Source organism: Mesoplodon mirus (assembly GCF_964341445.2).
Source record: "Mesoplodon mirus genome assembly, chromosome: 3".
Lineage (NCBI taxonomy): Eukaryota > Metazoa > Chordata > Mammalia > Artiodactyla > Ziphiidae > Mesoplodon > Mesoplodon mirus.
Window position 1 is genome coordinate 105,565,501 of NC_138978.1, and position 144,179 is coordinate 105,709,679.

The following is a 144,179-nucleotide window of genomic DNA, read 5'->3' on the forward strand; positions in this document are numbered from 1 at the left end:
CTGTGCTCCGCAACAAGAGAGGCCGCAATAGTGAGAGGCCCACGCACTGCGATAAAGAGTGGCTCCCGCTTGCCATAACTAGAGAAAGCCCTCGCACAGAAATGGAGACCCAACAGAGCCAAAAATAAATTAATTAATTAATTTAAAAGAAAAAATTAAAACTGTGAAGCAAAGAGAATACTTCCTAATTCATTCTATGAGGTCAACATTACCCTAATACCAAAACAGATAAAGACATTACCCAAACAAAAACCAAAAAACCTACAGACGAATATATAATACACCACAACCACATGGGATTTATCCCAGGTATGCAAGGCTAGTTCAACATTTGAAAATCTATTAATGTAATCATCACATCAACAGGCTAAAAAAGAAAACTCACATGATGATATCAATAGAGGCAGAAAAAGCATTCGACAAAATTCAACAGCAATTCATGATGAGAACACTCTGTAAGATAGGAATAGAAGGAAACTTAACCTGATAAAGAATATCTATAAAAACCTACATCTAATATCATACTTAATTGTGAGAAACTTGAATCTTCCCCACTAAGATCAGAAAGTAAGAATTCCCCTCTCACCAGTGCTTTTCAACATTGTACAGAAAGTACTACTTAATGCAATAAGACAAGAAAAGGTATACATTTTGGAAAGGAAGAAATAAAACTATCCTTGTCCACAGACGGCATGATCATCTATCAGTGTGTAGAAAATCTGAAAGAACTGACCAAAAAAAAAGAAAAAAACTTCCTGTAACTAATTAGTAATTATAGCAAGGTTGCAGGATATAAGGTTAATATATAAAAGTCAGTCACCTTCCTATATACCAGCAATGAACATGTGGAATTTGAAATTAAAAGCATGATGTCATTTACATAAGCACGACCCAAAAATGAAATACTTAAGTATAACTCCAACAAAATATGTACAAGATAAGGAAAACTACAAAACCCTGATGAAAAAAAATCAAAGAATTAAATAAACAGAGAGTTCCATTTATTCAATAAATTCCATATTCATGAGTAGGAAGACAATATTGTCAAGATATTATTGTTCTTTCCAATAGTTCTTTCCAACTTGATCTATAGATTCAATGTGATCCCAATCAAAATCCTAGAAAATTATCTTGTGGTGTTGATAAACTGATTGCAAAGGTTATATGGAGAGACAAAAGACTCAGAATAGCCAACACAACAGTGAAGGAGAAGAACAAAATCAAAGGACTAATAGTACCTGACTTCAGGACTTCTTAAAGCTACACTAATCAAGACAGTGTGGTATTGGCAAAAATATATATATGCAAACAAGTCAATTGAACACAAAAGACAAAAGAAAGGCCAGAAATAGACCCACATAAATATAGTCAACTGATCTATCATAGAGGAGCAGAACAATACAATGGAGCAAATAAAGTCTTTTCAACAAATGATGCTGCGACAATAAATATCTACAGGCAAAAAAATAATAATAATTTAGACATAGACTTTGTACCCTTCACAAAAATTAACAAAAATTGATCATAGACCTACACGTAAAACAAAAAACTATAGGAACTCCTGGAAGATAACACAGGAGAAAACTTAGACGACCTTGGATATGGCAATGACTTTTTAGATAACAACATGAAAGGCATGATCCATGAAAGATAAAATTTATAAGCTGGACTTCATTCAAATTGAAAATATCTGTTCTCTGAAAGACAATGTCAAGAGAATGAGAAGACAAGTCACAGCCTAGGAGAAAATGCTTGCAAAAAAAACATATCTTATAAAGAACTGTTATCCAATAGTACAAAGGACTCTTAAAACTCAATAAGAAAACAAACAATTATGAAGTGGGCCAAGGACCTGAACAAACACCCTACAAAGAAGATATACAGATGGAAAATAAGCATATGTAAAGATGCTCCACATCATACGTCACCAGGAAATTGTAAATTAAAACAACTAAAAGATAACACCACACATCTAGAATTGCCAAAATCCAAAACACTGACAAACCAAATGCTGTCAAGGATGTGGGACAACAGGAACCCTCATTCATTGCCGGTGGAGATGCAAAATGGTACAGCAGCTTTGGAAGACAGTTTGGTGGTTTCTTACAAAACTAACCATACTCCTACCATACAATTCAGCAATCATGCTCCTTGGTATTTACTCAAAGGAGTTGAAAACTTATATCCACACAAAAAAACTGCACACAGATGTTTATAGTATCTTTATCCATAATTGCCAACACTTGGAAGCAACCAAGATGTCTTTAGTAGGTGAATGGATAAATAAACTGTACTACATCCAGACAATGAAATATCATTCAGTGCTAAAAAAAAAAAAAAAAAACCTGAGCTATCAAACCATGAAAAGACATGGAGAAACCTTAAATGCATATTACTAAGTGAAAGAAGCCATAATGAAAAAGCTACATACTTCCAACAATATGAAAAAGCTATATGCTTCCAACAATATGACATCACAGAAAAGGTAAAACTATGGAGACAGTAAAAAGATCAGTGGTTGCCAGGGGCGAGAGGTGGGGAAGGATGAATAGAGCATAGTCAATTTTTAGGGCAGCAAAAATACTCTGTATGATACTATTATGATGGATACATGTCATTATACATTTGTCCAAAACCATAGACTGTACAATACCAACAGTGAACCCTAATGTAAACTGTGGACTTTGGGTGATCATGATGTGTCAGTGTAGGTTCCTCAATTGTAACAAAAGTACCACTCTGGTGGGGGATGTTGATCATGGGGGCATAATGCACTTTTGGAGGGGCAGGGAATATATGAGAACTCTGTACCTTCCTCTCTATTTTGCTGTGAACCTAAAACTGCTCTGAATAAAAATGAAGTCTTTTTTTTGCGGTACGCGGGCCTCTCACTGTTGTGGCCTCTCCCATTGCGGAGCACAGGCTCCGGACACGCAGGCTCAGCGGCCATGGCTCACGGGCCCAGCTGCTCCGCGGCACGTGGGATCTTCCTGGACCGGGGCACGAACCCATGTCTCCTGCATTGGCAGGCGGACTCTCAACCACTGCGCCACCAGGGAAGCCCGAAGTCTTTTTTTAAAAATTTAAAATTTTTGTGCTTCAAAGGACACTATCATAAGTGAAAGTAAAACCCACAAAATGGGAGAGATATTTGCAAACATATATCTGATAAGAAACTAGTATCCAGAATATATAAAGAAATCTTACAACTCAGCAATAAAAAGACAGATAACCCAATTAAAATGGGCAAAGAATGTGAATAGATATTTCTCAACAAAAATATACAAATAGTCAATAAATACATGAAAATGTTCAACATCATTAGTCATTAAGAAAATGCAAACCAAAACCACAATATCATACTACTTCACACCCACAAGAATGGCTATAATTTTTTTAAAAAAAAGAAAGAAAGAAAAGAAAAGAAAGAACAATAACAAGCATTGGAGAGGATGTGGAGAAATTGGAACTCTTATGCATTGCTGCTAAGAGTGTAAAATAGTACAGCCACTTCAGAAAATGCTTGTCAGTTTCTTAGAAAGTTATACATAGAATTACAATATGACCGAGCAATTGACCTCTTCAGTATATACCTAAGAGAAATGAAAACATATATTTATACAAAAACTTGAGGGACTTCCCTGGTCATCCAACAGTTAAGACTCCACCCTTGCACTGCAGGGGTTTGATCCCTGGTTGGGGAACTAAGATCCCACATGTCATGCAGTGTGGTCAAAAAAAAAAAACAAAACAAAACAAAACTTGGGGCTTCCCAGGCAGTCCAGTGGTTAAGACACCATACTTCCACAGCAGGGGCTGCGGGTTCAATCCCTGGTAGGGAAACTAAGATCCCACATGCTGTGTGGTGTAGCCAAAACAAAAAAAAACAAAGACAAAACTCATACACGAATGTTCATAGCAGCATTATTCATCATAGCCGAAAAAGTGAAAAGAACCCAAATGCACATCAATTGATGAATGGATAAACTGTAGTACATTCATACAATGGAATATTATTCAGCCATGAAAATGATTGAAGTATTGATATATGCTACCACATGGATGAACCTTGAAAACATTATGTTATGTGAAGAAGTTATAAACAGAAGGCAATATATTGTATAATTCAATTTATATTATATGTTCAGAATAGGCAAATTTATAGAGACAGAAAGTAGATTAGTGTTTGCCAGGGGCTGGGATGAGAGAGAAATGGGAGTGACTGTTTAATGGGTACAGGGTTTCTTTTTGGGGTAATGAAAATGTTCTGGAGTTAGATAGTGGTGGTGGTTGCATAACTTTGTAAATATACTAAAAACCACTGAAATGTGTACTTTAACGAGTAAGCTTTGTGGTATGTGAATTATAGCTCCACAAAAAACCCCTAAAACTGTAAAATTTATAAAAAAAAAAAAGAAAGAAAAGAAAAAAACTTTTGTGAACTTGGGTTAGGAAAAGATTTTTTAGAAATGGTACCAAAAGCACAATCTATAAAAGAAAAAAATTGATAAATTGGACTTCATCAAAATAAAATTTTTGATCTATGAAAGACACTGCTAAGAGAATAAGATAACAAGCCATATACTTGGAGAATCTCTTTGTAGAACATGTATCTGATAAAGGACTCATGTCCAGAATATATAACAAACTCTAAAAACTCAATAATAAGAAAGCAAACAACCAGTTTTTTAAATGGGCTGAAGATTTGAACAGACACTTCAACAACAACAAAAAATTGGCAGATGGAAAATAAGTATATGAAAACATGCTCAGCATAATTAGTCACTAGGGAAATGCAAATTTAAAACCATAAGAGGTACTGCTGTGTATCTATTGGCATGGCTAAAATTAAAGAGATGGCCATACAAGTGTTGGCAGAATACGTAACAGCTGAAACTTTCATGGTTCAACCATTTTAGAAGACTGTCTGGCAGGTTTTTCTTATTTTTAAGTTAAACATATTCCCACCATACTCCAAGATATTGACCCAAAAGAAAAGACAAAACAAGTGCATAAAAGACTTGTATAAAAATGTTCATAACAACTTTATTTGTAATAGCCAAAAACTGGAAACAACACATATGCCTATCATCAGTAGAATGGAGAAACAAATTGTGGTCTGTTCATACAACTGAGTACTACTCGGCAATGAAAAAGCATGAACTATTGATACACACAACAATATGGACGAATCTCAAAATACTTATGCCCAGCCAGACAAAAAAGGAGTACATATTGTATGATTCCATTTATATAAAATTTTAGAAAATGCAAACTAACATATAGTGACAGAAAGCAGAGTAGTGGTTGCCAGAAGCAAGAAGGGGAAGAGGCAAGAGAGGGTGGAAAAGAGAATACAAAGGGCACAAGGGAACTTTCAGTGATGGATGTGTTCACTGTCTTGACTGTGGTAATGGTTTCATAGGTATGTTAAAACTTATAAAGTTGTGGGAGGGATAAATTAGGAGTTTGGGATTAACATATACACACTACTATATATAAAATAGATAACCAACTAGGACCTACTGTATAGCACAGGGAACTATACTCAATATTTTGTAATAACCTATACGGGAAAAGAATCTGGAAAAAAATAGATATATACGTATGTATAACTGAATCACTTTGGTGTACACCTGAAACTAATACAACATTGTAAATCAACTATACTTCAATAAAACAATTAATTTTTTAACTTATAAAATTGTAAATTTTAAATATGTGCAGTTTATTGTATGTCAGTTATAACTCAGTAAAGCTAGAGAAAGAAAGAGCATTCATGAGTGAAGATATAACATATTGTACAATATCCTACAAGGTGGGAAAAGTCCCACTTAGATTCTGCTCCCAAGACTTTTAGTGCCTTAGGATGGAATGATCCCAGAAGGCCCAGAAAGCTGACCCTTCCCCAGATCTTTTATACAAATTTTTCCTTTATCTTTTACACAAATTTTTCCCTTATTAAATTTTTCCCTATTCCCTTCCCTCACATCTTTCAAGCCCAGCTCAAATCTAATCTACTCCTTGAAACTTTCCTTGACTTCTCCAGGCAAGGTTTGTGGCTCAGTCTGTTTTCTCCTAGCACCTGAGAATCCAGTAATATATCCCCTTGACATCCTAGGAGATAAGATTCATGGTTTCAGCTGTTCCCCCCAAATCCTAAAGGTCCACCACTTGCACTGACTTCTCATTTTACTGAGACACAAATTTGATTCCAGCCAGTTATGAAGTCCCTACAGAGGAGGGACTGGAGGTAGGTAGGGGCTAGGCGAACTCATCATCTCAGCCTTCATAGCCCAACTCAGCTTGCTTGGTCTCTACTTGTTATAAAAGCTTTTTTTTTCCCTTTAAGAAGAATTGACTGCCCGATAAAAAGCTATCAGCTTGTGGTGGAAATGATGAGTGAGTGAAGCAGTCCAAAAAAGCGATGGTTCTTAGCCAGAAAATAGCTTTATAAATTAATCTTTTATTAAGAATCTGGGTTTAAGACTGTGCGCCTGGTGTTTCGTGAATGTGGCTGGGACAGCAGAAGGAGGTGAGTGGAGGCCGCATCCAGTCCCTTCACCTTCCTTCAATACTTTGTTTTTAAACATTGGAGTTTTATTTGAAAAAGAAGTTTGGTTTTGCATTTTAAAATGACAGCATTGGGACTTCCTTGGTGGCACAGTTGTTAAGAATCTGCCTGCCAATGCAGGGTACACAGGTTCGAGCCCTGGCCTGCGAGGATCCCACATGCCATGGAGCAACTAAGCCTGTGCACCACAACTACTGAGCCTGCACCCTAGAGCCTGAGAGCTACAACTACTGAGTCTGAGTACCACAACTACTGAAGCCCGCATACCTAGAGCCCATGCTCCACAACTAGAGAAGCCACCGCAGTGAGAAGCCCATGCACCACAACGAAGAGTAGCCCCCACTCGCTGCAACTAGAGAAAGCCCCCGCATAGCAACAAAGACCCAACACAGTCAAAAATAAATAAATTTATTTTTTAAAAATGACAACACTGGGGGACCTTCAAGATGGTGGAGGAGTAAGATGTGGAGATCACCTTCCTCCCCACAAATACATCAAAAATACATCTACATGTGGAACAACCCCTACAGAACACCTACTGAACCCTGGCAGAAGACTTCAGACTTCCCAAAAGGCAAGAAACTCCACACATACCTTGGTAGGGCAAAAGAAAAAAGAAAAAACAGAGACAAAAGAATAGGGACGGGACCTGCACCTCTGGGAGGGAGCTGTGAAGGACGAAAGGTTTCCACACACTAGAAGCCCCTTCACTGGCAGGGACGGGGAGTGGGCAGGGGGGAAGCTTCAACGCCACGGAGGAGAGCGCAGCAACAGGGGTGCAGAGGGCAAAACGGAGAGATTCCCGCACAGAGGATCGGTGCCGACCAGCACTCACCAACCTGAGAGGATTGTCTGCTCACCCGCCAGGATGGGTGGGGGCTGGAAGCTGAGGCTCAGGCTTCAGAGATGAGAACCCAGGGAGAGGACTGGGGTTGGCTGCATGAACACAGCCTGAAGGGGGCTAGTGTACCACAGCTAGTCAGGAGGGAATCCGAGAAAATGTCTGGAACTGGCTATGAGTCAAGAGACCATTGTTTCAGGGTGCGCAAGGAGAGGGGATTCAGAGCACTGCCTAAAACGAACTTCAGAGATGGGCGTGAGCCTCGGCTATCAGCGTGGACACCAGAGACGGGCATGAAACGCTAAGGCGGCTGCTGCAGCCACCAAAACTCCTGTGGGCAAGCACAGGTCACTATCCACACCTCCCCTCCCGGGAGGCTGTGCAATAGGCCAGGGTTCTGTGATTCAGGGACAACTTCCCCGGGAGAACACACAGCACACCTCAGGCTGTTGCAACATAATGCCGGCCTCTGCCACCACAGGCTCGCCCCACATTCTGTACCCCTCCCTCCCCCTGGCCTGAGTGAGCCAGAGCCCCCTAATCAGTGGCTCCTTTAACCCCATCTTGTGTGGGCAAAGAACAGATGCCAGAGGGCAACCTACATGCAGAGGCAGGGCCAAATCCAAAGCTGAACCCCGGGAGCTGTGCGAACAAAGAAGAGAAAGGGAAATCTCTCCTTGCAGCCTCAGAAGCAGCGGAATAATTCTCCACAATCAACTGGATGTACCCTGCATCTGTGGAATACCTGAATAGACAACAAATCATCCCAAAACTGAGGCAGTGGACTTTGCGAGCAACTGTAGACTTGGGGTTTGCTATCTGCATCTAATTAGTTTCTGGTTTTATGTTTATCTTAGTTTAGTATTTAGAGCTTATTATCATTGGTAGATTTGTTTATTGATTTGGTTGCTCTCTTCTGTTTTTATATTTTTTTCCTTTTTCTCTTTTTGTGAGTGTGTATGTGTATTCTTTTTGTATGATTTTGTCTGTATAGATTTGCTTTTACCATTTGTCCTAGGGTTCTGTCTCTCTGGGGGTTTTTTGTTGGGTTTTGGGGGGGCGTTGGTAAAGTTTTTAGCACTTGTTATCATTGGTGGATTTGTTTATTGGCTGGGTTGCTCTCTTCTTTCTTTATTTATTTTAATTTTTTTATTTTATTTTTTCTTTCTTCCTTTCTTTTTTTTTTTCTCCCTTTTCTTCTGAGCTGTGTGGCTGACAGGGTCTTGATGCTCCGGCCAGGTGTCAGGCCTGAGCCTCTGAGGTGGGAGAACCGAGTTCAGGACACTGGTCCACCAGAGACCTCCTGGCCCCACGTAATATCAATTGGCTAGAGCTCTCCCAGAGATCTCTGTCTCAACGCTAAGACCCAGCTCCACTCAATGACCACCAAGCTACACTGCTGGACACCCTATGCCAAACAACTAGCAAGACAGGAACACAACAACACCCATTAGCAGAGAGGCTGCCTAAAATCATAATAAGTGCACAGACACCCCAAAACACACCACCGGACACGGTCCTGCCCATCAAAAAGACAAGATCCAGGTTCATCGACCAGAACACAGGCACCAGTCCCCTCCACCAGGAAGCCTACACAACCCACTGAACCAACCTTACCCACTGGGGGCAGACACCAAAAGCAGTGGGAACAACGAACCTGCAGCCTGCGAAAAGGCGACCCCAAACACAGTAAGTTAATCAAAATGAGAAGACAGAGAAATATACAGCAGCTGAAGGAGCAAGGTAAAAACCCACCAGACCAAACAAATGAAGAGGAAAGAGGCAGTCTACCTGAAAAAGAATTCAGAGTAATGATAGTAAAGATGATCCAAAATCTTGGAAATAGAATGGAGAAAATACAAGAAAGTTTTAACAAGGAAGTAGAAAACTAAAGAACAAACAAAGAATGATGAGAAACACAATAAATGAAATTTTAAATTCTCTAGAAAGAATCAATAGCAGAATAACCGAGGCAGAAGAACAGATAAGTGACCTAGAAGATAAAAAAGTGGAAATAACTACTGCAGAGCAGAATAAAGAAAAAAGAATGAAAAGAACTGAGGACAATCTCAGAGACCTCCGGGAAAACATTAAATGCACAAACATTCGAATTACAGGGGGCCCAGAAGGAGAAGAGAAAAGAAAAGGGACTGAGAAAATATTTGAAGAGATTATAGTTAAAAAGTTCCCTAATATGGGAAAGGAAATAGTCAATCAAGTCCAGGAAGCACAGAGAGTAACATACAGGATAAATCCAAGGAGAAACATGCCAAGAAACATTAATCAAACTACCAAAAATTAAATACAAAGAAAAAAATATTAAAAGCAGCAAGGCAAAAGCAACAAATAACTTACAAGGGAATCCCCATAAGGTTAACAGCTGATCTTTCAGCAGAAACTCTGCAAGCCAGAAGGGAGTGGCAGGACATATTTAATGGGATGAAAGGGAAAAACCTTCAACCAAGATTACTCTACCCAGCAAGGATCTCGTTCAGATTCAATGGAGAAATTAAAAGCTTTATAGACAAGCAAAAACTAAGAGAATTCAGCACCACCAAACCAGCTTTACAACAGATGCTAAAGGAACTTTGCTAGGCAGGAAACACAAAAGAAAGAAAAGACCTACAATAACAAGCCCAAAACAGTTAAGAAAATGGGAATAGGAACATACATATCGATAACTACCTTAAATGTAAATGGATTAAATGCTCCAACCAAAAGACATAGACTGGCTGAATAGATACAAAAACAGGACCCGTATATATGCTGCCTACAAGAGACCCATTTCAGACCTAGGGGCACATACAGACTGAAAGTGAGGGGATGGAAAAAGATATTCCATGCAAATGGAAATCAAAAGAAAGCTGGAGTAGCAATTCTCATATCAGACAAAATAGACTTTAAAATAAAGACTATTACAAGAGACAAAGAAGGACACTGCATAATGATCAAGGGATCAATCCAAGAAGAAGATATAACAATTGTAAATATTTATGCACCCAACATAGAAGCACCTCAATACATAAGGCAAATGCTAACCGCCGTAAAAGGGGAAATAGACAGAAACACAATCATAGTAGGGGACTTTAATACCCCACTTCCACCAATGGACAGATCATTCAAAATGAAAATAAATAAGGAAACACAAACTTTAAATGACACATTAATCAAGATGGACTTAATTGATATTTAGAGGACATTCCATCCAAAACCAGCAGAATACACTTTCTTCTCAAGTGCTCATGGAACATTCACCAGGATAGATCATATCTTGGGTCACAAATCAAGCCTTGGTAAATTTAAGAAAATTGAAATTGTATCAAGTATCTTTTCCAACCACAACGCTATGAGACTAGATATCAATTACAGGAAAAAAAAACTGTAAAAAATACAAACACATGGAGGCTAAACTATACACTACTTAATAACCAAGAGATCACTGAAGAAATCAAAGAGGAAATCAAAAAATACCTAAAAACAAATGACAATGAAAACACAACGACCCAAAACCTTGGGATGAAACAAAAGCAGTTCTAAGAGAGAAGTTTATAGCAATACAATTCTACCTCAAGAAATAAGAAAAATCTCAAATCAACAACCTAAATTACACCTAAAGCAATTAGAGAAAGAAGAACAAAAAAATCCCAAAGTTAGCAGAAGGAAAGACATCATAAAGATCAGATCAGAAATAAATGAAAAAGAAATGAAGGAAATGACAGCAAAGATCAATAAAACTAAAGACTGGTTCTTTGAGAAGATAAACAACATTGATAAACCATTAGCCAGACTCATCAAGAGAAAAAGGGAGAGGACTCAAATCAATAGAAGTAGAAATGAAAAAGAAGAAGTAACAACTGGCACTGCAGAAATATAAGGATCATGAGAGATTACTACAAGCAGCTATATGCCAATAAAATGGACAACCTGGAAGAAATGGAAAAATTCTTAGAAAAGCACAACTTCTGAGACTAAACGAGGAAGAAATAGAAAATACAAACAGACCAACTACAAGCACTTAAATTGAGACTATGATTAAAAATCTTCCAACAAACAAAAGCACAGGACCAGATGGCTTCACAGGCGAATTCTTTCAAACATTTAGAGAAGAGCTAACACCTATCCTTCTAAAATTCTTCAAAAATATAGCAGCGGGAGGAAAACTCCCAAACTCATTCTATGAGCCCACCATCACCCTGATACCAAAACCAGACAAAGATGTCACAAAGAAAGAAAACTACAGGCTAATATCACTGATGAACATGGATGCAAAAGTCCTCAACAAAATACTAGCAAACAGAATCCAGTAGCACATTAAAAGGATCATACACCATGATCAAGTGGCGTTTATCCCAGGAACACCAGGATTCTTCAATATATGCAAATCAATCAATGTAATAAACCATATTACCTAATTGAAGGATAAAAACCTTATGATCATCTCAGTAGATGCAGAAAAAGCTTTTGACAAAATTCAACACTCATTTATGATAAAAACCCTCCAGAAAGTAGGCATAGAGGAGACTTATTTTAACATAATAAAAGCCATATATGACAAACCCACATTGTTCTCAATGGTGAAAAACTGAAACCATTTCCACTAAGATCAGGAACAAGCAAGGTTGTCCACTCTCACCACTATCATTCAACATAGTTTTGGGAGTTTTAGCCACAACAATCAGAGAAGAAAAAGAAATAAAAGGAATCAAATTGGAAAAGAAGTAAAACTGTCACTGTTTGCAGATGACATGATACTATACATAGAGAATCCTAAAGATGCTACCAGAAAACTACTAGAACTAATCAATGAATTTAGTAAAGTAGCAGGATACAAAATTAATGCACAGAAATCTCTTGCATTCTTATATACTAATGATGAAAAATCTGAAACAGAAATTAAGGAAATTCTCCCTTTTACCATTGCAACAAAAAGAATAAAATACCTAGGAATAAACCTACCTAAGGAGACAAAAGACCTGTATGCAGAAAACTATAAGACAATGATGAAAGAAATTAAAGATGATACAAACAATGGAGAGATATACCATGTTCTTGGATTGTAAGAATCAACATTGTGAAAATGACTACACTACCCAAAGCAATCTACAGATTCAGTGTAATCCCTATCAAACTACCAATGGCTTTTTTCACAGAACTAGAACAAAAAATTTCACAATTTGTATGGAAACACAAAAGACCCCGAATAGCCAAAGCAATCTTGAGAAAGAAAAACGGAGCTGGAGGAATCTGACTCCCTGACTTCAGACTATACTACAAAGCTACAGTAATCAAGATAGTATGGTACTGGCACAAAAACAGAAATATAGATCAATGGAACAGCCCAGAGATAAGCCCACGCACATATGGTCATCTTATCTTTGACAAAGGAGGCAAGAATATACAATGGAGAAAAGACAACCTCTTCAATAAATGGTGCTGGGAAAACTGGATAGCTACATGTAAAAGAATGAAATTAGAACACTCCCTAACACCATACACAAAAATAAACTCAAAATGGATTAAAGACCTAAGTGTAAGGCCAGACACTATAAAACTCTTAGAGGAAAACATAGGCAGAACATTCTATGACATAAATCACAGCAAGATCCTTTTGACCCACCTCCTAGAGTAATGGAAATAAAAAACAAAAATAAACAAATGGAGCCTAATGAAGCAAAAGCTTTTGCACAGCAAAGGAAAACATAAACAAGATGAAAAGAGAACCCTCAGAATGGGAGAAAATATTTGCAAACAAAGCAACTGACAAAGGATTAATCTCCAAAATATATAAGAAGCTCATGCAGCTCAATATCAAAAAAACAATCTAATCCAAAAATGGGCAGAAGACCTAAATAGACATTTCTCCAAAGAAGATATACAGATTGCCAACAAACATATGAAAGGATGCTCAACATCACTAATTATTAGAGAAATGCAAGTCAAAACTACAATGAGGTATCACCTCACACCAGTCAGAATGGCCATCATGAAAAAATCCACAAACAATAAATGCTGGAGAGGGTGTGGAGAAAAGGGAACCCTCTTGCACTGTTGGTGGGAATGTAAACTGATACAACCACTATGGAGAACAGTATGGAGGTTCCTTAAAAAACTAAAAATAGAACTACCATATGACCCAGCAATCCCACTACTGGGCATATGCCCTGAGAAAACCATAATTCAAAAAGAGTCATGTACCACAATGTTCACTGCAGCTCTATTTACAATAGCCAGGACATGGAAGCAACCTAAGTGTCCATGAACAGATGAATGGGTAAAGAAGATGTGGCACATATATACAATGGTATATTACTCAGCCATCAAAAGAAACGAAATTGAGTTATTGTAGTGAGGTGGATGGACCTAGAGACTGTCATACAGAGTGAAGTAAGTCAGAAAGAGTAAAACAAATACCATATGCTAATACATATATATGGAATCTGAAAGAAAAAAAAAAAGATGGGTTCTGAAGAATCTAGGGACAGGACAGGAATAAAGATGCAGATGTAGAGAATGGACTTGAAAACACCGGGAGGAGGAAGGGTAAGTTGGGACGAAGTGAGAGAGTGGCATGGACATATATACACTACCAAATGTAAAATAGATAGCTAGTGGGAAGCAGCCGCATAGCACCGGGAAATCAGCTCGGTGTTTTTTGTCCACCTAGAGGGGTTGGATTAGGAGGGTGGGAGGGAAACGCAAGAGGGAGGAGATTTAGAGATATATGTATATGTATAGCTGATTCACTTTGTTATACAGCAGAAACTAACACACCATTGTAAAGCAATTATACTCCAATAAAGATGTTAAAAAATAAAATCTTAGTTATACTTTACAGCATTTTATGGGGAGAAGTTATACACTACAGTGGCATTAACAGGATTGGAAATTTGAAAAGGCTTTGGGCCTTGCCCCACAATAATGTCAAAACCTCCCAGTAGCTCTAGTGAGTACTCATCACATTGCATTATAATCATGAATCTAGACTCTAGAGCTATATTTTCTGGGCTCAAATATCAGTTCACTTCATAGCAGGGTGGGTGACGTTGAACAGGTTGCTCAACCTCTGGGTACCTGGATTTCATCATCTTTAAAATGGCAAGTAAAATAGTACCTGCCTAATAGAGTTGATTTAAATGATTCAATATGGCAATACATAAAAAGCACTTAAGTCAGTGTCTGGCCCATCAAAAAGTACTCAATAAATGTTAGTAGTTAGTCTGAGGATTTCCTCTGGGGCAGAGTTTATTAGGGACCTTTTCAAAATTTTCTAGTTCTCCAGTGGCTCATATAGTTCCTGGCACATGGTGTGTGCTCAATAAGAGTTAAAAGAATGGGTGAATGACTCAGCAAGTGAATGAGTTATGGCTCTGCCACTTTGTTCCTAAAGCCAAAAGTCTGTCTGGTGTAACAGAGGCATTTGGCTTGGCTTATCTGGTATCCAGACAGCACTAATGTGGTCAACGTCCCCACCACTGTCACTTTCTCCTTTGCTATCAATCTGTAACTATGAGAATCATGGTGCTGTGACTGGGAAGGAGCAAGAGGAACAGAAAGGTTGGTGGAGGATCATAGCTGTTTCCCATTTGACAATCATGGTAGAAAGATGACACCTAGAATCAGACAAAAGTCAACTAGAGCAGAGCTGCCTTGGGATTCAGCTGGCACCCTTGCCCCCCTAGAGTTTATTCTCAACCCAGCACCCCAAGTGACCCTATTAAAACCTAAATTAAATCATGACACATGCCTGTACAAAACCCTCCAATGGTGCCTCATCTTATTTGGAATAAAACCCAAAAATATCACAATGGCCTATAAGGCCCTACATGCTCCAACCTGTGCTCTCTCCTGTCTCATCTCCTACCTTGCTCCTCTCTGCACACTCCACTCCAGGTTTCTTGCCGGATACTGACCTTCTGGCACTCCTTCAAACACACCCAGAAGACACCTGCTTGCGGTCTTTGCACTCTCTGTTCCCTCTGCCTGGTATGATTTTCCCCAGCAACTCATCGTTCACTCTATCACTTCATTTAGGCCTCAGCTCAAATGCCACCTCCTCAGAGAGGCCTTCTTTGTCGACCTGTCTAAAACACATGAGAGCGGGGACTTTGTCTGTTTGATGCATTTCTCTATCCCCAACACCTTGTCGGGTGCCTAGCACATAGTACTCAATAAATACTTCCTGACTATTAGGTGAAGAAAACCCCAGGAATCCATCTGCTTTCAGCTTCTGTTTCCCTCCCAGGGCTGGGTTCTCCCCACCTGGAAGCTTCTCCCTGTATTGGGCTGTCTGTACCCCCAGGAGAATAAGGTAGATTCAAGTGTATTATTGGAACGAGAGGGAGCTGCTCGTTGGTGCGGAGACTCAGGGGTCTCTGGCTTGACAAAATGAATTCACCTTTGCTGGTGTTTTCAAGAAAAGATATGAAGTGTAAGGTGTTAAAGAGACAGAAGTACAGATTATCGTGACCCATTAACAACTAAAGTAATGGAGGGGGACAGAGACTGAAAAGAGAAAGAGAAGGAAAAATCTGAATCATTGTTGATGTTCTCCCTGGGGCAGGACTCAAGAATATGCATTTAATAAGTCCCCTGAGTGATTCTTAATTAACCAGCTTAAGACAGGTCCTTAGAAAGGCTTTTAGAGATTTAGTAAAGTATAAGGCCATACATTACATGAGAAAGGCATGGGCCATCACAGCCAAATAGACCTGGGTTCAAATGCTGCCATCACTACTTATCATCTGTGTAACCCTCTGCCATTATTTAACGTCTCAGATCCCATTTCTAGTTAGAGTTGATAATGACATCTATCCTATTGCACTGTTGTGATGATTAAATCTCAACACATGTAATGTGCTTGGAACATAGTAGATACTTAATAGGTAGTAGTTTATTACTGTTGTTTTTTATGGCCTCTGTTTTCTGAGTGTTTACAACCTCCCTACAATGTTGTATTGACATTTTTGCCCCTCTACTACGTGACCTCACAGAGGTGAAAACATATAGTCAAAAGGCCCAGGGCTTCCCTGGTGGCACAGTGGTTGAGAGTCTGCCTGCCGATGCAGGGGACACGGGTTCGTGCCCTGGTCCGGGAAGATCCCACATGCCGCGGAGCAGCTGGGCCCGTGAGCCATGGCCACTGAGCCTGCGCGTCCGGAGCCTGTGCTCCGCAATGGGAGAGGCCACAACAGTGAGAGGCCCGCGTACCGCAAAAAAAAAAAGTCCCAGTTCTTCTGCATACAGCAAAGTCTTCAGCCCATACCTCCCCTAGAATTCTTCTTCCCTCCTCTAGCATAGCTCAAGGAGCATATTTTTGCTTTTACCCATTAACCATTAATAACCCTTATATTTTTAGTCTTCACTCTACCAAGGCTGTCACATATATTTCAGGACAAAAGCTTGAGAAGGACGTGGAACAGACCCCATGATCACTCACCCACAGACGTCTGTCAAGTGGCCTGTGTGCATGTCTAGGACGTGGGTGTGCTTGGACTTAGAACTCCCCACAGCTGTGCACTCTCCTCTAGGCTACATTCACCATCATCAAGACCTCCTACCTTTGAGGGCAAAGAGGAAAAAGAGGCAGGGAGTATCTCTCTCCTGTTGCTTCCTGCGCCTCCTGCTTCCTTCCCCTCCCCTCTGGAGTACTGGTTGGAGAATGAGAGGGCAGCCAGTGTTGCTCTCCTAGCTTGGCTGCACAGACTGCAAGGACGGTCTTGAAGAGCCTCTCCCATCCATATCAGAGGTTGGCTAGCGTCTGTCTTACAGCTCTACTCAAGGTTGCCAGCCTTCTGCAACTCCACACTCCCACCTGCTGGACGCTGCCTTGCGCAGATCCTGACTATCTGGGCTGTACTACTGTTTTCTGTGAATCCCCTACGCCACCCACCCCTCACCAGGGCTGCTTTGGGAGCCACAGAACAGGCTGAAATGGGGGAAGAACGCCTATATCTTTCCCAGTCTTACTGTAAATCTTAATCTATGATATTGCGTGAACTCTTTACTCTCTCTAAACTTCAGTCTCTCCCAGGTTGTAACCAGAGGAAGATCCAGCCCTGAGTTTCCTGCCTTCCTAGCATGAAATGGACTAGAATAAGACACCCACTCTGCCAGATGGAAAGAACTGGGGCTTTGGAGAGGAAACTGCTATAAATTTGAGAACTAGGGGGATAAAAGCAGCAGCATTCTCAGTAAACAAATGAAGAAACTAAGTCCCAGAGAATCAAAGTAAGCAGCTGCAGGGAACAGACTTTATTTATTCATTCATTTATTCAATTACTCAGTCAGATACATTAGTTGAGCCCCTACAGTGTGCCTGGTACTCTGATATATGGATGAGAACTCCGTTGTTGGACTTTAAGTCCCTTTGCTGGGCCACTCATTACCTTTTTCCTCTCCAACTCCTTGTCACAGTTTTCCTTCTGAATGTTTTTCCCTGTGCTCTTGGTAACCCTCATTCCACTAAAAACAAATTCTACATCCACAACACCCTCCAAGAACTTTCACTATATCCTCCCCCTCACTGTAACTAAAACCTGGCCTTGCCCCAAGGACACAGGTTCCCTTGCAGCCCTCTTGTGTGGAGGCCGCTCTCCCTCCCACATGAGTTCCATTTTCTAGCCAAGAAGGGTACACTTGGGGTCAGCACTCTCCCCTCCTGCCCCCCACCCTCGCTGGCAGTTTCACACTATGGCTTTTCTACCCTCATTTAAAGCCCTCCTCAAATGGAATGGTTCATTGCTCTCTACCTCTTCCTTTGCTGTCACTGACCCTGGCCCACACCAGCTGAGGACTGTCTCCACTTACCCTTACACATTAACTCCCACCATGGTTCTGAGACAACTTGCTGACACCAACCCATCTGACATGCTAACCTCCCCTTAATTTTATCCTGATTACTTCAAATAACCTTCTATGCTGCTTTCAGCCACACTTTTCAAGGCCACACTTGGACCATTACTAGCATTGCTCTATCTCTCAAAAATTAAACTTCAACATCCCACTTGGACCACAATCCCTCCAGCTCTATTCTATTCTTCCCACTTCACCACTCCCTAACCTCACTGAGTTCCAGCACCTTAAGCTCTTTATTGCCTCACAGTTTATCTTCCTTCCTCCCTCAACCCCAGGGCTCAGTCCTTGGAAAACCAAGCTAGACCTCTGGTCAACAAGCTGAATGACTTCTTGTCAGCCTCGTCAGCACCCTTGCTCCCTTTTCCTTCTACTCCCGAGCTCTGGAAAGCCCTGACCCCAAGTCAGTCCTACAACTGCATGCTCTGCCCTTAAGCCTGGACTTCTGGGTCCTGCTGGAGAAAACTGTCTACTCTGGCACACTTTGGTCTTCTGAAAGGTTCTTCAAGGGCTATTACAAATCTGCCTCACTTTCCCCAGGGCCTCAGCAGATAACCTGTCCTCGTACTTCACTGAGAAAAGTAAAGCCAAGAACTCCCTCAGCTTCTCATCCTCCTTCTCTCATAAACACATTCTGACTACCCACCACATATCCTTCCTTATGGTCTCCAGGCTCAAAGGATACTCCTCTCCTTGTTCAGAGTCAGCCTTTCCACCTGGGCCTAAATTATCTTCTGTGTCCTCCCCACCTCTGAAATTTCTATTCCCCTCTTTTATCAGTGTATCAGTCAGGGTCCACTCAGGAGACAGAATACAAACCGGAATGGGAACAAACCGGAGGGATTTTAATATAAATAATTATTAACTATAACAGGGGATTACCCTCCAAGGAGAAAGAAAGAACTCAATGAGATACACAAATACCCAATATAGGGAGCAGCCAATACCTCTAGGACTGAGACAGAAGAGGCCCCACCCCCTCGGCTGATATCTAGCCTGTGTTGGAAAGGGTGAGACCTTGACCCACTGGACAGCAGAGATGTTGTACCAACAGAACTCACCAGGAAGCCACCCTCTAAGGTACATGAAAAAGCCATCTGCATGGAAGGTCTGTGCTGTAGAGCTTGAAAGGCCACCATACACTGCCCAGGAAGCCATCTGGAGTGCCAAAGGACCTCCTTGAGGAGGTGCTGCTCTGCAGAGCTTGCTGGGAAAATACCTGTTAGGATGGTGGATTAGAAAGCCACACTCTGGTATGCTGGGAGAAGGTGCCCACAGGGAGAAGCCATCTGCTGCTGGCCACCATGTGTGTTGCTGGTTACCACACTTGCAGTGGGCCACCATGAGCTGCTGGGGCTCTGATGCAAGAGCCTGCCAAGAGGAACACACAGGAACCAGGAAGAGAAGCTCTTTCCTCCCAGTATCTCTTCAGTGCCCTCCACTGAAAAAGCTTAACCTTGTGCCAGCTGGCAAAGGAAAAATGTAAACAGGGTCCAGCTCCATTTCCACAGAACAGGCAATGAAGAGTGTATTTGGAGCAGAGAGGCAATACATTGAAAACTGACTTAGTATCTTCCACTTCCCTTTCTTTACCAGCTTCTTTCACTCAGCCTACAAATATGTGCAAGTATTACCAATTAAACACACACACACACACACACACACACATCTCCAGTCCCTATGCTCCCATTAGTTATGACAATGTTTCTCATTTCCTTTTAAGTGAAGCTTCTGGAAAATATAGTCCTCACTTGTTGTTTTCTCTCTACTATATTCCTGTCACTCCTTTTTCTACTTTAACCTGGCTCCATCTACCACTCTCCACATAAATTTCTAGAGACCATCTCATCAGTGAAACTCAGAACATAATTTTTAACCTTACCTTTTTTTTTTTTTTTTTTTTTTTGCGGTACGCGGGCCTCTCACTGTTGTGGCCTCTCCTGTTGCAGAGCACAGGCTCCGGACGTGCAGGCTCAGTGGCCATGGCTCATGGGCCCAGCCGCTCCGCAGCATGTGGGATCTTTCCAGACCGGGGCACGAACCCGTGTCCCCTGCATCAGCAGGTGGACTCTCAACCACTGCACTACCAGGGAAGCCCTAACCTTATCTTTTTTATTTAACATCTAAGCACTTTAGGCTGTTGACAACTTCTCTCTCTTTCCTTGGATTCTGTGACATTCCTTGTAGTCGATTGCATTATTTGCTCAAAATTTTCTCCTCTTCCAGTTTTGCCATGGTTCACTGTGGGCAGAGCGTACTTCCCCGCCCCTATTTACTTTTGGCTTGGCTATGGGACTTGCATTGGACAATGACATGTAAATTAAACTGAAAATTGGTCAGTTCCAAACAGAGACTTTTCTCCTTGCACTCTTGCACTCCAGCCCTCAGCCATACAAAGCAAATGCCCAAGCCAGCCACTTCACCAAGCTGAGTCCAGAATGAGAAACACATGGAGTAAACCTGAACACAATCGACAGCCTGGATCTGAGCTGCCCGAACTTAAGGAAAAGAAAACACCTGAAAGGAGTAGGGGGGGAAATCCTCAGGGTTCATCTCCCAACAAGAGAGGAAAACTTCCTAATTTACAGTCATCAGGTAGAATATTCAGAAGGGTATTGCTTCAGTAGTGGGCAATATTAGTCATAGATTAAAAACAGTTCTGGTCATGCCTAACAAAGCAAGCCTCAAAAGGACAAAATAGTTTCCAAATAACTTAACTACATTACAGAATAAAGCTCAAGTTATACTTATAGGAATACAAAAACATCCAGCACCCAACAAGGTAAAATACATAATGTCTGGAATCCAATCAAAAATTATGATACAAATAATCAGGAAAATTCAATCCATAATGAAGAGAAAAATTCACCAATGAAAACTGACCTAGAAATGACATAGATAATAGAATTAGTAGACAAAGACATGATAACAGTTACTAAAACCATATTCTGTATGTCAAGAAGGTAAAGGAAAGATTAAGCATGTTAAGTGAAAACATGAAAGACATAAAAGACTCAAATAGAACTCATAAAGATAAAAATGAAAATATTTGAGGTGAATAACAGCATATTAGATACTAAAAAATAAAAGATTAGTGAAGTTCAAGACATAGCAACAGAAAATTATACAAAATAAAACACAAAAAGAAAAAGGACTAAAAAAAAAAAAATTACCAGAGCATTAATGAGACAACTTCAAATGACCTATTATATATGGAATTGGACCCCAAAGGAAAAAAGACAGAGAAGAAGTCAGAAAAAATGTGCAAAGAAATAATAACCAAAATTTTTCAAAAATTTATGAAAATCATAAGTGCACAGATACAAAAATCTCAATGAACCTCAAGCACAAGAGACATGAAAAGCCAAAAGGCCTCATAAAATTACATCAAAACATAAAGTGCTTAGGGATAAATTTAACAAAATATATACAAAATTCATATATGGAAAACTACAAAACATTACTGAGAGAAACTAAATACCTAAATAAGTGGATTGAAAGGCACAATATCATTGTCAACTCTCTCCAAAATGATCAGTAGATTCAACATAATTCCAATAAAAATCCCAGCAGTCTCTATTTTGTAGAAATTAACAAACAGAATTTATAATTTACGTGGAAGTTCAAAGGACCTAGAATAGCCAAGAACATTTCTTAAAAAGCTGGAGCTGGGCTTCCCTGGTGGCGCAGTGGTTGAGAGTCCGCCTGCCGTTGCAGGAGACACAGGTTCATGCCCCACTCTGGGAGGAACCCACATGCCACGGAGCAGCTGGGCCCGTGAGCCATGGCCATTGAGCCTGTGCGTCCGGAGCCTGTGCTCCGCAACGGGTGAGGCCACAGCAGTGAGAGGCCCGTGTACCGCAAATAAATAAATAAATAAATAAATAAAGACGTTTATTTACCTAATGAGCCCTTGCATGTAAGGTGACCAAATGTCCCTGTTTGCACAGGACAGTCCTGTTTTACACCTGTTGTACTGATGTCATGATTAATAGCATCCCTTTTACTCTCAAAATTATCCATGTGTGGTCATAGAGTAGAATAAGTATTTCTATTTACATGGCACTCACTTACTTTATGTCAAGCATATAAACATTAACTTATTTAACCCTGAAAGCAGTTCTATGAGGTAAAAAAACATTTTTAAAATAATGAAGCCGGGCTTCCCTGGTGGCGCAGTGGTTGGGAGTCCGCCTGCCGATGCAGGGGACACGGGTTCGTGCCCCGGTCCGGGAAGATCCCACATGCCGCTGAGTGGCTGGGCCCGTGAGCCATGGCCGCTGAGCCTGCACGTCCGGAGTCTGTGCTCCGCAACGGGAGAGGCCACAACAGTGAGAGGCCCGCGTACCGAAAAAAAAAAAAAAAAAAAAAATAATGAAGCCAAGGCATAGAGAGGTTGATTAGCTTACCCAAGGTTACACAGAGAGTCAGTGTCTGAGCCAGGATTTCAATCAAGGCAGTCTGGCTTCAATGTCCTTGTTCTTAAACACGATGGTAGGCTAGCTATGACAAAGCTTTAAGAAATCACTTGCTCTTTCATTTAATAAATATTGTTCATGCCTTCTATATGCAGACACTATGCTACAAATTATGAACACAACCATGAACCAGGCAGAGTCCCTGCTCTCAAGGAGCTTTTAGTCGGGGGAGACACAGACACAAGTAAAAGGACAGGAAGTACAGGGTGCATTGAGAACAAATAGAATGGGGCAGGGCAGGGGGGTCAAGCGGCATCTAATCTGGCCTTAAAAGATCACAGAAAGCTTCCTGGAGGAAGTGACATCTGAGGAGAGTCCTAAAGAAAGAGTAGTTAGCTGGGCTGGAAGAATGAAGAAAAGGCCGTGCAGGCAGAACAGCACATCAGAAGGTCCTGAGGCCAAAGAGATCATGATGAAGTAAGGGAATTCAAGTAGTTCGGTAAAGCTCTAGTACTGCCTGGGTCCAGGGCAGTTGCAAAAGTTAGAGCTGAAAATTCAAGTAAGCAGAGGCCGGACCAAGAAGGGATGTTGCTGATATCCTCACGTTACACTTTATCCTGAAGTTAATGGGAAACCCATGACTCTCTAGGAACTTAAGCAGAGAAGTGACCTGATCAAATTTTCACTTTAGAAAAATCACTGTGGTTTCTGTGTAGAAACGAATTGAAGAGGGAAGAGCTGGAGTAGACACAGGAAACCCAGACAGAAGGCTGTTGTCAGGATCCATAGGAGAGGGGAAAGTGGCTTGCACTAAGGTAGTGATAGGAAATGTGGAGAGATGGGGTGGATTAGGAAGGTAGAACAGGCAGGACTTGGTGACTGGCACGATGTGGTGAGTGGGAGGAAAGGAGAGTCATGGATGCCATGCAGCTGTCCTATCCTATCGGAGTCTGGAGCTCGAGTCATAGATTTATTTGAGAGTCATCTGAGCAGAGGTGGTAACTGAGCCATTGGATTAGGTAGTTCACCCAGGGAATAGTGTAAAGTGGGAAGAGAAAGAAATGGCCATAAGAAGAATGGGAAGGAGAGGCAGGAGACCGACTAAGAGAGGATGATGTCATCATAGCCACCAAGAGAAGAAGGAAAATGAGAGCAGTGTCTAAGGCTGCAGGGAGCACAAGTTAGGGCCCAGACACATCCGCATGGTTTATCAACAAGATGGTCATTGGAAATCTTAGGGAAGCACTTGCACAGTGCAAGCAGGAGTGAGGCTACAAAGGGATGAGGACAGGATGGAAGGTGTGGATGAGTCTCAGAAAGCTTGGCATTAAGGGAAGGGAGAGAGTGGGGGAGGTGGAAGTGGGGTCAGGTCCTGGAACAGACACCCAGCTCCCTGCTTTCTTACTGTGTCCTCTCCCTCCCTAATCCTGCCCACCAGTTCTGCTGATAAATACTGTAGGAGAACAGATGGCCGTAATAGAAATAGTTAAGAAATCTCACTAAGTTTGTATTGCCATTTCCATGTTTTATAGTACTAGTCACCTAGAGAAGCCCCTCATGGACTTTATTCCTGATGGCATCTTCTGCTAGGCTGGCAGCCATCAGGGCAGAACTAGCATTCATCTCCATTAGCATCCATCCAGGAGACCATCTGTCTCAAGGGGATTATCTGTATTCCTGAGGACCACCCAAATGGGTCAGTGGATCCCTTTTGGACATTTCCTCAATCCCAAGATCATTTATTTGAGTAACTACCAGAGCCCAGGCACTCTTCCAGGAACTGAGGATTAAAAAGTGAGGAGTAAATCATGGTCCTGGAGGATCATCCTAAGGGGATTTTTCGGGAGGGGCACCTGAAATCTCTGAGCTTTCCAGGCACCTCCAAGGGTATGCCCCTAGGTTTCCCCTAGAAGGGTTTGCAGTAGGTTGAAATAGGTCATAAAATGTTATATGTCCCACCACAGAACTCAGGATTATTACCACAGTTGGACACTAGGAGAAATTATTTATAGAGCACTTTTATAAATACTGCACTTTCATTCATTCATTCATTCATGCATGCAATCAATCCATAAACATTCATAGAACAACTACTGTGTACCAGGTACTGTGTTAAGATACTGGAGATAAGAATCATGAGTGAAATAGACATGATCTCTGTCCTCGTGGAGCATACAAAAGAGTTATGAAAAGCCACATTAATCAAAATAACTGTACAAATGTATAATTACAAATCATGACACATGCTACAAAAGCAAAATATTGGCACCTACTCACTCTGTTGGGCTAAGGAAACTTTTCTGAGAAGGTAACATTGAGATGATGTCTGAAGGATGCATGGGCATCCTTCAGAGGGTAAGAAGAGGGTAGGAAGAACAGCCCAAGAACAGCCCAAGAACACAGAACAACATTAGCAAAGACGTTGAGGAACAGAAAAGCAGCCATCATTGGAGAAAAAAATTATTCTGACGCTTGTTAAAATGGTAAGGAGGACTTCCCTCAGGACTACTGGAAAAGTGTCAAGACTATGGCAGTAGGGGAGAGAGATCAGGTTCAACTCCAAATGCAAACGGACGAATGGGAATTTATAGCCCAAAAGCAGAGCGAGGAACTCAGTGGATGGAAAATCACTAAGAGGAGATATCAAGGGCAGGGAGATTCCTCTTAAACCGACTTAACAGGATTCCTGCTGAAGGCAGGCCAAGGACTTAGACATCAAAGGTGAGGGATGAAGCACTTCATCAGATATGATGGGTGTGAACTGACTTAGCAGGATTCTTGCTAAAACTGGGCTATGCAGGCCCAGAAAGGCCAGGGGGTGAGGATGAGGGACCAATGTCAAGACCTAAACTAACCAAACCTAACTTGGTGAAGGAGAGAGTCTTTATCCCCAGTTGTCTAGGGCAGAGAAAGCAACGGGAAGAGGGGTTGTAGATGATTCTGGAGAGAGAAGCAGGAGCCAGATAATGAGGGCTTTGTGAATAGGGTTATCCTAAGACCCTTGAAAAGTTTCAGTGGGGAGGAAGGGTTGTGACATGATTGGATTGTGTTTTCTTAAGATCTACTCAGCCTGCTGTGTGGAGGATGGAATGGAAGGGGAAAGAAGAAGGCTAGAGGACCACTTAGAAGGCTGCCACTGTCCTGGAGAAACAAGGTAATGGGCAGACCAAGGTGGTGATGGAGGTAGGAATAGAAGTTACGGAGTTGAGGTATTCAGGAGGTGAAACTGACAGGCCTGGGTGATACAGTGGTGGCAAGGAGGAAAAGCATCAATAAGTCTCCCGTTATCTTGCTTCCTCTTTACTACAACCCTGTGAAACACATTATTATTTTCTCAATTTATGATAAGGGATTTGAAACTCAAAGTAGTTAATGACATGCCGGGGTCACACAGCTAGTAGGTCTGGCTCTCAAGTTACTCCCTTTCCATGATGCTACACAGGAGTCAACAGTCTGTTCCTTGTGGAAGATTCCACTCCCTTTTGTGCCTCTGAAAGCTACACCTAGTCAATACCTCAAGCATTTGTACTTCACCCTCAACATTCCCTGTTTGCTTATGCAATAGCATAATAAATAAAATATTTTATCACAGAAGCTGCTGCAGTTTGAGTCAGTTGACCTCCAAGGACAGTATAAATAGATTCCTCTGTTGGAGAAAGTATCTTCATGGGCTTATCTGGCTATGAAGAGTGAGGGTCCCCGGAGAGAACTGAGATGAGAAAAGTTTGGCAATAAGGAATTAAGTCGTTCGGCATGACAAAGAGGAATTTTGCAGCAGGTACAATGGCCATCATTGTAATCTTAGCACCTGGCACACAAGAGCCAGTGTGTATTTTTGTTGAAACTCTGGAGGTAGGGCCCAGCAATCTGTGATTTATCAAGACCTTCAGGTGATTCTGACACACCCTCAAATCTGAGAACCTCAAATCTTTAAAAAACCTTTTTAACACTGCCCATAACATACCAGACCCCCAAATCCTCAGTGAACAGCTGTTATACACAACAGTCTTTTGTTAGTAATGCTTTGGGCCCAAGCATTACAAAGGACAAAGACCAGCCATTCCAGAGTTTCTGACAATGACCAGCAGCAAGGCAAGTCCACGCCAAGGCAGAGTTGGGGCCAGGTTACAGAAGCAGCTGCAGCTCAAGTGGTCCCAAGAGCAATTGTGAGACAAACCCTCAAATATGTAGTAAACATTCACTATTTGCTTCCCAAATACCCATCCCCTTTTTTTTCGGTAATAAATGAATAAATAAATGAATGAATGAATGAATTTTCATCTGTGGTTATAGCTTTTCCCCACACTTAATGCATAGCTCTAGATAGAGCACATGACCTAGATCTAGCCAATCAAAGCAGCACATGCCCTGGCCACAATGATTGAGTTCATGGTTGAACACACAGTCTAAGCAGAGCCAAGAAGACAGAGTGGGATTTTTCTCAGACATCTGGGAAAAAGGGAGGTTCTCCTTCCTATTGAATATGACTGGATATGAAGCCGGAACTCCTATGTTTATTGCCAGTTGAGGAAGAAAGCATGTCTGAAAACAGGACAAACTCTACAAAAGTAGAGTTGAAAAATACAGAGAGAGCAACCTGGTGCTGGTAACATTTTTGAGAAGCCAGGTCAAGCTTCATCTGAAGGCAGTCTACTCCTGGACTTTTTTATTGCATGAGCCAATAAAAACTAGCTTTGGCTAGTCTGGATGGAGTTTTCTGTGCTTTACATCTGGAGGAGTCCTGATTGTGGTGTAATACAGTGGGTTGAGTTATTTTATTTGGAAACTGTGGCTACAGAAAGCAGGAGAACTTGGGTCAACCAGTTACACAAATCTACCTCCCCTCAAGACTATGAGTACCCTGAGGTCTGGAACTGTGTGTTATTTCTTGTGGTAATGATAATAGACACTCAATGATTGTTTTAGGAATAAAGTGGGGGACAAGAGGAAGGCAGGGTGGCAGAAAGAAAAGGGGATGAGAAATGTATAGATTTCTCCCAATGGTGCAGGAACCCTCAGTCTCCTGGTCACTTTGCTCAGGGTAGACTAGACCCTGCAGGGGCCCAGCAGAAGCCATGAAGCAGGAAATGAGGGCATAGAAGCTTCTATCATCAGGCTCCTCCAAAGGACCACTTACCAGGAAGTTGCCTAGAAATGATGGCACATCATTTGTAGGGTCATTACTTTCCCTACAAATACTTCTCCCTTTTGTGAACAACAACGACCCATTCAGCCCACTATGTAGTGCCTCAGCTGAAACAACAGACCAAAGGGAATGTGTAATTGGCTTTCATCAGATTGAAACCATAGGGCAGCCTGGCCAAGCCGAAGCTCTGTCTCTGGCCGTAGCACAGAAATTATTTACTGCTTAATGTCAGGCCATGTGTGAACAAGAAGAGGGAATAGAAGGGGAAAGGAAAGAAGACCAGCCTTCCAGCTAGCTTCAGCCCTTCTGGCAAGGCTACTCAGCCTAGAGCTTTGTATGAAGAGAGAGACAGAAGGGGGTCTGGCTCCAAACTTTTAGGGAAGAAGGCACCTGGGGCAGAGGAGGAACAGGAAGAGAGACAGAAAAGGGAGGGTTTGGAAGAGAGGGAAAAAGTTAACCTTTAATGAAATAATTCAATTTACAAATAAAAAACAGTAGCTAACTGATAGCTTCCCCGCCCCCATTGGCCTGCACGAACCCTTGGAAATAACAAACATAACGTCAGTCAGTTCATCAACTCATCATCTGGTGTGTGTTTTTCAATTATAATTTAATAATTTCAAAGATTAGAATGAAAATGAAAACTTGAGACTCATCCAAAGGGACATAGAGTATTCTTCCAGGGACCTATGACTAATCTGTATTTTGGAGAGAGAGGAGGAGTTTAAAATGACCCAAATCCTTGGGAACTTTGCTGGGTGATTTGGGAACTCCATGATTTTTCTCATCTACTTCCAGGAATTTTCTACCTGGGCTAGACTGTACCCCACTTACCTTTCCTTTTTGCCCCTCAGTGAGCTTTGTGTACCCCATCCTGGCCCACCAACTTCAGGGGAGCATGTGTATTCCACACAGGATGAGGGAGACAGGACTCAGGGTCCTCTGGGTGCTCTCCCCAAGGACCCTAACAGCAATATTGTTGTGCAGTTCCCAGGGTGCTGCCCTGTTATGCATCTCCCCAAGCAAACTGTCCCAGGATCCCATGGCCTTCAGCCTTGGCTTTTTCATTGCCATTGTATCTCAGGAGCCTATCTTTGGATCTGAAGATCCAAAACACCACATGGCCTTAGTTTCCTGGTCCTGGGGAAGGGCTGCCAGGCAATGCCAGTAATGGCAAGAACAGTGAATCACACAGTCCTAGGCTCAGCCCACCTCTACCACCCACAGCTCCATGAGGCAGTGGTGGAATGGAAACAGAGACAGAAAGACCTACCTCTTTGATCTCAGGCAAGCTTCTCAGTTACCCCTTTCTTAAACTATCTAAATCTCAGTGATCTCATCAGTAAAATGGAGGTTATCGTAATTATTTTAAAGATTTGCTAGGAGGATGAAAAGAAATAATGTGCCTGGTGTGAAGTAGGCACTAAATAACTGGGTGATGTCGTTATCATTGTTATTATTATTATTATTATTTTTTTTTTTTTGCAGTACGCGGGCCTCTAACTGTTGCGGCCTCTCCCGTTGCGGAGCACAGGCTCCAGACGCACAGGCTCAGCGGCCATGGCTCACGGGCCCAGCCGCTCCGCGGCATGTGGGATCTTCCCAGACCTGGGCACGAACCCATGTCACCTGCATCGGCACTCGGACTCTCAACCACTGCGCCACCAGGGAAGCCCCATTGTTACTATTATGTGACCTTTGGCAAGACACTTAACCTCTCTGAACCTGCTTTCTTATGCGAAAAACTAGAATAAGAATTATCTCTTAGGATGATCGCAAGAATTATATATGTAAAGGAATGTATAGATTATATATGTAAGGATTACAAGGGCAATACATGTAATATATGTAAAGCACCTGGCACAGTGCCTGATACATAGTAGACACGCAATGTTAGATTTCTTTCCCTTTCCTTCCCAACCTCCCTCTGTGAAATCCAGGACAAGAGTTTCCTGGCTCCCTCGTGGTCAAGCTGGCCCCAACACTTAGCTTACAACCAGAAGAATCTGTCCCTGAAGGTGGTTTTTCCGAATTTCTGGTCCTTGGAGCACCCTACCTGCTGCGCTCTCAGCCCACACCCTTAAAAGAAAAAACTGTCTGCGGAGAGGCCTCCGCGGAACGCGCGGCGACGGCCAAGAGGGAAGCTGACAGATGCAGGACTCGTCGCTGAGCACTAGGGGGAGCAATATGATCGAGAACACAGTGAGGGCCACGCCCAGAAATCTCAACTTCGCCTGTGCCCCAGTCTCCCAGGTCGGGCTGATCCAAGCTAGAAGAGAACCTTAAGGACTACTCAGAAAGGCCTTTGTGGGAGCAAATAATGAGAGAAAATGTAGGGAGCCGCGGAGAGCACACTGTCCTTCCCACTTCAGCCTGGTCCCGGCCTCGAGAGCTCTCTGCCGCTGCTAGACTGCAACCTCAGGATCCCCTCCTGGAGGAGCCAGGTGGGGGCTTGAGGAAGAAGAGGTAAGGGAGCCAGGCCAGGTCACTTTTCCCAGTCACTCCAACTTTTACGTCTAGCTCACCAAGCATCTTAGTAAGTCTCAGTGGGTCACAGCTAGGAGTCCTATAGAGCCCCAGATGCTCAACCCTCAGATGTTCAGCTGGAGGGCAAGGACCCAGAGAGGAGAAGGAGTTTGAGCAAGATCTCCCAGGTAGTTTATCATCACTCCTCATAGGGTTTATCAAATACTTTCATGTCCATTATCTCGCTTGCATATTCACAACCACCTGGAGGAACTATTATTCCATTTTACAAATGAGGAAACTGAGGTTCAGGTAAATGCCCATAGCTCTCCTCTTCCCTACTAAGTTTTCATTGCCACCCACTGTTCCCTTCTCTCTTGCTTTCCCCAAGAAGATTGCTACCCAGCTCCAGGTATTACATAAATCAAAATTTTAAAGATTTATTGCATTCCCCATCTTTCTAACCCATCTAGTATGATGGAGAGATGACAGAGCATAGTAATTGTGAGGGTGGACTTTGGAGTCAGACCTGAGTGAATATATTCCATCTTCATCACTTATGAATTCCATGACTATGGACTTCTTTGTACCTCAATTTCCTCACCTGCAAAATGGGAATATTCACATCTATCTCCTGGAATTCTTTTAAGGGTTAAATCAGATGTACTGTGAAGCAATTTCATAGTGCCTGGCATATAGTAAAGGCTTGAGAAATGCTTCTAGCATATATAATTATCATACAATTATAGAACTGAAATGATTGTTAGGAATTAGTTCACTACTTTCATGCCATTACCAATGAAGCTAAATGGAGTTAAGTGGGGGTGTTACTGTGCGAAGTAGTTTTGCATACTGGTTTGAATGGTTCCCATCCCCACCCCCCAGAATCCATGTCCATCTGGAACCTCAGAGTGTGAACTTTTTTGGAAATGGGATCTTTGCAGATATACTGAGTTAAGATGAGGTCATACTAGATTAAGATGAGTTCTAAATCCATTATGACTGCTGTCCTTATAAGAAGAGGAGAGGACATATAGAGACATCAAGTCACAGAGGGAAGAAAGCCATGTGAAGACAGAGGCAGAGACTAGGGCAATTCAGCTACAAGCCAAAGAATGCCAAGGTTTGCCAGGAAACCCCATAAACTAGGAGAGCAGTTTAAGTCCCATAAACCCACCCCTACCAACACCCCTCACCCAGGAACCAACCTGGTCAACACCCTGATTTCAGACTCCTAGCCTCCTGACTGAGAGAGAATACATTTCTGCTGTTTTAAGCCACCCAGTTTGTGGTAATTTGTTACAGCAGCCCCAGAAAACTAGAGTTTGTGACAGAGGGAGAACTCCAGCGGAACTCACAGTTTTTTGTTTTGTTTTTTTTACTTCCAGTCTAGCCCTCTTTTACTCCATCATTGCCTCCCCAAACCAGCAATAAACATTTATGGTACATCTACCTAGGAAGTTTACTTATTTGGAGAAAAATTAACACACACTATAATCTTTAGCACTTCTTACTGTTACCTGACACACAGTAGGCATTTAATAAATACTTACTGGCAAGTTGATAATAGATATAAAAATGATATGTTGTTTTATACAAATTTAAGAAATTAGTACAAACCCACTTTCTACCTCTGTGTATGTACATCAGTGTGCCAGACTCTAATTTACACATTTTATATATTTGAAGAATCACAAAACTTCAGGTTCACAAGTCCTGCCCATGCACTAGCTCCTGGGGTGATGAATTAAAAAGAGAGTAATCTGAATACCCTCAGGACTCAATCCTACACGGTGGGGATGATCTCATTCTTGCTGGGTCCTCCCACACTCACTGAGGAGTGGACAAGTGGGAGCTCAGGGAATCAGGGGAGCTGCCGGTTGCTGTAAAGGAAGAAAGCACCAGGTCAGCCTGGGCGTAGAATGGGTGGTGGTGGGTTAACAAAGGGAAGGAGGGGAGGAGGGATGAGCTGATTCACTGGGACAACTCTTAGAGTGACTCAGAAGCCAGCAGAAAATAGCCTGTTCTCCCACATCTGCCTCATCGTCGGGCAATGAGGCACTTCCTCATTGCACACCCGTAAGGCAGGGCAAAAGGGAGGAGAAGGAAACAGAATTTTTCAAATTCATGGGCCTAGTCCAGCACTTAAACTCTGTGTTTTTAACCGTTTCAGACATTTTGTTTCAAGTGACGTTAGTATTTGAGCACCTACTATGTGCCTGGCCCTTCATCTCGCCTTTCAGATCGTCGGTCTCCTGAATACAGGGAATGATGTCTTTCTGAAGTTCTGTATTTCCTATTTGTTACTTCAGAAGCACTTGGGCTGCTGTTGAGCACCTCAGTACAGTCTTCTTGTCCTTCATATATAGAGATGACCTTCTCCAGCCAGCAGTCAATAGGGGGAGGCATGGAGCTTGTTTCTGTCTCTAATGCTGGATTTACAGTCATCCAGACCCACTCTGGACCAGCCCTCCTGTGAGAGCCAAGTGTATGGTGAGCAGAATATAGCACAGGTTTGAAATCACACATCTTGTTGGAAGTTCTTTATTTACCATTTACTAGCTCTATAGCTTTACTTGATTTCTCTGAATCTCTATCTTCTCATCTGTAAAATGGGAACCAATGATGTCTATCTTATAGGTTAGGAAAGATTTTTCATTTGGTAGTGAAGATTAAATATCATTATATGAAAGTACCTGGCACAGTGATGACATTAATACCAGTTTACTTCCTTCAAACGTATCAACGATTGCAGACTGACCACATCCTTCCACCAGACTCTAAACTGCATGAGGACAGGGCTGCATCTGTCCTGAGATAGTCTGCCTAGGTGAGTACTAGGCCCCTAATACTGTCTTGCTTAATAATAATTGTTAATATTAGAAATAATATATTAAAATTAATTTAAATTATTTATGCATTATAAATATTTAATTGTAAGTATTTATTATATCTAAAACAATGTGGTTATTATTCTCTTAACCAGTTGAATCAATCTGTGAACTGGAAAAGGATCCAGAAACCTTGACCTAAGGAAGGGGTGCATCCTCTCCCGTTTCTGGGTTATTTGGTGCTGGTAAGGCTTGCTGCGACCACCAGCAAGATCTGCATTCCTGTGTTCACGAGGGACAGGCATTCCTTGCATCCTCTACTGTCCTGTGTCCCAGCGTCACTGCAAACGTGGTAACCCACAGCATAATGGGGCCAAGGACACAAAAAAAAGTCCCCTCATTTGGAAAACATAGCGTAGAAAACCATGACACACAAATTTTATTCATTCGACTTCTACCTGGAAGGCAGGTCTGGCTGGGTTTGGGCTACCCGGTGTCCCCGCTCCATGGGCTCCAGAGCTACTATTCTCTTCCAAATGTAATGTGAAAAGAGAAGGGGGGGGGTCTCCGGGTTTTTCATCTTTGCGCCCTTGTTTCTAGCACAGGCTTCGTACGAGAAAAAAAAAGAGAGCAGGCAAGCCACGTTACCACGTTTTCAACAACCGGTTTTCTAAAGCAGACCCAAAGCGCACTTCATTTATTAACATTTTGGATGAAATGAAACGTTAATGTGCCCGATCAATCAGGGCACCCGAAACCCGCCGTTCCTAAGCTGCCCGTAGCATGAGGGTAAACACGAAGCACTCGCCACCGTCCGGTCCAGAAATCACTTACAAGGTGGAAAGTTTCAGAAGCCGGGCCGTGAGGGTCGTAAGCCCACCCCCGAGCCCGGGCCGGAGGACTACGCTTCCTCCCGGAAGTGACGCGAGCTCAATCCCAGCTAGGCTCTCCCCAAACAAAAGGGATTTTGGGGCCCCGGGAGGAGCCTAAAAGACATTGGAGAAGCCCCTCCTCCAGCCGGAGCGGATTGGTGTCGGGGCTGGAGAAGCGAGAAGGGGATTGGCCCTGCCGAATGCCAGGGCTCTCGCCAGGCGGTCGAGGGGCGGGGCCTCAGGGGGCTGTGGATGGAGCGGCTGGCGGAGGCGGCAGGGAGCGGAGCCCCGAGCGCTGGGAAAAGGTAGGAGCCGTTGGCGCCCGGGCTTGGCGGCGGCTGGGAGGCCGGGTTCTCGAGAGAAAAGCAGGGGTAGGACCACCGGTGTCCTCCCGCCGCCGTCCCAACTGCCGCTCGCGCCCATCCCTTGAGGGGGCGGAGCCGTCTCCTCTACCTCCCGGTATTCCCTGAGGAGGCGGCTCCTCAACCTTCGAGGGTGCTCGCAGCCACTTATTGTCCCCCGTCAACCCCGGCTCCCCAGAAGGGGCTGCCCTCCTGACACCCTCCGTTTAAAGGGCCCCCTCGCCCAGCCCCTTAACCTTGGGAGAAGGCGTACGGGTTCCCATTCTGTAGACTGCCGTCCCCACCCCATTTGTCTGGCCGCCCCCGGGAGGCCAAACATCCCTTCCTACACCTGTCCTGCTCGCTAGGGTGGGACCAGAGCTAGTTTCATCCGTAAGATAAAAATCAGTGTTTTCAAAAAAAAAAAAAAAAGAGATGGGGCGATGCAAAAATCAGAGACCCGACCTAGACTGCCAGCTCCACGGACGAAACGGCCTTCCCCCACTTGGGTTCTTCCCATCCCCCATTCTCTGATCCTCAACCTTCCGCCTGAAGCCCCTAGGATCCTCTTTTCTCCTGTGGGGCATCGAGGGCTCACCTGCTTCGGGACCTTTTTAGTCTCTGGAGGAAGGAGAAATAGTAACCTTCCCTGCCCCCCCCCTTTGTACCTTTATTCCTTGAGGGAGAACCCAACCTCTAAGGGTTTTTTTAGGTTTGAGTTGCTTTTCATTTTTGCTTTCCACCCTGTTTCTTCCCTGAAAACTGGATGAAAAACCACCCTTTTGTATTTCATAGTGAGGTGGGCGTGTTGGATATCTACAGAGTTGGTTTTGTGTGGGTAGGAATGCAGTGTATATTGTTGGACTGTCAGTGAATAACAGCATGCTTTCAAGTGAAACAGTACAGATAAGTAAATAAAGAGCTTTAGATTAGGAATGAGTATCTCCTAGTCTCGGGTGGGCTGGTCTGTTGCTCAGGGAGACTGCAGTTAACCTGGAAGGTATAGTTCTGTTGAAACAAAAGGCAGGAAGTGTTTGAAGGAAATTCAGGTTCAGTGGTCTAGGTTTATGATTAATCTGGTCTGGTGGCCTTTGGTTACTCTGTAGCCCCTATTTTATGGTGGGTTTTTCCCTCCAGGTGAAACTGATATATATATGATGTTGTTGATTGGTTTTACAAGACCACTATCATCTACCAAAATTCAGAGGATGAAAATTAAAAGCACATTTTAAATCTCAGCGATAAGGATAAATAAAAGCAAGGTAAACTCCAGCTATTCACACACATGTGACTACCAGAGAGTGTCCCTATAGTGTGCTCATAAAGGCCTTCATTTCAGCAGGTGCAAAATATTGATGCTTTTGGCCTAATGTTAATGCCATTGAATCCCTAGTAATCATCTATTGCTAGGACTTTCATATATTAAAATTTGCCATATTTTTTTTTAGCATTGTTTCTTTTGCTTTCGGTCTGAAGTCTGTCTTACTACTGTTATTTATAGCCAAAGATAATAACCATGGGATGCAAGGAGTTGGAATCATGGGGGCAATTATAACAGCTGTCTTTTACCTTCCTGATTAGAGTCTCTGAAGGTAGACTTTCTGAAGGTAATTAATTTTGAATAGTTAGGTTTGAAGTTTTCAGAACCAGTCTCAGTGCTCACAGATCTGCTCAGTGATTGTTTCCAGATCTCCGATAAAAAGGCACAAAGAAGAAACTGTGCAGGGTCTCTCCAGCAAACACAAAGTGTACTGCGATAGGTGGATAAGGGCCCTTAGCAATAGCAGCAGAAAAGAACTGAAAGCAGAACAGGAATTCCCAAAAAGATATATCTTATTACATGAGCAGAGAACAGAAAACAAACTGAGGTTAGAGACTAAGGAAACCAAAGTTGTGGTGATTGCCAGGGCCTTAATGAGCAGAGAGGAAAAAGCAAATAATGCTCTTTGATTACTTGGCACAATAAGCAGGATCTGTTTGATACACATTTGGGTCTTGGAAATCTTTCCTTTAACTTTTTCAACACCTGTTTGGTTATGTCAGATGAAGAAAAACATTGTATGCAGAGATCTTTTAAGGTATATTTGTAATCTGCCTCATTAAATTATAAATTCTTTGAGAGGTATTAGTATGTTTTGTTTCATCTTTGTACCTTTCACAATGCCTAGTATATAGTTTGACTTCGTGAGCGTTTGTTGAACTTAGTTTGAAGCTGACCCCTTCAGGTAGACTAGAAAGATAATTTACTGATAAGATATGGCACATCTTGTTAGTATAAACAGTCCATAAAGAATTTAATATTAAATATTCTTCCTGTTTAGCATTTAAACAAAGGTGAAGAATTAGTGTCTGATTTTAGTTATTGGTTGGTTTTATTTTAAATATTTCAATATCTAGCTCAGATGCCTAAGTAGGGGAAAACAAAGCTTGTATATGTTATGATCTCAGACATCTGATACAAGGATTTTTAGGCCACTGAATTGGTGTTTAGTGGCATGATACAAGAAGCAGAGATTTATTTCTAGAGGAAGTTTGTCCAGTCTATGGTGGTTGACCCCAGGAATAGCTTGTCAGCCTGTTACTAAAGGCCATTTTTTCTTATTTCCTGGATATTTGCTGATAATAACCAAAAATCAAATCTTCCTAGTTTTAGTTCAAAGCATTTCAGTGAGAAAGTGGCTTATTTATGGTGAGGCTATAAAGTGTGCTGATTTACAGCACAGACTTTAAAGGCAGACCTGAGTTCAAATCCCAGCTCTGCTGCTCTTTTGCTGTATGACCCAGGGAAATGGCAGTTTTTTTATCTTCACCATATCTCAGTTTCCTCAGCTGTGACTTAAAAATGACTTTCAGAGATTTTTTTTTTTAAAGATTACATGAACATGACATATAGGAAGCACTCAGTAATTGGTAGGTATTATTGCCATTACTATTAGCACTTTGCATGTGAGTTAAAGAATTTAATATTAAATATTCTTTTACTCCTTTAGCATTTAAACAAATGTGAAGAATTAGTGTCTGAGTTTAGTTATTGGTTGGTTTTGTTTTAAATATTTGAATATATAGCTAAGCTTCCTAATTAGAGGGAAATAAAGCTTGTATATGTCATGATCTCAGACATCCGACCAAAGAGTTTTTAGGGCAGCGCATGTGTCTTACGGTGTGTGTGTTTCATAATTATGTCATGTACCTTATCTTCCTTAAACGTTTTGGCCCTGGAAAAGGAAAGGCAAGGGATTCAACCATCTGATGTCTTCTCTCTGAATTGTCAGTTGTTTCACTCCACACTGTCTTAAGTACCTTCACCCTCAGTGTCATATAAATGGTTTTGTGGATGCCGTGATTATGGTGCAGGGTTGTACCTTCTGTGAGATTTAAGGGATTTTCAATGGTAATTTTGATTGACAGTGATTTTTGCCTTTTGAACAACTCTTCTACTACCCCCAAAGTAAGGAGCAATCATAAGAAAAACTCAAATGGGTATGAAGAAACTATGGAAAGGGAAGTTAAGAGTGGAGGTGGGGGAGTAGAGGACAGGGGTTTGTGGGCTGAGGAAAACAGGACTACAAGCAGGCATTGAAGTAAAGAATGTAGTAACTATTTATTGTAGTAAATGTAGTAACTATTTATTTCGACTATTTCCAAACTCTGTATTTCAAGTCCAAAGCCAGAGCTTCCACTCTAAATGTGTGCTTTGCTGCTAAATGAATCGTTTCTGCCTTTTGGAGCCACAAAGAATGTAATCCTTAATTGTTACTGAGTTTAAAGAATATAATCCTTAACTGTTACTGAGTTCAAATAGAAGCTAGGAAGGAAAATAGGAGAGCACAGGACGACGGGGTTTACAGACAAAAAAGATTCCTGACCCTGGGCCTTGGGAGCATCTGCATGGATCCTTTGTGCAGAGCTGCTAGGGAAGGAGAGGCTGCAGTGTGCTCTGGGTCTGCTCGCCTAGAAAGGTGAGCCAGGGAGGAAGGAGTGCAGAGGGAGAAGCAAGCAGGGATGAGTTGTTTTAATGAGAAATAAAATCTATAAATTATAACAGAGGCGAATGAACTGACGGGTACGTTGTAGAAAAAAGGAGCACTAAGTTTGGGGTTTTTTGAAGGAAGGTGTTCCCCATTCCTTGGTTTCTGCTAAGTAGTCCTTTCTGTTGTAGTGGGTTGAACAGGAGTGAGAACAGAAACAATCTGGTTCTTAACTGGTTTAATATTTGATGGTACAAACAAGATCTGGTCTAGTCCTATGTATCAGCTTCTTCTTATTGCCTCTTGTTTTAAATTGAAGACACAGAAGAAATTTTCTGAAAAGGCTCCACCCCTAAAGACTTATCTGCTTCTAAACCTTTAGCCTTCGCCACACTCACTGAGTCTGAACACGTTCCTCTTGGGGGTCTAGTTACTTCTCATTCATTCAGCATGTCTCGCATCACAGTCATTATTTCCTCCCCCAAACCCGTTCCTTTTCTAACATCCCTGTTTCTGTTAATGGCATCATCATTATAGTCACCCAGCCTTAAAAACCTCAGCTGATCTGGGATTACTTCCCCTCTTACCTCCTTAAAAAAACCAGTACCAAGTTACTATACATTCTTTATAAAGTCTCTTGCATCGGTCTTTTTTTTTTTTTTTTTTTTTTTTTACTATTCTTACTGCCATGATCCTAGTTCACACACTTTAACCTCATACCTGTACTGTTAAGTTTTCTCCCAACTGCATTTTCTGCTTCCAGTTTCTCTTCAGTCAAATCAACTCTGTATGTCAAGCTTTAACCTTCCTAAAACTATATTTTTATTGTGAGATTCACCTAGTTAAAAATGTTTAGTGGCTTCTTATTTCCCAGAAGATAAAGTGCAGTTTTGTACACTGTAATTCAAGGTACTGCACTGTACATTTCTTTCCAGCCAGCATGTTTTGATTACCCCTTTGAACCAGAGACTGCTGGGTGCTAAGTTTATCAAGCTGAATAAGACAGAGTATTTGTCTAGAAGAGCAGAATCTTATGAGACAAAAGACAGCTATGTAAATAGATGAATTGATGTAATAAAATGTGAAAACTGCTCTTGGGTTATGAATAAGATACATATCCGTTATGCATTTAATATGATTTCAAAATAGCTGTGATATTTTTAGAAAACGCGTTTATCAGTATTATGAGTTAAAATTATAACTTGATTAAAAGCTGTAGAAATTCAGTGGAAGGAAAGGCAATCTTTTCACTTATATCCTAAAGTCACAAAAAGCCAGTCTAGGCAGAAGATTGTCCTTTTTCTTTCCCACGTAGTGTGCAGATAACCATTGGCCTGAATACGTGTTGTGTGTGTTCCTAAGCTGCCTTTCCCAGGAACTGGCCAGGCCATCTCCTTCTTGGAGCAGATCAACCTACCAGGTTAGAAGGAGTAAACTTGTTTTGATTTCTAAATTAGACACATGAGTGGTAGAAAGTGAGAACTCATTGGAAAAAGGAAAACTTCGTTATCCGTACAGATGAAACCAAATATATGCTCTCCAGGGATGAGAAATGAGAGAACTGACCAGTCACTAACTCATTTAAACCATTCAGTATCCTGTTAGAGTATGTATTGTCATCGCCATTTTATAGATGAAGAACTGAAAGCTCAGAGGTTACGTGGATCAAGGAAGTATGAAGTGGTAGAGCCAGGATGCAAACTTAGGTCTGTAGGGCTCCAAAGTCAAGCACTTTCCACTGCAACACACTGCCTCCCAGAAGAGTTACTGTCCCCAAAAAACCTTGGAGCAAAAACAATTGCTAGGTCTGTTGGTCATTTTCAACTGATATCAAATTGTTAAACTTTTTAAAAAATCAGTGGTCTGATTTAGAAGACAGAAGTTAAAAGGCAAAACATCATCAGTTATAATATTCTGTTACAGGCTTTTGTGAAATTTTTTTACAGTTCAGGGAGAGTCAGGTTATGGGCATAGCTAAAACACAGATACCTTGACTGTATTACAGTTCATCCTCCACACCATATGCTCTGTTTCTTCCTGGTTTGAAATCCTGATGGAGTCAACAACTTCATCCAACATTAATGTTGAATATTTGAAGGGTTCTTGTATTCCAGGCTGCCTGTAGAATTGAGGCCCATGAATCATTTTACTGGAAATAAGATCAATCTACATATTATTGTTCCCTCATTGTGGTATTTTACAAATCATGGTGGCATTATTTCAGAAAAGCAAAAATTTAGGGGAATGATGGACAGATAGATGATATAGACAGATATACGTATTTCAATGAAATCATGTTATAATTTCATTGAAATAAATAAAGCCACTGACAAATATACCTGAAATGGTAAATACTGCTGGTAACTTTCTGATATTAGAAGACATATTTTTAATTTTAATGAAAAAATGTGTTCATGTAAAAACTATTCTTCATTTTCATTAGCGTACATTCCAGTAGCTTAACTAATGTAGCTCTTCTGGTTTGGTCTTGTCTCAGATGAGAATACTTGAAAAGGTGTAAACGGATATCCAGGTAGACAGACCTGTTTTTTAATAGCGTTGTGCCAGATGTCCTCATTTTGGGGGAGAGATGTTTGAATGCTTGTTTATGGGCATGAGGCCACTTCCTCCCTTTCTTCAGGATGCATATAAATGTTGTTGGCAACATGTAGGAGAGACAATGATAGAAACAGATGTACACACATAGTAAGTGAGACAGACATTCACACACACACACACAGATACACTAGAGATGTATGAGTCTTAAAACAGAGCTAACCAAAACAAAACCCTGATATCCATCATGGTGTCCCAGAAAGTGGATTAGACTGGATCTTAATAATTTTACTATTTAACTATAATCTTCAGTAATTCACTTAACAACTCTGGCCTCAATTTTCATCTGTAAAATGAGAGTACTAAATTAGATTATTTCTGAGATCCCTTCCAGCTCTGTGAATCATATTTTAGCTGATAAAATGAGAAAATCAGATGTGAACAGTGGTTACCAAGTAGCAGTGGTTTCTAAGGAAGCCTCTGGAGTCAAATTACTTAGGTTCAAATTCTATTTCTGCCACATACTAGATGTGAGACTTTAAGTTATTTAGCCTTTGTACCTCAGTTTTCCCATCTGTAAAATGGGGATGATGATGATGATGATGATGAACTTGTTGATAATGGTTATAGCATCTATCACCTAAGGTTGTAAGGACGGAATTAATACATGTCAAGTACTTAGAACACTGCCTGGAACATGTTTATGTTTAGCTCAAAAAGTGTGTGTCTTTTTTATTATTGCTATTAAGGCTTGAATTCTTCTTAGAAAACTACTCTAGAAAACTCTGAGGAAAAAAATAATCAAATAAAACTCTGAGGAAGTGGTGATTAACATTGGTAAGCTCAATTATATTACTAATTTCTGTACTAAGTATAAATCTAGAATATCTGGTATCCTAGAATCAGCTTTGAGTAGAGTACTGAAAGCATTTTAAGTATTGATCTTAAAGAATAATCAGCTTTATTACAGAACTGGTTTCTTGAGGCCTCCTTCAAAGTCCATATTGACAGTATTGGATAAACAAGCACCTCAATCCCTTAGCATTGTTGTAATTTCTTTGTAAGTGCATTATTCATATTATACTTCAGGATCCTGAAATTTACAATCTCCAAAACTGTTTCAAAACCATTCTGTTTTATATAATCCTATACATAGTGTTGCTGGAAAAAGCAGACTGATAAGACAAAGCAGGGCATTCTTTGTTCAGGCATTCTCATGGTAAGGGGAAGGCTTTGATCTAGTTTCTGTAATAGTCTTTAAAAGTAGTAAACAGTTAGCATGTTGTATTAGTTTGCTAGAGCTGCCATAACAAGTACCACAGACTGGGTGGCTTAAACAACAGAAATTTATTTTCTCACAATCCTGTAGGCTAGAAGTCAGAAATCAATGTGTCAGCAGGATTGGTTTCTTCTGAGGCCTCTCTCTTTGGCTTGTTAAATGGCCATCTTCTCCCTGTGTCTTCACATGGTCTCTCCCTGTCCTGCGTTTTTGTCCAAAATTCTCTTCTTATAAGGACACCAGGCATATTAGATTAGGGACTACCCTAATGACCTCTTTTTTTTTTTTTTTTTTTTTTCTTTTCTTTGACTGCACCACACAGCATGCAGAATCTTTGTTCCCTGACCAGGGATCGAACCCATGCCCCCCCACAGTGGAAGCACAGAGTCTTAACCACTGGACCACCAGAGAATCCCATGACCTCATTTTTTTTAATCAATTAATTTATTTATTTGTGGCTGCATTGGGTCTTCATTGCTGCACGTGGGCTTTCTCTAGTTGCAGCGAGCAGGGGCTATTCTTCGTTGCAGTGCGCGGGCTTCTCATTGTGGTGGCTTCTCATGTTGTGAAGCACGGGCTCTAGGTGTTGGGCTTCAGTAGTTGTGGCTCGCAGGCTCTAGAGCACAGGCTCAGTAGTTGTGGCGCACGGGCTTAGTTGCTCCGCGGCATGTGGGATCTTCCCGGACCAGGGCTCGTCCCATGTCCCTTGCATTGGCAGGCAGATTCTTAACCACTGCGCCACCAGGGAAGTCCCCCATGACCTCATTTTTCACTTAATTACCTCTTTAAAGACCCTGTCTTCAAATACAGTAACATCATGGGGGTACTGGGGATTAGGACTCCAACATATAATTTTGGGGTTAGAGGACACAGTTTAGCCCATAACACGTTATAACACATAGACACATAAGAATACAAATACTCAGATAATATCTTTTACCTTCAACTGAAAGAAGATTGATTTGACATTTGTAGTAAAGCTTTTATTGCATAGTATTGTAGAATTCAGTAAAAAGGTTTGTTCTTCTATCTTGGTTTTAGAATCTGTAAATAATAATAGCAGAAACAACTCTCTTTAGTAAATGTACAAAAGATCTGCTTTCATGATCAGAAAATTTATTTTCTGATAATATTTTGACATGTTTTTCTTTACTAGCCTAATCCTAAAATGCCAAAAGTGGAATGAGAGGTACAATTTGGAATGTTGTCACTCTCTTACCCCCAAACGCATAAATAACCTTTATGAAAAACCAAAAGTGCCAGAGGGTGGGAAGGCTTAAATCTTGAGATAGTCAAGGTAATGTGTCAACACCTTCCGCCCTCAGATAGGAGGTTGCTTTGGATACATTTTTTTTAAAATAGCAGTGCACTTTTGTCCATTTTAGATTTAGTATTTATAAATGTGACATGTTTATTTTTTTTAATTTCATATATACTGGATTTTTAAGGAAGTACATTATCTATGGAAAGCTGTCAGAACAGCCACTTTGTATGTCAGTGTTGACTCTTTGAATTTTTAGAATTAACTGGCCTCCCAAATTTTGGTTTTGCTTATGTGTACTGGAAAGAGTCTTTACATAATTGGAGCAAGTTTGCTTTACATCCGTGCTAATAATACCTTATCACTGATACTAAAAACTTACTGAATGGCCTGAATCTTAGTCAATTGTAGCCCAAGTATAAATTTCTTTAGTCTGATATCTGAGTATATAGTAAAGAATTGATTTTTATCCAGTTTTGCAAGAGTGGTCTCCTGGGTAAAATAACTGATTTCTTTTTTTTTTTTTTTTTTTTTGGTGCTAGCCAAATGGATTTTAAAAAAAAGATTTATGTAGTTTTTTTTGAGGTGCTTCTATGTCCAGAAATATCTGAGACTCACCTTAAAATGTTTTTTCTCTTTCCTGTCCCACATCACCCACCACATAGAAATAAGGCCTTCAGTTCCACATAAAGACATACACAAACCCAGATACTAGATAAACATCTACGTGTACTCCACCCTGCCCTGCCTTACTCCTTACATAGCTATAGAAACTGGGGTGTTTCTTTTTCTGCCACCCAGTCTCCATGTGGTAAAAAGGTAACAATGCCTTCTATCAAAGAATGAGTTCCAGAGCAAAAGCTGAGACTTCCTCAAGAAGGAAGAGGCACAACCAGAACCAGAATGAGTAGATGTTGGGTCAAGGGAAAAGGCTAGAATAAAATGAACAGAGCCCAAGCCAGAGCAGCATACCTCCATGGCAAAATGACCACTGCTGTTCAGGAGGTACAGTGGAGGTGCAGAGCCAGTGTCCTCCTTGATACCCATAATTCTTGTGGCTGTTGGCACATGAAAGTTCATACAGAAGAGATTCATGGACTTCCCTGGTGGCACAGTGGTTAAGAATCCTTCTGCCAACGCAGGGGACACAGGTTCGAGCCCTGGTCCGGGAAGATCCCACATGCCACGGAGCAACTAAGCCTGTGCGCCACAGCTACCGAGCCTGTGCTCCAGATACCGTGAGCCACAACTACTGAGCTCACACGCCACAACTACTGAAGCCTGCATGCCTAGAGCCCGAGCTCCACAAGAGAAGCCACCGCAATGAGAAGCCCGTGCACCACAACGAAGAGTAGCCCCCGCTGGCCGCAACTAGAGAAAACCCACGCAGCAACGACGACCCAATGCAGCCATAAATAAATAAATAAATTTATTTAAAAAAAAAAAAAAGAAGAAGAAGAGATTCATGCTCTCCTGACTGTTGGCCCTGACTTGGTGGGAAGTAGCATGTGAATAGACCATATTGTAAGCTGGGCAAACTCATGTTTGAAATCATTTATTAATAACTTAAAAACAAGTTTCATATGTAGTCTATAAATAGGCTCAGTTTTCCAGGGTATTAAAATATGTGTAACTTTTTATTATATATGTTTATATATTTTTTTAATTGAGAAAACTATAAAGCTTAATATAGCTACAGCTAGCTGTACCACAGTGTATGATAATATATACAGACAATTTGTCCACAGGTGGTTTTTATTTCAAATTTATAGACTGTAGCATTCCTTCGGCAGAAATATCTACATCTAAACTCTAAGGAAAGTTGGGTCTTGGAGAGATTCTACCGGAAGGAATGAGCTGAGCATCTGGTTGAAACGATCTTGTCTTTCACAGTTACTTAATGGACAATGACAAGTAACAGCTCATTTAGAAAATAAGTGGAGAATGAGTCTGCAGACTACAATATGACATGCCAAAAATCTGGCAGTCATATTTCTGATAATGAATATGAAGTTAGAAACAGCCTTTTTCTGAAAATCTTAGACCGTATAATTTATATATTGGCAGAAATTGGAGTCAAATGGACTTGGTACTTTAAATACCATAAATACAAGACAAAATTTATGTTTTATCAAATAAAAATTAGGGCCTATCTTTTTTTTAAGTTTGTAGGATCTAATACACTATTAGAAAAACATAAACCAAAAATTACATATAATTCAACACTTAATATTTGAAAATAAATGGGAAAAAGTAGAATCTGGGATGAGTAATAAGCCCTACAAAGTTGAGGTGGTGACAGATTGATTTGTTTGTTTATTGACTGGCAAGAGATGAGGGGATGAGAATTTTCCTTACACGAATTTGGCAGTTTGAAAAGTTCAGTTGTAATTATGTTATTTTTTTATCTGAGTGCATTGTGCATAAGTAATGGTGTTTCAAGTAAATAGGCTTTTATCAATTGAGGGAGAGAAAGTCAGTTTCTTCTGGTGACATTCATAAAATAGTCCTTGAAATGACAGTGAAAAGATTTTGAACGACCTCACCTTCCCTAATTATGATTGCAAAAGGGAAGTCAGATTCCTGATATTTTTTCCTATATTACTCAGCTTCAACTTGAAGAAGTGGCTATTTTCTTCTTTTTGTCTGTATCAACCAACAGCTGTCAGGCCTCATCAGCTATAATGACAGTTGACATTCTTGGGATTTACCAATTGTTTATAGTATGGTCACATAGACAGTAAATTTCTTATTATTTTGCAGCATTGGACATTTTTCCACCATGCTGATGACATTTTAAATATATTTGTCAATTTTCCCAAATTTTAACTGAAGAAAACCTTAAGAATTTATACTTGAGGACTAAAGTGTGACTTCCAGTTATCAGGTCAGTATCACCCCCATCCCCACCCTCATACCACCCCCAGGAATATCACTGCCATACTAAAACATAATGCAGTTTTACTATCGTTCATTTATATTTCAGACAAAAAGTTACTGCAATGTGTGTTAAAATTAGATTCAAATGTAAAGGACAGCAAAGAACTACATTTTAATATTTATAAAGAATGGTTATAGGAATATGTGAAAACAGACCTCTTGGGTTTGAATTACACAGCTGTGGCCCTTTTTTTTCCCCTCCTGTGTTGTATTTGTATTATATTTATTTCATGTAGACACCAAGCTAAATAAGTTGATACATTAGCAAAATGTTCCAAATATTAAAATTTGTGTGCAGAAGTTATTTACAAATGTAGAGGTAACATGAATATTGTCCTTTATGCCATTGACAAAGAATAGAATTTTTTCTTGCCTAGGCTAGACTGTTTTATAATTAAAGTGACTTAAGGTTGTTTCAATTTCACTCTTTTATGAGGATGTATATTTATCACAACAGATAAAAACTGTGATTTAGGTACAATCTGTTTTAGTTCTTTGTATATTTACCTGTAATTTTTATTTAATTGATTTCTCTAACAAATAATTCTTGATTTTCACTCATGAAAGCTTAGAATGGAACCATGAAGGACTTCAGAGATTATCTAGTCTGTTTTATTTTACCTGTGAGGAAACTCAATGCCAGAGCAACTAAGTAATTTTTTTTTCTCAAAGCCCTATAGCTATTTAGTAGCAGAGCTGAGACTAAAATTCTATACTCTTCACTCCCGGTCTGTTATATTTTATTATATCACACTGCATCCTTAAGCCACAGTTTTTAGATTTCTAAATGAGAATATTTAAGGAGTATAAAGATATTGAAGGAAAAGAGAGTAATATGTGTAAACACTATCATTTTTAGCTCTATTCCTAATTGATTTACTCAGTGCAGTTGGTATTTATGGAGCACCTTTACCAAGTGCCCATTATTCTGCTTAACACCAGGGAGGGGTGAAAAAAGGAATAAAATGATAGGATTTTTTCTCTGCCTTATAATCTCCTTGAGAGAGACTAAAACATGAAACCATCAGGAATTGGGGGAAGGGTTTCATCTAAGAAACCAGTGTGACTCAAATGGTAGTTTAAATTCCTCATCATTATTCACTCCAGGATGCTATCATCCTTCTTCATTTGTGGTTCCCAACTACAAGAGGGCAGCCAAAGTCACTTATTTCTGAAGTAATTGATCTTGGCTGCCCCCAATTTTGGTAATGCCTTTCTTGGAATTCTTTTGGAAAGTGAGAGAGGATAGTAGTTCTTAATAATTAAACCATTGATCAGCTTCTATCAGGAACTTGGCAAGATGTTTTATATTTATTAACTCAATCTTTACAACAGTCCTATGAGTTAGATATCATCATTTCACTTTCACAGGTAAGAAAACTGAGAATCAGAAAACTTGCCCAGTCACACAACTAGGAAGATGTTGACCTGGCATCTATCTGACTGCAAAGCCATGTGTTTTTTCCAGCATACCATCTTATGTTAAGTGTAGCTTTGTTAGGTTTGTTGTTTTTTTGTTTTTTAAATTATTTTTTAGCTCTTATTTTTAAAGTAACTGTTGTAAGGGCTCTCTAATACTGAAGTGAGAATGTGAGAATCACTTACTAGTCGCTAACCCTCACCAGTTAGAAAGTTAGCAGTTAGAGCTGAAGTTACATTGAACATGTTTTACCATGTGGCAAAAGATTTGTACAGTGTGTCCTGGAGCAACATCTAACAACACAGTGAAGTATGCATTTTCTACATGCTCTCATTCGCTTAAAGGCAGTAGCTCTGGAAGGAATCAATGCCTCTTTTGTGTGCCTCCTAAAATTTAATGTGCTCATAGGAGTTGGGAGTTACTGGAGGGTGTGTGAACTAGTCATGTTGTGATTCACTTAAAAAAAAAAACTATATGAGAGTGGCAATTTAGAAGTAAAGAGTGGGAGAGGGAAAATAGTACTTGCTGTACTTTAGAAGTTATGAAATGTATCTTACCATACACAATGGTCAGAAGATCCTTCCAAGATTGTACGCCGTCTAGCTTCTATCTATGTGTGGTTTGTGAGAAATTAATCTTATGGAAAGGACTGAGTTTATGCCATGTAATTTGCCATTTAACATATTTTAAAAGATGCAAGATTTCATAGAAATGTGAACTTGTTAAGTCAAATAAATTCAGTTTATAGTAGCCTGGCCAATTAAGATGTTTAAACAATATATTTTAAGCAGTCATTTAAAAGTACATTTGTACATGGTTGCATTTAAGTCTTATTTTACTATATGAAATATAAATATTGTGATAGATGTTCTCTGTGAAAGTAGACAATTCAAAAGAAAATTCTCTCCCATACTCCCACCAAACATTATCTTTGCTCAAATTCATTTCAGCCAGTTTCAGAGGGATCCCACAATGTTTTATATACAATTTTGGAATTTACTTATCTAAAACTGGGATATCTTTTCGTGGTCAAACAGTTTTTCATTGAAATAGTGTTCATCCTAACAAAATTTTACCTGAACTTCTAGTGAACAAAATTAGTGACTAATTCTTTCTGAGACCTTCTAGGATGTTTGTATATATGCCTGGAGGAAAAACGATGAAAATTTGATCTTTGTGAATGGTGATGAAATCAATAATTAAAATGAATTTTATTTTCTTTTGCTGCTTAATTTATGATTAACATCAGAAAGTTCTTATTTTTCCATTTAATTATAACCATTTCCTTTCTTAAAGTATTTTCTACTCTAATTGTTGCTCTTTTCTTATCTGTCTCACTTTATTTTTTCTTTAATAGTATCAAATTAACTCTGTCTTCTGGAGATTGTCTGATTATTGTCCTTGTTTTAGGCTTTCAGGATGAATCTGGAAAAACTCAGCAAGCCAGAACTCCTAACACTATTCAGTATTCTTGAAGGAGAGCTTGAAGCAAGGGACCTTGTTATAGAAGCTTTAAAGGTATGTTTAAAAAAAAGAGAGAGAGAGAGTGGTCATCATATGTTTGAAAGCCATATCATTGGTTAACTAGGATATTTCTATAGCCCCAGTTGAAGTTGAGAGGCCTGGGTATATATATCAATACTTGCTATAGCAGCCACCTGTATGGTATGATTTTGGGACACTGATGAAGCCTTTCTGCCTCCAAATAGTTCCTTTAGTCTCTCTACCTGATGTCTAGACTTTGAACTTCATTCTTTAGCTTAGTAGCGTTAGCTGTTTCTGAATGCCAACCCCTTGAGAACTTGATGAGACCTGTTTCCTAAAAAATCTATATACACGCATATACCATAATTCAGGATATAATATCTGATAGATCAAGGACCCCATTAAGACCATGAATAGATTCCCTAGATCCCAGATTAAGAATCCTTACTTTTTTTTCAGTATTTGATATCTGTTAAAATACATGGGGCTGGGGGGTGGTAGACGGCAACTCTACTTCCCACTCAATTTTGCTGTGAACCCAAAACTACTCTAAAAAAGTCTACATAAAAAAAAAAATCAGGGGGCTTCCCTGGTGGCGCAGTGGTTGAGAGTCCGCCTGCCGATGCAGGGGACGCAGGTTCGTGCCCCGGTCTGGGAAGATCCCACATGCCGCAGAGCGGCTGGGCCCGTGAGCCATGGCCGCTGAGCCTGCGCGTCTGGAGCCTGTGCTCCGCAACGGGAGAGGCCACAACAGTGAGAGGCCCGCATACCGCAAAAAAAAAAAAAAAAAAAATCAAGAGGGCATAACTCCTTTAAAGGGTCTTGAATCTTTTACACCTTGGTAAGGATGTTTCCCAATCTGTCTTGAAATCAGATTTGGAGAGGGGAAGAAAAGAGCTTAAGGCTATCTGTGTGAGTAGTAGGAAGATAATACCCCCGTAGGTGAGGAGAAATGGCCAAAGAAGATGAGACTTGGGCATGCTGAAGAAAGCATAGTCTCTTCTGAAAACTATTGCTTTTTTGTTTTCCCTTAGAGCTTTGTAATGTGTGATAAGTGATTTCCAGTGGTTTCATTTCTCCGGAGTGCATGAGGCAGTTCCCTTCTGGTATGGGGTAGAGTCTGACTTATTTTCCTTTTCGCACTTATTTCAGTCTTGTTTTGCACGGTGTCCCTGGGGATCATATGTTTATGGCTTTGACACATGTCTAGTCACGTGATAAAGTTCATTGCCCAAGTCTTTGCCTGTCATGCCACTAAGCATGACTGTGTGACCTTGGTAAAGTCATTCAGTCTGTCTGAAACAAAGCTTCCTTGTCTGTATTAAAAAGAAATGATTAATAACTAGTATTTCTGTGTAACATTATAATTTGCATGGCATTACAAATACCCCAACAGTGTAGGATTCATTTCTTCTTCTCCCTTTATTTATATTCTCTCAGTACATATCATGTACCCCATATCCAAGGAACAGTCAGTGGTAGCTAATCATTTGAATTGATGTCTCTAGTGTGCCCTCAACAGTGCCTGACTTTTTAATGACTCCCCTGCCAACATATATTACATAAAAACGTCCCCTCTGCTTGGTGACTCATTTCTGCCACATCCACAGGTCTTCCCCTTTTGTCACTATTGGGGATTTCTCATCCTTTCCCTGTACGTCCCTGAAAACTATTCTATTTCTCATAACCCCATCCCACTATTACCAGTAGTCCTAACCTGATTAAACATAGGACACCCTCCCATTTATTTTCACATGTCTATCTGATCGATCAAGAGAAAAGAAAAAGAAGGATTGAGGAAAGTTTGAGTTAATTCCTAATCCTCACTCCTAATGCCTGTTGTTTTTCCTACTTCCTTCCCTTCTTCTCTTCTGAGACCTCTGGCTCTCCTCTCCACAGGAATTATCAGCCTAGACCTGGAAGAGTTCCACTGCCTAGGCTGAACTAGAAAGTGCATTGTTCGTGTCCTTTTAGAACTCAGAAAGTATTTTCCAGGAGCAGCATTATTATAAATAGCAATCAGATTTTAGAAAACTACAATAGCTTGGTAGCATGTGTTAAATAAATAGCCTCACCTGAGGATCTGTCCCTGTTTGCACTGGGACTCCAGGAAGAAGTTTCCTGTAAATATCGCAGTTGACTTATACAAGAACTTCTGGGCCTCACCCCTCTCATAATTGGGGTAGGGGTTGGGGAATGGCTGCCTCTAACAGAAAAATTAGAGGATGACCTTATTTTCTCTTTGCTTTTTAGCTTGAGAAATGATACAAACCTGTGGAGCTTTATGTTTGTTTTATTGAGCATATAGATGCTCAATAAATAGTTGTTGAACAGATGAAATGTATGCCATTGTTTTAAAAGATTGCCATAATATTTCAAAATGAATGTTGTGAATTATTAAATTTTACAGCCTGCCTTATTATGTGTGCTTAAACAGACTGCCTTCTGGTTTTAATGTTAACAGATGCTAAGGTGCTTGTTGCATATGTTTTCCTAAAAAAATTTTTTTCTGCGTGAATCCAATTTTAGATACTTTAGGCAAGCTTCTGACAAGTTGAAAGAGCAGCTTGAGAAGCAAGAGCTATAATTAAGAGGGCATTTTGATATAAGATACCATTCAGAACCAGGCACAAGTGTTGTATTTAGTCTGTGCATACAGCCTGTAAGTGGTAAAGTTCTCTTCTGAGGCTTAAACTATAGGCAGTTTAGGTGAAATGAATAGCTTCACCAGAAGTAATACATCTTTAAATAGTCTATTGTTAGATAAAATAAGTAGCAGCTGGGGGTCAAAATTGTCTCAGTCCTTTGAGAAAAGCAACTGCCATACCAGATTCTTAAAGTTAAAATGAAATCTTGTTTTATTTGTGCAGTAGGTTTTTGTTTTGGCTTGGGTTTTTTGTTATTTTTGTTTGTTTTTGGTTCTGTAGTATGTCAAGATTTCACTGCATTCTTTCTATATAGCTTTTGCTTAACAACAAACACTTGCTCTTCTTGGACTAATATGACAGCTCACTAATTTTCTTCCTTTTAGTATTCTTTCTTAATTCATGCTTAGTTGATTGAAAAGGTTTTGGTCTTTGTCCTAAATAGCTATGATTGGTTTTTCCTTTATGTTTAAGTAAAAAAAGCTTATCTTTTTTTTCTCCTTACCTTTAAAAGAGATTTTTCTTGGACATAAAATCTATTCTTTAATCTTGCATCTCTGAACAAAACCATATGGTTCACTGTTGCTGTTAAATAAATAGTAGGTCACATTGGCAAGGGTTAGATTTATATAAGGATGTATTATAAAAGTTCCTGTAGTTTGTAAGTAAATCCTACCTATAAAGTTATAATTGTAAAAGAGCTTCATTCATTTTCCAAAATTTCTGCAAAGTTTCAGATTGCAACTACACCCTTGTAGAGCCCCCGTAATTCTTTTTCTCCCCGAAATTTTACAGAAGAGTGAGCCTCCTCACTCTTCTGTTGCAGCCTAGACATGTTTGGCATAGAACCAGAGAAGTCAATAGAAAATAATGTAATATTCAGCCTCTTCTGTATTTGAAGTCTAATTGTTACAGAGGCCATTTATACAGTATTTGGTCCTAATTGAACTTTATATAAAGTGATTTTCTATTTTAGGAGGGATTACATCAGAGAAAAGCCTTCTTCATAAAAGTGTCTCCCTTTGACCTGACCACTTTATTTTCATGAATCAGAACACTATGGGAATCCCTTCCACAGTGAAAACAGATTACATTGCTCATGAACTGTCCAGGGGAGTTTGGGGTGGAACCACACAGTTCAGCAAGAGAGGCCCAGTTCATTAATTCTAAGAAAATCTAGGAAAAGCTTCCCAGCAGTGTCTGACTACTCTAGAAGAAGATGAGGGAACCTTAATTTTTAAAATTTGGAAAATAGATTTGACTGCCAATAAAAAGTCCAATTAAATAGTTTGAGTCTTCCACATTGGGTATATTATATCTGCATGTCTCAGATCTGATGCAGACTACACTTAGCTATGACTAAGTAGAATCTACCCTGTATTAGTATCATTTTATTTTAAAGCATTCTTTAAATTGCTTCTGCAATAATAAATGGTAAAGTATTACAAGTTTCACATAGGATTAGCTTAAAGAGTCTTGAATTCCTTTCCACTGATACTTCAGTCATAAAACAGGTATAAAACTCTTTTAACGTCTAGGATATAACTTTGTTTGTTTTGGCCAAAGGCCATTGGAGAATTCCCCAGGCAAGAAAATTTACAGACAAAAATGTTGTAGACAGGACAAAGTTAGAAATATATTTAGAGTATGAGACTGTAATATTTAACTATTGTGAGTTTTTTAAACAGCCAGAATTAAAAATAAAAAATCTAAATGTTACATATGTGTCTGTGTTAACAATAAATGATTTATGCTTGCCAAAAATATTCTTAAAATAATAATAATTATAAGGATCTTGTGGCAGTGCCAAAAATGTAGAACAAACAAAAGTTATGGAAGGTGCTGTGGCTCAAGAAAATTACAAATACAAGTTCACTGTAGGTTGAATCTGACATCTGCTTTTGGTCATGGCCTTGTGCTTATTATGGAAGCAGATTATTATAAAGGCTGGTCTGAGATGAGGAAAGTAAAATTGAATTTAGCAAAAAACATGCATTGTCCTATACTAGTAAGCTTGTCAAGTGTGTTTGCATTAAAAAAAAATAAGAGATCCATGAATATACTTAAATGTACTCAAAGTTGAAGCATTCTTTGTCACCCATAAGCCTGGACCTAACAATTCTTTGACCGAAAATGATCCCATTTTGATAGATGTTTTTAGGAAGAGCTTTTAGGATTGGAATAGGTAGTTTAAATCTTTAATAAACATCACATGAACATAAGCTTATAACCGAAAGAAGTCCAGTTTCTGCATGGATAAGTACTGGGATATTAAGAAGCAAGTAGAACTTTATTTAGGGAATTGAATTATGGAGTTTTTAGATTTACATTCATAACCTTTACTATGAAACATGTTTTAGAAGGGAATTAATCAGTGGCCATTTGGGGCCAAGTTTTTATGTGTTTTATATAGTTGGAATTGCTGATACTTTTTATTCCTACTCTCTGAGTAATGTGCATACATGAAATCCTAGCTTTTCAAAAAAGAAGCATAAAGATAATTACTAGGCACTCTACAAAACTGTCAACTAGAACATTCAGTTAAGTGTAGCTGTTAAGAGCATGAGCTTTCATATCAGACATACCTAGGTTTGAGCTCTGCCATTTAATTGCTGTGTGATCATAGACCAATTACTTACCCTGTTAAGCTATATGGTAGAATGGTACGGTTATCACAAGAATTAAATGAGGTAGCAAATGCTAATTGACATACTCAGTGCTCATTTACTGTTAGTTATTATTATTAGAACATAAGTTTTAAAGTTCATCCATTTAGGAACAAAGGTATATTCCATAAAGCAAGAGGTACTGATAATATGCTGTCCTTCATAAGAAAGATGAGCATTTTAAATTAAATCTTTGTTATCAGAAGGGCTTGCACTGTAGCTTGTTTTTCTTATGGGAATTGATGGTTTTGAGTTGATCCATCCCCACTCACAACCAAAAGCATGTATTCTGAGACAGCTGGCAAGGGTTAAGGGTGTACTGTGGGGCATGGAACAGATGTCATACTGCATTCCCTTCTCTCTCTCTTTATAATGAAAACAGGAAATACAGACATTGTGGAAAATTTTTTCAAATTGATTTTTTTCCCATTGATTTCTTTGCTTCTCTATTTGCTCGATTTGACATATTTGTTATATTTTTGTTTTTTTATTTCACTTTACTGAGGTAAAATTGACATATAATAAGCTGCATATATCTAATGTATACAAATTGATGTTTTGATATATGTATCCCACATTAAACCATTGCTACAATCAAGATAGTACACATGGGGCTTCCCTGGTGGCGCAGTGGTTGAGAGTCCACCTGCTGATGCAGGGGACACGGGTTCGTGCCCTGGTCCAGGAAGATCCCACATGCCGTGGAGCGGCTGGGCCCGTGAGCCATGGCCGCTGAGCCTGTGTGTCCGGAGCCTGTGCTCCACAACGGGAGAGGCCACAACAGTGAGAGGCCCGCGTACCGCAAAAAAAAAAAAAAAAAAAAAAAAAGATGGTACACATATTCATCACCCCTCAAATTTTCCTTGTGCCCCTTTGCAACCCCTTTAGCTAACCTTCCCCACATCCCCCCACACACCCCAAAACCACTAATCCTCTAGAGATTAGTTTACATTTTCTGGAATTTTATACAAGTAGAATCATACAGAACGTAACCTTTTTTTTGGGGGGGGGCCTGGTTCTTTGACTCAGCATAATTATCTTGAGATCCATGTTGACGTTGTATTGATAGTTCATTCCTTTTATTACCAAGTAGTGACCATTGTATGTATGTACCACATTTTTTGTCTGTTCATCTGTTAGTGAACATTTACATTGTTTCCAGTCCTGGACTATTGCAAATAAAGCTGCTATGAACATTCATATATAAGGCTTTGTATGGACATGTGCTTTTATTTCTTTTGGATGAATACCTAGAAATGGAATGGAATATGTTTAACTTTTTAGGAAACTGCCAAACTGTTTTCCACAGTAGTTTTACCATTTACATCCCGCCAGCATGTATAAGAGTTTCATTTGCTCTACATCTTTACCAACACTTGATATGGCCAGTCGTTTTAATTTTAGCGTTCTAATAGGTATGTAATATCTCATTACAGTTTTAGTTTGCATTTTGCTATTGACTAATGATGTTGAGCATCTTTCCGTGTGATTATTTGCCATCTGTGTTGTTTTCTTCATAAAATATTTGTTCAGATCTCCTGTCCATTTTTTAAATTGATCTGTTTTCTCATTACTGAGTTTTGAGCATTCCTTATATATTGGGATTCAAGTACTTTAATACGCCTTGCAAATATATTCTCCCGGTCTGTGGCTTGTCATTTCATACTCTTAACTGTGTCTTTTGAAGAGCATAAATTTTTCATTTTGATGAAGTCCAATTTATCAACGTTTCTTTTATGGATTTTGCTTTTAGTATCACATAACTAAGATTTAGTGTCATATAAGAAATCTGCCTAAACCAAGGTCAGAAAGGTTTTCTCCTATATTTCTATAATTTTATAGTTTTAAGTTTTACACTTGGGTCTGTGATTCAACTTCAGTTAATTTTGTTATATGGTACAATATATGGATCAAATAAAAATTTTTTTGCATATGGATATTCAGTTGTTCTAGCCCCATTTGTTAAAAAGACTGTCCTTCCTCTGTAGATGGCCTTGGCACATTTGTCACAATCCATTTTCTCTATATTTTGGGGTTTATTTCTGGACACCCTGTTCTGTTTCATTGTTCTATTTGTCTACCTTGATGCCCATACTACATTGTCTTGATTACTGTGGCATTTTATGAAAGTCTTAGAATGAGGTAGTGTTAATCCTCCAACTTGTGTTCTTTTTGAAAGTTGTTTTGGTTATTCATGGTTCTTGGCATTTCCATATAAATTTTAGAATCAGCTTATCAATTTTTCCAAAAATCCTATTCGAATTTTAATTGGAATTGCATTGACTCTATAGATCAGTTTGGAGAAAATTCACATCTTAACAATATTGTATTTGCTGATCTGTGAACATGGTTACTTCTCTCCATTTACTTAGATCTCTCAGCAGTGCTTTATAGTTCTGATTGTATAGGTCTTTAACATCTTTTGTCAGATTTATCACTATTTCGTATTTTTATGATTATTATAAATGACATTGTTTTAAATGTAAATTTCTGATTGTTTATTGCTGTTATACAGTCGTGAAATTGATTTTGTATATTGATCCTTTATCCTGCAACCTTCCTAATCTCACTTATTAGTTCTAATAGCTTTTTTATAAACTTCATTGAATTTTCTACAATCATGTTTGCAAATAAAGACAATTTTACTTATTTCTTTCTCATCTGATTTCCTTTCATTTCTTTTTCTTGCCTTATTGCATTGGCTAGAACCTCTAGTACAATGTCAAGTAGAAGTAATGTGGATATCTTTGTCTTATTCCTGATCTTGGGGAGGAAACACTCAGTCTTTCATCATTAAATATGCTGGCTGTAGGTTTTCATAGATGTTCTTTATCAGTTTGAGGAAATGTCCTCCTATCCCTAGTTTGCTGAGAGTTTTTATCAGGAATGGATATTAGATTCTGTCATGTGCTTTTTCTGTATTTATTGAGAACTTAATTTTTTTTTAAGATTAAAAGCTCCAAGGTGTATTGTTTCATAGGTGTTATTACTATCTATACCTTCACCCCATTTATTAAGCCATTTCAGGTAACTTCAAGTTCATAAATTTACAATGAGGTTATAGAGCCCAACCAGGATGGGACAGAGTGTGTTCCAAGTTACGGGGGGACCACAGGGCTCCTCAGTTATATCTCTTCAGTGATACACCTGTGCTCCACTGTTTCTTCCTGCACATCTGAATGTGACCTTTTGGATTCTCTGGCTGTGGCTGATTTAGTCTCCTGATTCTAATGCTGTGCTGCTTTGTTGCCTAGAAGGTTGATCCGAGCTTCCAGGCCCCCTCTCTTCTTAGGCCTCAATTATGTACTGTGAGGTTCAGGATAGCTGGCCAATCTGAAGGCTGGGAATGCTTGCTTAAAGGAGGAACTGCCATTCCAGCATAAACTGTCCTTAATCCTACAGCAGAAACTGTGTTCATTCTGGGAATGGTGAGTCCTAGAAGATCATGACCAAGAAGCAGATGTCCTAAGGGGCTTCCTCTGAGAGTTTTTCCCCAAGAGGGAGCCATGTGGCCACCTGCTTTTTGTCACATTTCTAATAGCTAGCTGCTCCATTTCCTCAAGGGCTGTTGTAAAATCATTTACTTTACTGTTACATAAGGTCTGTTGTTTCAGGAACTGGGCCCTTTCTTCTTTCGTCTTCAGCTTTAGCATTAAGACCTATCCTGGGTTGAGGCCCTTGCTCTCCAAAATTGCCAAACAGTTGTCCTGAAACTTCCCCAGCAGCTCCACCTTTTAGGTCAGGTCCTTTAGCTCTCCCTGAGTTTCAGTCAACTTTTGGTGCAACTGCTTGTTGATGGCCTCTAAGAGCTGGTTCTTATCCTTGAGCTCTTCCTCTGATTTCAGTTTACTCAATAGTTTGTAGCTCTTCCTGGTGGCAGTATCTATAGCTTTAACCTGCCCATTCTCTCATCTTGGTTTGATGATTTTTGTAACATTGTTATCTGAACCTCCTGAATGAGGTCTGGAAACATCAACTTCTTTGGACTTAACAGGAAATAGGTTCTTAGAAGTGGCTCGAGTTTGTGCATCTGTGGGCAGGCCACTGCTGAGCACAGAGGAGGGCCGCAGGGTGTACACTGTCTTAACCGCTCTGGTCATCATAATGAGGTGGCACTGCTGGGGCCTAGGTGCCTGCTGCTTCTGCCCTCAGGCCTCATCCGAGAACTTAATTGGTTTTTATGTCCTTGTTGTTTTTCTGAAATATTGTCTGAAAAAGAACTTCATCCCCTTTCTTATTGACCTTCTCTTAGATCAAGTACGTTGATGTGGAGTAACTTTTTCAGCTTTGTTCTATGGCTTTTTAGAAACTAGAATTCTCTAACTTTATAATTTTGTGGAGTAGAGTTTAGTAATTAAATTATTTTCCCAGTGGCAAAAGTTAATTGTAACTTAAAAATCATAAACATTTCCAAAAGAGAAACCTGAAAAAAAACCTCTGCTGCTTTAATGAACTGCTCTCCTTTAAAGCAACTTTTATCCTTTGACTTTAATAGTTTTGATAGTTTATTGGCTTCTTATGATAAATAATTTTTCCAAAGAAGAAAAACAATATGTACATTTTTTTCACCTTCTGACAGAATATTATTACCACTTTCCTAGGAGTAACAAAAGCAGTTTATATATTTGAAACAAGCTTAACTATTATCTTTTTAAGTTAAATCATTTAAATTGTGTTTTAGTATATCATATCAATAGTCAGGAAATAGACATCAAAATGTACTATTCCTTTATTATCTCCCAGAAGACATTATTTTTCTCAGTGTTAATTTGGACCACAGGAAGAAAATTTATTTTAAAGGAGGCTGTATTTATTACTGACATCCCTTATATCTGAATGCAGCTCCAGAGCCAGTTATTGAAGAATAGGTAGAAATACTGTTATTTCTGTTTTGTGCTTTTGAATAAAAAAATTCAACATTGGTTTCTTTTATTGAATTTATTGATCTCAGGACACCTATTTATTGAGGAGAGTTGCTGCAGTCTATATGGTTTTATGTGAAAGTATATTTAGAAAAAAACATTTTCTGTAAGTTACTTCAGATTACCCACCAAACATCCCATGATAACATAGTTATATTGATCTAGCTCCAATAAATTCTTTATAAAAAGTAAACTCTTGGTTAATGGCTATATGAATTGGGTGGTACCCACATGGTGGACTATTATGTGGCTATTTTAAAATATGATGCAGGGCTTCCCTGGTGGTACAGTGGTTAAGAATCCGCCTGCCAAAGCAGGGGACATGGGTTCGAGCCCTAGTCTGGGAAGATCCCACATGCCGCGAGCAGCTAAGCCCGTGCACTACAACTACTGAGCCTGCACTGAAGAGCCCGTGAGCCACAACTACTGAGCCCATGTGCTGCAACTGCTGAAGCCTGCACGCCTAGAGCCCATGCTCTGCAACAGGAGAAGCCACAGCAATGAGAAGCCCGTGCACCTCAACAAAGAGTAGCCCCTGCTCGCTGCAACCAGAGAAAGGCCAGCACGCAGTAACGAAGACCCGATGCAGCCAAAAATAAATAAATAAATTTATTTAAAAATATATATATATGATGCATATGAGGAACTTCTAATGACGTAGTGTTCCTACAGTATAATGCTAAATTTATGAAGCAGATCATAACATTAAATATATCCTTTAGAATCGAATAGAATAAAATACCTAGGAAATAAACCTACCTAAAGAGGCAGAAGACCTGTATTCTGAAAACTATAAGACACTGATAAAAGAAATTGAAGACCACACAAACAGATGGAAAGATATATTGTGTTCTTGGATTGGAAGAATCTGCCTTGTTAAGATGACCACACTACCCAAGGCAATCTACGATTCAATACAATCACTATCAAATTACCAATGGCATTTTTCACAGAACTGAAACAAAAATTTTTTTAATTTTTATGGAAACACAGACCCCAAATAGCCAAAACAATCTTGAGAAAGAAGAACAGGGCTGGAGGAATCACACTCCCTGACTTCAGACTATATGATAAAGCTACAGCAGTCAAAACAGTGTGGTCTGGCTTCCCTGGTGGCGCAGTGGTTGAGAGTCTGCCTGCTGATGCAGGGGACACGGGTTCGTGCCCCGGTCCAGGAAGATCCCACATGCCGTGGAGTGGCTAGGCCCATGAGCCATGGCCACTGAGCCTGCGTGTCCAGAGCCTGTGCTCCACAATGGGAGAGGCCACAACAGTGAGAGGCCTGCATACCGCAAAAAAAACAAAAAAAAACAGTGTGGTACTGGCATAAAAACAGACACATAGATCAGTGGAATGGGATAGAAAGCCCAGAAATAAACCCATGCACTTATGGTCAGTTACTCTACAACAAAGGAGGCAAGAATATACAGTGGAGAAAAGACAGTCTCTTCAATAAGTGGTGCTGGAAAAACTGGACAGCTACATGTAAAAGAATGACATTAGAACATCCTCTATCACCGTACACAAAAATAAACTCAGAATGGATTAAAGACCTAAATGTAAGACCGATACTCTAAAACTATTAGAGGAAAACATAGACAGAACACTCTTTGACATAAATTGCAGCAATATTTTTTTGGATAGGTCTCCTAGAGTAACAGAAACAGCAAAAATAAACAAGTGTGACCTAGTTTAACTTAAAACCTTTTGCACAACAAAGGAAACCATAAACAAAATGAAAAGGCAGTCTATGGAATGGGAGAAAATATTTGCAAACAATGCAACCAACAAGGGCTTTATCTCCAAAATATACAAACAGCTTATACAGCTCAATATGAAAAAAACAAACAACCCAATCAAAAAATTGGCAGAAGACCTAAATAGACATTTCTCCAAAGAAGACATGCAGATGACCAATAGCCATGTGAAAAGATGCTCAACATCGCTAATTATTAGAGAAATGCAAATCAAAACTACAATGAAGTACCACCCCACACTGGTCAGAATGGCCATCGTGAAGAAGTCTACAAATTATAAATGCTGGAAAAGGTGTGGATAAAAGGGAACCCTCCTACACTGTTGGTGGGAATGTAAATTGGTGCAGCCACTGTAGAGAACCGTATAGAGGTTTCTCAAAAAATCTAAAAATTGAATTACCATATGATCCAGTAATCCCAGTTTTGGGCATATATCCAGACAAAATTATAATTCAAAATGGTACATGAGGAATTTTCGTTGTGGCGCAGTGGTTAAGAATCTGCCTGCCAATGCAGGGGACATGGGTTCGATCCCTGGTCCGGGAAGATCCCACACGCTGTGGAGCAGCTAAGCCCATGCGCCACGACTACTGAGCCTGCGCTCTAGAGCCCACGAGCTACAACTACTGAGCCCATGCTACTGAGCCCACGTGCCACAGCTACTGAAGTCCATGCGCCTAGAGCCCTTGCACCACAACAAGAGAAGCCACTGCAATGTGAAGCCTACACACTGCAACGAAAAGTAGCCCCACTCACCGCAACTAGAGAAAGCCTGTGCGCAGCAACAAAGACCCAACGAAGCCAAAAAAACAGGATACGTGCACCCCTGTGTTCACAGCAGCACTATTCACAATAGCCAAGACATGGAAACAACCCAAATGTCCATCAGCAGATGAATGGATAAAGAAGATGTGAGATATATGTATGTGTATATATATATATATATATATATATATATATATATCTCCACTAGATATATACTCAGCCATGAAAAAGAATGAAATAATGCCATTTGCGACAACCTGGATGGACCTAGAGATTGTCATACTAAGTGAAGTAAGTCAGACAGAGAAAACCAAATATATGATATCACTTATATGTGGAATCTAAAAAATGATACAGATGAACTTATTTACAAAACAGAAGTAGACTTGCAGACATAGGAAACAAATTTATGGTTAGCAATGGGGAAAGAAGAAGGGAGGAAAAAATTGAGAATTTGGGATTAACATATACACACTATTATATATAAAATAGAAAAAAAACAAGGACCTACTGTATAGCACAGGGTACTATATTCGGTATCTTGTAATAACCTATAATGGAAAAGAATCTGAAAAAGTATATATATATACTGAATTACTTTGCTGTACACCTGAAACATTGTAAATCAACTATACTTCAGTAATCAATCATTGTCAGAAAAAGTTTTTTTTAAATAATATATATATATCCTTTAATCTCAATTATAAAGAATAACATTTATTATCGTATATATAATTATATAACATTTGTGTGTGTGTGTGTGTGTGTGTGTGTATGTGTGTATATATATATATATAAATGACTCAAGCGAATAGATTGACATTTGTAGTTTGAGTGTGGTTGTCCCTGGGCATGGAATCATATTACATTTTAATTTTTTTCATTAAAACTTCTGTATTATATATAAATAATTTAAAATCAGAAACATTTGTTTTTAAATAGCAGAAATCCTGTACAACTTCTTGCTCAATATCTGTTTAGTAAAACTCACTCTAAGAAGGTAACTTAACCATATATTATTTACTTTGTTAGGAAAAGATATTAGAGCTATATAGAACCACAGTTGAATTCTTCCTTTTTTGTTGTTCCTGATATTGTTAATATTATTCTTTTCCAACCCAGTCTAAATGACTGAATTTTCTCTGTCTGAAAAACCTAAGTTACCAAGTTATCCAATAAAGAGATCACAAAGTTTAGGGGGAGAAAAAAGAAGGCTGCGATAAAGATATCATACCAGATTCTAAAGAGTTGTCTTTCAAACTTTTTTTTTAACATCTTTATTGGAGTCTTTCAAACATTTTTTAACATCTTTATTGGAGTATAATTGCTTTACAATGGTATGTTAGTTTCTGCTTTATAACAAAGTGAATCAGCTATACATATACCCCCATATCTCCTCTCTCTTGCGTCTCCCTCCCTATCCCACCCCTGTGCATGGCCACAAAGCACTGAGCTGATCTCCCTGTGCTGTGTGGCTGCTTCCCAGTAGCTGTCTGTTTTACACTTGGTATTATATATAAGTCCATGGCAATCTCTCACTTCGTCCCAGCTTACCCTTCCCCCTCCCCGTGTCCTCAAGTCCATTGTCTATGTCTGCATCTTTATTCCTGTCCTGCCCCTAGGTTCTTCAGAAACTTTTTTTTTAAGGTTCCATATATATGTTGTAGCATATGGTATTTGTTTTTCTCTTTCTGACTTACTTCACTCTGTATGACAGTCTCTAGGTCCATCCACCTCACTACAGATAACTCAATTTCATTTCTTTTTATGGCTGAGTAATGTTCCATTGTATATATGTGCCACATCTTCTCTATCCATTCATCTTTCAATGAACACTTAGGTTGCTTCCATGTCCTGGCTATTGTAAATAGAGCTGCAGTGAACATTGTGGTACATGACTTTTTTTTTTTTTTTTTTTTTTTTTTTGCTGTACGTGGGCCTCTCACTGTTGTGGCCTCTCCCATTGCGGAGCACAGGCTCCGGACGCACAGGCTCAGCAGCCATGGCTCACGGGCCCAGCCGCTCCACGGCATGTGGGATCTTCCCGGACCGGGACACGAACCTGTGTCCCTTGCATCGGCAGGTGGACTCTCAACCACTGCTCCACCAGGGAAGCCCCCATGACTCTTTTTGAATTATGGTTTTCTCAGGGTATATGCCCAGTCGTGGGATGGCTGGGTCGTATGGTAGTTCTATTTTTAGTTTTCTAAGGTACCTCCATACTGTTCTCCATAGTGGTTGTATCAGTTTACATTCCCGCCAACAGTGCAAGAGGGTTCCCTTTTCTCCACACCCTCTCCAGCATTTATTGTTTGTAGATTTTTGGGTGATGGCCATTCTGACTGGTGTGAGGTGATACCTCATTGTAGTTTTGATTTGCATTTCTCTACTGATTAGTGATGTTGAGCATCCTTTCATGTGTTTGTTGGCAATCTGTGTATCTTCTTTGGAGAAATGTCTATTTAGGTCTTCTGCCCATTTTTGGATTGGATTGTTTGTTGGTTTTTTTTTTTTGATATTGACCTGCATGAGCTGCTTGTTAATTTTGGAGATTAATCCTTTGTCAGTTGCTTCATTTGCAAATAATTTCTCCCATTCTGAGGGCTGTCTTTTCGTCTTGTTTATGGTTTCCTTTGCTGTGCAAAAGCTTTTAAGTTTCATTAGGTCCCATGTGTTTATTTTTGTCTTTATTCCCATTCCTCTAGGAGGTGGGTCAAAAGGATCTTGCTGTGATTTATGTCATAGAGTGTTCTGTCTATGTGTTCCTCTAAGAGTTTTATAGTGTCTGGCCTTACACTTAGGTCCTTAATCCCTTTTGAGTTTAATTTTGTGTGTGGTGTTAGGGAGTGTTCTAATTTCATTCTTTTACATGTAGCTGTCCAGTTTTCTGAGCACCACTTATTGAAGAGGCTGTCTTTTCTCCATTGTATATTCTTGCCTCCTTTATCAAAGATAAGGTGACCATATGTACGTGGGTTTATCTCTGGGCTTTCTATCCTGTTCCATTGATCTGTATTTCTGTTTTTGTGCCAGTACCATACTGTCTTGATTACTGTAGCTTTGTAGTATAGTCTGAAGTCAGGGAGTCAGATTCCTCCAGCTCTGTTTTTCTTTCTGAAGATTGCTGTGGCTATTTGGGGTCTTTCGTGTTTCCATACAAATTGTGAAATTTTTTGTTCTAGTTCTGTGAAAAATGCCTAGGGATTGCATTGAATCTGTAGATTGCTTTGGGTAGTATAGTCATTTTCACAATGTTGATTCTTCCAATCCAAGAACATGGTACATGTCGCCATCTGTTTGTATCATCTTTAATTTCTTTCATCAGTGTCTTATAGTTTTCTGCATGTAGGTCTTTTGTCTCCTTAGGTAGGTTTATCCCTAGGTATTTTATTCTTTTTGTTGCAGTGATAAATGGGAGTGTTTCCTTAATTTCTCTTTCAGATTTTTCATCATTAGTGTATAGGAATGCAAGAGATTTCTGTGCATTAATTTTGTATCGATTAGCTCTAGTACTCTTCTGTTAGCATCTTTAGGATTCTCTTTGTATAGTATCATGTCATCTGCAAACAGTGACAGCTTTACTCTGTTCCGATTTGGATCCCTTTTATTTCTTTTTCTTTGATTGCTGTGGCTAAAACTTCCAAAACTACGTTGAATAACAGTGGTGAGAGTTTACACCCTTGTCTTATTCCTGAATTTAGAGGAAATGGTTTCAGTTTTCCACCATTGAGAACAATGTTGGCTGTGGGTTTGTCATATATGGCCTTTATTATGTTGAAGAAAGTTCCCTCTATGCCTTTCGGCAGGGTTTTTATCATAAACGGGTGTTGAATTTTGTCAAAAGCTTTCTCTGCATCTATTGAGATGATCATATGGTTTTTCTCCTTCAATTTGTTAATATGGTGTATCACGTTGATTGATTTGCGTATATTGAAGAATCCTTGCATTCCTGGAATAAACCCCACTTGATCATGGTGAATGATCCTTTTAATGTGCTGTTGGATTGTGTTTGCTAGTATTTTGTTGAGGATTTTTGCATCTATGTTCATCAGTGATATTGGCCTGTAGTTTTCTTTCTCTGTGACATCTTTGTCTGGTTTTGGTATCAGGGTGACAGTGGCCTCGTAGAATGAGTTTGGGAGTGTTCCTCCCTCTGCTATATTTTGGAAGAGTTTGAGGAGGATAGGTGTTAGCTCTCCTCTAAATCTTTGATAGAATTCGCCTGTGAAGCCATCTGGTCCTGGGCTTTTGTTTGTTGGAAGATTTTTAATCACAGTCTCAATTTCAGTGCTTTTGATTGGTCTGTTGGTATTTTCTATTTCTTCCTGGTTCAGTTTTGGAAGGTTATGCTTTTCTTAGAATTTTTCCATTTCTTCCAGGTTGTCCATTTTATTGGCATATAGCTGCTTGTAGTAATCTCCCATGATCCTTGTATTTCTGCAGTGCCAGTTGTTACTTCTTTTTCATTTCTACTTCTGTTGATTTGAGTCTTCTCCCTTTTTCTCTTGATGAGTCTGGCTAATGGTTTATCAATGTTGTTTATCTTCTCAAAGAACCAGCTTTTAGTTTAATTGATCATTGCTGTCATTTCCTTCATTTCTTTTCCATTTATTTCTGATCTGATCTTTATGATTTCTTTCCTTCTGCTAACTTTGGGGTTTTTTTGTTCTCCTTTCTCTAATTGCTTTAGCTGTAAGGTTAGGTTGTTGATTTGAGGTGTTTCTTGTTTCTTGAGGTAGGATTGTATTGCTATAAACTTCTGTCTTAGACCTGCTTTTGCTGTATCCCATAGGTTTTGGGTAGTTGTGTTTTCATTGTCATTTGTTTCTAGGTACTTTTTGATTGCCTCTTTGATTTCTTCAGTGATCTCTTGGTTATTAAGTAGTGCATTGTTTAGCCTCCATATGTTTGTATTTTTTACAGTTTTTTTTTCCTGTAATTGATATCTAGTCTCATAGCGTTGTGGTCGGAAAAATACTTGATACGATTTCAATTTCCTTAAATTTACCAAGGCTTGATTTGTGACCCAAGATATGATCTATTCTGTAGAATGTTCCATGAACACTTGAGAAGAAAGTGTATTCTGTTGGTTTTGGATGGAATGTCCTCTAAATTTAATCAATTAAGTCTATCTTGATTAATGTATCATTTAAAGCTTGTGTTTCCTTATATATTTTCGTTTTGGATGATGTCCATTGGTGAAAGTGGGGTGTTAAAGTCCCCTTCTATGATTGTGTTTCTGTCTATTTCCCCTTTTATGGCTGTTAGCATTTGCCTTATGTAGTCAGGTGCTCCTATGTTGGGTGTATAAATATTTACAATTGTTATATCTTTTCCTTGGATTGATCCCTTGATCATTATGTAGTTTCCTTCTTTGTCTCTTGTAATAGTTTTTATTTTAAAGTCTATTTTGTCTGATATGAGAATTGCTACTCCAGCTTTCTTTTGATTTCCATTGCATGGAATATCTTTTTCCATCCCCTCACTTTCAGTCTGTATGTGTCCCTAGGTCTCAAGTGGGTCTCTTGTAGACAGCACATATATGGGTCTTGTTTTTGTATCCATTCAGCCAGTCTATGTCTTTTGGTTGGAGCATTTAATCCATTTACATTTAAGGTAATTATCGATATGTATGTTCCTATTCCCATTTTCTTTGGGTTGTTATTGTAGGCCTTTTCCTTCTCTTATGTTTCCTGCCTAGAGAAGTTCCTTTAGCATTTGTTGTAAAGCTGGTTTGGTGGTGCTGAATTCTCTTAGCTTTTGCTTGTCTGTAAAGGTTTTAATTTCTCTGTTGAATCTGAATGAGATCCTTGTGGGTAGAGTAGTCTTGGTTATAGGTTTTTCCCTTTCATCCCTTTAAATATGTCCTGCCACTCCCTTCTGGCTTGCAGAGTTTCTGCTGAAAGATCAGCTGTTAACCTTATGGGGATTCCCTTGTGTGTTATTTGTTGCTTTTCCCTTGCTGCTTTTAATACTCTTTCTTTGTATTTAATTTTTGGTAGTTTGATTAATATATGTTTTGGCGTGTTTCTCCTTGGATTTATCCTGTATGGGACTCTCTGAGCTTCCTGGACTTGATTGACTATTTCCTTTCCCATATTAGGGAAGTTTTCAACTATAATCTCTTCAAATATTTTCTCAGTCCCTTTCTTTTTCTCTTCTCCTAGGACCCCTATAATTTGAATGCTGGTGCATTTAATGTTGTTCCACAGGTCTCTGAAACTCTCCTCAATTCTTATCATTCTTTTTTCTTTATTCTGCTCTGCAGTAGTTATTTCTATTATTTTATCTTCCAGGTCACTTATTCGTTCTTCTGCCTCAGTTATTCTGCTATTGATTCCTTCTAGAGAATTTTTAATTTCATTTATTGTGTTGTTCATCATTGATGGTTTGCTCTTTAGTTCTTCTAGGTCCTTGTTAAATGTTTCATGTATTTTCTCCACTCTATTTCCTGGATTTTGGATCATCTTTACTATCATTACTCTCAATTCTTTTTCAGGTAGACTGCCTCTTTCCTCTTCATTTTTTTGGTCTGGTGGGTTTTTACCTTGCCCCTTCAACTGCTCTGTGTTTCTCTGTGTTCTTATTTTGCTTAACTTACTGTGTTTGGGGCCTCCTTTTCACAGGCTGCAGGTTCGTAGTTCCCATTGTTTTTGGTGTCTGCCCCCAGTGGGTAAGGTTGGTTCAGTGGGCTGTGTAGGCTTCCTGGTGGAGGGGACTAGTGCCTGTGTTCTGGTGGATGAGGCTGGATCTTGTCTTTCTGGTGTGCAGGACTGTGTCCAGTGGTGTGTTTTGGGGTGTCTGTGCACTTATTATGATTGTAGGCAGCCTCTCTGCTAATGGGTGGGGTTGTGTTCCTGTCTTGCTAGTTGTTTGGCATAGGGTGTCCAGCAGTGGAGCTTGCCTGTTGTTGAGTGGAGATGGGTCTTAGCGTTGAGATGGAGATCTCTGGGAGAGCTTTCGCCATTTGATATTACATGGAGCCAGGAGGTCTCTGATGGACCAGTGTCCTGAACTCAGCTCTCCCACCTCAGAGGCACAGGCCTGACACCTGGCCGGAGCACGAAGACTCTGTCAGCCACACGGTAATTATTCTTTCTAGTGTTGGACCAACAGTGGGGCAGGGAGAGTGGTTTGTCCAAGCTTAAATCCAGCTGGAGGAGGTCATGGAGAGGACCAAACGGCTGGTTGAACGGAGAGGCAGACCCAGGCAGTTCCGTGACTCGACTGTTAGGTTAGCAGGGGCGCCTTCCCCACATCCTCCAAACCTTTTATTAAATACATTTCATCATTTTGCCACAATCCAGGACACACAAACACACCCACATACATATATTAACTAAAACAAAAATTTCACTAAAATGTACAGTGTATGTTTTATTATACTCTGTATAATATTTACACTATACCATGCTATACTACACTATTTTCTTTTGTACTTTATTTTTCTTTAAATGCTGTGACCCCGAGTAACCTATTTTCATGATCCACATCCAGAAATTTTTGCTGTAGATATACTTAGACCTATACAATAAAGTGTAAGTGTAAGGATATTTATTGCAGCATTGTCATAGCAGCAAAATGCTGAAAACAACTTACGTATTAGGGTTCTGGTCAGTAAATTATGGTATATTGTACAGTAGAATACTATGCAACCCTTAAAGAGAAGATCTTTATGAGAGCTAGATCTTATTATAACATTCTCCAACGTATAGTAAGTTAAAAAATAAGGCACAGAACAGTGTGCACAGTAAAAGAAAAAAGAAACAGTATTAAGTTGTAACTGGTGAAGCCAGAAATACATCTCACAAAGCCTCTTCCTTCCTTCCCCTTGACTTGGTTCCCTTGACAATGGTAGGAGCTCCCAAAATGGTCTGCCCTGGGAAGGGAATGAAATTAGTGAAAGGAAAGTACCAGGTTTGGTGGTAGGGTACTCTGGCACAAAAGAGCCAAAAGAAGCAGGAAAGGCTGGTCATATGTATGGGATGTTTATAAATTGGGTATCTGTAAAAAAGAAGACTACATTCTTAAGTAATTAAGTATCTTTGTTGCATTCAAAAAAACATTGGGCCTCATACAACAATGAACTCAGTAATTGTCTGATCAGCTATTTGCTATTCTCTAAGATAATAGTAAATGAAAAAATAAGACATAGCTTTTTATCACATGTCATCATTTACATTACAAATTGTGGCATTTAGGAGGTTTAAGAGTAAAGGTGCCAGAAAAATAAGCACATTTATCATTTAACTGGCATCTTCCTGTGGGCTGTTTTTCTTATATCTTTGAGGAAAGAAAGGGGGAATTCAGATTGTAAAATGCTACCTATTTAGAGAATATACAGTTCTCTAGCAGTTGGGGAAAGCTTCAGAAAAGAGTACAGCAGTGGGGAATTTCATTGCATTTTCAGCCTGAAACTAAAACAAATAAAAAAGGGAAACAGCTTATTCCTGTTATTTTGACTTCCTCTTATTGTGTCTTCCTTGCATGTGTTAGCCTTGTGATTTGGGATTAATCAGAGGTTATTTCTAGTTGCCCCCATAAAGAGAAAAGAAACAAAGACAAAGAGGTTGCTTCTAAAGTTAAATCCTGTGGTCCATCGTTTAGTATTTCAGTTCAGCTACTTGTCAGAGTAACTTGAAAAAATAGGAGGAAACCATCTTGTGTGTTCACTGAAAATCTTTATGGAAGAGGAGCATTTATAGAATCAAGCTGAGAATTTTATTATATAGGAAATTATTTCCTTAGAAAAGCGCAGCAGTAAATCTATTCCACCAAACTATTCTTGTATCTGCACAAGGATGCTCATTGCAGTATTGTTTAATACAGTATTTGAAAACTATAAACAGCCTAAAATATCCATCAGTAAAGTATAGGTGTGTAACTGGTACATCCTTATTATGGAATATTATGTAATTGCTTTTTTTTTTTTTTGAAGAGGAAAAAAAGCTATGTACTTACTGACTTAGAAAGTTCTCTAAGACACAATAAGTGAAAACAAGTTGCAAAACAGTTTTATAGAAAATAATATCTCTGTAATTACACACACACATACACACCCCTACACACACATCTGTGCTTGGAAAAGGTCTGGAAGGATGCCCATCATACTAAGAACCTTTGGAAAAGAAAGAGAGATTGGGTTATGTTTAGGAAGGACTTCAGCTTTATCTATGGAATTAAAATTTTATGAGAAAATAGTCATTCACTAATGATGAAATTAAAATAAAAATTATATTTGTAAGAAATATAGTGCAAGCAATGGGATGGCAAGGAGTTAAGAACAACATTTACTTTTTACCGATCTTCTAGATAGTTTATACTTCTCACAGAAGTCTGTGTTAATTCGAATATATAGTTAAGGGAGTAGAGACAAGTATAGCATGCCTAGGGAAAGCATGAGCTTGCTACCTCTGTATCCCTGATTTTCTCCCCAAAAAAGCAGACTAAATTTCTGCCTAATTTTCAAATTCTGCCTTTGTGCAGGATACCTAAAAGTTATTCGTCCAGAATAGATTCTTTCACAGGTCATGGACCCAAATTAAGTAAAGCTGACAACATATGTATGAGAAGCCACATGATTAAAATTTTAGGAAATTTTAATATCATAGCAAGAGACCTACAGCCCTTCAAAGTACTTTTCTTGTCTTCAGTTTCATGTATGTAGTTCATAATATTTCATCATTTAACAACAAAGGGACTTCCCTGGTGGCGTAGTGGTTAAGAATCTGCCTGCCCATGCAGGGGACTGGGGTTCAAGCCCTGGTCCAGGAAGATCCCACGTGCTGCGGAGCAACTAAGTCCGTGCGCCACAACTACTGAGCCTACACTCTAGAGCTTGCGAGCCAAAACTGCTGAGCCTACGCGCCACAACTACGGAAGCCCACGCGCCTAGAGCCCATGCTCCACAACAAGAGAAGCCACCGCAATGAGAAGCCCGTGCACTGCAACGAAGAGTAGCCCCTGCTTGATGCAACTAGAGAAAGCCCACACGCATCAACAAAGACCCAACGCAGCCAGAAATAAATAAATTTATTAAAAGAAAAACAACAACAACAAAAAGTATTTTCTGCCTCAAAAATCAACTTCACCCAATGAGTGCTAAGATATGCATAAGTTCCAAAAAAATTTTTTAATTTAATTCACTACCTAACGTGTTGTCTGTTCAACAAAAGACTGAATTCATTGGTAGAAATGAGTAAGAGATAGTGTTACTATTTAATTCAGAAGTCTCTTCTTACTGATTTGAAACTTCATGTATAGAACTTCTCATATAAGCATACCTAATAAATTTTTGTACAGTTGAATCATACTTAACGTGATTTATCTTTTTCTTTGTACTAGATAAGTAATAATTTGTCTATTGTGCTGATACGCTTCACAGATTATATATTTTCATCTCTCATTTCTTTATATTTCATATTTCTTTTTTCAGTAAATATAAGCTTCATGAGGGGCAGGTACTTTGTTTATCTTGCTGCATTGCATCCCAGATATCTAGAACCTAGTAAGTTCTTCAGAAATATTTGTCATCTGAGAGAGTAAGTTAAGTCCCTTTAAGTTTAACTTGAATGTATTCAAGCCTCAAAAAATAGGTTGCCATTATACCGTGAGAAAACCATAATTCAAAAAGGGTCATGTACCACAATGTTCACTGTAGCTCTATTTACAATAGCCAGGACATGGAAGCAACCTAAGTGTCCATGAACAGATGAATGGGTAAAGAAGATGTGGCACATATATACAATGGAATATTACTCAGCCATAAAAAGAAATGAAATTGAGTTATTTGTAGTGAGGTGGATGGACCTAGAGTCTGTCATACAGAGTGAAGTAAGTCAGAAAGAGAAAAACAAGTACCGTATGCTAACACATATATATGGAATCTAAAGGAAAAAGAAAGGTTCTGAAGAACCTAGGGGCAGAACAGGAATAAAGACACAGACGTAGAGAACGGATTTAAGGACACGGGGAGGGGGAAGGGCAAGCTAGGACGAAGTGAGAGAGTAGTGTTGACATATATACACTACCAAATGTAAAATAGGTAGCTAACGGGAAGCAGCTGCATAGCACAGGGAGATCAGCTCAGTGCTTTGTGACTACCTAGAGGGGTGGGATAGGGAGGGTGAGAGGGAGATGCAAGAGGGAGGGAATATGGGGATATGTGTATACATATAGCTGATTCAGTTTGTTATACAGCAGAAACTAACACAACATTGTAAAGCAATTATACTCCAATAAAGATGTTTTAAAAAAAATAAATGCAAGAACAAAGGCCAAAAAAATAGGTTGCCATTTATTAATTCATATTTTTGAGAAGAGAGGCTTACCTATAGTAATATATTTTGCCAACTAAAACTTGTCACTTGCCATCTGGTTCTACAAGAATAGAGTCACTAGCCACTGCAGTTGCTGACCTTCAACACACCCTGAAAGGAGTTCAGGGCAGAGCTCAGGAATGAGGCACTCTGTGCCCTGGAAGAAACTGTCAGAACAGGCCTTCAGGTAGATATTTTCAGGAGAAAATTTTACAAGCCCAATTTCTTGCATTTTCTCATATCTAGAAAAGCACTGAAATCAGTAGCGGAGACATCTGCTCCTCTGTGACTAGCAGCAGCCTTCTGCCAAAATGTGTGCTTGATTGCACATATTCCCCTTCACCAAAATATATATATGACCTTCCCACTTACCTCTTCGGAGCATTTCTTCAGAGCTATCTGAGAGGCTGTCTCCCAGGCTATAGTCTTCAGTTTGCCCCAAATAAAACTTAACTCACAGCTCTCACATTGTGCATTTTTTTTGGTTGATAAGTTTCATAATTTTACTGTTGCTGATAATTCCCACTCAGTGACATTATTTATATCTCACCCCTGTACTAAGAAAGAACAATTTGTTCTTCAGACAGGAAATTATTGCTTTGTGTTTGTTTCCATATTTTTAGTAATGGATAACAAATAATTAGGATATGCACCTTTTTTCACTATGTATCTGTATTCAACTAAAAAACAAAAAAAATCAACTGACATCTTACCTCAGTGTCCTTTCCTATCAAATTGAAATCTGCATTCCCTAAGAGGTTAGTAAGGAGAGTTTTGAGAGCATCAGAGAAAATAGTTAGTACTTTTTAAAAGTACAGTGTTGCTTATCTTTCTTCATCTATCTAGATATATTTACAAAAAATATTGTTCCCCACACTTTTCAGCTAAGGACCCCTGTGGGCATCTGTCTACATTACACGTCCTTTCTCTTTCTTTCAGAATATATTTCTTTATCCCCCGTTTCTCCAGTGTTTTTGTTTTTGTTTTTGGCTTTCACAAAATCTTCATTATCCCCCATTTCTCTGCTTTCCAAATTGATAGCTCTGAGTTCTTTTCTCTTTAAAATCTTCCTTTCAGTCTCTTGTCCTTCCCTTCCTGACAGTATCTTTCGTCAGTGGGACGAATGACTGTCATCTACACAGCAGACCTAGAAATCATTAAAGGAAAAGAGCGCTAAAAAAAAGTCTTAGAGGTTTAAAATAGAGCCAGTTTTCCTGTTCCTTATGGGATTAAAATGGGGAAAGGGTCTAGGTTATCCCATTCTTGTCTTTGGTGACATTTAAAGTTTCCTAATGGTATCACCCCTTTTTAAAATAAAAAGGAAGGGCTCATATATCTCCAAACAGAGATCTCCTGTTCTGATCCAGGCATGTTCTGATCCCCTCAGTGGACTTGTATCGTGAAGATGAAGGCATTCTTGGGTTGGAATAACTTGGAATTAATAGTAGCAGTGATCAACCTTCACATGCTCAGTTTCACCATGTATTCAGTGCTTTACTGTAGTGATGAACATTACCAGTTCACATTTTAAATTATCATTAAACACCCTACAATGTACTTACAGCCCACCTTTTACTTTTCAGTCTTGGCTTTTTTACCCCTCTCCCCATTCTGTTCTCTAAAGAAAAGGGATCCTTCCCTGACTGGAGTCCCAAGCCACCTGTATGACTGCTGGTTGAAACTGAATAGCTAGCTACCTCCCTCTACATAAGGCTGCAGTGACAATAGAAATTGCCATCTTCCCATCCTCTGACTTGTGACATGGAGCTTGTTAGGATGTATAATTAGCATTGTCCTTGCTTCCGTTTGCCTGCCCTGATGTCTTGTTCTCACTGCGTTGTGGTTCTCAAACCATACTGGTCCCCTTTTTTCATTCTTCCCTGTCTCTACACTCCCCTTAACCCTCCTCTCCCCCACAAGCTTCTTATTCCTGTTCACTTGGTACACTTTTAATTGTGAACACTTTTACTTCTCAGCCGAGTAAGAACCCTTTTCCCAAGGCCTTACATTTAAGCAGCTTGTTTCTTGCCATTTTTCCTTGTAGTATCAGTCTGTGTTTGTAATTTAAGAATCTTGCTTCAAACAAATTTTTAGAGTTAAGACCTATATCCCACAATTATACAGCTTCAAATCCTCCCTCCTCAGAATCCCCTAACTAGAGGAAGAAGACACCTTTTCTCATCTTATTTAGTAAGCTCTTTTTTACTATTTTAACACTGAAGTTAGTTTCTACACTGTCTGTTAATACATAGTGAGTAAAAGAGCCAGAGCACATCTCTAATAAAGATGATTTTCAAGTTCATAGTCACTTAAAGTATCACACAGTTACAGTCTGCGGTCTGGGTCTCCTTCTGTAACACTTCAGAGACAGTTTTTGGGTTGTGCCCCCTCAACCTCATGGTGTTTCCTGTGATTCATTAAATTGCTAATAGTCCCATTTATCTGCCAGAACCCACCCACTTCCAGGGTTGGCCTTTTCCTTCCTATTCCTTATGAGTGTAAGGGCTGAGTCTTAGAAAGTTCTGATCAAACAAATTGTACTTGGTGTTCCTCTAAACATTAATGGTATTGTTTAGAATACATTTAAATACTCAGAAGCAGCTTGTTTTTTTCTGCTCTTAGGCCTTAAACTTGTCTGGCAAATTTTAAGCTCCTTGAGAGCAGCAGTTTAGTCAAATCTATATCCCCCTAATATTACCCACATCACTTAGCATGTATAGTACCCAGCAAACATTAAGTATTCAATATAAGCATTCAAAGCATGTGCCCCTGTGAATCAACCATACATCCAGAAAATCTTCTCAGGCTTCTCCAGTGCTATTTTTGATTGTCTAACCCTGGTAACACAGACTTTTTTTTTTTTTACATTTTGTATATTTGATGTTAGGCCAAACTTCTCCTGGTCTGTAGACTTCTATATTAGTTTAAAATTCATTAGTTTAAAATACGAATCCTGATTCCTTATTACTTCTATTAGAATTCACATGTTTATTATAGCTTAAACTGTTTAAAATTATAGATTCAGGGTCATACTTCTTAGGTTCTTCATTCTATTCTACTGTTTTTCAAACGTTTTTGGCAGGGCCACATAGTAAAAACTAGACTTTGCGTTGTGACCCAAGGGACACACCAACATGTGCACATACACACACAGATATACACACACCTATATTCTTATGCAAGAAGAAAAGTTTCTTGAAATAGTACTCACAGCATTCAGTGCTCTACAATGTTTTCAATCCTGTTCTATTTCATTTTTAAGCTAGTGATCGAGACCTACTAAATTGAAATTCATTGCTATGAAGTCCTGGGGAATATCTGTTTATGTGTATTACTCATTCAGTTAACATATTCAGTACTTACTATATACCACTTACTGTTCTTCTCCACTTCTTAACTGGCTTTGTGACCTTGGGAAAGTCACATGTTAATGTTCAGTTTCTTCTGTAAAATGGAGATACAGTGCTGTCTACCTGCAGAGGAATGCTGCTAGGATGAGATGAGCTATGTAAAGCACTGAGCACACTGCTCAGTGGGTAATGAGCACGCCAGTGTGAGCTCCTCCCTTGTTGCTTCTCCTGTTGTTATTACTATTAAAATTACTTTGGTTTGAACTTCCCATGTTTCTGAAACACAATATATAAAGCATATGTTACATATAACTCAATTTTCCTTTAACTCTCACTATATATATTTATGTTTTTAAACCAGAGATATATTTTAGATATAGTGAAATGCACAGATCTTAAGTGTTCAGTTCAATGAGTTTTGACAAATGCCACTCCATTTGACCTACACTCCTATCAAGACATAAACATTCTCATCACACCAAAAAGTTATCTCATGCCCCTCCCTGGTCATTTGTCCCCCCTTATATCCAGATGTAACCACTGTTCTGATTTTCTTCACCATAGATTAGTTTTGCCCATTAGAACAGAGTCACAGAGAATATATTCTTTTATGTTTGGCACTTTATTGTCCGATATAATGATTTTCAGGTTCATCAGTGTCATTGTATGTATCAGTAATTTGTCCCTTTTTATTGCTGAATAGTATTCCGTTTCATGAATGCATCACATTTTACTTATCTGTTCTTCTAGTGATTGATATTTGATTGTTTCCAGTATGGGGCCATTATGAATAAAGCTACTCTGGATATTGTGTAAAAGTCTTTGTGGATATATGTTTTCATTTCTTTTAGACAAATACTTAGAAGTGGAATAGCAGGTAGGCATTTTCTAACTTTATGAGAAACTTCCAGATTAATTTCCAAAATAGTTCTACCGTTTATACTTCCACCAGCAATGTGAGCATTCTAAGTTACTCCACATATCCTTTATAACATTTGATGTTGTCAGTCTTAAATTTTAGCATTTTTAATGGCTATATAGTACTATCTTATTATTTTAATTTACATCTCCCTGATCACTAATGAGTGATCACTTTTTCATGTGATCTCCCTGATCACTAATGAGTGATCACTTTTTCATGTACTTATTGGCCATTCATATATATTTTTAGGTCTGTGATCCATCCTTCTTTTTGTGTATGGTATTAAGTAGGTGTTGACTCTCATTTTTTAACATCTTTACTGGAGTATAATTGCTTTACATTGTTGTGTTAGTTGCTGCTGTATAACAAAGTGAATCAGCTATATGTATACATATGTCCCCATGTCCCCTCCCTCTTGTATCTCCCTCCCACCCTCCCTATCCCACCCCTCTAGGTGGTCACAAAGCACCTAGCTGATCTCCCTGTGCTATGCGGCTGTTTCCCAGTAGCTATCTGTTTTACATTTGGTAGTGTATATATGTCAGTGCCACTCTCTCACTTCGTCTCAGCTTACCCTTCCCCCTCTCTGTGTCCTCAAGTCCATTGTCTACGTCTGCGTCTTTATTCCTGTCCTGTCCCTAGGTTCTTCAGAACCTTTTTCTTCTTTTTTAGATTCCATATATATGCGTTAGCATATGGTATTTGTTTTTCTCTTTCTGACTTACTTCACTATGTATGACAGACTCTAGGCCCATCCACCTCATTACAAATAACTCAGTTTCATTTCTCTTTATGGCTGAGTAATATTCCATTGTATATATTAACCACATCTTCTTCATCCATTCATCTTTCGATGGACACTTAGGTTGCTTCCATGTCCTGGCTATTGTAAATAGAGCTGCAGTGAACATTGTGGTACATGACTCTTTTTGAATTATGGTTTTCTCAGGGTATATGCCCAGTATTGGGATTGCTGGGTCGTATGGTAGTTCTGTTTTTAGTTTTTTAAGGAACCTCCATACTGTTCTCCACAGTGGCTGTATCAATTTACATTCCCACCAACAGTGCAAGAGGGTTCCTTTTTCTCCACACCCTCTCCAGCATTTATTGTTTGTAGATTTTTGGATGGTGGTCATTCTGACTAGTGTGAAGTGATACCTCATTGTAGTTTTGACTTGTATTTCTCTAATGATTAGTGATGTTGAGCATCCTCTCATGTATTTGTTGGCAATCTGTATATCTTCTTTGGAGAAATGTCTGTTTCGGTCTTCTGCCCATTTGTGGATTGGATTGGATTGTTTGTTTTTTTGATATTGAGCTGCAAGAGCTGCTTGTAAACTTTGGAGATTAATCCTTTGTCAGTTGCTATGTTTGCAAATGTTTTCTCCCATTCTGAGGGTTGTCTTTTCATCTTGTTTATGGTTTCCTTTGCTGTGCAAAAGCTTTTAAGTTTCACTAGGTCCCATTTGTTTGTTTTTATTTCCATTTCTCTAGGAGGTGGGTCAAAAAGGATCTTGCTGTGATTTATGTCACAGAGTATTTTGCCTTTGTTTTCCTCTAAGATTTATAGTGTCTGGTCTTACATTTAGATCTTTAATTCATTTTGAGTTTATTTTTGTGTGTGGTGTTAGGGAGTGTTCTAATTTCATTCTTTTACATGTAGCTGTCCAGTTTTCCCACCACCACTTATTGAAGAGGCTGTCTTTTCTCCATTGTATATTCTTGCCTCCTTTATCAAAGATAAGGTGACCAAAAAAAGAAAAAGAAAAGGTGACCATATGTGCATGGGTTTATCTCTGGCTTTTATCCTGTTCCATTGATCTATATTACTGTTTTTGTGCCAGTACCATACTGCCTTGATTACTGTAGCTTTGTAGTATAGTCTGAAGTCAAGGAGCCAGATTCCTCCAGCTCCGTTTTTCTTTCTCAAGATTGCTTTGGCTATTCGGGGTCTTTTTCGTTTCCATACAAATTGTGAACCTTTGTGTTCTAGTTCTGTGAAAAGTGCCATTGGTGGTTTGATAGGGATTGCACTGAATCTGTAGATTGCTTTGGGTAGTATAGTCATTTTCACAATGTTAATTCTTCCAATGCAAGAACATGGTATATCTCTCCATCTGTTTGTATCATCTTTAATTTCTTTCATCAGTGTCTTACAGTTTTCTGCATGTAGGTCTTTTGTCTCCTACAAACCTAGGTAGGTATATTCCTAAGTATTTTATTCTTTTTGTTGCAATGGTAAATGGGAGTGTTTCCTTAATTTCTCTTTCAGATTTTTCATCATTAGTGTATAGGAATGCAAGAGATATTTGTGCATTGATCTTGTATCCTGATACTTTACCAAATTCATTGATTAGCTCTAGTAGTTTTCTAGTAGCATCTTCAGGATTCTCTATGTATAGTGTCACGTCATCTGCAAACAGTGACAGTTTTACTTCATTTTCAATTTGGATTCCTTATATTTCTTTTTAATCTCTGATTGCTGAGGCTAAAACTTCCAAAACTATGTTGAATAGTAGTGGTGAGAGTGGGCGACCTTGTCTTGTTCCTGATCTTAGTGGAAATGGTTTCCGTTTTTCACCATTGAGAATGATGTTGGCTGTGGGTTTGTCATATATGGCCTTTATTATGTTGAGTTAAGTTCCCTCTATGCCTACTTTCTGGAGAGTTTTTATCATAAATATAGGTTGAATTTTGTCAAAAGCTTTTTCTGCATCTATTGAGATGATCATATGGTTTCTTTCCTTCAATTTTTTTAATATGGTTATCACATTGATTGATTTGCATACATTGAAGAATTCTTGCATTCCTGGGATAAAACCCACTTGATCATGGTGTATGATCCTTTTAATGTGCTGCTGGATTGTGTTTGCTAGTATTTTGTTGAGGATTTTTGCATCTATGTTCATCAGTGATATTGGCCTGTAGTTTTCTTTCTGTGTGACGTCTTTGTCTGGTTTTGGTAGCAGGGTGATGGTGGCATCCTAGAATGAGTTTGGGAGTGTTCCTCCCTCTGCTATATTTTGGAAGAGTTTGAGGAGGATAGGTGTTAGCTCTTCTCTAAATCTTTGATAGAATTCGCCTGTGAAGCCATATCTGGTCCTGGGCTTTTGTTTGTTGGAAGATTTTTAATCACAGTTTCAATTTCAGTACTTGTGATTGGTCTGTTTATATTTTCTATTTCTTCCTGGTTCAGTCTTGGAAGGTTGTGCTTTTCTAAGAGTTTTTCCATTTCTTCCAGGTTGTCCATTTTATTGGCATATACCTGCTTGTAGTAATCTCTCATGATCCTTGTATTTCTGCAGTGTCAGTTGTTACTTCTCCTTTTTCATTTCTACTTCTGTTGATTTGAGTCTTCTCCGTTTTTTTCTTGATGAGTCTGGCTAGTGGTTTATCTATTTTGTTTATCTTCTCAAAGAACCAGCTTTTAGTTTTATTGATCTTTGCTGTCGTTTCCTTCATTTCTTTTTCATTTATTTCTGATCTGATCTTTATGATTTCTTTCCTTCTGCTAACGTTGAGGTTTTTTTGTTCCTCTTTCTCTAATTGCTTTAGGTGTAAGGTTAGGTTGTTGATTTGAGGTGTTTCTTGTTTCATGAGGTAGGATTGTATTGCTATAAACTTCCCTCTTAGAACTGCTTTTGCTGTATCCCATAGGTTTTGGGTAGTTGTATTTTCATTGTCATTTGTCTCTAGGTATTTTTTGATTTCCTCTTTGATTTCTTCAGTGATCTCTTGGTGATTTAGTAGCATATTGTTTAGCCTCCATGCATTTGTATTTTTTACAGATTTGTTCCTGTAATTGATATCTAGTCTCATAACATAGTGGTCGGAAAAGATACTTGATACGATTTCAATTTTCTTAAATTTACCAAGCCTTGATTTGTGGCCCAAGATATGATCTATCCTGGAGAATGTTCCATGGGCACTTGAGAAGAAAGTGTATTCTGTTGGTTTTGGATGGAACGTCCTATAAATAGCAATTAAGTCCATCTTGTTTACTGTATCATTTAAAGTTTGTGTTTCCTTATTTATTTTCATTTTGGATGATCTGTCCATTGGTGAAAGTGGGGTGTTAAAGTCCCCTACTGTGATTGTGTTAACTGTCGATTTCCCCATTTATGGCTGTTACATTTGCCTTATGTATTGAGGTACTCCTATGTTGGGTGCATAAATATTTCCAATTGTTATATTTTCTTCTTGGATTTATCCCTTGATCATTATGTAGTGTCCTTCTTTGTCTCTTGTAATAGTCTTTATTTTAAAGTCTATTTTTTCTGATGTGAGAATTGCTACTCCAACTTTCTTTTGATTTCCATTGCATGGAATATGTTTTTCATCCCCTCACTTTCAGTCTGTCTGTATCCCTAGGTCTGAAGTTGATCTCTTGTAGATGGCATATATATGGGTCTTCTTTTTGTATCCATTCAGCCAGTCTTTGTCTTCTGGTTGGAGCATTTAATCCATTTTCATTTAAGCGAGTTATCGCTATGTATGTTCCTATTACCATTTTCTTGTTTTGGGTTTGTTATTGTAGGTCTTTTCCTTCTCTTATGTTTCCTGCCTAGAGAAGTTCCTTTAGCATTTGTTGTAAAGGTGGTTTGGTGGTCCTGAATTCTCACAGCTTTTGCTTGTCTGTAAAGGTTTTAGTTTCTCTGTTGAATCTGATTGAGATCCTTGCTGGGTAGAATAATCTTGGTTGTAGGTTTTTCTCCTTCATCCCTTTAAATATGTCCTGCCACTTCCTTCTGGCTTGCAGAGTTTCTGCTGAAAGATCAGCTGTTAACCTTATGGGGATTCCCTTGTATGTTATTTGTTGCTTTTCCCTTGCTGCTTTTAATATTTTTACTTTGTATTTATTTTTTGATAGTATGTGTCTTGGCATGTTTCTCCTTGGATTTATCCTGTATGGGACTCTCTGCGCTTCCTGGACTTGACTTTTTCCTTTCCCATGTTAGGGAAGTTTTCAACTATAATCTCTCCCAGTATTTTCTCAGTCCCTTTCTTTTTCTCTTCTTCTTCTGGGACCCCTATAATTCGAATGTTGGTGCGTTTAATGTTGTCCCAGAGGTCTCTGAGACTGTCCTTAATTCTTATCATTATTTTTTTTTTATTCTGCTCTGTGGTAGTTTTTTCCCTATTTTATCTTCCAGGTCACTTATCCGTTCTTCTGCCTCAGTTATTCTGCTATTGATTCCTCCTAGAGAATTTTTAATTTCATTTATTGTGTTTTGCATCATTGTTTGTTTGCTCTTTAGTTCTTCTAGGTTCTTGTTAAACGTTTCTTATATTTTCTCCATTCTATTTCCAAGATTTTGGATATCTTTACTATCATTATTCTGAATTCTTTTTCAGGTAGACTGCCTATTTCCTCTTCATTTGTTTGGTCTGGTGGGTTTTTACCTTGCTCCTTCATCTGCTGTATATTTCTCTGTCTTCTCATTTTGATTAACTTACTTTTGGGGGTCTCCTTTTCACATGCTGCAGGTTCATAGTTCCCGTTGTTTTTGGATGAGGCTGGATCTTGTCTTTCTCGTGAGCAGGACTACATCTAGTGGTATGTTTTGGCGTATCTGTGAACTTAGTATGATTTTAGGCAGCCTCTCTGCTAATGGGTGGGGTTGTGTTCCTGTCGTGCTATTTGTTTGGCATGGGGTATCCAGCACTGGAGCTTGCTGGTCGTTGAATGGAGCTGGGTCTTAGCACTGAGACAGAGATCTCTGGCAGAGCTCTCGCTGATTGATATTATATGGGGCCAGGAGGTCTCTGGTGGTCCAGTGCCCTGAACTTGGCTCTCCCACTCAGAGGCTCAGGCCTGACACCCGGTCAGAGCACCAAGACCCTGTCAGCCACACAGCCAGGTACATGGGGAGTTTCTTGACTTCTGGGAAGTCTGAGGTCTTCTGCCAATGTTCAGTAGGTGTTCTGTAGGAGTTGTTCCACATGTAGATGTATTTTTGATGTATTTGTGGGGAGCAAGTTGATCTCCACGTCTTACTCCTCCACCATTTTGACAGTCCTCCCTCTCATATTTTAAGAGATGTATGGTCTCCTGAATAAAAGAGATTAAGATCTAATACAGCATTAAAAATTATACTTTCGACTTGTGGCAGCAGCGGCTCGAGTGGCCGAAGCAAGATGCGTCTAAGTCAGAGTGGTGGTCATGGTCCTGGAGGTGGGAAGAAGGATGACAAGGATAAGAAAAAGAACTATGAATCTCCTGTACCAGCTAGAGTGGGGCAAAAGAAGAAGAAAACAAAGGGACCAGATGCTGCCAGCATACTGCCCCTGGTGACATCTCACACTCAGTGCTGGTTAATATTATTGAAGTTAGAGAGAATTGAAGACTGTCTTCTCATGGAGGAAGAATTCATTAGAAATCAGGAACAAATGAGGCCTTTAGAAGAAAAGCAAGAGGAGGAAAGATCAAAGATGGCTAATCTGAGGGGCACCCCAGTGTCGGTAGGAACCTTGGAAGAGATCATTGATGACAACCATGCCATCGTGTCTACGTCTGTGGGCTCAGAACACTACGTCAGCATTCTTTCATTTGTAGACAAGGATCTGCTGGAACCGGGCTGCTCAGTCCTGCTTGGTCCTGCTCAGCCACAGGTGCATGCTGTGATGGGGTGCTGATGGATGACACGGATCCCTTGATCACAGTGATGAAGGTGGAAAAGGCCCTCCAGGAGACCTATGCTGATATTGGAGCATTGGACAACCAAATCCAGGAAATTAAGGAATCTGTGGAACTTCCACTCACTCATCCTAAATATTATGAAGAGATGGGTATAAAGCCCCCTAAGGGGGTCATTCTGTATGGTCCACCCGGCACAGGTATACCTTCCTAGCCAAAGCAGTAGCAAACCAAAACTCGGCCACTTTCTTGAGAGTAGTTTGCTCTGAACTTATTTAGAAGTATCTAGGTGATGGGCCCAACCTTGTTCAGGAACTGCTCTGAGTTGCTGAAGAACACGCACCATCCATCGTGTTTATTGATGAAATTGATGCTATTGGGTCGGAAAGGTATGACTCAAATTCTGGTGGTGAGAGAGAAATTCAGCAAGCAGTGTTGGAGCTGTTGAACCAGTTGGATGGGTTTGATTCAAGGGGAGACATGAAAGTTATCAGGGCCACAAACCAAATAGATACTTTGGACCCAGCACTTATCAGACCAGGCCGCATTGACAGGAAGATCGAGTTCCCCTTGCCAGATGAAAAGACGAAGAAGCGCATCTTTCACATCCACACAAGCAGGATGACACTAACCCTGGATGACTTGATCATGGCTAAAGATGACCTCTCTGATGCCAACATCAAGGCAATCTGTACAGAAGCTGGTCTGATGGCCTTGAGAGAACGTAGAATAAAAGTAACAAATGAAGACTTCAAAAAAAAAAAGTTTAAAGAAAATGTTCTTTATAAAAAACAACAAGGCACCCCCGAGGGACTCTATCTCTATTGGACCACAGTTGCCTTCCAGGAAAAGGTTGGAAGTGTGTCGATCCCTCAGAGGTGTGAGGCTGGGGAAGTTTCCCAGGAGTCCATGTTCCAGCTGATCTTCTTTAGCACAGCATCCTGAGTACCTTTTGAGCATGATGTGTAGGACGCCCATCTGGCTCTCTTCATATGTTTGTCACGTGCAGTGCTCTCTTCCCAATAAAGCGTGCTCTTTCTCAAAAAAAAAAAATTATACTTTCAAATTCTTAATTTATATTCAGAGCATTAATTTGTTCAGGTCTTATAGAATCCCTTACACATTTTCTTCTCCACCTCAAAAAGTTTTTTATTTAGACCCAGTCCAAAATGTATATGTAACTTGTTTCAATCACATACATAGACTAAAATAATAAAACAGAACAAAGACAAAAAAAACTCAACACACCTATTTCAATTTCATTAGGAGTTTTCTCAGGACTCTCTCAAATCTGAACGTTGAAGCAGCTACATTGTTCTGTTTACCCATATTCTTATTCTATCAATAAGCAGTCGACTAGCTAGAAGTACTACACTTGTAGCTATTTGTACTAAACTTACCATTTTTAGTCTTCAAAAGAATTTATTACACTGTAGTCAAATAATATTGTATCATGATCCTCTGAACTTATGTAAATAATTGCTTTTATAAATATATGTGGTTGCAAACTGACCCCAAGGGGAATCTTTTTTTTTTAACCAGGATGATGAATGTTTTATTAAAAATACAAGGGGAATCTTTGAAGCTCATCTGCTTCAAAGTCAGTTTGCTAAATATATATATCGATATTACCTTAAGTGATTATACTAAGTAAATCCTAGATTTTACTAACAGCAAAATAAAATATTGACCTCACTAAAATGATGAGAGTAAGGAGAGGCTAAGACATCAGGAAAGAGGCTGGAAAATAAATATCTGTTACATGTCTTGGGCTTAAGGCAAAATATAGGATATAGGAAGAAGAAAGATGTATTAAGTGCTTTTTCCTTCAGATCACTTGCAATCTAAGTAGGTTGAAAGAAAAGACAGAAAAGTGAGAAGTGTTTAATAACAATGCAAGAGATAAATATCAATTGACCACATTATATAATATGTCACATGCCAGTTCAGGATTGATTGCTAAGTAAATAGAATGTTATTGGTTATCCAGGTTCCTGATACATTTTTAGTGATGTGTTACTTCTAAGTTATCTGGGATTGGTGAATTTCGTTTTGCTTTTAATGGAGATTTACTAGCCTGATCCAGTTTTACAGAATCTTAAGTCTGTAGGGTTGAGTTTAAGTCATTGACTCTAAAACAGGAAAATCTATATTCTAAATTTGGTTATTGAAAAAATTAATTCATATTTATAGTACTTTGTGTCAGGTACTATAGGAAGCATTTTACATTACTCATTTAATTTTTATAACAAACCTATAGGTAGATTGTTACTCTCATTCTACAGATGAGGAATCTGAGGCACAGAGAAGTTAAGGTTGTTACTAAAGGTAATACAGAAAGTGGTAGTGACAGGATATAATCCCAGTTCTGTTAGACTCTAGGGCCCAAAAGTATTAAAGAAAATAAACATATAGAAAAGACCAGATTTGAGAATACAGCATTTATGGTTAAGTGGAAGGAGCACTCGGTTTTCAATAATATATTAGACATATTTTTTAAATGATGAAAATTTTCTCTTTTTGCTCCCATGTTAATTTTTTTTTTTTTTTTTTTTTGCGGTACGTGAGCCTCTCACTGTTGTGGCCTCTCCCATTGCGGAGCACAGGCTCCGGATGCGCAGGCTCAGTGGCCATGGCTCACAGGCCCAGCCACTCCGCGGCATGTGGGATCTTCCCGGACCGGGGCTCGAACCCGTGTCCCCTGCATTGGCAGGCAGACTCTCAACCACTGCGCCACCAGGGAAGCCCTCCCATGATAAATTTTGTGCCATTTTCCAGAAATTAGTTTAATTCCAATGAGGCTAAATCCTCTTTTATCAATATTATCAAACAGTAAAATCTGGTTTTCTTTCAGCAAGTGAAAAGGAACTTCCAGAACAAAGGTTATACTTGTAATGTTGTTATCATCTTTATCCAGAATGGTTGCTTTATTTCCAGTTGTTCAGGCAGCTATTTATAGTTTATTAGGGACTCCAGAGTATAAGTGATTTGAAGATTAATAGATTTAAATTGTGTGTAAAAAGGATTCCTTTTAACATGCTTTTGGCAACATTAATAAAAACCATTTTGGAATCATGTTTTTTGTCTTTCTGATCCCTGACATAGAAGTATTTAGATATTTTTTAAGGCATAATGTTTATATTGCTGTTTACTTTTATAAGCATCACTTCAGAATTGGCAATAAATGGCAAAATTGCATATCCTAATACAGTTCTGGTATCAGCCTGAGTCTTGAAAATAAAACCTTGTACTTAAATATAAGCCCCCATTTAAATGGGCCAAATTCTTCACCTTTACATTTGGAACCACCTTTCATGTTGGTGATTATCATCCAAAGAATCAAGAGATTGATTTCCTATTTTAAGATTGAAATATATATATAATTTATACCATTATTGGGACTTCCATGGTGGCACAGTGGTTAAGAATCTGCCTGCCAATGCAGGGGACATAGGTTCGATCCCTTGTCCGGGAAGATCCCACATGCCGCGGAGCAACTAAGCCCGTGCACCACAACTGCTGAGCCCATGCACCACAACTACTGAAGCCCGGGCGCCAGAGCCTGTGCTCTGCAACAAGTGAAGCCACTGCAATGAGAAGGCCGAGCACCACAATGAAGAGTAGCCCCGGGGGCTTCCCTGGTGGCACAGTGGTTGAGAGTCCGCCTGCCGATGCGGGGGGAGATGGGTTCGTGCCCCGGTCCGGGAAGATCCCACATGCCGCGGAGCGGCTGGGCCCGTGGGCCGTGGCCGCTGGGCCTGCGCGTCTGGAGCCTGTGCTCCGCAGCGGGAGGGGCCACAGCGGTGAGAGGCCCGCGTACCACAAAAAAAAAAGAGTAGCCCCGGCTTGCTGCAACTACAGAAAGCCCGCACACAGCAACGAAGACCCAATGCAGTCAAAAAAAAAAATATATATATATATATATATATACTATTATCTACATATAATATTATTGAACTATTATTTATGTATATATGATATATATGTGTTATTTATTATAATTAATAAACTATTTATTATAGAGAGATGCTGATTGCTTCATATTTCTTTTTGTAGTTTATCATAGCAAAGCTGAAATTTTTGGAGAGCAAACATGGCATATCCAAGGATATTATGTGGTTTTATTTTAAGCTTTCAGTAGTGGTGTGTTTCATTCAGCCTGTAACAGTAAAAATAAATGAGTAATAGATGACTCGTATGTTTTGTCTGCTATAGTAATATCTTCTATCATTGAATCTGTCTAACCAGCCAGTTACTTTACTGTTGTCTGAAATAAAGATCATCGTGTTTTCTGACAATGTAGGAATTTCTGTTCAGTTAAAATATATGTTGTCATTGAAGTAAAAATAATGAAATTGCAAGAAATTGATTGATTTTAGCTGTACTCCTGAACCCCTCTCCCCCAAAGTGAAATCCAGATCATTTTAAAGTTCTTATAAAATAGCTGGAATTTCATTAAAATATTAAAACTCAGCCTTGATAGTTTTTAGTATAGGTACTTAGCCTCTAAATTTTGCCCTGAAACATAAACGGTAGTGGTAGCATGTCTAGTTATTCACGTTGATAACCAGCCTCCACGATGGCCCCCAGTTGTCCTCCCTCCTGATATTCACACCCTTAAGTAGTCCCCCCCGACCCACATTTACCAGGGTTGGTCTGTGTGATTGCTAGAATACACCAGAAATGATGGTAAGTCACTTCTGAGGTGAGGTTACAAGACAGTGGGACTTCCATCTGGATGTGTCTGTGTCTGTCTGTCTCTCACTCTCTCACATCACTTGCTCTGTTGGAAGCCAGTACGTGCAAGGAGCCAAGGCCTAGCCCAACAACTAAGCTTGGAAATGGATCCTCCAGCCCTAGTCGTGCCTTCAGATGGCTGCATCCTTGGCCAGCAGCTTGACTGCAACCTCATGAGACACTGAGCCAGAAGCACCCAGCTCAGCCCTCAGCCCCTCCCAGATTCTTGACCCTCAGGAACTGTATGAGATAAAAAATGTTTACTAAGCATTTAAATTTGGGAGTAATTTGTTATGCAGGAATAGATAACCAGTGCACACCTCCACTAAAGCTCTTCTTTCATTTGTCAAACCTTAACATCTATTTTTAGTTATTGTTGTTATTATTTGTGCCGTTAAATGTGTAATACGTACAATTCACCTGACTGAAGTGTTAAGTTGGATGGAAAATACTGTATTCCATCTCCCATTTTCCAATCCGGTGTTTGGTGTAATAAATACAGAACTCACTTTTCCCATGTTCGGGTCCCATATTAGAATGTACTTAAAATACTTGTTTTGTGGGGCTTCCCTGGTGGCGCAGTGGTTGAGAGTCCGCCTGCCGATGCAGGGGACGCAGGTTCGTGCCCCGGTCTGGGAAGATCCCACATGCTGCGGAGCGGCTGGGCCCGTGAGCCATGGCCACTGAGCCTGCGCATCCGGAGCCTGTGCTCCACAACGGGAGAGGCCACAACAGTGACAGGCCCGCGTACCGCAAAAAAAAAAAAATAATAATAATAATTGTTTTGTGACAAGGAGCCTTTTTTAGATTATTCCGCAGATTCTTATCATTTATGTGTGAAGCTACCAATTTTGTATAACTTGTAATTACTATGCAAGTGATTATAGAATTACTGTGAAATACTTCAAGAGAAAACAGACAGCTTAACAACTATTCTCAGAGAAGTCTGAGACCTCACCAAAGAAGCTCCTCATCCATTACTTGTAACTCTGTGATGCTTATTAATTCTACAGGATAATAACAGTGTGGGTTTTTAAAAGTCATATTTTTAAGGATTAGTTAAGAGAGAGAGCTTCTTAGCAGATGCAGCTTCTTAGCATCATCAAGATCATGAATTGTACTCCCAGCTCTGCTCTCCCATCCCACTTTCTCCATGGTGTTCTGAAAAGGAAAAGGTCATAAAAGTACTCAGGTTCACTTTTTCCTTTTTGCCCTACTAAACCAATTTTAGTACCAATAATTGTTTCTTTTCCATAGCTAATCATACAGAAACAGTAATCATGAATAAAAGATGTGACAGAAAAGTGGAATTTCAACTTCTTAAAGAGTTTTTTTTTTCTCTTGCTTCCTTTGTCTGTGTTTTTCTAAACGCGGATTTGCCTTAGGACATTAATAGCTACAGATAGATACTTTCAGTGAATCCTGGGTTATCAGTCTTGTGTTTTTATACCTGAACTTAAAGAAAGAGATGTTCTTAATGAAAAGAAAACATTGATGAGTCCCATGTTCTTTGACATTAATGCTCTTAAATATGTAACTAAAAATTAGCTTTTTTGTCTATTCTTGCCATGATTCTTAAAAAACAGTAATAAAAATAGCCAATTTTGGAATTGGTCTTGTCTTCCTCTATCCTAAATAGACAAGATTATTTTGAAATTTTACTGAAAATTTCCTTTTAATTTGGACCTAAAAAAAAATAGGATTCTGTCTTTCAAATCCCTCCCCCCTTCAATTCACATGCTCACATGTGCACACCCACACACACACGCACACTTGTAATAAGGTTAGGAGGATGGTTATCAGTAACTTAAAGGAACAAACAAATTTCACTCTTCAAATATTTAGTGTACAAATGTTATCCAAATACTCCAATAATGTCATCACTTAAGACAGTTGTAGTCCAGCCAGAAGTAAAACCACCAGGGCTTCTAACTCTGCTTTGAACATCTGCCAACTGATAGCAACACAAATTTGTCAACACAAATTTGTAACACAAGGCTGATTCCTGAGTCTTGAACTTGGACAGTCTAATGAAGAAGGAGGCATCAAATTTTCAGCACTGAAACATGTCAGAGAAACCCCATGTTTGCTTTATTTTCTTGAGGGTTTTTGTTTTTTAAGCATGAATTGTGTATTTTTCTTTTCAAATGGGTTCCCATTTGTGGGTGGTGGTAGCTCCTGATGAAATAATTTTTAAAAATTGAGAAATAACAGTAGTTTTCGTAACTAGATTTCATTTGAAAGCTTAAATTATATAGTACTTTGCTATGATTTTTGAGAAAGTTTCCTCAACCCTCTATTAACACTTCATTTTTTTTTTTTGTAAAATGTCTCAGGAAACATTTAAATGTCTGTTTAGTAAAGTAATTGTTAATTTCACTCTGTTCACCTGCCCGTAATATATGATGCTTATATGAAATAGTACTTCAAGTCTTTCCTAGCAGATATAAGAGGGAAGCCTAAGAATCTCCTTTCACTCCCTTCCTGATCATTCGACCTGACTTGGCGCCCAGGCCCAAAGCCGTAGGCCAGACTCCAAGCACCAGCCCACATTCCCTGCTCAAGTTCCCTTTCATCCCCAAAGCTCACCAAGCCCTGAAGGGGACAGAAAGGAGGATGGAAGACAGCTGAACAGAGGTTAGAAGAGGGGAGTGGAATTTGGCAGCAGGTAGAAGGACTTGGTCTGCACCTCTAGTGGTGAGTGCCTCCACCACCCTCTTGACCGGCCAAAAATTGAGTGAAGTTCTGTGCGGACAAATCAGAAACAGTCCTCGATTATAATGTAAAAATATCTTTAGCGTCCTTTACCTGTCTACAGCCAGCTGGTTAGGTCTCTAAACATATAAACTCTTAAAAGTATTATGCTTACCGTATTTTAAAAATGTAAATGCCATAACACAGAAAAGATAAGATATACCTGTTGGTAATAGAAGCATTCATAAGCTGAGGCAGTAAGTGTGGTGGTTAAGGTCACAGACTCTAGAGCCAGGCTGCCTGGGTTTAAATCCCAATTCTGACAGCTTGCTAGATGAGGAACCTGAAACAAGTCACTTGACCTCTCCGTAGTAATTTTCTCATCTGCAAGATGGAGATGATAGCACGACCTATAGGGCTGTAAAATTTAAATCACCTGAACCTAAACACTGAGATCAATGTCTGACTGGTACTTAGCTTTACATAAGTATTTGCTCCCATTAATATGCTATGCCCCTTTTCTGATGTTGTTTCTACACTTAGATGACCCTGTCTGATTTGTAGTCAAAAGGTTACTTCGTACTCACACCACTACCTTTGATGTCTAACTACTAGCAGGTCCCCTGCTCAGCAGTATTTGAAAGCAAAATGCTTATTTTCCTTTCTTTCCCAGGCCCAACACAGAGATACTTTCATTGAAGAACGCTATGGAAAATATAACATCAGTGATCCTTTAATGGCACTCCAGAGAGACTTTGAAACACTGAAGGAGAAGAACGATGGCGAGAAGCAGCCAGTCTGCACAAACCCGCTCTCGATTCTTAAGGTGGTGATGAAGCAGTGCAAGAACATGCAGGAGCGCATGCTATCTCAGCTGGCTGCCGCTGAGAGCAGGCACCGCAAGGTGGGTTCACCGCTGACATGCGCCTGTAAACTCCTGAAATGCCTGACCCTTTCTTGTCAGCTGCCAGCTCTCACAGTAACTTAACTGGGAAGTCTCACAGGTGTAAAAAAGCCCCTGAGCTTACCTAAGAGCCAGGAGATAGAAAATGCAGGTTATTCCAAATGTTAAATTTAGGCAGTGTGCCAGACGCATTATTTCAGATGGCATTTCTTCTTGATATGACACTCCAAAACACTTGGTATGTTTTTTCAACTCTTGGTCATCCAAACTTTGGCAACAAACTGGGGCTTGACCAAGCCTTGTAGCTGAACGGAGTGTTCCCTATTTGCTTACTTAAGTGATAAATAGAAAGATTAACAGGTATTTGGGGAATGCTATATCAGAGAGAGAGAAAGAATTAGAGAATTTACCTGACTATAAACATACAAGCCAATAGATTATTTTCATTTATTTCTAGTTTTGAGTTTCATTGCATTTTACTTCTCATGAAACCATAAACAGTCCCTAGGGTTGTTTACCTTAAAGCTGTTCTACCCTGTTAGGAAACTGTGTGTGTGTGTGTGTGTGTCTGTCTGTCTGTGTGTGTGTGTGTGTGTGTGTGTCTGTGTGTGTCTGTGTGTGTGTGTGTGTGTGTGTGTCTGTGTGTCTGTGTTTTCTCTGGGTCTTACAGCCCCTGAGATAGGAAGGCAAACCTGTGCTTTCCTCGGCAAACCTGTGCTTTCCTCTACCTCATCTCCTTGGAATTCTTCTAGTGCTTGTGATTTCATTCCACGACTTATCATTTATGGCTCAGATTTGGCCTGGAAAAAATGCTTGGCTAGAGTCTGCATTTTTAAGAACTATTGGTGTAGATTTATATCAACAAGGGGGGACATCAGTGCATTTAGTAGGAAGCATTTTATTCTGAAAAAATTGGGTTAGCAGCTGCAGTTTGATGGACCTTCGTTTACTTTTATGGTTACCTGCTTTAGAGAGCCATCTGCTTAAAATGCATCTGACAAAGTGCTTAAGGGCTTAGGTCTTGCCCATGATTTTTCTTTCCCTTCACAGAGTCCAAACAAAAGGCCACAGTGGGGGTTCTTAACCACGAATGGGTCTCAGATGTTCCATGATCCCCCAGAAAATATACAGAATGCCAAAAGTTTATGCATTTTGTAGAAAATGAATTTTTTCCCCATATCCTTACTTGAATTCTCAGAGGTATCTCCAAGACCCAGAAAAGTTTAACCTCTGGACTAGACTGAATTAATCTGAAGACATTTATGCCCCAATTTAAAAGGTGTCAATGAGTTTGAGGTAGTTGCCTAAATTTGGGGGCTTTTACATAATATTATAAGAAAATCTTCACAACATCCTTGTTTGATAGGCAGGCCTGTTTTCTATTTCATACATGAAGTAACTGAGTTGTACTGAAGGGCTGGCTGGCTGTCATGCCCTTTGAAGGTGTAGTGTTGGGATAATTTATGGTTCTAGGTGATTGGGGAGAGGAAGAGTTAAAAAATTCAAAATTCCGGGCTTCCCTGGTGGCGCAGTGGTTGAGAGTCTGCCTGCTGATGCAGGGGACACGGGTTCGTGCCCCGGTCCGGGAGGATCCCACGTGCCGCGGAGTGGCTGGGCCCGTGAGCCATGGCCGCTGATCCTGCGCGTCCAGAGCCTGTGCTCCGCAACGGGAGAGGCCACAGCAGTGAGAAGCCCGCATACGGCAAAAAAAAAAAAAAAAATTCAAAATTCCCTAACACTGTATTTCAATGTAAGATAGTATTAAATATTTTAAAACAGCTGCCTATCTGATCTTATGTGTTTTATCAAAGTAGAACACTGACTTTGTTAGACATCAAACTAGAGGCTTATAATTAGGGTGCATATAGTCCCAGTTTGCCTGAGAGAATTCCAGTTTAAGCCTGTTGCCTTGGCATAGTTGTTAACAATACCCGCTTTGGCTCTCAGACATGTTAGTGGTTTGAACAGTCAATTATGTGGTTACTCCGCTTATTACAAAAAATAGGGTTCCCTAGTCCACCCCCTCCCATTCTCTCTCCTCCTCAATATTAGAGACAACCACTTTTTCCTTTTAACTGTTTATTTTGGCAGCTAACTTCCATATTTCTAACTGATATACTGCTCTCTCTTGCTTTATCAATTTTAGACACATATTTACTTTCTTTTATTACAGATGTGGATTTCTTTATCTTACACCCCACCTCCCTTCTCTCCACCCCTGCCATCTTCCCAAAACAAACATAATACCCTTTCCTCACCCTCATTCTCTGTCATATCTGTTATTACTAGATCTGGAGCCTGTCACATTCTGTTTCTTCAGAGGATAAACATCTGGTGTATTCCTGGGCAGTAGATGCCTGGCTTAGCATTCTGTGTACAGGAATCAGGTTGCGGGGACGAATAACTCTTCTGAAAATACAAACTTGGAGCCAGTGCCCTTGTCTTCTCTCCTACATCTCACCTCTCCGGTGCAGTGTCTGCCACCTGCAGGTTCCATAGGTCCTTGGGGTCCTGCAGCACAAAGCAGCATCCTCCCCCATACCAAAGTAGTTACCACTGCTCCAGCCACTTACTTTCTTCAGAATGTTGTTAAAATTTCTTGTCTGCCAGAGTCTCTCTTTTTGACTTTGTGGGTTTTTATTCTTTTCATCCCATTTCTATCATTTTAGACAGCTCTCCGAAGGGAGAGGAGATGATCTACCACCTTTAGCCAAAAGCTGTTCTTTCTATTAAGTTGCAAAAGTTTTCTTTTTTTTTAACCAGAAGGAAATACACCAAAATGTTTTCATTTTTGTATTTAAAAAGGAGTCCCAGAAAGTTTTCTCTCTCCTTTAATGACAGTTGTTAGTGAGGAGAAACAATAGGAAATGGCCATTGGGATGACAGTGCTCTGGCCTAGGGAGGTCTAGGCCAAGGCATCTCTGAAGCATGAGCAGAAGCTACGAAGAAATCCATAGCCACTGGAATATTATGCAGTTGTAGGCAGGATTATGTGGGGAAATGTCCCTTTAAATTTGTATTCTTAAAATTGGGCTTAATCCCTTGGCACAAGGATAAGTGGAATGGGGTAGGCAGGTTAATTAAAAAGCCTTGTGGGGCTTCCCTGGTGGTGCAGTGGTTGAGAGTCCACCTGCCGATGCAGGGGACACGGGTTCGTGCCCTGGTCTGGGAAGATCCCACATGCTGTGGAGCGGCTGGGCCCGTGAGCCATGGCCGCTGAGCCTGTGCATCCGGAGCCTGTGCTCCGCAACGGGAGAGGCCACAACAGTGAAAGGCCCGCGTACCGCAAAAAAAAAAAAAAAAAAAAAAATGCCTTGTGAAAAATCTCCACTTAAGATCTCAATAATTGAGCCTTTTCATATGCAGGATAAAGTCAAGAGAGTCTTTTCACCTCTTATCTACTGTACATGAAATGCATATATTAATTAAGCAAGGCACAGTTAGGATGTCACCTATTTGAAATGTTTAATTTTAGGCTTCACTCTCTGGTACCTCCAGTGATTTGAACATCAAGGGAGAGCCTCAGCTTTCAGCTTTCAGCTTTCCATGGTCCTGCCTTGCTTCATCACCTACAACTGTCCCCTAGTCCCACCAAACTTTTATTAATTCTCTGAAACCTTCTCAGCCCCTACAGCTAATGAGTTGCCCTCTTCTATTTACATGCCACTTCGTGTTACCTCGGATAAGTACGTACTGTATTGTTTCCTAGCACATAGCTTGCATATCTTTCACCCTTCTAGACAGTGCGCTCCTTGATGGCCCTGACTGGGATTTACTTATTTATTTATCTATGGAATGATCTTGGGTGCTTAGAAAGACACTTAGTATTTAATTGTACTCTAAGTGTGACTCCTTGATATTTGAAAATGATTTTTTTTTTTAAATTCCTTAAAGGTAATCCTAGACCTTGAGGAAGAAAGGCAAAGGCATGCACAGGACACAGCTGAAGGAGATGATGTCACCTATATGCTGGAGAAGGAAAGAGAGCGGCTGACTCAACAGGTAATTAAGGTGGAGGGGCTCAGAGCAGCATTTGCCTAGAGTAGCATTTCTTGAAGATTATTCTGCAGGGTGTAAATTGGTGTTGCTCAAAAAAAGGGGGTTTTGTGGTCAAATAAGTCTGGGAATTACTGGATTAAACAAAGTTAAAGAGGTTTCTAACTTCAATTTGTTAGACCCTTTAGTATGCAGAAGCACGCTGTGAGTCTTCAAGAACAAGATAGGGTGTTCTGTGTTTAGCAAATTTATGTTTTCATAAAATCTTTTAACATAGATCATTCACTATGGGACTGTCGTTCCATAGAACACACTTTGGGGAACACTAACTTTGAACTCTCCAACTTTTTTTGACTTAGGACTCCTAGTAAGAAATACATTTTACATCACAACCCAGTATATATACACATATATACATATGCCTGAAACAAAAATCTCATGAAATCATACATAACCCTTACTGCTTATAATACACATTGATATTTTCTCTTCTATTTCATCTTTTTTTATTTCTGATCACGGCTCACTAAATGGTTTTGCCGTCCATGAATAAGTCTCAGAGTTTGAAAAACACTGACTAAAAGGGTTCCTTCAACCCTTTCCCTCTCACTCTGTGCCTTAAATAAGGTTGGGATGATGATTAAAGCAGATGGCCTTTGTATAAAAAGAATGATTCAAATGCAACTACTTACGTTTGTTTGTTTTTAAGACCAGAAAGAATTATTACTGAAGCTTTAAAAGTTTTCAGCAGCATTCATCACAAAATCTGGTTGATATGGCTTTCTGCTGTTTTGATTGGCTCTAATCCCCTGAACTTTCCATAACATAAAACACAATGATGATTCAGATTCCCACTAATAACTCTGAGACAATAAGAACTAGAAGTGCCTCCTGAATCATCAAAGAAAGATTAAGTCGTAGTGTGTACATTTTTATGTTAGGTGTTATGATACTTAAATATTTGATGTAAGCACATGGCATACATGGTAATCCCATGTGCCAGAGAACAGCTAGCTTGATACACTCTACTTGATAACAGTTTTTCAGTATCTCTTTGTTTCCTTACTCTAACCAAGATGTGTGGTGGCATTCTTTTGTAGTTGGAATTTGAAAAGTCCCAAGTGAAAAAGTTTGAAAAAGAGCAGAAGAAGCTCTCCAGTCAGCTGGAAGAGGAGCGCTCCCGCCACAAGCAGCTCTCCTCCATGCTGGTGCGCGAGTGCAAGAAGGCCACCAACAAGGCCGCCGAGGAGGGCCAGAAGGCAGGAGAGCTGAGCCTGAAACTAGAGAAGGAGAAGAGCCGGGTGAGCAAGCTGGAGGAAGAGCTCGCTGCTGAGAGGAAGCGGGGCTTGCAGACGGAGGCCCAGGTGGAGAAACAGTTGTCTGAGTTTGACATTGAAAGGGAACAACTGAGAGCAAAGCTGAACCGAGAAGAGAACCGGACCAGAACTCTGAAAGAAGAGATGGAGAGTTTGAAGAAGATAGTGAAGGACCTAGAGGCTTTGCACCAGCAAAGTAGCCCTAGCGAGCAAGTGAAGAAACCAGTAACCCTGTCTAAAGGCACGGCAACTGAGCCACCCATTCTAGTGTCCGTATTTTGCCAAACGGAGAGTTTTCAGGCAGAAAGAACCCATGGGAGCAGCACAGCCAAGGTAATAGCCACAGGGCTGCCTGGTCCCGCCACTCCTGCTTACTCTTATGCAAAAACCAATGGACATTTTGACCCAGAAATGCAAACTACCAAGGAGCTGATTACAGGCAGCAGTGTAGAAAACCAAGCGCCTCCACAAGAGAATCCTGTGGGATTGGCCCAAGAGAAAGCAGTAGAGAATGGTGGGTGTCCTGTGGGAATAGAGACTCCAGTCCCAGCGCCTGGTCACCTCCCTTCCGGTGGGAGCTCACTGTCTCCCAGCAGCACTGCCTCTTCCTCTCTCACATCCTCTCCTTGCTCTTCACCAGTGCTAACTAAGCGCTTATTGGGGTCATCAGCTAGCAGCCCTGGCTACCAGTCATCCTACCAAGTAGGGGTCAACCAGCGGTTCCATGCAGCTCGGCACAAATTTCAGTCCCAAGCAGATCAGGACCAACAAGCTAGTGGTCTACAGAGCCCTCCATCCAGGGATCTATCCCCAACCCTCATAGACAACTCTGCCGCCAAGCAGCTGGCCCGAAACACAGTCACCCAGGTGCTCTCCAGATTCACTAGCCAGCAAGGACCAATCAAGCCCGTGTCTCCCAACAGCTCTCCCTTTGGCACAGACTATCGAAATCTGGCCAACACTGCCAGCCCAAGAGGTGACACCAGCCATTCACCTACTCCAGGGAAAGTGTCTAGTCCTCTGAGCCCCCTGTCTCCAGGGATCAAGTCCCCTACCATCCCCAGAGCTGAGAGAGGAAACCCTCCGCCCATTCCACCCAAGAAACCTGGCCTCACTCCTTCTCCATCTGCTGCCACTCCACTGACCAAACCTCATCCCCAGGCATCCTCTTTGACCACCACAGAAGACCTTGCCAGCAGCTGCTCTTCTAATGCTGTTGTAGCCAATGGCAAGGACGTTGAGATACTTTTGCCTACCAGTAGCTAGTCCCTAGGAGGGAGTCTCCACATTTGACATTCCATCAGATTTCATCCAAGAGCTCAGAGTCAAACCATTGAGTCAGATCATGTTATTTATTTTGATAGTAGCTGAAACTATCTGTATAATACATTTAGTGTATTTCACCTTTTTGTATTTTTTAGGTAGAAACTAAGTAGTTTGGGTTTTTATGATTCACATCTTCGTGCTAAAGCTAGAAGGGCACCTCAAAGATGTCTAAGCTTTGCAGTCACCATCGTGTTATGATGGAGAAAGCTAATTGAGTACCAGGTGGTGATTTCCTGTCTATCTGGGGACTAGAATCACTCAACACTCATTTTGAATTATGTGGAAGTGGCTCATGCAGACTTTTTATTCCAGATGAACATGTTTTTAAAGTGCCTGAAATTAGACTGCCATATGAATGTGATTCTGCAGCAGTAACACAAAATGGATCGTTTAACTGCAAAAAATGAGATCCTCTGTGAATTCTGAATGTTAAAAACCAACACTGCTTTTAATCCTCTTTTACTGTTTTTTAATACAAGCTTTGTGTTCAAAAACAAGGCTGCATAAGTAGAATGGGAATCCTAAAGGTGGGTGTGAACTCGCCACAAAGCTGAGCTTTATAGAGCCCTTGAGAAACCCTCCTGAACATTAAGCAGTTGGGGTGCTGATTTTCTTGTACTTTTGAAAGATTACATTGCTCCCAGTTTCCTGCGTAAGTTTTTGAATACAGTGAAATCACATCTCCTTCAAAAATATCTACAGGCATCTACTGTTGTGTAAGGAACTTCTGATTCCGATTGCTGTTACTTGAATAGGAAATGGTTACTCATTCTGTATAAAAGTTTTGCAACAGAATGAGATCTTTATTCTGTAATGAAAAAGCAATAACTTAAAGTTCACTGTCTTTGTAATATTATAAGTCAGAATTATACAGGTTTTAGCAAATTGTTACACGTTTCTCCAAGCTGCCAGCATTCTGTGTCTATCTGTGGAACCAAATTAACTTTTGCCTAAATGGAAGTATACATATATCTGTATAGATTTACGTGTTTAACATACACACACTTAAACACATAAATAATAGTGTGATTATATCTTTGGAGTTTGCAATATAGCATAAAGGATGAGTAGAAATGCATGTTAAGATTACCTACCAAAGCAACTAGATATAGCTGGGACCCAGTCAATCACAGGAGGACTTTTGTCCACCAGGAGGGGAAAATTTCAAATGAAATCAGGTCTTTAGCATCATAAGAAGACAAGGCCAAACGAACCCAGTGTCACAAAACTCAACTGGTCATATAAATGAGTGAAACAGGTCGGTCACTCAAGTGATGTATGACAGCTGGGAGCAGTGGGAGCTGTAGCAAACTGAAGTGCCCAAGCACCATTACAAAGGGCACCCCCTGTTCAGTTTCAGCTGCTTGTTGCCATGCAGGAATGCTAGACCCGGGTTACCAGCTCCTAAAATTTTTTTGAAATCCAAATTTTCATGAGAAACATTCTCATTTTTAAATATCAAGAACTGATCCAAAAATATTTAAATACTGCTAGTTACACACTTCTGCAGCTGGATTTAGCCCGCAAGCTGCCAAGCTGCAGCCTCTTTCATTCTAGAAACTTCGGTCATTTCCATCACAGCAAGTTTGTGAGGACAGAAGCCTCCAGACTTTCCAACCTGTTGGCTAGCACAGCCAACAAACTCCGCAGAGTATAATGACTATTCTCCTCTTCCAAACAGGACTGTCTGCAACCCAGCTCAGACATGGTGGGTACATGGTTTTGTGTCCACAAGGATGAAGAGGCCTTGGTGTCCTCACATACATTTTTCTAGCCAACATCTATCCAGCAGCCACTGACCTGCTATAATTTAAATCTATTTCCTCTTAATCCAACATGAGTTAATGGGGGAAAAGCAACTGATGGAAATCAAGATAAATCACTATGGAGTATATTGGTGTCTGCACAGCTTATGGTTTGACTAAAGACAATACATCAAAAAATTAAAATACTATTAATGCCCCAGCGTGTCTACCAAATGATAAAGGGGTTATCTTAAACTTCCCAGAGCAATCATGCATTAAATTTTATTCCCGTGCATAGTCATATGAACTGGATGATAAAATAGCTGAACTTTCTAAGCAGAAGAGGGGGCTATACTCCCAGAGTGTTATTACCTCTTGCTTTAAATGGTAATCTTACAAATTGCATTGTGCTCTTCTTTTGTTTTGGCATAGATATATATAGAGAGAGATACTATAAGGAAGTTTATTTCTTAGGAAGTGCACTGAATAATGTATTTCTTTTACAGTGTAATATGGGGGTGGGGAAATGCAAAAGAAATGTGTATTTTTGCTAGTTGCCTATCTTCTGAGATAAATAAGCACAATACTGCAATGGATCCAATAATCCAGTTAGGTATTATAGATTAGTATTTAAGTTTGCTGTAGATTGTGTGTGTGCTAAGTAAAAGTTCTGTGATTCACAATTTTGGTCTTAACCCATGTTGCAAAAGCTATGTTACTGGTCAACAGATGATAATGCTGTGCAGTGCATAGCACAAGCATTAACTAGTCCTTAACATGTGTAAAGCCAAATGTACCGTGCAGAAGTCTTCACCTGTTTTTATAGCAGACTTCATTAAAACAAGTTAAATCCTACTGTCTGGGCAAAAAATAGTCTTGTTTGTACGAAATGAAGAATGTTGCACAACAGGGCCGATTTTGTTGGGGAAGGAGCAGATTGGTGAAGAGGGAGCACTCACTCCTGGCTTTAAAAAAACAAAGTCAGTGGCCCATCCAGGTTAGACCCCAAAAGGAGCTGGGACATTTGTTTTCCTTAGAATCTTAGAGCTGGGAGAAGTCTTCACAATAATCCAGTCTGTAATTTTTAAACCATTTGGGGATTCTGGACCTTTTGAGAATCTAAAAATAGCTAGACTAGACCTATCCCCAGAAAAATGTATATGCTTATGTGCAAAATTTGGTTGATGGCTTCACGGTATCCAGAGACCCTGAAGCCATCCATGAATCATGTACTCTAAGAATGCCTGATCTTGGGCTTCCCTTGTGGCACAGTGGTTGGGAGTCTGCCTGCTGATGCAGGGGACACGGGTTCGTGCCCTGGTCCAGGGGGATCCCACATGCCGCGGAGCGGCTGGGCCCGTGAGCCATGGCCGCTGAGCCCGCGCGTCCGGAGCCTGTGCTCCGCAACGGGAGAGGCCACAGCAGTGAGAGGCCCGCGTACCGAAAAAAAAAAAAAGAAGAATGCCTCATCTTTTCCAGCCCTCTCAGTTTACAAACGACTAATGCATCTCTTGTCTCCTAGTCCAGTGCTGTTGCTGCTACACCTTAGCAAATGCTAGTGTAGCCAGACAAAAGCACTTGAAAATCCTGTGATGTACAAAAGATGTTCAGTGTGGATGTTTACATATCTAAGTTCCCAGCATTTAAGCCAATTAATGATCATTACAACAAACACGGGGTATATCCATTTTGTCGTAACAGCCTCACTTCAGCAATGCTGCCTTGTCGATTTGTGTGTGTGTGTGTGTTTGTGTGTGTGTAATTTATAAAGAGCGCTTCTGATGCTTAGCCCTTGAAACAGAACTTCAAATGTCTTTTGAGAAATGCTGCTTCAAAACAGTTTGTGTTTTCATAATGTGTCAGAGGTAGGCAATGAGCATTGTTTGTTCCACAGGAGTAATTTTAATTTAATTGCTGTAAAACTAGTTGAGAAAACTTGAGAGCCTGTCCACCCATATGCTCACATATCAGTGGCCAGTTCATTGGTGCAAGTAAAGAAGGAGAAAGGAGACTGGGGTAGTGATTCTCAAACTTTATTGTGCTTAAGGGAATCCTGCTAACAATAAGGATTCCTGGGGATTGGGCCTAGGGGCCAGGTGATGCAGGTGATCTGAGGATCACATTTTGAGAAATAGTGCCTCATAGCCCATACCTGTTCTTTCACAAGAACTTACTTGCCTCTAACCTAAGGAGATGTCTTGAGCTCTGGAATCTGTTTTGCTAGAATGTCAATGATACTCGGAGTCAAGTGCCTACTTGGATTCTAAGCACCATGTTAATGATTCCACACACATATTCCCTTACTAATTTGCCCAAGGGTGCTGTGAGGTGTTAGCATCCCCAGTGTGCACATGAGGTAGTTGAAGACCAGAGATTTGTACTAGAGACCTTAGTAAGTGACAGGGCCTGAATTGAAAACCCAGTACTTTGCTCTTTCCACTACCTGTTTCCCAAATGAGAATCTCCTGAGTCACTCTTAACGCCAGTTCCAAACCCTTCCCCCTGGAGATTCTGATGAGTAGACCAAGGTGGAGCTCAAGGTTAAGTGTCTGGGCTGCTGCTTAGCATGAGGCAGGTTTAAACCTTGCAGGACACCATGCTACTACTCCACCACCCTAACCTAGAGACCTTTATCAGATCAAGTAAATGGAACAAAAACAACATCTTAATTCCCCTCAAGCAACTCATGTTTCTTCGATATTTAAGATGAGACAGAAACCAAAGTAGCTACCGTAGAAAACCTCAAGGTACTCACGCTCTGGTTGGGGGTTGCACAACAATACAAAAAGTTACCAGAGACAACTGAATAATGCAAGTGGGGTTTAAATGCCATATAGGGTCGTTAAAGGCGGTCCTAGCAAAAACAGATCTTTGTGGGCAGGAAAAAGTTAACTAGAAAAGAAGCAAATGTCTTTTCTCTCACCAAAACATTACTTACCTGGAGTTCTGCACTGTCTCCCTGTGTTTGCATTGTTTCAGTTGGCTTGTCTTGGTCTTAGGATGAGGTCAGAGAGAGGCACAAGAGGGCCCCAAGAGCTGAGTCCTGTTTCAGGGAGACAGCAATGTGGTGTGCTCTCTGCAAGGGCTTGGGCTGGTATAAGAAGGACCTCCCAGGCCACAGCACTCTGCAAAACATTCTCAAATAACTTGTAGGGAAGACCTAGGAACAGGCAAAAGGCAAGTTGAGAAAGGACCTTGCTGCGTTACACATAAATATCCCCCTCCTACCTTCTAAATCTCTATAAGCAAAAGGGAAAAGATGAGCTTCGAGAAGAATCCAATGGGTACTTCTGGGACACCTACAAGTGATTCCCTTGGAGGGATGTGAAAGCAACTTTTCCTTTTCTCCCAATGGTGTGACTACTTGTGCTGCTGTTAGACTGGAGGGGCACAGGGAAGGTCTCGTGGCTCTGCACACCACTGTGAAATGGTTGGCTTGGAGAAATGACTGGGAAGTGTTGCAACAGGCCTTATCCCCGACAAGAGTCCTGCTCACTAATTCAACATGGCAGACACTCAGGTCTCCCTTCAGGAATGAAAGATTTATTTTCCTAGCTGCAGAAAATGCTGACAGGAAACAGCCCTTGGCTATAAGCCCCTTATAGGAATTGCCTTAACTGAAAGAAAGCAATTTGACCAAGGTCACATCTCCATCCATGGACAGTTCATATCTAAAGATTGTTTGATATGGAATATAAAGACCTGGCCTCCTTGTCCCAAATCAAGGGAGCTCTGAAGGGACATCTCAGCTTCAAAACCCCCTGTAGGGTTGGCTGAACCCTCCACTGAGACTGTGTTGCAGCTCAACTTTCCTGCCCCTTCATTTTCCTCCCCTCCCCTCTCTTCCTGTGGATCCCAAGGGTTCTCTCTGGTAAGCCTCTTGCACCTTAATCTCTCAGACTCTGTTCTCTCTAGCCATGGTTAAGTCCTCTAAAGGTGGGTGGACACATTTTCTGAGTATTTTATTTGGTGCCAAGCTCTCAATCAGGTATATTACATATGTTACTTCATTTAATCAACTCAACTACTAAAAGAGGCAGGTTATTCCTGCTTGACCCATAAAGTAATGAATACCTACTGAGGCACAGTACATTGTTCAAGGTCCTACAGCAGAGCAGGGCTGAGACTCAGCGGCACAGCTGGGATTCAAACCTTCACCCATTTGGCCTTCAAGTCCACTCTCCTTCCAGTGGCCATACTATAGTGAAAACTATGTAATACATTTGGGGAGTTCAGAATATTAGCTTATGGTCAGTCATACACCTAAGTATGAATCCACTGGTTCACTAGCTTTCTTTGGAGACTTTGAGCAAGGACACTGAAGGAGTGGGGGCTTTGGTAGGGAGAAAGGGGGATGATCGCCTACACACATGGAGTCATCAAATGTTAGAGCGAGAAGGAAGCTTAGAGACCCTTGATTCTAGCTCCCTCGTACTACAGATGAGGAGAACGAGGCCTGGGTTGAAAAGTCAGTCTGGCTCCCTCTTTCTGCTTCAGCTACCCACTCCTTCCCTAGCAGACCTGGGATCAGAATTCCTAGCCCAGCCCTAGCTGCTCCCTCGGGCACTCCTTCCTCCTCTCACCTGTTGCTCTACAATGTCTGACCATTGATCCTGTTCACCTGGGCTTTGTCCTCTGCCTTCTGGCCTAGGGCTGCTTGCCATCCTGGTTGCCACAAAAATCCTGTCCTCCTGTCTCTCAACCAGTTTGACAGCTGAGGTGAGGCTGGGAGTGGGGAGGATTGTGGAGCTTCTTCTCCCAGGCCATACCTCCATCTGTAGCATCAGCTCTGGGAAGCACTGATAAGGCATGTCTTGTCCCTCAGGTGTGGACAAGAAGCCACTGAAGCCATGAGCATCTATCCCTCCCCGCTTGTGAATCTGACCTGCCACACCTGCCTGTGTAGGAGAGGGCGACTGAATACATGGGGAGAGACACCTCCTCATCATGCTTCTCCTTTTCCACCTGAACTCAAACCCATAGCTCTCCCAGGAAGGGTCTTTTGCATTCTCAAAAGACTTACCCATCTCCGTTCTCTGTAGTGCCCACTCCCCACTCCCCACTCCCAGCCCACCTAACCCAAATCAAAGCCTTTCAAGACCATTTGGGCCTCAGAGCAGACAGGGTGTCCTCAGGGTGGTACGGTGGTGGCCACAACATACAGGCCCCTTCTTCATGTTTTTCTCTCCTGAGTCTTCGTGAGTCAGCACCACAGGGCCACACACAAGGCTCCTATTCAGGGCTCATTTTCCTTCTGCTCTAACTCAGATCTTGGCATCTCTCTCTCTCTCACACACACACACACACACACATACTCTATGTGAGCCTTATTCTCACCATGGGAAAGCTCTGCTCCCTGCCAGTATCCCCCCTACACACACACACACACACACACACGCCTGCCAACGTTCCTCATCCTTACCTTCTGGGAGTTTTCAGTCCCAGCTGGATACAAACATAAAGGAGGTAGAGCAAAACAGTCGTGTTAAACTATTAAATCCTCATTCACATATTTTCAACTGGTGTTTGCTGTTGCTGTCTCTTTGCAGACCCTGAGCTGTACTGAGAAGGACACACATACACACACACACATTTGCTGTGCCTGCCTGTCACGTATTCAGGTTATGTTTATTAAGCACTGACTCTGTGTGAAGCCTCATGCTAAAGACTGGAATTTACACACTGATGGGGGAACAAGCCTTGCAGACGTGACATCTCAGGGCAGTGCTGGGCAGCAGGTGCCCCAAGTGGGTGATGAGGCCCCAAGTGCCTATGAAGTTCAGTAGAGCAGGGAAATCTGTGGGTCTAGAGACATCGGATTTAAATAAACAGAAGGGAGAAGGATCGTGGTTTGCGTTGATAGGGGTATGTGTATAATCTATGTATGTAGGACGTGGGGATGCAAAAGTAGGAGGAGCAAGAAAAGTTCAGAACAAGGACTCTGCCATCCTCTGTGTAACCTTGAGCAAGTCTATTAACCTCGCTAGCCTTCATTTCAGCATCAGTGTAATGAAGATATGAGAACCTTCCTCTTAGGGTTTTGTGAGAATGAAATGAGATAAAGCAGGCAAGTACCTAGGACAGGGTGAGTAGTCTGCAGATGTGCAGCCTTTGTGAAAAGCAGCAGCGGGCGAAAGGGCGGCTCCAGGGCTGCGAGTCCGGAGGGGAAGCTGAGAGGTTGCCACGGGCAGCCCCGCCCTTCATCGGAAAGCTGAATTGCTAGCGCCCCCTGGTGTTTCAGTCGCTAAGATTCTCTCTACACCGAGGTGTGGCCGCACACCCGCCCGCCTCCTTAGAAAAGGACGGGTCAGCGGTCTGGAATGGACCCGCTTCAGACCGGCTGGCGCGGGCGGGGTGCGTCCCCTCCCCACATCCGCGCTCTGCCACCTCCCTGATGGCCTAGTCGGGAGCTCAGCCACAGTCCCTGCCTTAGGCACGGATGGAAGCCCAAACTAGTAGAAGGGCAGAGCATACCAGAAACCGCTTCATAGGATTGTGACCCTTAACTGAGCAAATCTAAGACTCCAAACTAGTTAGGGCATAAGTAAGCACTCAGAAAGCGACAGCTACTAGTATTATGTAGCTCCTAATAGTAGGTGATCCATAACTATTTGTTACACAGGGGTCAGGATGACTCTATCAACATTTATTTATATATTCATTCGTTCATTTAAGTATGCTTCAAAAATGTCTTGCTCCTCCTATACTGTTTATGCTGAAACAAACAAAAACCTTAAGAAGACAAATAAGTGAGCAAGAGCCAGCACTCTGTGGGAGGAAAACAAAGAGATTTCATTCGTTCAAACATGCATACATTAGCTCCTACTAGGTGCAACTCACTGACTTAGGCACTGGGATAGAGAAATAAATAAGTTACAGGGCCTTAGGGTCTTTAAATGCTGGTGGGAGAGACAATGCGAAACACGGTATTATGCATACTATAATAAAAATAGGAGGCCGCTCTCAAGCCTTTTGAGACAGACCACATTCTATGGAAGGTGTATCTCCCAGGGCCTCTTGCCTTCTGAGATGGCCTACACTCTATGGAGTGTGTGTCCCCTTAGTAAATCTACTTCTTACCTCTCGCCGAATTCCTTCTTCATGAGGCATAAAGAACCCGAGCTTCAGTAAGTCCTGACACCAGTTTCACTTGCTCATAGGGTGCCGAGTGCAGAGGCCTTGTCCCCCAGCACTTCAGCAAAATGGCTGTGCCCGACACTTCAGCTCGGCAGGTCGTGTGCAGAGATGCCCCGCACACACTATGATTCAAGATGGCGGCGGCAGGCTGTGTGCAGGGACACACACCTGGCACTGTGATCTGGAGTGAGTGCCAGGGGCAACGTGCCAGACTGGCCAGAATTCCATCCTCCTGCCTCTGGCAAGATCCTTATAAAACAGCCCCACTGAAGGCCTTTCAGGGAGATCTTGTACTCAGGAGCACTAACTCACACCTCTCCATTCTTTGATCAAACAATGAAGCTTTCCTCTGCTTCTGAAAAGAGTGAAAAATCAAAAAGATAAAAATAGGAATAAGCTGTAGTGACACAATCCCCAGTGGAGTCAGGAATGGTCTCACAGAGGAAATGACACTCAATCTGCTCTCGAAGGAGGGGTAGATGCTCCCAGGAAAAGAAGGCAATGAAGGGTATTCCAGGTAATGAGAAAAATGTATGCAATGCACCGAGTTGCCAACCAGCATAGTGAGAAGTCTGGGTGGGAGTGTGGATCTGGAGAAGTAAATGGGTTCAGAAAAGGACCCAGTCTGCCCAGGAGAAGAATTTGGACTCTATTTGGTGGATCACTGGGAGCCTGAACCAAAGAGGCATCATGAGCAGAGGCAGATTTACCATGAAGTTAAGCTTCAAGGATTGGCACAGCCCCTTCCAAACATGAAGGGCCCAAGCAATGTGTTCATATGGTCATATGTTTTTATAAAATTTGCAAAAGTAAGTATTTTAACTGTAATCAGTTAAGACGGCTGTCTCTTTTCACAGTGGCATCTATATCACACTTTCCCCCATGTTGGGTGACCTTGGAGTGGTGGCCACAGCATTTTGGGAATTTAGCTAAAGGTAAATTGAATAAGGGGTTATTTTTTGAGTAAAATATATTTATGTGGTTTGCAGTCACTTTCGTGTATAGTTGAGTTTTTACTAGCCATCCCAGTGTAGAAATGCCTTCCAGGAGTGGTCCTATCAAGCATTGTGCTGCCTCACCTTGCATAATAATGTGAAGGAGAAGCACCAAAGGTTGTATTGATATAAATATACCTTATAGAACCTGGCCCTAAAAGTAAAATGGGAAATGGAGGACAAACAATGTTTTAAATGTATGAAGCCAGAAGCTGGTCTCTAGAAGATTCTTCCAATTATTAGATATGTAAAACTATAAGTGGGCAATTAATTTCTCATCAATGCTAGTCAAAACAAAATTTCTCTCTTGTCAGGAAAATATTCAATAATGCAGTATACACAATTATAAATGCATCATAAATACAAAGATTAGAGTAGGGAATCAAAAGATATGTTTTTTAAAATTTTAGAGAATTCTGCTTCTGACCAAGATGGAATAATAGGGACTGGATTTGTTCTCCCATCTAAAACAACTAAACACTGAGCAGAATATATTAAACAACAATTTTCAAGAGATTGGACATCAGGCAACAAAGGATAGAGATGGAAAACAAATGAAGTGAGTCCTATGATTGACCCAGCAGTGAAAGGGGAACCAAGGTAGGCCTGGCAATCTCCCTAAGTACAGGAGATAAAGCTGAGAGTTGGAAGAGAAGAGTATTGTAGACAAGGGAGATGCAATGAGAGAGAAGTCCTGAGATCCTCAAAGGATTCCTCTGGGGTCTTCAACTAAGTACTAATCAACATATGCATGTGAGGAAATGCCCAAAAGCCAATGAGAGCCACCCGAAAGGATTAGAGGGAACAATACTCAGAGCTCTCCTGGGACTATGTGTAGTTTTCATTCTCACTAACCAGAATGACAGATCTCATAATTCACAGAACATGGGATAGAGTATTCATTCGGAAGGCTTTGTCTCTATCGTGGGCCAAAATTAGCCTAAGTGCAGCTCTGCTCCCACCTTAAAAAAATAGTTTAAAAGAAAAACTAAAAAGGGTCAAACTATTTGCAAATGACTGCATCCCAGAACAAAGCTCAAGAATTTGTATAGGAAAACAAAAATATCTGTACCCAAAAAGCTAAAATCAGGGAATTCCCTGGTGGACCGGTGGTTAAGACTCCATGCTTCCACTACAAGGAGCACGGGTTCAATCCCTGGTCAGGGAAATAAGGTTCCACATGCCACACAGCATGGCTACAAAAAAAAATAAAAAGGGATTTCCCTGGTGGCACAGTGGTTAAGAATCACCTGCCAATGCAGGGGAAACAGGTTCAAGCCCTAGTCCAGGAAGATCCCACATACCGAGGAGCAACTAAGCCCATGTGCCACAACCACTGAGCCTGTGCGCTAGAGCCTGCAAGCCACAACCACTGAAGCCCACACGCCTAGGGCCTGTGCTCCACAACAAGAGAAGCCACCGTGATGAGAAGAGTACACACCGCAACGAAGAGCAGCCCTCACTTGCCACAGCTAGAGAAAGCCCGCACAGCAACGAAGACCCAACACAGCCAAAAATAAATAAAATTTTTAAAAAATTCTATTAAAAAAAGTTCAAATCACAATATCTAGCATCTAATCAAAAATTACCAGGCACACAAAGAAGCAGAAAAATTGGGCCCATAAATAGGAGAAAAAGCAATCAATTGAAAACTAACAAAAAATGACATAATAGTAGAATTAGTATATAATTATATTAAAACAGCTATTATAACTGTATTCCTTATGTTCAAGGAGATAGAGGAAAGATTGAGTTTGTTAATTTGAGACATGAAAGATAAAGCAAAGACATAGCTCAAACTTCTAGAAATGAAAAGCACACTATCTGAGATGGAAAAAAACATTGGATGGTATTAATAGCAGATTACACAGTATGGAAGGAATAGTTGAAAAAATACCAATAAAAACCATTCATAATGAAACATAGAACATAAAGATTTTTAACAGTGAACAGAACATCAGTGAGCTTTGGGACAAATTCAAGTCACATAATATAACTGAAGTCCCTGAAGGAAAATATTTGAACAAATAATGGCCAAATTTTTCCAAATTTCATGAAAATGAGAACGCCAAGCACAGGAAACATGAAGGAAAGTACACCAAGGAATATCATAATCAAATTGTTTAAAATCAGTGATAAAGAGAAAACCTTCAAAACAAGCAGAGGGAAGAGACCATATTCTATACAGATGAACAAGGATAAGAATTACAGCAGAATTCTCTTTGATAACAATACAATCCTGAAGACAGTGGAGTGATAGCTTTAGAGTACTGAGGAAAAAACTGTCAACCTAGAATTCTATACCTGGTGAAAATACCTTTCAAAACAAAGGCAAAATAGAGACTTTTCTCAAACATGCACAATCTGAAAGAACTTATCACCAGCAAACCTGCAGTACAGAAATACAAATTCCATTAGCTGTACAAGGAAGGGAAAGTGAAGAGCACTAGAAATGGTAACTGTGGGTAAATTTGAAAGGTTGTTTTTCTTATTCTTTAAATCTCTTTACAATTTTATAACAATGAATTGTGGGGTGTATAAACTATGTAGAAGTAAAATGTATGACAACAATAGTACAAAGGCTGAGAGAGAAGAAATGGAAGTAAGATTCTTATACTATCATGAATCAGTATAATATATGAAAGAAGTACACGATAAGTTAAAGTTGTATACTGTAAGCCCTAAAGCAACCGCCAAGAAACAAAACAAAACAAAGGACATAAAAACGAAATCATAGCGTGACTGGAGAGGGGCTGCACTGACAACAAGGTCAGTCATGGCGATATGGACGCAGATGCTGCTTGGCATGTGGAACGTCAGAACTATGCAAGCCCTAGGCTTCAACTCTCAATGGTCTCAGCCCCAAAGGGTCAGAAAATTTCCATCCTGGTGCAGATGCCATCCAGGAGACCCTTGGGGCCTTTGGAAAGAGAGAACAGGCTGAAGAGGAAGGATAACTCCAAGCACAGACTAGAGAACAATTGTCAACTTTGAAGAAACACCATGAAGATGAGATCACTCATCACATAAAGGAGATTTAGCCCCTGCGGAAAGATACTGAGCAGCACAAGCAAGGGATCAAGAAATTAATAAAATGTGATGATGATTAAGTACACACAGTTCCCCATAAAATGGCTACATATCATTGCCCACTTCTATGTAGACATAGTTCTGGTTTCATTAATATCTATATGTGTGCTGCCAATGGATTATAATAACTTGTTATCAGTGAAAAAAAATGGAATCCTAAAAAATAATCCAAAACAAAGAAAAAGGGGAAAGGAGAGCAAAGAACAAATGATAGAAGAATAGTAAGATTGTTGATTGAAAATCAACAATCTCAATAACCACCTAAAATGTAAATGGTCTGAACAACCCAATTAAAGGCAGAGATTGTCATATTGTGTAAAAAAAGCAAGACCCAAATATATGCTGCCTACAAGAAATCCACTTTAAATAGAAAGACAGAAATAGGGTAAACTGTTATAGAATACTCCAACCAAATGGAGCAGAATACATGTATTTTTTTGTTAGTGCACAAGAACATTCACTATGATAGACCATTAAAATGTCTCAGTCGGGCTTCACTGGTGGTGCAGTGGTTAAGAATCCACATGTCAGGCTTCCCTGGTGGCGCAGTGGTTGAGAGAATGCCTGCCGATGCAGGGGACGCAGGTTCATGCCCCGGTCTGGGAAGATCCCACATGCTGTGGAGCGGCTGGGCCCGTGAGCCATGGCTGCTGAGCCTGCATGTCCGGAGCCTGTGCTCCACAACGGAAGAGGCCACAGCAGTGAGAGGCCTGTGTACCGCAAAAAAAAAAAAAAAAAAAAAAAAGAACCCACCTGCCAATGCGGGGGACATGGGCTCGAGCCCTGGTCTGGGAAGATCCCACATGCTGCAGAGCAACTAAGCCCGTGTGCCACAACGACTGAGCCTGTGCTCTGGAGCCCACAAGCCACAACTACTGAGCCCACGTGCCACAACTACTGAAGCCCGCATGCCTAGAGCCTGTGTTCCTCAACAAGAGAAGCCACCACAATGAGAAGCCCATGCACCACAAAGAAGAGTAGCCTCCACTCGCCACAACTAGAGAAAGCCTGTGTGCAGCAATGAAGACCCAACACAGCCAAAAATAAATAAATTAAGTAAATAAATTTTTAAAAAATAATTTACAAAAATAAAATGTCTCCGTAAGTTTAAAAGGATTTATGTCATAGAAAGCATGTTCTCTGACTACAATGGAATTAAATTAGAAATTAATAACAGAAAGGTCTCTGGGGAATCCCCAAATATTTGGAAAATTGCACAGTTCTAAATAGCCCATGGGTCAATAAAGAAATTAAAGAGGGAATTAGAAAATATTTGTATATGAATGAAAATGAAAGTACAACATATCAATATTTGTGGGATACAGATAAAGCAGCACTTATAGGGAAATTTATAACATTAAAAGTCTACATTAAAAAAGAAAAATAGGATTAAAGTCAATTAAGAAAGTAGAAATAAGTAAGCAGGGAAAAAGGAATTACAAAGATCAGAACAGAAATCAATGAAATGGAAAACAAAAACAATAGGGAAAAATCAATGACACCAGAAGCCAGTTCTTTAAGATCAATAAAATTGACAAAACTCTAACCAGAATAATTAGGAATAAAATAGAAAAGACACAAATGGCCAATATCAGGAAGGAGAGGTGCCATCACTATAGATTGCACAGTTATTAAAGGGAATATTGTAAATAATTTTATATCAATAAATTTAATAACATATGAAATGAACAAATTCCTTGAAAGACACAAATTAGCAAAGCTCACTCAAGAAGAAATAGGTAATCTGAATAGCCCCACACATATTAAAGAAATTGACTTCTTAGTTTAAAACTTTCCCACAGAAGAAACTCCAGGCGCAGATGGTTTCATTAATGAATCCTACAAACATTCAAAGAAACAAAATACTAATTCTACAGAAACTTCTCCAGAATACTGAAGAGATTGGATCACTTCCCAACTCACTCTATAAGACCAAGTAGTAACATGACAAAGAAAGATACAAACCAACTTCCCTCATGAACAAACATGCCAAAAAATCTTAACAACATTTTAACAAATCAAATCCAATAATATATAAAAAGATAATACATAATGACCAACTTGGGTTTATCTCAGGAATTCAAGGTTGGTTTGACATTCGAAAACCAATCAATGTAATTCACCATATTAACAATTCAAAAAAGAAAAACTATATGATCATGTCAATATTCCCAGGTGATACAGTTCTGGAGATGAGAGAAGTGATTCTATCAGTGAAAGAATTTCCTGATCAACATCATTGAAGATTACTCAAAATTTTCAAAGGCTTATGAGCCCAAGTTTGTTACTACATTATCATATTTACTGAATATATTTTCTGGAAAGTAACTTTAATACAGTTTACTCTCAAGGGAAAAAAAAACAGATTTTTGAAATGTGGCTATTGTAATTATCCATCAAATCCAATGTCTGAGACAATTGGTAAAATGTCAAAGCATTTGGCCTTGAGGAAAATAAATGCAGATCTTTAGTGAAAATAATAGATTCAGAAAAAGAATTTGACAAAATCAACATACATTTCAGATAAAAACTCAGCAAACCAGAAATAGAAGGGAACTTTCTTGACCTGATAGTGGACATCAAAGAAAAAACCTACAGCTTATATCAAATTTAATCATAAAAGACTAAACACTTTCCCCTAAGATTAGGAATAGGGCATAAATACCCACTTTTACCACTTTTCTATTCAAATATATTGGAGGTACTAGCCAGTGCAGTAAAGCAAGAAAAAGAAATAAAGGTATTCAGATTAGAAAGGGAGGAGTAAAACTGTCTTTGCAGAAAATATAATCATCGAAAATCTAATGGAGTCCATTTTTCTTAAAAAAACTACCAGAACTAATAAGTGAATTTATCAAGGTTGCAGAATAGATCAATTGTCTTTTTACTAGCAATGGAAATAGTAATAAACAGTACCATTTATAATAGCATCAACAATACGAAATACTTAAGGATAAAGCTGACAAAAAATGCACAAGACTTATACATTGAAAATGACAAAACATTGCTGAGAGAAGTTGAAAAAGGCCTAAATAAATGGAGAGACATACTGTTTTCATGAATCAGAAGACAATGTTGCTAAGATGCCAGTTCTCCCCAAATTGATCAATAGATTTAATGCAATCCCAATCAAAATCTCAACAGGCTTTTTTGTAAAAAGTGGTGATTCTAAAATTTTTACAGAAATACAAAAAAAGTAACATAGTCAAAACAACTTTGAATGGTAAGAGCAAAACTGGAAAATGTCACTACCTGACTTTAAGATTTCTTATAAAACTACATTAATTAAGACAGAGTGGTACTGGCATAAAAATAAGCAGATCAATGGAACAGAATAGAAACTCTAGAAATAGACCCTTGAATATGTAATCAGGTGATTCTGACAAAGGTGCAAAAGCAGTTCAATAAAGAAAGTATAGTCTTTTCAACAAATGGTTCTGGAGCAATTGGATATCCATCCACATGTAAAAACTAAAATTTGATCCATACCTCATACCATATATAAAAATTATCTCAAGATATATTGTACATCTAAATGTAAAACCTACAACTATAAAATCTGTAGAAAAAACAGGATAATATCTTTGTGACCTCAGGCTAGGCAAAGATTTCTTAATATGATGCCAAAAGTACCATCCATAAAGAACAAATTGATAAGTTGGAACATTATCAAAATTAAAAACTTCTGCTCTTTGAAAGACACAATTTAGAGAATGGAAAGACAAGTCATTGACTAGAAAACTATATTTTCAAATCACACATCTAATAAAGGACTGACATCCTAAATATACAACTAACTCTCAAAACTCTACAGTAAGAAAACAACCCAATAAAAAAGGGGAAAGTGTTCTACAAGATACTTCAAAAAAGAAGACATACAAGAGGCAAATAAGTAATTGGAAAGATATTCAACATTGTTAGTCATTAGGAAAATGTAAATTAAAACCACAATGAGATATCACTACACACCTATTAGAAGGGGTAAAATTAAAATGACCTTCCATATTAAGTGTTGATGAGGAAGTGGAGCAACTGGAACTGCTCATAGGAGTATAAATGGTACAACCAATTTGAAAAATAGTTTGGTAGTTTCCTTAAGAATTAAATATACACTTACCTACCATATGATTCAGCCATTCTACTTCTAGGTATTTATCCCAAAGAAATATAAGCACACGTCTATGCAAAAGTTGTAAAATAATGTTCAATGTGTAACAGCAAAAAACTAGAAATTAGCCTAATATCTACCAACAAGTGAATGGATGAATAAACTGTGGTATATCCATACAATACCACTCAGCCATAAAAAGAATGAACTATCAACACATGCAACAACATGAATGAATCTCAAAATAATTATGTTGAATGAAAAAATACAGGTTAAAAAAAAGAGAGAAAACCAGGTGGAAACAGGGTCCTGAAACAAGTATGGGAATTAAAGACTGGGGGGACCCAGTCAGAGGGACCCTCTCACACTTTTGTGAGTTTTATTTTTAGGAGCTCCACCAGATTCTTACAGTGATTATCGGAGAAAAATCTTCTCATGCTTCCAGCAGGGGGAGGAAAAAATTAACTGTTTTGAAATATCCCAGACCATTCTGGGGTTTTGTCTGCTTTTTGGTTTTGGGTTTTGTTGTTTTTTTCTTCCAGTTTTATTGAGATATAATTGACATACAGCACCATATAAGTTTAAGGTGTACAACAGCATAATGATCTGACTTACATACATCATGAAATGATTACCACAATAAGATTAATGAACATCCGTCATCTCATATAGATACAAAATTAAAGAAATAGAGAAAAAAAATTCTTCCTGGTGAGAGAACTTTTATTATTTACACTCTTAACAACTTTCATATATAACACACAGCAGTGTTAATTTATCCTGTTGTAGATTACATCCCTACTATCTATCTTATAACTGGAAACTTGTACCTTTTGGCCACCTTCATCCAATTCCCTCCACTATATACCTCTGATAACCACAAGTCTGATCTCTTTTTCTATGAGTTTGCTTGTCTGTTTGTTTGTTTGTTTTTGAAGTATAATTGACCTACAACACTCAATTAGTTCCTGGTGCACAATGTAGTGATTAGATGTTTCTGTACATTAGAAACTGATCATCACAATAAGTCTAGTTACCATCTGTCACAATACAAAATATTGCACAATTATTGACTGTGTTCCCAACACCGTACATTTCATACCCACATTTGTTTATTTTGTAACTGAAAGTTAGTACCTCTTCATCTCCCTCACCTATTTCTCTCATTCCCCCACTCCTCTCCCCTCAGGCAACCACCCATTTGCTCTCTGTACCTATGACTATGTTTCTGTTTTCTTATGTTTGTTCATTAGTTTTGATTTTAGATTCCACATATAAATGATATCATACAATATTTGACTATTGTAAATAATGCTGCAATGAATATAAGGATGCACATGTTTTTTCGAATTAGTGTTTTTGTCTTTTTTGGATAAATACCTAGGAATTGAATTGTTAGATTGTATGGTAGTTCTAGTTTTAGTTTTTTTGAGAAAACTCCATACTGTTTTCCATAGTGGCTACACCAGTTTACATTCCCAACAACAGTGTACAAGGGTTCTCTTTTCACCACATCCTCACCAACATTTGTTATTTGTGGTCTTTTTGATGACAGCCATTCTGGTGGGTGTGAAGTGATATCTCATTGTGGTTTGATTTGCATTTGTCTGATGATTAATGATGTTGAGCATCTTTTCATGAACCTGTTGGGCATCTGTATGTCTCCTTTGGGAAAATGTCTCTTCAGGTCTTCTGCCCATTTTTTTAATCAGGTTGTTTGTTTTTTTTTTTTATTTTGAGTTGTATGAGCTGTTTACATATATTGGGTATTAACCCCTTATTAGTCATATCATTTGTAAATATTTTCTCCCATTCCGTAGGTTGTCTTTTAGTTTTGTCAATGGTTTCCTTTGCTGTGCAAAAGCTTTTAAGTTTAATTAGGTCCCATTTGGTTTTTTTGTTTTTGTTTCCTTTGCCTTAGGAGACAGATCCAAAATAATACTGCTACATTTTATGTCAAAGAGTGTTCTGCCTATGCTTTCTTCTAAGAGCTTTACAGTTTCCAGTCTTATATTTAGGTGCTGAATTCTTTTAGCTTTTGCTTATCTGTAAAACTTGATCACTCCTTCAAATCTGAATAATAGCCTTGCCAGGTAGAATATTCTTGGTTGTAGGTTTTTCCCTTTCATCCCTTTAAATGTATTGTGCCACTCCCTTCTGGTCTGCAGAGCAATAAGCTCTAGGGGTGTCCCCTATATGAGCTGCGTGGGCCCTTCTGTTGTGATGGACTGACTACTATAGATGTGCTTGTAGGCATGGCTGGATCCTGGCCCAGTTGATTGTCAGGTCTTGCCTAGTGCAGAGGTTTCGAGCTGCTGATGGGCAGGGCTTGGTCCTAGCCCAGCTAGCTGTATTGCCTGGGGAGTCCCAGTCCTGGTGCTGGCCCACTGGTGGCAGGGCCAGGTCACAAGGTGGCTGGCTGTAGAGGCCCAGGGGGTCCCGAGGCCAGGGCCGGACCACGGGTGGGTGGGCCCAAGTCCCAGGATCTCTGACTGCAGGGGCCTTGGCGGGTCCTGAAGTTGGTATGGACCTGCTGGAGGGTGGGGCCAGGGCCCAGGAGGTCCCAGGGCTGGTGCTCACACACTGGTGGGTGAGGCTGGGTCTCAGAGCTAGTGTCAGCCTGCTGGTGGGCAGGGCCAGGTCCCAAGAGCTGGCTGCAAAGTCCCAGGGGTCCCAGGGCTAGTGCCAGCCCACTGGCGGGTGGGACCATGTCCTGGGTCCTCTGGTAGGTGTGGCTGGGTCCTGGGATGGCTGCAGCCTCAAGGTGGTCTAGGGCAGCCTGCATGCTTGTGGGCAGGACTGTGTCCCCACCCAGCTAGCTGATTGTCTCATTTCCCAGGACTAGAGCCAACAGGCTGATGGATGGGGCCAGGTCCTTGCATTAATAAGCTAGAGGGAGGGGACTCCCCTGGTGGCACAGTAGTTAAGAATTCACCCGCCAATGCAGGGGACACGGTTCGAGCCCTGGTCCGGGAAGATCCCACATGCCACAGAGCAACGAAGCCCATGCACCACAACTACTGAGCCTGTGCTCTAGAGTCCGTGAGCCACAACTACTGAGCCCGCATGCCACAACTACTGAAGCCCGCATACCTAGAACCCGTGCTCCGCAACAAGAGAAGCCACTGCAATGAGAAGCCCGTGCACCAAAATGAAGAGTAGCCCCCGCTCACTGCAATTAGGGAAAGCCCGCAGGCAGCAACAGAAGACCCAACGCAGCCAAAAAATAAATATAATTAATTAAAAAAAAAAAAAAAAAAACTTAGAGGGAGGATTCCAAAATGGTGCTTGCCAGCTCCAGTGTCCTCGTAATAGAATGAGCTCCCCAAAATTGCTGCTACCAGTATCTATATCCCCATAGTGAGCTCCAGTTCCCTCCTGCCTCTTCAGGAGGCTTTCCAAGATCAGCAAGTGTGTCTGACCCTTCTTTCAAATTATGCTTCTGCCCTTGGTCTTGGAGTATGTGAGACATTGTGTGTGCTCTTTAAGAGAGAATTCTCTGTTTCCTACAGCCCCCTGGCTTCCCCAAAATCAAACCCCACTGGCCCTCAAAGCCAAATGTTCTGGCGTTCATCTTCCCGGTGCAGGACTCCCCAGGTTGGGGAGCGTGATATGGTGTTTGGACCCCTCATTCCTTAGAGAGAACCTCTGCAGTTTTGATTATCTTCCTACTTGTGGATCACCTACCTGGGGGTGTGAGTCTTGACTATACTGTGTCTCTGCCCCTCCTACATCTCACTGTGGTTCCTTCTTTATATCTTTAGTTGCAGAAGATCTTTTCTGCTAGTTTTCAGGTCATTCTCATTGACAGTTGCTCTGTAAATAGTTGTAATTTTGGTGTGCCCATGGGAGGAGGTGAGCTCAGGGTCTTCCTACTTTACCATCTTGACCTCACACTTCAGAGCATTTTTAACAAGGCCTGCCCTCAGGAGAAAACTATTTCACTTGAGCCTAAACACTGGTGTTTTTTCAGAGCCTAACTGAACAGGGGAAAGGGAAATATGCAACTCCAATACACTTCAGTCTTCCATATGGAAAAAGAGGAATACCCAACTCTAGCCCACTCTATTCATTTTTTCCCTTGTAACTGGGTGGGTTGGGGAGTGGGGTGGTCTGAGAAGCACTTGGGAAATTCATAGTTCAGAAGAATAGGCTCATTAAAAAAACTGAGACCTGGGGCTTCCCTGGTGGCGCAGTGGTTGAGAGTCCGCCTGCCGATGCAGGGGACATGGGTTCGTGCCCCGGTCCAGGAGGACCCCACATGCCACGGAGCGGCTGGGCCCATGAGCCATGGCTGCTGAGCCTGCGCATCCGGAGCCTGTGCTCCGCAACAGGAGAGGTCACAACAGTGAGGGGCCCACGTACAGCAAAAAAAAAAACAAAACTGAGACCTAATCAAGGGCTATAGAATGCTTCCTCTCCTCCCACATCTTACCACCACATTGCTAAAAGTCTATATACTGAAGTTCCTTTTACCCAGTACATAATGTCCAGCTATCAAGAAAAAAATTACAAAGCACTCTAAAGGGTAAAAAAGCAGTTTGAAGAGACAGGGCAAGCATCAAAAACACACTCAAATATGGCAGATATGTTGGGAATATCAGAACAGGAATTTAAAACAACTATGACTAAGTACTAAGCACTGTAATGGACAAAATAGACAGCATGCAAGAACAGAAAATGTAATGTAAGCAGAGAGCTGGAAATTCTAAGACAGAATCAAAAAGAAATATTAGCGTTCAAAGACACCGTAACAGAAATAAAGAATGCCTTTGATGAGCACATTTAGTAGATGGCATACAACTGAGGAAAGAATCTCTGAACTTGAGGATATCTCAATAGAAATTTCCAAAACTGAAAAGCAAAGAGAAAAAAAGATGGAGAATAAAACAGAAAAGAATATCCAAGAAATGTGGGACAACTACAAGAAGTGTAACATACATGTACGAGGAATACCAGAAAGAGAGAAAGGAACAGAATACGCGAAGCAATAATAACTGAGAATTTCCCCAAATTAATATCAGATACCAAGCCACAGATCCAAGAAGCTCAGAGAACACCAAGCAGTATAAATATAAATATATCTATACAGGCATATCTAGGAGATATTGAGGGGTTTGTTCCAGACCACCTCAATAAAACAAATATCTCAACAAAGTGAGTCGCATGAATGTTTTGGTTTCCTAGGACATATAAAAGTTATGTTTATACTATACTGTAGTCTATTAAGTGTTCAATAACATTATGTCTAAAAAACCAATGTACATACCTTAATGTAAACATAATTTATTGCTAAAAAAAATGCTAACCATCATCTGATAATGCAGGGTTGCCATAAACCTTCAATTTCTAAAAAAGAATTATAATTGATATGCTAAAGAGAGAAAATGGGTTCATGTAAAATGCTCAATTAAAACCATAAAAGGCAGAAAAAGAATGAAAGACAAAAACAGGAACAAAGAACAAGGGCAATGAATAGAAAACAGAAACAAATATGGTAGATATCAATCCAACTATGTCAGTAATCATTTTAAAGTCAATGGTCTAAATATGCCAATTCAAAGACAGAGATTGTAAGAGTGGGTCAAAAAACAAAATGCAACCTGTGTGTTGTCTACACAAAACCCATTTTAAATATAAAGAAACATACAGATCAAAAGTAAATGAACAGAGAAAGATATATCATGCTAATATTAATCAAAAGAAAGCAGGAGTGGGGACTTCCCTGGTGGTCCAGTGCGTAAGGCTCTGTGTTCCCAATGCAGGGGGCTCAGGTTCGATCGCTGGCTGGGGAACTAGATCCCCCATGCATGCTGCAACTAAAGAATTTACATGCCGCAACTGAGTCTGCATGCCGCAACTAAGAAGTCCGCATGCCGCAACTAAAGATCCCACATGCTGCAGTGAAGATCCCACATACCACAACTAAAGACCCAGCGTGAGCCAAAAATAAATAAATAAATAATAAATACGTTTAAAAAAGAAAAAGAAAGCAGGAGTACTATGTTGCACATGGGAAATTAACATAATATTGCAAGTCAAGTATACTTCAATAAAAAGCTTTTAAAATAAGAAAAGGAAAGGAGTAGCTATATTAATTTCAGACAAAGCAGACTTCAAAGTAAGGAAAATTATCAGGGATAAAGAGGGGTATTACACAATGATAAAGGAGTCGATTTTCCAAGAAGACTTATCAATCCTTAATGTGTATACCTAACAAGAGAGCATCAAAATACACGAGGTAAAAATGGATAGAACAGCAAAGAGAAATAGATGGATCCACCATTACAGTTGAAGACTTCAACACCCCTCTATCAGAAATGGCCAAATCTAGCAGGCAGAAAATCAGTAAGAACATAATTGAACTCAACAGCACTATCGATTAACTGGTTGTATTTGACAGCTACTGACCACTTCATCCAACAACAGCAGAATACATATTCTTCTCAAGCTCACATGAAACATTCACCAAGACAGACCACATCCTGGGCCAGAAAACACACCTTGACAAATTTAAAGGAATAGAAATCATACAGTGTATGTTCTCAGACCACAATGGAATTAATCCAAAAATCAGGGACTTCCCTGGTCATCCAGTGGGTAAGACTCTGCACTTGCAATGCAGGGGGCCCAGGTTCAATCCCTGGTCAGGGAACTAGATCCCACATGCATGCCGCAACTAAAGAGCCTGCATGCCGCAACAAAGATCCTGCGTGCCACAAGAAAGATCCTGCATGCTGCAGCGAAGATCCCACGTGCTGCAACTAAGAACCATCACAGCCAAATAAATAAATAAATAAACATTTTTTTTTTAAATCCAGAAATCAGTGACAGAAAGATAGCTGGAAAATCCAAAAATACTTGGAGATTAAACAACACACTTCTAAACAGTTGGGTCAAGGGAGAAATCACAAGACAAAATTTTAAAATATTTTAAACTAAATAAAAGTGAAAATGCAACTTATCAAATTTTATGAAATGCAGCAAAAACAATCCTTAGAGGGAAAGTTATAACACTGAATGCACATATTAGAAAAAAAAATCTAAAATTAATAATGTAAGCTTCCACCTTAGGGAACTAGAAGAAGAAGAGCAAATCAACTATAAGTAAGCAGAAGAAAAGAAATAATAAAAATTAGAGCAGAAATCAATGAAAATGGGACTTCCCTGGTGGTCCAGTGGGTAAGACTCCACACTCCCAATGCAGAGGGCCTGGGTTTGATCCCTGGTTGAGGATCCCACATGCATGCCACACTAAGAGTTTGCATGCCACAACTAAACATGCCTCAATGAAGATCCCACATGCCACAACTAAGACCCAACGCAGCCAAAATAAATAAATATTTTTAAAAGAATTTATTCTTAAAAAGAAAGATATCAATGAAATTGAAAACAGGAAATCAATATAGAAAATCATACAATGAGGTACCACCTCTCTCCAGTCAGAACAGCCATCATCAAAAAGTCTACAAGTGATAAATGCTGGAGAGGGTGTGGAGAAAAAGAAACCTTCCTACACTGTTGGTGGGAATGTAAATTGGTACAGCCACTGTGGAGAACAGGATGGAGCTTCCTTAAAAAACTAAAACTAGGGTTACCATATGATCCTGCAATCCCACTCCTGGGCGTATATCCAGAGAAAACTCTCATTCGAAAAGAAACATGCACCCCACTGTTTATAGCAGCACTATTTACAACAGCCAAGACATGGAAGAAACCTAAATGTCCATCAACAGCTGAATGGATAAAGATGATATTGTACATATATGAAATGGAATACTACTCAGCCATAAAAAAGAATGAAATAATACCATTTGCAGCAACATGGATGGACCTACAGATTACCATACTAAATGAAGTAAGCTGACAGAGAAAGACAAATAAAGACAAATAATATATGATGTTGCTTATATGTGGAATCTAAAAAAAAGATACAAACAAACTTATTTACAATACAGAAACAGACTCACAGACATAGAAAACAAAATTATGGTTACCAAAGGGGAAAGGGGGTGAGGGATAAATTAGGAGTTTCAGATTAACATATACACACTATTATATATAGAATAGATGACCAACAAGGACCTACTGTATAGCACAGGGAACCATACTCAATATTTTGCAATAACCTATATGGGAAAAGAATCTGAAAATTCATATATATATATATATATATATATATATATATATATATATATATCTGAATCACTATGTAAAAAGTGAAAATCCCTCTACCACCATATCCCCCATTCCATACCCCTTCTTATTTTTAAAAATATTTATTTATTTAATTTGACTGTGCCAGGTCTTAGTTGTGGCATGCAAACTCTTAGTTGCGGCATGCATGCAGGATCTAGTTCCCCAACCAGGGGTCGAACCCAGATCCCCTGCACTGGGAGCATGGAGTCTTACCCACTGGACCACCAGGGAAGTCCCTCCATACTCCTTCTTAGAGTTAAGCATAATTACCTATTTCCTTCCAGATACTGTTATGCACTTGCTGTCATAAAGTATACATAATTATTTTAATAGAATTGGCATCAACTACTCATATTATACTCTTAACAACATACTTAGGTTATTTGCTATTCTTTGTAGTTGCCATGTAATATTCCAAGCTGTGCATATATCATAATTTACTTAACTACTCTCCTATTGATGAACATCTAGGTTATGTCTAGATTTATGGTACAATCAGTATTACACATATATCTTGGAGAAATATGTGAGTATTTCTCTTGAAGTGAAACTGCTAGGTCAAAGGGCATGCCTGTTTTCAATTTTGATACATATTACCACAATGTCCTTTAAAAAGATTTTACCACTTTACACTTTTAACAATATATTATTGCCAATTTCCCTATACCCTTACCAAATTTGGACATAAGTATTTTAATTTTTTTCCAGTTTGATGGGTAAATAAGTGGTATCTTATTGTTTTATTCCATATTTCCCTGATTACCAATGCTCAATAAACATTTGTAGTTCTGAGAATTGTCTATTCATAGGCTTTGCCCATTTTTAGTGTCCTTTAAAAAAATTAGCCTGTTTTTTAGAGCAGTTTTAGGTTCACAGCAAAATTGAGAGGAAGGTGCATAGATTTCCCCTATATCCCTTACCCCTACATATGCACAGCTTCCCCCACTATCAAAATCCGACATCAGAGTGGTACATTTGTTACAATCTATGAACCTACATTGACACATCATTATCACCCAAAGTCCATAGTTTACATTAATGTTTATTCTTGGTGTTGTACATTTTATGGGTTTTGACAAATATACAGTGATATGTATCCACCATTATAGTATCATATGGAATAGTTTCTATGTCTTAAAAATCCTCTGTGCTCTGCCTTATATCACTCCCTCCCCCCAAACACCTGGTAACCACTGATGCTTTTATTGTCTCCATATTTTACTTTTCCCAAAATGTAATATAATTGTAATTATATAATTGAAATCATATAGTACATATACTTTTCAGACTGGCTTACTTCACTTAGTAATATGCATTTAAGGTTCCTCTATGTCTTGATAGCTCATTTATTTTTAGTGCTGAATAATATTCCATTGTCTAAATGCACCACAGTTTGTTTATTGAGTCACTTGTTGACAGACAATTGGTTTCTTCCAAGTTTTGGAAGATCATGTGGGAAGAATGGGCATTTTGACAATATTGAGTCTTCCTATCCATGAACATGGAGTATCTCTCCATTTATTTAGTTATTGATTTCATTCATCACTGTTTTGTAGTTTTCCACATATGGATCTTGTACATATTTTGTTAGATTTATCCCTAAATATTTCACTTTGGGGGATGCTAATGTAAATGGCATTGTGTTTTTAATTTCAAATACCACTTGTTTGGACTTCCCTGGTGGCACAGTGGTTAAGAATCCACCTGCCAATATAGGGGGCACCGGTTTGAGCCCTGGTCTGGGAAGATCCCACATGCCATGCAGCAGCTAAGCCTCTGCACCACAACTATTGAGCCTGTGCTCTAGAGCCCACGTGCCACAACTACTGAAGCCCGCGTGCCACAACTACTGAAGACTGCATGCCTAGAGTCTGTGCTCTGCAACAAGAGAAGCCACCACAATGAGAAGTCCACGCACCTCAACGAAGAGTAGCCCCTGCTCGCCACAACTAGAGAAAGCCCATGGGCAGCAACGAAGAGCCAACACAGCCAAAATTAATTAATTAATTAATTAATTAATTAAAAAATTAAACATCTATCCATGAACTAAAATAGACCTGGGAAAGCCCAAGCATTCAATTAAGAATCTCTGCACCTTAAACTTATGCAGTATTGTATGACAATTATATCTCAATGTAACTAGAAAAAAATAAAGGGGACATAAAGATAGATATTCTAAGAAAAAAAGATTAGAAATAATCTATTAAAAAAAAAAAGAACCTCCAGCCACATAGTGGAGCAAAAAATGGACAATAACCACACAGAAAGAACTGCTAGGCAGATTGGCTTAGCAGAGATATCTGGAAACAGCTAGGAATAAAGAATAAAGTCAGGGGTTATCAGTATAAGCCAGGCAGCAGATACATAGTCCCAGAGCAGCAGCCTGCTCTGCTTTGCAGCTGAGGACCTCAACAACCCTCATGACAGCCATGGACTCCATGCAGCTTTCACAGTGCAAGACTCTGTAGTGTTTGACAGTGAAGATCCCAGTGGTCTGCTCCACAGAGGATACTGGAAGCTTTCACTACTGAGGTAACCAACAGCCATTGTCACTACAAACCCCCAGGGAGGAAGACACTGCCATACCTCTCCATCAGAAGGAGCTGCTGTTGCACTGCCTGAGGACCAGGGCTTCCAGCCCCCGTTTCTCCCCTACACACACCACTTTAACACTGTGCAAGACAAAGAACTGGACAAAGAATTCAAAATAATTGTTTTAAGGAAGCTCAGCAAGCTACAAGAGACTACAGACAGATAATTCAATAAAATCAGGAAAACAATATATGAACCAAACAAGAAGTTCAACAAGAGGGACTTCCCTGGTGGTCCAGTGGTTAAGACTCCATGCTTCCACCACAGGGGGTATGGGTTTGATCCCTGGTCAGGGAACTAAAATCCCACATGCCATGCAGTGTGGCAAAAAAAAAAAAAAAAAAAAAATAGTTCAACAAGAGCTAAAAATTGTAAAAAAAAAAACAAAAACAAAAAGTTCTGGGGGCTTCCCTGGTGGCGCAGTGGTTGAGAGTCCGCCTGCCGACGCAGGGGACGCGGGTTCGTGCCCCAGTCTGGGAAGATCCCACATGCCGCCGAGAGGCTGGGCCTGTGAGCCATGGCCGCTGAGCCTGCACGTCCGGAGCCTGTGCTCCGCAATGGGAGAGGCCACGGCAGTGAGAGGCCTGCGTACCTCAAAAAAAAAAAAAAAAAAAAATTCTGGAGCTGAAAAATACAGTGAATAAAATAAAATATGCAATCAAAAGATCAACAACAGACTTGATCAAGCAGAAGAATGAATCTATAAAATCAAAGATGGGTCATTTGAAATCATCCAGTTAGAGAAGAAAAAAGAATGAAAAAGAATGAAGAAAGACTACATGAATTATGGGGCACCATAAAGTACAACAATGTAAAACAGTGTTTGCATTACAGGAGTACCAGAAGGAGAAGAGAGAGAGAGAGAAAGGGACAGAAAGTTTATTTAAAGAAAAAATAATTGAAAACTTCCCAAATCTGGGAGGCATATGGACATTGAAGTACATGAAGCTCACAGGTCCCCATATAGATTCAACTCAAAGAAGACTTCACCAAAACACATTATAATAAAACTTTCAAAAATCACATACAAAGATAATTTTGAAAGCAGTGAGAGAAAAAAAAAAACTTCATCTCATACAAAGGAACTCCCATAAGGCTATCAGTGGGACTCTCAGCAGAAACCTTGCAGACTAGGAGAGTGGAACAATATATTCAAAGTACTGATGTTAAAAACTTCCAACCAAAAAGCTTTACCCAGGAAAGCTGTCCTTCAGAAATGAATGAGGGATAAGACTTCCCAAGACAAACAAAAGCTGAAGGAATTAATCACCACTAGACCTGCCTTATAAGAAATACTAAAGGGGGTTCTTTAAGCTGAAATGAAAGAAATATGGATTAGTAATGTGAAAAAACATATGAAAGTAAAAAATTCTCTGGTAAATGTAAGTATATTATCAAGTTAATAATACTCTACTGTAATGGTGGTGTGTAAATCACTTAACTCCACTATAAAGATTAAAAGACAAAAGTATTAAAAGTAAATATAGCTACAATAATTTGTTAATGGTACACAATATAAAAAGATGTAAATTTTTGCATCAAAAATATGAAATGAGGGAGGAGTAAAAGGGTAGAATTTTTGTATGTGATCAAAGTTGTTATCAGCTTAAAATAGACTGCTACAACTATAAGATAGTTTATGTAAGCCTCATGGTAAGCACAAAGCAAAAACCTATAGTAAATACACAAAAGATAAAGAGAAAGGAATCAAAGCATACCACTACAGAAAATCATCAAATCACAAAGGAAGATATGAATAGAGGAAGAAATAGAGGGACTACAAAACAGCCAGAAAACAATGAGAAAGTAAGAAGGCAATCCCATTTACAGTATTATCAAAAACAAAATTAGAAATAAATTTAACCAAGGAGGTGTAAGACCTATCCACTGAAAACTATAAAACACTGATGAAAGAAATTGAAGAAGAGACAAATAAATAGATAGATATCCCATGTTCTTGGATTGGAAGAATTAATATTGTTAAAATGTCCTTACTACCAGAAGTGATCTGCAGATTCAGGGCAATCCCTATCAAAATTCCAGCTGCCTTTTTCATAGAAATAGAAGAAACAATCCTAAAACGTATGAAACCATGAAAGACCCCAAATAGCCAAAGTAATTTTGAGAAAAACAAAGATGGAGCCATTACACTTCCTGACTTCAAACTATATTATAAAGCTATAATAATCAAAACAGTATGGTACTGGCATAAAAACCGACATGTAAATCAATGGAACATATAGAGAGTCCAGGGCTTCCCTGGTGGCACAGTGGTTGAGAGTCTGCCTGCTGATGCAGGGGACACGGGTTCGTGCCCTGGTCCAGGAAGATCCCACATGCCGCGGAGCGGCTAGGCCCATGAGCCATGGCCGCTGAGCCTGTGTGTCCAGAGCCTGTGCTCTGCAACGGGAGAGGCCACATCAGTGAGAGGCCCACGTACCACAAAAAAAATAAAACAAACAAAAAAAGAGAGTCCAGAAATAAACCCCACACATATACAGTCAACTAATCTTTGACGAGGGCACCAAGAACACACAATGCGGAAACGATAGTCTCTTCAACAAATGGTGATGGGAAAACTGGATATTCACATGCAAAAGAATGAAACTGGGGACTTCCCTGGTAGTCCAGTGGCTAAGACTCTGCACTCCCAATGCAGGGGGCCGGGTTTGATCCTTGGTCAGGGAACTAGATCCCACATAACACAACTAAGAGTTTGCATGTCGCAACTAAATATCCCACGTGCCACAACTAAAGATCCTGCATGCTGTAATGAAGATCCCACATGTCACAATTAAAAAAAAAGATTCCACATGTAGCAACTAAAAACGATCCTGCATGGCACAACTAAGACCCGGCGCAGGGACTTCCCTGGTGGTGCAGTGGTTAAGAATCTGCCTTCCAACGCAGGGGACACAGGTTTGATCCCTGGTCCGGCAAGATCCCACATCCTGCGGGGCAACTAAGCCTGTGCACCACAACCATTGAAGCCCACGTGCCCTAGAGCCTGCGTGCCACAACTACTGAACACACGAGCTGCAACTACTGAAGGCTGCATGCTTAGAGCCTGTGCTCTGCAACAAGAGAAGCCACCACAATGAGAAGCCTGTGCACCCCAACGAAGAGTAGTCCCCACCGGCTGCAACTAGAGAAAGCCCGTGTACAGCAACAAAGACCCAATGCAGGCAAAAAAAAAAAAAAAAAAAAGACCTAGCACAGTCAAATAAATAAATACTTTTTTGGAAAAGGAATGAAATTGGACCCCTATTTACCCACTCACAAAAATTAACTCAAAATGGATTAAAGACTTAAATGTAAGATCTGAAACTGTAAAACTCCTAGAAAAAAACATAGGGAAAAATCTCTTCGACATTGGTCTTGGCAATGATATTTGGATCAGATGCATAGGCAACAAAAGCAAAATTATACAAGTGATACTACATCAAATGAAAAACCTTTCCTGCAGAGCAAGGAAGCAGTCAAAAAAATGAAAAGGCAATCTACAGAATGGGAGAAAGTATTTGGAAACCATGTATCTGATCAGGGGTTAATATCTAGGAGCTCGTAACTCAATAACAAAAACAAAAACAAAATAATCCAATTTAAAAATGGGCAAGAGAACTGAATAGACATTTTTCCAAAAAAGACATACAAGCAGCCAACAGGTACATGAAAAGGTGCTCAACATCATTAATCATCGGCGAAGTGCAGAGACACCACTTCACACCTGTTAGAATGGCTATCATCAAAAAGACAATAGATAAGAAATGTTGGCAAGGATATGGAGAAAGGGGTACCCTGTACACTGCTGATGGAAAAGTAAACTGGTACAGCTGCTATGGAAAACAGTATGGAAGTTCCTCAAAAAAGTAAAAATAGAACTACCATATTCTCCAGCAATCCCACTTCTGGGAATATATCTGAAGAAAGCAAAATCAGTATCCCAAAGACATATCTGTACTACCATGTCCACTGCAGTATTATTCATGATAGCCAAGATATGAAAACAACCTAAGTGTCCATTGACAAATGAATGGATAAAGAAAATGTAGTATACAATGGAATATTATTCAGCCATAAAAAATAAGAAATCCTGCCATTTGTGACGACACAGATGAAACTTGAGGTCATTATGCTAAGTGAAATAAGCCAGAAGAGAAAGACAAATACTCTATGGTATCACGTACATGTGGAATGTAAGAAAAAAGTCAAACTTATAGAAACAGAGAGTAGAATGGTGGTTACCAGGGGCTGGTGGGTGGGGGAAATGGGAAAAGTTTGGTCAAGGGCACAAACTGTCAGTTATAACATGAATAAATTTGGAGGGTCTAATTTCAGCATGGTGAAGATAGTTAATAATACTGTAATGTATACTTGAAATTTGCTGAGAAAGTAGATCTTAAGCATTCTTGCCAAAAAAAAAAGTAACTGTATGAGATGATGGAAGTGTTAATTAACTTAATTGTGGGAATCATTTCATAATGTGTATGTATATCAAATCATTATGTTTTACACTTTAAATATATGCAATTTTATTCATCAAGTATAACTCAATTTAAAAAACCCCACAGAATGAATGCCTTTCTAGGTGAAGCAGAATCTTTACAGGAGGGTGACAGACAAAATTGTTAAGCGAAGCCTGATTGTTTTAGGGCTTGGATTACAGGCTAAGGAGTTTCTGTGTCATTATTCAGGCAGTGCGGAATTATTGAAGGTTTTTAATGATGGAGCAGTGTAATAAAGGCAGACATTTGGGGGACTTCCCTGGTGGCGCAGTGGTTAAGAATCCTCCTGCCAATGCAGGGGACATGGGTTAGTGCCCTGGTCCAGGAAGATCCCACATGCCGAGGAGCAACTAAGCCCATGTGCCACAACCACTGAGCCTGCGCTCTAGAGCCCGCGAGCCACAACTACTGAGCCCACGTGCCACAACTACTGAAGCCCACGCAGCTAGAGCCTGTGCTCTGTGACGAGAAGCCACCACAGTGAGAAGCCCGCCCACTGCAACGAAAAGTAGGTCCCGCTTGACACAATTAGAGAAAGCCTATGTGCAGCAATGAAGACCCAACGCAGCCAATAAATAAATAAATAAAATAAAATAAAATAAAATAAAATAAAATAAAATAATAAAGCCAGACATTTGGGGAAAAGAGTCTGACTGCAGGCTGAGCAGATCCAGTGGGGGTTTCTTTGATAGCTCAGGTATGAGAGTCTAAGGACTGCTTGAGGGTACTGTCTCTGGGGACAGAATAGCAGATGGGAGAGACTTTGAAAAAAAACTGACATAATAAAAGATGAGGCACAAAAGTATACAAGATGACTCAGAAAATGACAGTGGTATCTGGATCACTTGGGAGACTGAAGCTCCAAGAGCTACTTGCCCAGAGTGGACCAACAATGTTCATTATTTGGTTGACAGGATAGCAGCCCTTGTGGTTTGTGAGTAGCATTCTGTGGATGGAAACATCTCTACTGAAACTGAAAGCCCCAAACCCAAGTTCTTTTATTTATTTATTTATTTGTTTGTTTGTTTATTTATTTATTTATGGCTGTGTTGGGTCTTCATTGCAGAGCGCAGGCTTCTCATTGCAGTGGCTTCTCTTGTTGCAGAGCACAGGCTTTAGGCACACGGGCTCAGTAGTTGTGGCTCGCGGGCTCTAGAGCGCAGGCTCAGTAGTCATGGCGCACGGGCTTAGTTGCTCTGCAGCATGTGGGGGCTTCCCGGACCAGGGCTCGAACCAGTGTCCCCTGCATTGGCAGGTGGATTCTTAACCACTGCACCACTAGGGAAGCCCCCAAACCTAATTTCTAAAGTCAGGAAGCCGCCCTAAATGTGTATCTCTTGGCCAAATTGGGTTTACCTGGCTACGGCAATGAGAGAAATTAATCTTTGCTAAAGCAAAGCAAATATCAAACTTACTAAATCACAGACTTATTCACAGTAGAAACTCAGGCTGATATGCAGGGGCAAGAGGGAGATTTCATCAGAAAGAAAGAGCTCTGATTCCGGAATTGTCTATAGTCATCCAACAATCATTTATTATGCATTTGATATTTTAGGGTTTGTGACAATTCTCAGCTGTTTACGAAAAATAAGACAGGCAACTCTCCCATTACTAAATGATTTTGCACCACAGGAAGGAAGCACAGAACTTTGCACATTAACTTCACAGAGCTACTGTGACTTGCGGAATGATGATCATGCTGACACGGACTGGGAAGTGTTGAAAGCGTAGATGATTGGGGGTGGGGGGAAGGCAAGGGTATGATGACAAACATGACCAGAGAACTCAGTAGAGATGTTTCAAAGCTAGGGATTTCTAATTGGGAATCTAGAATCACAGTAATGGATGAGATCGCTAAGGCAGCAGTTCTCAAAAAGGTTCATAATAATACTAAGATGTCATTTGACCTTCTCACACTCATTCCCTCTTAAGTATAGAGTGGAGTTTTCCAGAGCTATAAGACATGCAATATCACAACAGGTTGAATGTAGAAGCAAATATGAGAATCCTGCTATTAAGCCAGACATTAAAGATATTTGCAAAAATGTTACATAATGCCATTCTTCTCACTGTTTTTGTTTTTTGGAAATTACAGTTATTTTTCATAGAACATGACATTAATTTTAGCAAGTATTGAGTTTATTATTGTTAATTTTATTATTTTTAATATTTATTCATTTATTTATTTGGCTGCTTCGGGTCTTAGTTGCAGCACACAGGATCTTTGTTGCAGCATGTGGGATCTTAGTTCCCCCACCTGGGATTGAACCCGCGTTGCCTGCATTGGAAGGCGGCTTCTTAACCACTGTACCACCAGGGAATTCCCTACTATTGTTAATTTTAAATTAATTAAAATATATAAATATTTTTAAAGATTTTAATCTTTTAAAACAAATTTTAATTTTTAGAACAGTTTTAGATTTACAGAAAAATTACACATATAGTACAGAGAGTGCCCAGGTACCTGACACCCAGTTTCCCCTATTTTTAACATCTTACTTTCATTACAAATGTGTGGTGCATTTGCCAAAATTAATGAACCAATATTGACATTATTATTATTTAATAAAATCCATATGTTATTCAGATCTCCTCACTTTCCCCCTAGTGTTCTTTATCTTTTCCAGGATCCCATCCAGGATACAACATTACATTTAGTTGTCATGACTCCTTAGGTTCCTCTTGGCCGTGACAGTTTCTCAGACTTTCCTTGGTTTTGAATGACCTTGACAGTCTTGTGGAGTGATTACTAGTCAGGTATTTTGTAGAATTTCCCTCTGATAGAATTGGTCTGATGTTTTTCTTATAGCTAGACTTGGGTTATGGGGAGGAAAACCACAGAGATGGTGTCATTTTCATCACATCGTATCAAGTGTACACACTAACAACACGACTTATCACTGTTGATGCTCACCTTGATCCTCTGACAGAGGGTTTGTCAGGTTTCTCCACTGTAAAGTTACTCCCCTCTCCCCCTCACACTCTTTTCTGTTTTGTACTCTGGAAGTCACAACCTGCAGCCCTCACCTAAGGAATGGGGAGTTATACTCCACCTCCTCAAGGGCGAAGTAAATTATTTGGAATTGTTCTGTATGGGAGATCTGTCTCTTCTCCCCATATATTTATTTACTCAATCATTTATTTATATCAGTATGGACTCAAGCACATTTACACTATACTTTGGGTTATAATCCAAAACTATTTTGTTGCTCAAATTGTCCAGCTTTGGCCACTGTGAGCAATTTCACTTTGGCTCTTGGCGTTCGTTCTAATTTTCAACATGGATAGATATAACCCATATAAATAAAAGCTTTTTTTTTTTTTTTTGCGGTACGCGGGCCTCTCCCGTTGCGGAGCACAGGCTCCGGACGCGCAGGCTCAGCGGCCATGGATCACGGGCCCAGCCGCTCCGCGGTGTGTAGGGTCTTCCAGGACTGGGGCACGAACCCATGTCCGCTGCATTGGCAGGCGGACTCTCAACCACTACGCCACCAGGGAAGCCCCTAAATAAAAGCTCTTTGGGGTCCTTGATAATTTTTTAGTGTAAAGGGATACTGAGACCCCGGAAGTTTCAGAAACTCTGCTCTAACGGACTCCCACCTGACCCCAACACCAGGTGTGGGCGTGGTTCTTCTGCAGGAGGAGGCTGAAGACAGGGCAGAAGCAAAGCAGGCCATACTCCCCGCACCCATGGGGACATCCACTTCTCCGTGCCACCCACTCCCTCGTAAGGTTTTCGACGCTCACGCTGCCATGCCTTTCTAGGAAACGCCACTGCGGGGCGCACGTCCCACGGAGTGAGTCACCCACCAGAGAGTCAGGAAGGAGCAGGCATCTTGGCTCAGGCTGAGTTTTCCTACGCGGAGCCCGCGCCTTGGCCTGGCCTGATGGGTCTCTTCCCCGCACCAGGCTCTGTAGGCTCGCCCTCCTGGGGCACAACGGGCGTGTAGGTGTGGCGCCAGTGGAAAAGAGCGCTCCTGCGGCAGCGGCGGGGTGCGCAAGGAGGAGCTGGCGGGATCTCCAAACTTCAAAAGCGCACCCCCTATGCCCTCTACCTGCCCAATCCCCGCTGAAAGCAGACGGACAGCTCCCCACCCTCCCCTCGCTGGCCGGGCTGGCTGGGCTGGGCCTTTCTTCTGCAAGCGCACAAGGATAGACAGAGATAAACGGCTGCAGCTGGAGACCAGACTAATTGATACAGTAAGTTCTACAATTGCCTCGAAAATAAGGTAATGATCTGGCAGAGGGAATGCTTTGATCTTATCAGCCAATAAAGACCTCTCCAACTTGAAGGCCTCTAACTTGAAGTGTGAAATCCAGGGACTGCCTGCTTGCTCTCCCCTCCTCCCCCATATCCCTGCTCCCTGCCTGACACTAAGGCTTTTCCGGAAGGGATGGAAAGACCCTTCTCTGAAAATCTGGAGAAGAAGATATGCATGGAGAAGGGGTTGCTTCTGGGCTGTTCGGGAACAGGGGGATGGCTGGAATGATTTCTCCAGCCCTAGAGAAGCTGTAGAAAAGTGGACGGGGGTGGGGGAAGGGGGAGGAACAGACTGGGATTATGAAAACCCTGATTTGGTTCAAGCGTGATGAGGTTTCTTATACAGTGAGGGCTTGATTTGGGCTTTCGGGCAGGAGGGGGTAACAGAGGGAGGAGAACCTTGGTCCTGCCTTCTCCAAGAATCTGCACACACACACACACACACACACACACACACACACCACGCACACACACCCCTCTTGCTCTGCTTGCTCTGTGGGTGTCCCTGCCTGGCAGAGGCCCCAGCACAAAGAGGATTAGAGAGATGAGCTAATCTGGTTTGTATCCCAGACATGGCCCCAGAAAGGGACCTTGTCTACCCTGATGTTTAAGAGGGTAAAGGAGTGAGGGGGGTCCTCCTTTTGGGGCCTGCTGGCTGACAGTATCCGAGACTCCTTCCCACTGAAGTCTGAAGGAGGCTGGAGTCCTAACTTCAGGGTGAAATTTAGAGAGCAGAGAAGCAGAACCCTCAGAAGACGGGATGGACTATGCTGCAAGAAAAAAGAGATAAAGACAGAAAGAGGCCCTGACCGAGGGAAGTAGATACCCACCTTACTTGTTTCACCAGCGAGGAAACTGAGGCCAGGAGTGGGAAAGTGACTTACAGAGTCATGCAAATCATGTGTGGTTGAGCTGGGGAGAAAATACTCTGATTTCTTTCAGTCCAATGCACTTTGTACTGTGTTGGAGGGACTGCAGAAGAAGGTGTGAGACAGAGGGAAAGAGAAAGAGAAACAGACACAAAGAGAAACAAAGATACACACCGGGAAAAATATAGAGAGGAACACACACACACACAGTCAGAAAAGACATGGAAAGAGAGATGGAGTGAGATTCATAGAGAGAAAGATGGAGAGACAGAGATACACATCAAGAGACAAGGAGTGACAGAGATTGAAAGACAGAGGTTCCAACAGAGGAGGAAAGGCTGTCAGATACAGACACACAGAGAGACAAATGAAGACAGAAAGACAAACACCAAGAGGAATAGACACGGAATGACAGAAATATGAGACAGAGACAGACCCAGAGAGATGGAGACACGGAAGAGAGAGAGACAGAGTGAACCAAGGAAGGCAGAGTGGGAGGGAGGCAGATAGTGGGCTCTGCAGATTGTTCCACTGGAAGCAAATCTCACTTCCAGATTGTTCTGGGGCCCAAAACAGGTGGTGGGGAGAGAAAGAGCTCAGTGTGTAGCCTATCTGACATAGGCAGATTGTGAGGGGGGGCTGGGGGCAACGTGGGACCACCCTCCCTTGGGGTTAGGCTGGTCAGTGACCACCCAGGATCCCAGCAGCACACCCACTGGCCTCACACAGAACCTGGGCCACCCGCCCAGGATGGCTGTCAGCCCGCCCACCGCCTGGCTCCAGTCTGATTACAGCCAAAGTGCTAAAAAGGCTCCAGACCCCCAGGCCCCGCCTCTACGGTCCCGCCTCCCCAGGCCTCCTCTTCCCACTTCTCCCTTAGCTCTCTCTTTTCCTTTCTCCAGGCCCCATAGGGGAGCAGTCTACTCCCCTGTTTGGGCACTGGCTGGGAAGAAGAGGGTCTCTATCTCTAGCCCTGCCCCACCAAGCCCCCTTCCCTAGTTTGGGGCTGGATGCTCCTTCCTCCAAAGCCCTCTTGGCCTGGCCTCTTTGAGACACGTTCCATACCTCGCCTGGGAGCTCATAAATACCAAGGAGAGGCCGGGTCAGGCTGTGTACAAAGCATAGATCCCCACCCCACACGACTTAAAAGCCCCTGGGTTCTTCCCAATCTCCCTACTCTTCCCCAGACACCTGCCTGGGGTGGCTGGAGAGGAAGAAACAGGAGCGGGGGGCACTAGGGGCCTGGGTGAACCTGGCCCCATTTCAAATGAGACTTTTCTAGGTTTGCAAAGAAATCTCAGGAAAGGCGTCTCAGGGCCCCTTGTGCAAGCAGCAGGCTCAGGAATTCCTTGACTCCTATCCAAACCTCCCCCCAGCCCCTTCTCGGCCTTTCTCTCTGCTCGTTACCATCCACACCACCTCCCACCCACCGGGAAAGAGAGAAGGTCATCGCCAAAGGGGCCTAGGGAAGGGGGGCCTATAAGGGGGGGGTAGACCCGGGTGGAGTAAGAGCTGTTTACTCACACCCAAGCTCCCCTTAGCTCATCTCCACTCCCATCCAAGGGCCAGTAAAAATTCAAAATCATTCAGCCACACACAGCTGAGAATAGAGTGAAAAAAGATGAATCTTAGCTCTGAGTGGGCCCATGGGGGAGCAGAGCATGAAGTGAGGTAAAGGGGTGAGGGAGACCCTTTTCTTTGGGGCACCCACTTTTGAGAGGGCAGGAGGCTGGTTCACCTTGAGGGAGGAGGAAGGTGTGCCTCTGATGGCTGGGTGGAAGTTGTCCTGCTGGCGGCCCCAGGGAGTCTAGAGGCCTGGGTGAAGGGGAGGTCTGCAGCAAATAGCAAAGCCTATCATCCCAGCTCTCAGATGGCTTTATTGTATTTGCATGAAAATGCCTTGGGGGTAAGACCCTTTCACTCCTTCTGTGTCATTTAGGATGCCCTGGCCAGCCCTGGCCAGCGCTGGCGCACAGCAGGACCGCGGTAAGTGACCTGACTCCATGCAGGGTCCTTCAGACCAGAACTTGACTCCCAAGTCCGTGACTCCTCCCCCAGCTCCCATTTCGGGTGGAGTAGGGGTGGGGGATGGGAGGGAGAAGCAGGTCAGGCGCTAAGCCTGAGCCTCTGGCCTTGACCTTCTGCTTGGAAGCCCCATAGCAGGCCCTTGCGTGAGGAGCCCAGCTCTCCAGTAGAGTCTAGGACCCTGAGACTGGAAGTTTATTTTGAGATTTGAAGTCCAAAGTGGCAGATCCCAGAAAACCTCTTCTCTGGCTCCGTATTTGTTCTCTAGTTAAGTGGTTGAGTGCAGCTCTTGCAGTCAGCTGGCTCCTGCAGCCTGGGCTTCCTCCTGTGCAGCTGGGGGCTCAGAGGGGAGGGGAAGAAGGAGCAGAGCGCCATCCTGGGTTGTCCACTCTAGGGCGGACGTAGCCTGGAAGCATTGGGGAAAAGTCTTGTTCCCTCACCCACTTCCCTCCCTCCTGGATCTGCTGATGTTTCTGGGGGCCCCCTTAGCTCAGCAACATGCTTTAATAGTTGAGCATCTATGTTATGCCAAGACACCGTCCCACTTGACTATGAAGACAGCTGAAGCCAAACAAGGGGCCTCATAAGTGAGTTTGGGGCCCATGTGGGCGAGTCCACCCAAGGTTAGGGCTGATGTGATCATCTCTAGCTCCCCACCCTGCAACCTCAGGCCCAGATGTAGGAATAAACACAGGGCCAGAGTCACACCCAGGCCTGCACACACAGGGGAGTCTGAGAGAGGCTGCCAGAGCTTGCAGAGCTTATAGACTGCTGCCCAGCATCAGGGTGGGACTGGGCTGGGAGGAGGTGACAGAATGGTCCCAGGAAAGGGGCTAGGCCAGGAATGAGCCTGGGCCCATTCCTCTTTCACCTGCCCCTCTCAGGGAAGCTCAGTATAGAGTCTGCTTCTTTTAAGCAAATGGAAGGGCCAACTGGAGCCTCCCAGACAGAGAGAAGGGGAGGGGAAGGGGAAGGTTGGCAGGGAGGATATGGCCAGCACGTGGACCGTGCCTGGCCTCTGTATTTGCCCCTCACTCACTCCCATCCAACTCCAATCCAGCCCTCATTTTCTACCCCCCCCCAAGGGTGGGCACCTTCTCTCCTGCATGACCTAGACTACCGCTGTTACCCATCTGGACTCCTCTCCTCCTCCCTAGCTCACTCTGCACACCAGCCCACTCCCAACTGAGGGCCTCTGTCCTGGCTGTTCCCTCTGCTTGGCATCGTCTTCACCAAGAATCTACCTGGCTTGTTCTCTCGCTTCCTTCAAGTCTTTGCTTGAATGTCTTTAATGGGGCCTACCCTGATCATCCTAGTTACAACTCCTTTGTTTCCCACCTGTACTTATCACTTTCTAATATGCTATATGTTTTACCTATGATGTTTACTGTTTATTGTCTATCTTCTCCCAATATAAGTTAAACTCCACACAGGCAGAAATTGTTCATTTTGCTTTGTTCACTAATGTGCCTAGCACAGTCTGGAACATGGTAGGGAATAAATATTTGTTGAATGAATGAATTCACTTCGCCCCCTGCTACAGAAAGTGAGATAAAGGGGTGGGAGATGTGGAGAGGGGATAAAGGTCTCTCTCAGCCCTTCTCCCTCACATCTGCCTCGGGGACGTCTGCGGCGAGCTGCGCCCTGTCGCTCACACTCCGGAGTCTCTAACAGCGACCCCCACCCCCAAGAACTGACAATGTCTTGGGCTGAAGGGGCTGGGCAGTTTCCAGGGCGTTGTTTACATCAGGGCTTTATAGTATAGATAAGTCACGGGGAGAGGCACGAAAGACACCTGGGAATGAGAAGCTAGGCAAGAGAAACTGAGTCTGGAGAAGCGGTTGGGGCCGGACCCCAGGCGGACTCTGGAAGTTAGAAGATCCAGACCTAAAAGAATTTTTAGGTCTCAGTAAGGGCCACCCTGCCTCCAGAAGCTCTACCTGCCGGCCTGGGAAGTGCGGACGGAAGAGGGGAGTCAATTTCTACAGTCAGAACCTCCCCACCCCTTCCCAATTTACCACGCCCCCAGGCGGTTGGGGCGCTGGCGGAGGGAGGGAAGGGAGCAGTGGGAAAGAGGAAGGGTGGAAAGGCGAAGGAGAGAAATGGCTCCGGGGCTTCCACTCTCTCAGCAGGACCCCCACCCTGGCCTCTGGTTCGGGAAAGCTGCCCAGCTGTTTCTGATTCTTTCGTACTCGCAGCCCCGCCCGAAGGGGTGGGGGACCGAAGCATCGGGAAAGCTGGGAGAGAGTAGGCTCTGCCGAGCCCGGGCGGCCAAGGGCGGGGAGTCCGCGTCGGGTCCTCAGGTGTGCCGCTCTGCTTTGGCCATCGATTCCCGGTCCACAGGCCGGAGGGAAGCGTCGGGTCCGGGCAGGCGGGCGAGAGCTATGTCTATAAACATTGTGTGCGGGGGCCTGGGGGTGGGGGGTGGGGAATGCGGTGGGCAGCGGGTCGGAGGAACCAGGGGCAGCGAGCCGTAGATGAGAGAAGCCCCTACCTGAAGTCTGCTGCCCGTGGCGCCCCCCGTTGGCAGCGCTGGAAAGGGAGTTAAGATTCTCCCGCAACTCCCCGTGGCAGAGATTCTACCCATTTCACAGAAGCGCAAGAACGGAGAGAGAACCCGAGGAAATGACTGAGTCCTCTGTGGCTCACTTCAGTGTCAGTGTAGGTTAGATGACAGGGGAAAGTGTCTGCAGCCCCCCTCACTCGGCCCTCCAGGCCATCACCCACGGAGGTTGGGGTTGCCGAATGAAGGGCGCTAGGACCCGGTGGCGCGGCGTGGGCAGGGACTGGGCGCTCCGGGCGCCGAAGGGCGCCGCAGCGCCCCGTCGCGTCCCGCCCGAGCAGGTGGGGGCGCGGCGCGGTGCTAGGGGCTCCGAGGGGCGGAGGCGGCCGCCACACCTAGGGCGCTGCGGGGCGCCCAGGGCTGGCGCGGGCGGAGCCGTCCTGAGGGCCGCGCGTGTCCCTGGCCTCGGCCCCGCCCCGCGCCGTCCAATGAGAGCCCGCGGCCGGAGGAGCTGTCGGCACACTCTGTCCGCAGCCCCACTCCGCGCCGCCGACCCCGTGACACCGCATCTCAGCCCAGGCAGCGTGCCCCAGATCCCGAGCTCGGCGCGGCGTCGTAGGCTTCCAGACACCGCTCCCTGCGCCCCTCTCCGGGACCTGGCGCCCCGGCTTCTGGACTCTAGGTGCCCTTAGGTCCCCAGCCGCCGGAGAGACTTATGGCCCCCCAGGGGGGTGAAGTGGGAGCAGCCTGACTACCCTCAGCCGGTGCCCCGTCCACGCCCCTCCGGGCCGCGTGGCGGGAGTTTTCGGGGAGCTATGCTGAGGCCGGGTGGTGCGGAGGAAGCCGCGCAGCTCCTCTTTCGGCGCGTCCGCGCCCCTGTCTCCGCTCCCGCGCCTAGACCCACGAGCCCCGACGGCTCTCGGGCTTCGACCCGCCTAAGTCTTGCTTGCCTTCTGCTTGTGCTGCTGCTGCTGACGCTGCCGGCCCGCGTAGACACGTCCTGGTGGTGAGTGTGGCTCTCAGGGCTGGGAGGGTGAGGTGCTGGGTTACAGAGGCCGGACGCGCCCAGAGAATATACAGCTCCCAGCACCCGCTGCTCAGGAGACCAGGTTGTCGCTTTGACGGAGTCAGAGACGATCCGTGCAGGGCTGTCACTGAAGCGGAGGGGCGCAGAGGGGCGGGGAGTGGATAAGGGGGCGCCGCTCCTTCCCCGTCCGGTGATGAGGGCGCAGGGTATTTGGAAAAAGGACGCCCGGTAATCGAGGCTTCCCAGACCCCCTGTATTTCAGCTCAATCCTCTTAGGGCAAAAGCTACCTTACGAGTTTCTCTCAGAATGGATTCAAGGAACCAGTCGCCCACCTGGGGCCGCGGTGGCCATCCAAGAGGGTCTCCTGATCCCCTAAGGTTGGCCCCCCACCCGGGGGAGGTGGAGAAAGGGGCAGCTGGCAAGGGCGGACGAGCCTCTTGCTCGTCTACCCTCACCCCATAACGCAGTAAGGCTTTGGTGAGGCAGGAGCACCCAGCGCAAGGTTTAGAAATGGAATTCAGGCAAAAACTACCCCCATTAACTCCCACAACTAAAACAAACAAAACACTTGGGTTTGCATACTTTAGACATTCAGTCTGTTTTGAGGATCTCACTTCGAACCTTGATATCTCTCTCCCTTCTTCCTTCTCTTCCTTCCCCAGATGGTCCCATCTCCCATCTTTCCCCTCCAAGAACTAGCGGCTTCTAGAGTCCCAAAGCATTAAGAGATCCTCTCCTCAGATTTCCTGCAGGCCTTAAGAGTCCGGACACTTCACAAGACGGCAGATGAGGCAAAAGGAATTAAAAATCCACTGGATATCTATTCTTTTCGGATCCCCTTCCCCACGAAAGCTCTGGATGGCACTCATCGTTTTCTCCCAGAAGAAAGAGCTGCTCTCTCTCCTCCCCCACCTTCTGGGGGCTGAGCAGGGGGAGAGTGGGACTGAGAAATGACTCAGTCCTCTTGTCTTTCCTCTTCACCCCCCAATTAAACTGGCCGCTTGGACTGGGCTATTGCCCCTCTCTATCCATGCAGTGCCCCCGTTTCTTTCCTTACTCTGCCCCTCCCCCCAATCCTCCCCTCCTCCACAGAGTGTGGTCTCTTTTCCCCTTGCACCCTGTGGCTTCTCTCCTCCGGATTTGGAATCTTGGCTGGAAGGGTGAGGGGTAGCTGGCTGAGGGGCCAGCGAGCTTGGGCTGCAGATTCCTATCATTTCAAGATGCAACTTTCTCCATCCCCATCACCCCCCCCACCCCCCGTTTTTCCTGTTTCAGGAAAATCTCTCCTTTGGATCTTTTTTATCTCTGCAGTGTTGGGGAAGGCAAGGAGGGGGGTTCTGGATGGGGGAGCAGGGAGGCCCATATCTTACATCTGGCTTGAAACATTCCTTTAGAAAGGGAAAAGGAAGGGGACGAGGAGAAAAGCCTTTCAAACTTCAGAGTGAGCTTAAAGCCACCCTTTACCTTCATGGTCTCAGTCTGGCTGGGGGCTTGTGTCTTCAGAGGCCCTGTAGAGAAAGGATGAAGTGACCACTGTGCATCTTTATCCATTCCAGATGACAATTTGCTTTTAGGGACTCTTGATTGCTTCTTACCAATTTGGGAGGCAGTCTTGGTCCACATGGTGTTTAGGTGAGGAAGTCACTCTGGTAATTTCAGCATCCTGGTAGTGGTTCCTAAAAACCCAATTGGGGTTCTTCCTAGTCCCCATTTTGTCCCCTTGGCTACTCCTTCTTCCTTTTCCTTTCTCCCTCTACTACTCTCCCCCATGTGGTTCATATTAAAGATTTTGGAAAAACTCCTGGGTGGAAGAGCTAGCTAGGGAGGGAGGCGGGCGGGTGATACTGAGGGATTCGGCAGTCCCTGTGAAATGGAGGAAGGCAGCAACAGGGCCAGGATGGGCAGTGAGTGCACAGGT

The 144,179-nt window shown here is 41.0% G+C and overlaps 2 protein-coding genes and 2 pseudogenes across 5 annotated transcripts in view; 3 read left to right on the forward strand and 1 right to left on the reverse strand.

The window, feature by feature from the left end:
* Positions 1 to 34,234: 34,234 nt before the first annotated feature.
* Positions 34,235 to 101,824, forward strand: CTTNBP2NL (CTTNBP2 N-terminal like). Of its 2 annotated transcripts, XM_082616467.1 has the most exons (6): positions 34,241 to 34,304; positions 46,168 to 46,291; positions 49,175 to 49,282; positions 92,336 to 92,566; positions 96,461 to 96,568; positions 97,663 to 101,824. In XM_082616467.1, exons 3-6 carry the CDS (start codon positions 49,184 to 49,186, stop codon positions 99,142 to 99,144), a joined length of 1,920 nt encoding a protein of 639 aa, XP_082472593.1. In that variant the 5' UTR covers positions 34,241 to 34,304; positions 46,168 to 46,291; positions 49,175 to 49,183; the 3' UTR covers positions 99,145 to 101,824. The 2 variants fall into 2 exon arrangements, with proteins under 2 accessions (XP_082472594.1, XP_082472593.1); XM_082616468.1 differs by lacking the exon at positions 46,168 to 46,291 and having other exon boundaries at positions 34,235 to 34,304.
* Positions 49,193 to 85,467, forward strand: LOC309801544 (26S proteasome regulatory subunit 4-like; annotated as a pseudogene). The gene is made up of 2 exons (XR_014296151.1): positions 49,193 to 49,282; positions 83,708 to 85,467. The product of XR_014296151.1 is annotated as a 26S proteasome regulatory subunit 4-like (transcript).
* On the reverse strand, positions 58,004 to 61,495 carry LOC309800789 (small kinetochore-associated protein-like; annotated as a pseudogene). Its single transcript has 2 exons — positions 61,478 to 61,495; positions 58,004 to 58,702 (listed from the first exon to the last, which is right to left on the reverse strand). The product of its transcript is annotated as a small kinetochore-associated protein-like (transcript).
* A 40,224-nt stretch (positions 101,825 to 142,048) lies between the features above and the next one.
* WNT2B (Wnt family member 2B) overlaps positions 142,049 to 144,179 on the forward strand; it is a gene marked incomplete at its 5' end in the record, with an annotated part of 12,657 nt that continues 10,526 nt past the window's right edge. Inside the window, one exon of the mRNA XM_082616469.1 lies at positions 142,049 to 142,239. Coding sequence (XP_082472595.1) covers positions 142,049 to 142,239 — 191 coding nt within the window. The remainder of the gene's footprint in view (positions 142,240 to 144,179) is intronic.

Bases quoted from the DNA above. Each gene is read 5' to 3' on its own strand.
- CTTNBP2NL (XM_082616468.1), top strand. From the start codon at position 49,184: ATGAATCTGGAAAAACTCAGCAAGCCAGAACTCCTAACACTATTCAGT. The intron at 49,283-92,335 runs GTATGTTTAAAA...TTTCTTTCCCAG, and splicing joins TTGTTATAGAAGCTTTAAAG to GCCCAACACAGAGATACTTT. The intron at 92,567-96,460 runs GTGGGTTCACCG...AATTCCTTAAAG, and splicing joins CTGAGAGCAGGCACCGCAAG to GTAATCCTAGACCTTGAGGA.